The sequence below is a fragment of the Phaethon aethereus genome, assembly GCF_964289735.1.
Source record: "Phaethon aethereus genome assembly, chromosome: 10".
Classification (NCBI taxonomy): domain Eukaryota; kingdom Metazoa; phylum Chordata; class Aves; order Phaethontiformes; family Phaethontidae; genus Phaethon; species Phaethon aethereus.
This window is the reverse complement of record NC_138586.1, coordinates 2,525,981-2,666,660: the sequence shown is the minus strand read 5'-3', so window position 1 is coordinate 2,666,660 and position 140,680 is coordinate 2,525,981. Positions and strand designations below refer to the sequence as shown.

General features: G+C 52.4%; 4 protein-coding genes across 5 annotated transcripts; 3 read left to right on the top strand and 1 right to left on the bottom strand.

Moving 5' to 3' along the window:
• The first annotated feature begins 10,021 nt into the window (after positions 1–10,021).
• NEXMIF (neurite extension and migration factor) lies at positions 10,022–19,356 on the top strand. The gene is made up of 2 exons (XM_082004118.1): positions 10,022–10,471; positions 14,236–19,356. Exons 1-2 carry the CDS (start codon positions 10,327–10,329, stop codon positions 18,534–18,536), a joined length of 4,446 nt encoding a protein of 1,481 aa, XP_081860244.1. The 5' UTR covers positions 10,022–10,326; the 3' UTR covers positions 18,537–19,356.
• Positions 19,357–41,065: 21,709 nt separating this feature from the next.
• On the top strand, positions 41,066–63,245 carry RLIM (ring finger protein, LIM domain interacting; the record flags this gene model as incomplete). Of its 2 annotated transcripts, none has more annotated exons than XM_082004085.1 (3): positions 41,066–41,192; positions 59,768–59,956; positions 61,711–63,245. In XM_082004085.1, exons 1-3 carry the CDS (start codon positions 41,177–41,179, stop codon positions 63,243–63,245), a joined length of 1,740 nt encoding a protein of 579 aa, XP_081860211.1. In that variant the 5' UTR covers positions 41,066–41,176. The 2 variants fall into 2 exon arrangements, with proteins under 2 accessions (XP_081860211.1, XP_081860212.1); XM_082004086.1 differs by lacking the exon at positions 41,066–41,192 and adding an exon at positions 60,819–60,902 and having other exon boundaries at positions 59,734–59,956.
• A 15,841-nt stretch (positions 63,246–79,086) lies between these two features.
• On the bottom strand, positions 79,087–112,924 carry SLC16A2 (solute carrier family 16 member 2). Its single transcript, XM_082004212.1, has 6 exons — positions 112,583–112,924; positions 86,696–86,840; positions 82,304–82,766; positions 81,695–81,838; positions 81,003–81,231; positions 79,087–79,474 (listed from the first exon to the last, which is right to left on the bottom strand). Exons 1-6 carry the CDS (start codon positions 112,902–112,904, stop codon positions 79,254–79,256), a joined length of 1,524 nt encoding a protein of 507 aa, XP_081860338.1. The 5' UTR covers positions 112,905–112,924; the 3' UTR covers positions 79,087–79,253.
• An 18,223-nt stretch (positions 112,925–131,147) lies between these two features.
• LOC309408290 (actin-binding protein WASF3-like) lies at positions 131,148–136,272 on the top strand (the record flags this gene model as incomplete). Its single annotated transcript, XM_082004084.1, has 8 exons — positions 131,148–131,280; positions 132,834–132,968; positions 133,108–133,261; positions 133,592–133,709; positions 133,853–134,028; positions 134,445–134,711; positions 135,118–135,500; positions 136,115–136,272. 8 exons carry the CDS (start codon positions 131,148–131,150, stop codon positions 136,270–136,272), a joined length of 1,524 nt encoding a protein of 507 aa, XP_081860210.1.
• Positions 136,273–140,680: the final 4,408 nt, after the last annotated feature.

Genomic DNA, 140,680 nt, shown 5'->3' with positions numbered 1-140,680 from the left:
GGGTTCATAGGAAGAGTTCGCTAAGCTTATAAGATACTGCCTTGTAGACCTAGCCTTAAATACTGCAGCAGAAAGAGAATTTTGGTAATAAGTTCATTTAAATGAAGCAATTCTGTCCATCAAGAAATCTCTGTCCCAAACTATTCTTTAATGGCTTTTGTTATTTTAGACTAGACTGATATATAATTAGCTTTGGAGAGGTCCTTGTGTTTTTCTAAGGTTAATGCCGCAGTATTGCACTGAATTTTCAACCTTTGCAGATTTATGAGTTGGGGCTTTTAATCATTTCAGCCTAATTTTCTCAGAAATGCAGGCCTGTAACATTTCTGATTTATCTTAACTTTACATCTGGAGATTGGGTGGAAACGACATGTTTGGAATACAGTTGCTTTGAAGGAGGAAAGGTAAAAAGCAACGTTATGGGCTGTCTTTGAGTATCTTTTCTTCTTCTGCCCATAGTGGTTGGCGGGTCGGCAGGCACAGCATGGGGCAGTGGCAGCAGTGGGGACCCTGCTAGCTAATACTAACCCCATTGAGGCAACTCCACCTGCTAGCCCAGCAATGCCAACTCTTCTTGACAAAGCAAAAAAGCAAATTCTTAACTCATCTCCTCAGAAAAGTGCTTCTGTTGCTCTTCTCCCATTCGGTTTGGCCCGAGACTTTGCTATGGTATCTTGAACATTGTTTTTGTAACTATCATGTTGTGCATTAAGTGCCCTCTTAATTCGATCAGCGGTTTGTCTGCCTACGGTGAATCCTGAGTGATCTGGAGTTGCACACCCAACTCGGACGTCGCGTGGCCGTCTGCCAGCATGACGGCCAACGCTCAGCATTGACATCTATTGGTGAAATGAGTCTATAGAACAGAAAATTGGTACAATCTGTCATCTGTATGCTTACTGCAGATCTCTTTGGTCCCTTCCAGTGGGAGGGAGCATCTCCTCCATGCATAATGTAATTAATCAGAGCCATTAAAACACTTCAGAGCCCTTAAAATTCAGCTGTAAACCAACGTGGATCTGCTTGCTTATCCGTTAAGTGGCAGGATCTGCTTCCCTCTCCCTTGGGGGGGTCATTTAAGGACTTTCTCTCCTGGTTCTGTCTGAGGCAGGGTTTTACCTCTCACACAAGCTAAAATAGACAGCTGAGAGAGGAGATCCCTTTCAGAGTTGTCCAAAAGCATCTTGGTTTTTTTCCCAAGTGAAATGCCCATTTTCCTTAGTATCTCTTACAAAGAGGGTCGACAACCTTTTTTAGCTTCTCTTTGGCTTGCCTCGTATTTCTTTCAAAGAATAAGTTTATTTACTTTACTAATTTGCGCCACAGTCAGTTTACCCCTAATTTCCAGTATTGGGTGATGTTTTGGGACTGCACTGCCAGGTTTTGAACCCCAGGGTTGGAAGGGCCTCAATCCTGAGCTACTCTGGTTTGGCTCTTGTTTTGCTTTTTGGTATATTGCTGATGGTAGTGGTTTGTGTTCTTGGGATTTGTTAATAAGGCTTGTTAATGAGCTACTCACTCTCTTCATGGCCTTGCCAGCCTCCCGTTACAATTTATTGGTTTCCTATTAGATACTCCTGAAATTCTCTGTATATACCTTGTGCCGAGAGGCTGCATAGGGTAGATTCCCAAGTATTGGTTATATTTTGAGTTCCTGTCTACTGAAGTCACGTTCGCTGGAAAATAATGAGACCCGCTGATTCATGACCCTCATGGAGCTGTGTAGAGCGTATTAAGTCCTAAAACGCGTGCCTGTGCTGTGGAGAAGTGAGACCAGGGTTATTCCTCTTTCAGGTATATTCAGGTCTTGCTCTTCCAACAAATACCCTCTTTCCCTCCGTTCTTTACAGTCTTGATGTATCAAGAGCTGAGTTTAGGAAATCCCTAAAATCCTCTCTTACCTCCCTTCATCCCATCTCAGACAAAGATAACTTGTGCTTTTCTCAATATATTAGTAATCCTAATAAGCTGTAAAAGGAAGGCGCTAACCCTGGCTGGATAGCTGCTGCTGTTAATTTTCGTCTGAGGTGACCTTTGGTCAGGGTGGACCAGAAGTCCTCAGCCAGCAGCCTGCCTGCTAAGACAGAAAGGATGTGTTTAGCTCATAAAATTACAAGCCTGTCCTGGGCAACCAGGCAGCAGCTGTACCTGTGACAGTTTTCCTCACCGATTTTTTTAATAGGCTCTCACCAATGGCTTAATGCTAGGTCTGTCTGTCGTCAGTTGTAAAATCTTTCTTTGGGTAAGGCTATTCATCTTTTTTTCATAATTATAGAAATGTTTTTACTTTAGGCCGTCACAGCTAAAACAAAGTTTGTATTCTTTTTAATTTTCAGGAGATTAAAATCTACTCCTTGGCTTGCCAGTGCTTTTCAAAACTACGCAGCTGGTGACATTAATTATTGCTTTCTTTCCTTCTCCTTTTATAAAATGAGAGAGGATGACCAAAAATAATCCCAGCGACTCTTCTTAATAGCCCTCCCTTGCTCTTGGTAGCCAGGAATCCTCTTAATGCTTCTTGACCCTAAAATCGGGTGTGCTCGCTGAAACCCTCATGAGTCTACCTGGGCTCCTGCATTTCCTCACCCTCATTATTCCCAGGGGAATAGCTCCCCAGCCCCACTGTGTAAATTCATCCCATGTCTGGTGAAAAGGGATATTTGTTTCTTCCTTACCCGAGTCATCCGCTTTCCAACGGGTTCTCGACTGCCGTCTCTGGGGACGCGGCGTTGAGCTGTCCTCCTCCAAGGCCAATGTCCTTCGCTTTTGGACTGGGACTGTCCTTTTTCCTCCCATTTTGCTGGTCTCTGTTCTCATTACTACTTGGACTTTTTTTTCCCCACGAGGTTCCCCCTCTCCCCAGTTACCGCCCCGTCTCACACCCGTCCCTTGCACACCCATGGTGCGTTGATTCTTCGCTCTCTTCCTTTGCATTTTGGTACTCTTGTCCTTTGGGTTTAGCAGCTGTCCTTTCCCTAATACGGTGCAGTGTTACGCTGAAATACACCATATTTCAGACATTCCCTCATGCGTTTCAGCTTCTCACGGATTTTAATTGCCACCTTTTTCCCTTTATGATATACTGCTGTTCTTGATGTGTGAGAATACATTTACGGAGAAAGCTCCTTCTGTATTTTACGTGTGCTTTGTCAAGAAGGCTATAATTTTGTTCACGTCCTTCCTTTTTCCTTAAAGTTGTTTGTGACAGGTCTTGAAACACTTGCACCTTATGTCCTCCCAGAGTAAGGTCAGAAACTGTCATTTATTTCAGAGTCGGCTCTCAAATAGGCTGCTCTTAATATCATATCTCGGGGTCTGCCAGAGTTGGGGCTCAGGCTCTGCGATAATTGTTGCATCTGCTTTCAGCTGAGGAAAAAGTGGAGGCTTGCTATGAATATTAACAAGCCATCCATCCTTTACACCTTCTGGGAACACACTAGTTCTTAAATTGTTTCTTCTTTTCATGGTTTTTTGTTCTCCGTTTTCTCTGCAAGCTCTTTTTTTAATCAACTTCATTGTTTTCCCCCCAGATTTATTCCTAATTGGAGGCTTTTATCTGTATTTATACCTAGGTTGCAAACCTCTTCTCAGCTAACGTTGACTCTATCAAACCTTACCTCCTTGAAGGGTTTTAGATGTCTCACTGCTGGGATTGACCCACAACAGCCACCTTTGTTCTCGGTTTCTCCTTCACTCAGCCTTTCCTCCCACGTGCTCACCTTCGTTGATAGGAAGAGCCCAGGGAACTGCTGGGAGACATGATTTTCTCATGACATTTTCCTGGGAAAATGACTTTGAAGCCAGAAGTCCCAGCATCCCTTTCATGGACCGGAGAAGCACTTCATGATGGGCAGAGTGGGAGGACGGTTTTGCACGGTACCTTTCCTTACGAACTTCACCTTTCCAACCCGGTCGGTTCTGGAAACTTCATGTACTCTTTGTATTTTTTTTCTTGTCATGGTGCTGGGCAAAACTCAGAGACCCTTGGCTGAAATAAGAATGTAAATTCTTGGAAAAACAGGTTTACTCAGAGACGTACTTTCAGAGGTTTGGTAGTAAAATACATCCTCATCTGCTGGCAAGTGAAAATTTTTATCGCTTCACCCACCAGTTACAAATTATAGTGAAAAAACAAGGATCAAATAGAATCCCTGGAATACAAGGGGTTTGGGAATTTCAGGATCCGGGGGGGAAGCAGCACCCTTCGTGTCAGTGAAGGGTGCGCCTGGCATCACTGCAGCGGCTCCGGGCGCGGGGGCGAGAGAAGCGGCTCTGGCTCTTCGGGGGAGCCTTGTTTCTCTTTACGGCCGATTCCTGGCAGACGCCCCTGAACTCTATTTCGTGCTTCTGCAGGAGAGTTAATGAAGTCCTGCAAGGGCAGGAGATGTCGTTGTTAGGAAGAGCACGGCATGTTCAGCATCCATTCGCACCGTGGGCAGAGCTGAATTCTTTCCTACTATTACTCCACTGAATGTAAATATCTCGGAGACATTTACATGGTATTTCTTTTTAAGTATATAATGTTTTCATTCAAAAGTATCGTAATTCTGAAAAGACCTGTCAGAGGCTCTGACATGTAATTAATTTCTCTAAAGCTCTTTTTTTGAAAGATACAACTGCGTATACGGAACACCGGCGCTTATTCACAACTCTGCGGGGGAAAAAAAGCCGCATCTTCTTCTTCTTCGCTTTCTTCCCCCACTTCTTCATAAAAAGGTTTTCCTTCACTTTGGGTACTCCATCTACCCTCATGATCTACAATAAATAAAAGGTAGGCTTTCAGTCGGTCTAGTAGGCTGTTTATTTTTACCTGGAAGATTTTTTTTTTCTCTCCTTTGCTTGGGAGAGGAGTGTATTAAGCTTCAAGAGTATAATGCTGATGGCCAGGAAATAGGAATGAGGAGGTGTTCGACTAGCTGTGGAGATATATATAAGCGGCCAAGCACTGGATTACGTGGCAGTCATGGCTAGCTGGCTTCTTTTATCCCCTGTAAGTGCAAGGTGATGGACCCTTACCTATACACTTCATAAACATCCGCTCCGGACGGCTGCGTGCAATACTGGGGGGAAACAGCCATCTTCTGGCTGAGGAAGACGCAAAGCAACCTGTTGCGTTCATTGAAGAGGACAGGCGTCGAGCAGATGCATTTTTCCCTCATGGTTGTATAAATTGGTGGTGTTTCCCCTTTTCGTCTTTGTAAAATTAATGTTAATAGGAACATGCTTAAATCCAAGCTGTACAAAAAAGTGCCGGTTTTAAGTGAGCGTAAGGCCCATCATTTATGTGCCTGAAGGTGAATGTGGGAGCGGTTATGTTTTAGCTGTGTAATTCGGGCGTTTCCTCCTCTGTTCTAGGTACATGACTGGCACCCCTTGATGTAATTTCCTGTGGGGAGCATTGCTCGTGGTGGTGTTGCTTTGCACACCCTGTTGAATTGACAGGAAAAGAAATAATCTGCGTTTTCGCTCCGAAGAACTGACGAAGGGCTGTTTTACAAGGGTATTGCCTCTAAATGTGCTCACAAGGCAGCGGCGGGTTTACAGCGGAGGGGCCGTTTTGGGTGCCACGTTTGTGTTCTTCCAGACGTGGGCAATCTAGTCACTAACAGCTTTTGTACAACCCCATTAGCACAAGCAGTGGGAAAATTGGCAGGAACCGTGAGGAACGGAGAATTTTCTCAGCTGCTACGCTGCGGCTTCTTTGAGGTACTTGCAGCCTTTCACCTGACGCGAGTCGTAGGGCTGAAAGGGATTTCTGCAGGTCACCGAGGCCTCTGCACTGCTATCACGGGCAACTGCATTCTGTCCTTCTGTCCATTAATTTGTCCATCTTGTGCTTAAAACTAGTTGGATTATTTTTTAGCTCCACTGCCTGCTTTCTGCAACTGCTTCCCTTTGATCTCCTTTCTTAGACTATCTTTCTCTGTCATGCCAACTGTGATTTTATCACAGACCAGTGCCCTAAAGTACGTGGTGCAATCAAGAAAAGTCCTTCTGAATTATTCTCTGTGACAGGAACCACCTGTGACTGTCCTTGAAGCACAGCCTGCCGGGCTGTGCCCCTGCCCTCCTCTGGAGACCTGGCGTGCGTCTTTGACCATTGTCTTCCACCCGCCGTCCTCTTCCTCCATCCACTCGAGCTCCAGCCAAGTTCATAAACTTCAAGCTGCTGACTGATTTTCCTCCTGTTGGTTCTTCATAATAGTGTGACCCCAGTCGTGTATCTCTTCAATGGCCTGACGCCGTCTGAAATCCATATTCTCTCCCTTTTATTCTTCTGCCCACAGACGGCTCTGCGTTCTGTGCTCTCCTGCTACCCGGTGTATTCTCTGCCCACCGCCTTTATACACCAGACCTCTCTCGGTTTAGTTTTTCTTCCCAGGGACCCAGCTGTTCTCCTTCTCTTTGTTATTCCCAGTCTTTGGTTTTTTCCTGTTCTGCATCGCGTCAAGCCCCTTTGTCAGCTTTTCTTTCGCAGTCGCCGGTGTTTCTCCCCGTCGCTCTTGGGATCTGACCTTTCACGGTCACACTGCTCCCAAAAGGTCCTCTGGTTCAGCAGGTCTGGGCAAACTCCAGACCGTCCGCCTTGTTCACACTTCTTCTCTCTCCGACCCTATGTGAAGATCTCCCGGCTGAACTCTTCTCAGTTCTTTCCAGCTCGTGTCTAGAGCTCAGCTCTGCTCTCAGAGTTACCGTGCTCGAGGCAAATAGTCGTCTGCAGGTACATCCCCTGTGTTCTTGTATTTCGTCGTATCGTCTTCTCCAGCCTTCGGAGGAAGGAAAACATCCCTCCTGCGCTTCCCTCCCCCTCATGCACACACATCCCGAAACATAACAGTAGGAGACTGGAAGTCCCACAGGCTTCCCCACCTACTAACTCTTCTTTCTCTGCCTCCCTTTGCTTGGCTGCCTGCTTGCCCGTTGCTTGCCTTCTCAGTCTTGCCTCAGTGAACCCTGCTCTCTCCTTGAAGGTTGGCCGTTGAGTGTCTGTCAGGAGTAAGGAAAGGCAGAAGCCTCCCTCACGTACCTGCTTGCAAACCGCAGTCAAACCACCGACTCATAAACTCAAAGAGCAAGAAGGCAGCAGGCAGAGAGGCGTGCAGCCCACGCGAGAGACCCCGCTCCCTTCCTCCTCCGGTGGAAATGCCAGCGATAATGGGATGATGCCGTCTTTAAAATGCTTGGGATATTTCTTGGTGAGCTCACTCGTGTTTTGTGTCCGCATTCCTATTTTCTCTCTGGAGATGTTTTGTGCACTGGAAGTGACAAGTTTACGTTATTGGAGAATTATGGTTTCGGCTTTTGTCCTGTTTTATTCATTGCAAGCCATTACTTTAATATGGCTGTGATTTTGTTACTGGTGGAAAACAGGCCACCTGTGGCATTTTGCACCAAACTGCTATAAACCAGTACACGCAGGCAAAAACCGGGTCAGCAAAGCCACGCGGAGATGATGCTTGTGCTTCTGAGCTTACAACTGTGGGTCTCAGCCTATTGTACTGATAAAGCAAAGACTTGGCTTGCAAGTTGAAGCTTTCTACAGCAACACTGGATCAGCTCTTACCCCTCAGCCTGGCTCCTGTGGGTTAAACAGTGAACCGTGAGGAAAAGTTCAGCAGTATCCCGATTTGACTTAAGTGCTTGGATAACTTGAAATGTTGCCGTGATTCTCCTGTGAATATAAATATTGTTAAATATTTAAATGGTGGTCATACTGCCAAGTGCTTTCTAGGACTGCGGCTGTATTTCTGTGGGAAGACGTGGCCCGTCCTACGGAGGACAGCAGGTTCAAACCAAACAAGAGTAGGTCCACTTCGCGCAGCACAGAAGCTGACGCATTACCGCAAGGTTCTGTGGAGGCCAGCAGCATCAACAAGGTTGAAAATAATTAAGGAAATTAATAGAATGAAGTATGGATGTGGTCTCTGAATGCAGAAGCCCCCCAGTCGTAAGCGAGGCGCAGTGGCAGGGCCTCTCCGCTTTTACTTCACGTCTGCTGGTGACCGTCAGCAAGAGCCAAACCTATGAAGTGAACTGGTGTTGATGTGCCCCAACGCAGCCATGGCCGTGCTGTCTCTGAGCTGGCCTGGGGGAGCTGGGGAGGGACTCGGCTGTGGTGCAGAGCTGATTTCTGCTGGGCTTTACGTCCTGTGCCTCCAAGGAAAGGAGGTGCCCCTGCTAGATCCTGCATGGAAAAGCCTCAATCAGAGCATCACCTTTGCACTTCAGAAAGACGACGGAGATCGGAGTATACAGGAACGTTGATTATAACCTTCTGCACGTTGAAGATGATGGTCCCATCACCCACAATGAGCGTGGTGAAGTGAGCAGCAGGTTCAGATCTGTGAACGTGCACCGCCAAATGCGCCGTCCTCCAACCCTGCCTGCCCATGGTTAATTAAAACGGAAGATCGTTGCAAGTTTCTCTCCCACCTGAGAAACCGTGAGGGTGTGCAAAACACATCTACTAGGTCACAATCTATTGAGACTCCTTACTCAACTCAGCTTTTCCTTCTCCCAGAGCTTCCTCAGGCAGCCAACGGCCCCCTCCCCAGAAGTCACGCTGGCCCGGGTGTGGGGCCAGTGGTGGTTCTCTGGTCTCCTGAGAAGCCTCTGGTTTTCCTGAGGCTTCAGGTACTTTATTAATATTTTCATTAATAGGTATTTTTAAAACTTAATTTACTTATATTAATTAAGATGCATTTAATAGGCAGGAAACATTATCAAGGAGGCATGAAGTTGTAGACAGTTACTGGAAAACGTGGAGCAGCTTTCACACTTAGAAGTTAATCTTCTTCGAGTTGCATGGAAATATCTCCCAGTGACGCCTGATCTGTGCTTTGGCATTTCGAGTCGCTTCTGTTACAGCACGTCAGCGATGCTTCGGCTGGAGCTTTTCTCAACCGCCGTGGGAGCCCGGGGTGGTGGGGAGGGTGCGGGTGCTGGTGGGAGAGAGGGGTCTTACTGCAGCAAACCGACTCGCATTTTGAGAGCTTTGAAATATGGATTTGCATCAAAGTAAAACTCTCAGGGTTAGTTAAATATTCCTCTAAATATGCAAAGGAATTGAGTTACTGATGCTTGTTATTCTTATCTTACTCTCGGTGTCACAACATCTTTAAGTTCAGTGAAGGTTTCACTTACTAAGACGGTTGTAAAGATTTCACATTAATTAAGAGGACTCCACTGCAAATCTGAATATGAATGAAATTCATCTGCTGAACCCAGGGCAGTGAACACTGTGGGAAGATCAGACATTGACAAATGTTGATTTAAAGAGAAAAAAAGAAACCAAACAAAAAACCCCACCTAAAACAATGCTTCAATCTAGTCCCTGTTCTGTGAGAGGGAAAAAGTTGAGTTCCAATTGCCAGAAGGAAAAAAATAGATTCTGACTTGATTTTTGCAGTCAAAGAGGTGAAATTCTGTTCATCGGGAGCACCGACGAGGGTTATCCTGAGCCACCCATGCCTGGGAACTCAGCCGCATGGCTCCGTTGCACGGTCTCCCTCCCTTCAGGCAGGCGATCGTTTTAACGTGGGGGGATCTTCAGTGGAGGAAGGGAGAAAATCTGGGCCTCACTCTGATCTCGTTTTCATTGCTTTGGAGAAGTACCATCAAGTCCAGTCAGCCTTGGCTGGTGGTCATACAACCGAGATGAACGGGGACTGTGAGGGTGATGGTAGGTGTCTGGGGAACGAGGCTTCCAAGGAAGGAGCTCTTATGATGAAGGAGTGTTTTGAGTGAAGAATGAGATGGAGCTCTCATGATGAAGAAGTGTTTTGAGTGAAGAATGAGACTAGAGGTATTTTTCTTCCAAAAAAATGCTTTTGGGGGGAGGTTTTCATACCTGCCAGCTCTTGGAAGATGGAAAGCAGTAGCTGGTACCTAGGGCAAGCAGTTATCACTCAGGATATCTGCGTTTCTCTTCCAACTCCAACCCAGAGTTGCTGTTGTCTGAACTGGGGCAAGTCCTCTCCTCTTTATGCCTCTGCTCACCCATCTGGAGATAATACCGCTTACCTGCTTTTGCAGCGCAGTTTCAGGCGACGTGAAGGGTGCTGCGGAGGTGTAGAGCACCGCTCCACCTTCTAAAGGAGGACTTTGGGGAAGGAAATGGTGATATATAGCATTTTAACCTTGCTGAAATACATTCAACTTGGCTTTGGGAGTGGAAAAGTAAAAATACGATAGCTTAAATGAATAGTATTTGTCCTTTTAAGCAGGGTAAGGGCAGCATGTGAGGTTGTGCAGGGCTTTTTTATTGTTGTTATTTTTTATTCATGGTTCCTTGAGCTGATTCTGGGAATTGTACTGACTGTGGTTATGTTTCTGGAAATGTGCAGGTTGGCCAGATGCAGTGGGGCATGGAGTGAACAGAAAGAGGTTAAATTGATGGATGACCAACAAGAGCAGGATTGTGCCTCAGAAGACCAAGAAACTATCCTGATTAATGGGGTGAAAGAAAATGGTAAGGAACTTAATTACAGTACATGAGGGAGCAGCAACAACTTGCAAGCCAACTTATTTTCCTAATTCCTATCGTGTATTTAATTTTAGCGATTTGCAGGTATCTCTGCAACATGGAACAGGAGGGTAAATGTGTATTTTCTGCACAGATGTCACTCCGGCTATGAATCTTAGACCTTTTTAGGTCTTAACGAGTACTGCTTTTGGCCATGCATATATACATGGCTGGAAATGTTTATGTGCACATGCAGTTTGAATGACAGATTTTAGTTTGTTTTCTTAGGGAAAAAAGTCATAGAAGACTATGTAGCCCCTCTGTCTGTTGGAATTCTTTCCCTCTCTTTGCGATTACTTATGAACCCGCTAGCCAGTCTCAGCAAAATTTGACTGGAGGATACTTAGTCCCTGCAAACTGGGGAAAAATTAGAGATTGGGTAGGAGAAACAAACCCAGATTCGGGCCCGTGGAAGGGGAAGGTCGGACTTGTGAGCTCTTCATTGCCTTTTCCACGTGGCCCGTCAGCCAGCACGTGGGATCCTCTGGCCCGTAACACCGCGTCTGTGCACACACCGCTGCTGCTGGCCGCAGTCACGCTCCTGGGAGCCACTGACTCGCTCCGGCTTCTGTCAACATCGGTTGGGGAAGGATCAGCCCCTTCCAGCAGCCTGCCCAAAATACTTTACTTTGTCTGTATCTATTTACTCAATTCCGTACTTGCTTTCAAACGCAATAACTGACGAGGAGTAACAGTGCTCTGCTGCCTGAAAACCTGACTGAAATAAATATTCCTCTGAGCATTTTCTCAAGTCATTTGGACTTTAGTCGCTAGCCACGGTAAATGCAGTGGCAGTCCAGCACTGAGGCAGAGCTTGACATTTTCATTCTTCACCATGTTTGTATGTTTAGTTTCATGGTTTTTTACATTTTGTGTTGGCCTATGAATCTTGAGAGAGAGAGATTTATTTATGTATAAATTTGACACTATTAGATAGCAGGGACTTGGTCCTCTGACATCTTGTACGTTCAGATCCTTCTGTCGTCTCAAAGCAAGATGCGTAGAGGCAAACGTTGTTCGTTACTGAAAACCTGGAGTGACTCCAGGCGCGCGGGTGCCGGTGGGGACCCCGCAACACGTGCTGGTGGCAGGTGAAGCATACGCTTGCGCTTCGCCCCTACGATGCAATTTTGGGGGTATCTGTCTCTGTCCGCCCATCTCCTTCATGTCTACACATGGCAAAGCCTCAGCTGGTGGAGCTGCAAGGAGATTTTCTAGCCATGGTCCCCTTGTCTAATCTAACAGGCAGCGAAATCAGTGCTTACCTGCTCAGGAGAGGTGGGCATTTCTAGAACCTGATACCACTTCCATGAAACTCAATTAAACAGGGCTTAAAAAGCACTTTAATTAAACACTGTTGTGTAGGAGTTGCCGCTGAATCCGAAGCAATGAGCCAGCAAGCAGGTCTGATGCCACCACCTCCCCATGGACGACACTGGGGAGGGGGCTGCTGCTTTTTGCCCCCTCTCACCCTAATTATAAATGGGTGCTGGCTGCAGTGAATCCGGAGCGACCCTTGGGCTGCTGCAGTGCCATTAGGGACTGGCCTCTCGTGGGAGCTGATGGACAGCAGGATGCTTCAGAATTTTTCCGCTCAGGCTACCCGTGTGTTTCTGGACGGCTGTTGAATTAAACAGGGAAAGGTGTTTTTGCTTCTCCAGCATTTTCTTTTTTAACTGTAGCTTTTTGGAGTATTGTTCACTTCCCAGCATCGATTGAAAGTGTGCCTGATTTTAGGATGATGCGCAGGCCCTGGAAAATCAAGTTTTGGCATTTGTATTTCATAGGAGTTAAGTTCACTTATACAGCTATAAACCTAAAGAAATACCCAGAGAGAGTTTATTTTATATAATAGCATCTCTGTGTATTGAATGCAGCATTTGAGATTGAATTTCAGCTTTCTACCTCCCCCTTTCCTGAGTTGTACGGTATTCACAGACATTCTTCTTTTATCCTCAAATTTTCCATGCTTCCTGGCAGCTCCAAGCTGATTTTTCTTTTCTTTTACTTCTGAAGTGGAACTGCACTGGTTAATTTGGTTTGGTGCTTAAGGAAAAAGATACCACCTCTGCATTTCTGATCTAAAAAACTGGTGGGAGGGACTCAAAAATCAGCTTTTTTATTGATTTTTTTTTTTTTTTTTTTTTAACCCTTTTTGGAGGAAAGGAAGGAGAACAGATTTCAAGCAAGGCAGTCTGGTCTTTTCCAAGCCGTGCGTGTTGAGGATGTTTACAGGCTTTGCCTTGCACTTCTGGTTTGATTCGTGTGGTGTTTGGAAAGTTGTTTAAAGTCCTTAGTCTTAAGCATGGCTTAAGACTTCACTGATAGCTCCAACCCTAAGGCCCTCAGTAAGTAGCACAAAAATGCTGGGAGCTTTTGGGATGAGATTTTCGGGGGGTTTTGACCTCCTCTCAGTTTTACGCTTGGCGCGGGCAGGCAGCCCTCCATCCCGTCCCGCTCCTTTTCGTCTCTCCCACCTGCAGGTGGGAGCCCTGCTCCTTGCTCCGCTCCGGCAGCACCGGCGCGGCGCGTATTTCATCGTGCCTGCACGAGCCTTCCCTTACCAGCTGGTGCCGGTTGGCGGAGGTGCGGGCGGCTTCTCTATCAGTTTCGAATAAAAGCACTTGTCGCGGAGGGTGGCAGCAACCCCGTAGGGGCCAGATCCCTCCGGCTGCCCCGTTTTCTTGCGACAACCTGGTGCTCCGGTTGCTTGTCCCTCCTCGGAAAGCACGCGCCGCTCCCGCTTCCACTCCCCCAGCCCTCGGTGGAACCACCACAAAGGTAAGATGTGAACGGCTGCAGCCGCACCGGGCGCAGCTCGGAGTCGGCAGAGGTCTCCGACTGGTGTGAACACACGCGTTGGTATTATTTTTTTTTAATACAGAGATACCAGAGCGTGTTCATGGATGAAAAGCCATCTATTTAAATTTCAAGGGTCGTATCGTCCGTTGAGCCAGAAGTCAGATAAAAGTATATTCGTAACTTCATTCTGCCATAAAAGAGTGCGACGAGGAAAAAATAAAAAATCCTTAGGTTAAAAAAAAAAAAAATTCTTACATTATTGAAAAGGCATTTTTAGAGGTTAGGGAAGAATGGCAAAACCCACAATAATTCTAACAACAATTGCTTTAAACTGTGTTACCTTCCGCTTTCCCTTGGCGTGGACAGTGACAAAAAGACTATTGGGCTTTTTAAAATAACTGTAACTTTCTGACTCTGGAGCAGTAATGCAGCTTAGGTGTGCTGAAGCTGCAGACGCCACAGGGGGGATGCTTTGTTTCTTTAAGATTCTTATTTTTCCATTAATTTTTTCAATGTTAATGGGAACATTTTTATTAGGCTTGTTTTGTTTTTTAATAACCTTGTCAGATTTGAAAGGCAGTATCCAGGTAACGGTATGTATATGAGCAGGGAAGAATGGATGGGTTTGGTTTTTTAAACGTACTCTTGTACCTCTTCCAGCTGGCTGCAGCGGGGAGACTGTTTGCCTCTCCCTCCCCTGCACGTCACCACGTTAAGTAGATCCAGAAGGGAAGCATCACGCTCTCCTGGGAAGGGCGTCCGCCGCTTCCCGAAGGAACGGTTGGGAAACGTCGCCACCAAACCCTAGGGAGAAGGGGAGCGGGGTGGCGAGCCCCAGCCCGACTGCAAGGGTTGTAAACCCTCTCTCTTTTTCTTTCTTTTCTCCCTTTTCCTTACCCACCCCCCAGAATCGCACGCCCTGGACGGCGATGAGAGGCCTTGCACCGCCGCCGAGGCCGCGGTCACGTTCTCAGCCTTGACGACGGCTCAGAAGGAGAACCACGCGTGCCACCGGGCACTGCCTGCCCTCACTGCCAAGAAGCCCTGCTTGCTGAGCCCCCCGTCGCCTCTGAGGCTCACGGATGTACCCGAGCACGCCTCGGATGACTCCTCCGCCCACGCCATCTCCCTCACCTCCTGTGTGACGAAGGGCATGAGCTCCTGGTCGCTGCCGGGTGACTGCGAGAAGGCTCCTTTCACCATGATGGAGCCTGGGGGCATGTCGGCGCTGACGGGCGACTGCTTGATGCAGCCGAGCCGGACCTGTCTGGGCTGCTTTATTGAATCAAAGGACGGCATTGATGCAGAGCCGGGAATAAGCTTGAAAGTGGGGGATATAAATAGGGATTATGACACCTGTTCGGTCTCTGATATAGGGATTCACTGCATGAGCACAGGAGAAACCATGAGATACGGGGATCAACTGCTTTCAGACCAGCTTTTAAGCTTCCCTATGCATAAATCGAGGGCAGCAGACAAAAGAGATGCAGAAAAATCTGACAGTGATTCAGAGGACCCCACTCAGAAAAATTATTACGAGGGTTTACTATTAGACAAATGCAATGGTGAGGAACCTTTACTAACAAATCCCAACCAGGAATGGGGCTATTTTGAATCTTTCATTAGTGAAAGTAAAATTGAGCTGCTTGACCTCTGCTCCAAAAATGAGCTTTCTGTAAATCTGTTTTCTGAGGAAGACGTGGATAATTACATGTTTGACGATGACGATTCCACCTTGGGAAGCGATGTCTGCTCCCTAAAGATTAGATACGAATCTTTCCAGGACAACGTGCGGGAGAAGACCACCACCCTACAAGAGGACGCCCAGTTCAACTTCTTCCCCAGCGTGTTCAGCAACTGCACCAAAAGGGACAGCAGGAGCACCTTGAAAAGGGGGCCGGGCGGTGCCACCGACCCTTCTCAATTCAAATCTGAGGAAGGCATCATCTGGGGGGAGGAGGAGGAGGACGGCGAGGAAGACGGTGAGGAGGAGGAGAAAGCTGCCTTAAATAAATCTTGCAACAGCACGGAGATGGTGCAGTACGTGGGCTCCAAGAGGAGCCACTTCTTGGACTCGGTGAATTCCACGGAGGACTCCGGGGAGTTCAGCGACGACAGCACTTGCACAGAGTCCTCCTATGACGTGCTGCGGGATATCAAGGACTGCAGCCGGTACCTGTCCCGGGACCACTCCGGCTCCTTCATTCAGCAGAACTACGGGTTGCGAGCGAAGAGGAAAGTGCGATACAGCGACGACTACCTGTATGATGTGGACTCCATCGAGAATGAGAAGATCCTGGACAAGAAGGAGTGGCTTCCGGACGGGCCCAAGGAAGAGGACGATGACGAGTGGTGCCCCAAGAAACGGCGAAAAGTCTCTCGCAAGGAGCCCCCCGTTATCATCAAGTACATCATCATTAACAGGTTTAAAGGGGAGAAGCATATGCTGGTGAAGCTCAGCAAAGTGGATGCCAACGAGACAACTGTTACCCTAAACGAGGAGCTGCTCAGCAAATACGAGAAGCTGGCCCCACTGAAGGGCTTCTGGCAAGAGAGGCAGCAGAGCCGGCTGGATTTGCTCAGATCGTCTCTCTACCACAAGCAGAATTTCTATCTTAACGGCTCAGATGCTTCGTTCCTCCCTCACCCACGGAAGCGAAAATGCAAGCTAGCAAACAGGCACCGGATTCAAAGAATTAAAGCCATCGAGCAATCAGTGAACAAGCTGGGCTCTTGCTCCTCTGATCACAAGCAGCCTTGCAGCAGTAAAGAGGACGCGGGCCTGAAAGGGCTGCCGGCGTTAGCCATCGCCACCCCTAGCTGTGCCAACGGATTACACGTAAATGACATCACCGGCATCACCGCCGTGAAATGCAAATCGCAGGAACGGGAGCACAAGGGGACGGAGAGGAAGGTGCTCCGCAGAATCAAATTCAAAAGTGAAGCCAGGTTGAAGTGCAAGAAGATCAAAGCCGCTACCGGTACGGCGGAGGGCTCCGCGGCGCTGGAAAACCAGGACTCGGTAGCGCGTCTGAAGGACGAAAACGTTTCTTGTGCTTCAGACAGCTCCCATCTCCCAGAGTGCCACGAGGATAAGGTTGCTAAAAATTCTCCTTTCCTACCATCCACCTCCTCTTCAGACAAGCCTCTGCCATCTGCTAATATCACCACCAATGTACCCCTGATCCCGGGAGGGTATCTGCAGACGTTGTTAGATGCTTCTGATTTGTCGAGCAACACCGGTATCTCATACTTCGCCCAGCACCCCTCCGAGCAGCAGCAGCAGCACACGCTCCCCAGCATCATCCCGGCAGAAAAGCCCTTCCCGGCTCTGCAGCCGGCGCAGAGCTGCGTGCTCTCCCCGCCTTCCGAGTCGGAGCTGCAGCAGTCACCCGGCCACCTGGAGATGGAGCAGAGCAGCTTCGGTAGCGTGTGGCCGGCCAGCAAGGCTGCCGGCAGCAACCGCCAGGACTTCCCCGGCGACATGCGGGAGGCGGCCGGGCTGCCGAGCGAGTTCGGCGGTGGGGCCGCGGGTGCAGACGGCCTCCCCGCCTCTGGATACACTCAAGTCAGTCTGAATAGCAGCAAATTGCTATACCAAAAAAATTACATGCCGGATAGCCAACAAGTGCAGTCTGATGACTCTTATCAGTCATGTCATTTTAATAATGGAGAGGGGCGCTTTCATTTCCAACGAGGTACACTAAGTACAGATGATGGCAGGCTCATTAGTTTTGATTCAGTGGGTTCATTGTCAGTTAGTTCTAGCAATTACAGTTCTTTAAGTTTAAAGTCTTGTGAAAAGGACGGCGAGGATGATATTAATGACGATTTCTTGGCCCACTGTAGTCCCAAGCTAGTGATCCAGCAGAGCATAGATGAAATCACCCCTTTGAAGGAGTCCACAGACCTTTTAGACATTTCCAACTTCACGCCTGATAAGTTCCGCCAGTCGTCGCTTTCGGAGATGTCCCCTCCGGACACTCCCAACCTGTCCCCGCAGATAGCTGGCTCCGACGCCAAGCCTCTGGGCACCCTGAAGGGCTTTCAGGAGAGCCCCCAGGCTGCCCTCAACAGCTCTGAGAAGGTCAAGTGGAACTGCGGGGTCCTGCAGACCGAGGATCAGGCAGATAATGGGTTTGCTTTAAATAATCATCAGTTCCAGTTCCATATGTTCAACGATGAAGATTCTGTCAGCCTTCTCGAAAAGAGTCCATGCTTGTCAACATTTAATGAGCCATCTGGTCAAATTAGCACCAATAGCAAAGTGTCAAAATCGAAGAGGAAAAGTTCATCCAGCAAGAATGTGGGTACAAACCAAAGCTCCTCCCAGAAAGCCACCCGGAAAAAATCGCCGAAAACCAACAAAGGAACCGATAAGCCGCAAGGGAAAAACTCCAGGCAGGCACCCAAATCCACCAGGAAAGGGAAAACCGCAGCAGGAGTCAACGGTGAGAAGGCACCGGCCGTTGGCAGCAGGGCGGTCAACCAGCTGAGCAACGTGGCTGCCGGCACCAAGGGCCTCGCCGAGAGCGCTCAGCACTGCAGCCCGGCCGGGGTGAAACTGGGCAAGCACAATGGGCTCTCCGGAGAGTGGGCGCTGGGAAAAGAGGGGGGCGCGGGCTGGTCGGAAGCCAGCCTGGGCAATGCCACCAGCCTCCTGGACGATGATCAGAGGGAGTTTGAGGAGCCTTCCAACATCCTGTCCAACATCGCGTCGGGAATGGCGGACGTCCAGAGGTTTATGATGGCCTCCATCGAGCCCTTGTGGGGGCCCGTTGGCCACAACAGCGTTCCAGACATATTCCGGTCGCCGGAGTCCAACAGCCTGAAACTGAAAACTCTTAAAATTTTGGCAGGGACATCCCAAGAGTCGAAGAAGAAGGCGAACGGTGGCTCGCCGGGGGTGGCGAAGAACCACAAGTCGAACAACAAGGGCTCAAGCAAAAATGGCAAAGCCGCAACCTGCGACCCCGGTCGCCCCAACTGCTCGACCGGGTACACCACGGACATTCACGCTCCCTTTTTTGATAAAAACTATAGTAACCTGAGCACTTTAGGCAATAACGGACCTACCCATAAAAAACTCTACCGTCATAAATCCAGTTCAAAATCGCTGAGGGATGAGAACTGTAAAATAAAGCGAACGGACCGCGAACAGCCCCACAAGGACCCCCCCGTGACAGCTGCTTTTGAGAAACTGAGGTAATGCTGCACCAAACTGGCTGGAATGCCCCTTAACCTCCCTCCCACCTGCTAAGCCCGCTGTTCCTCAGTTTTTCCTTCTTGAAAGCAAAAGTTGCATGAAAAAAAAAAAAAAAAAAGACGTTCCCCTTTTACGGTTTTGGTTGGTTTTGGTTTTGGGGTTGGTTTTTTTGTTTGTTTGGTTGGTTGGTTTTTTAAATGCATGAAAATACTTAATACTTGCAAGCTACCTAAAAGAATGACCAATTTTCTGGCTTGGCTGGGGTTAAAAAAACTAACAAGGCTACTCTTTTCTGCTGTTTGGCTTCTTCAGTTTTTAATTATTTATTGGGATGGGGGGAGAACATGATTACACGCTCTTTTTAATGATTTTGACGAGGAAAGACTTTTTTTTTTGGAACATTTTGTAAAAAACAAACCACACAAAAAAAAAAAAAAAAAAGAGGTTATGCATCCAAAAGCCAAGATCTCGAAACTTAATGGCTCTTTACTTTTGCAAATGAGAACTCGTTCCTAATTGAGCTTCACGTGGCAATTTTGAGTGCTTTCTGGCCCCCTCTGCTGTTTATCTCCTAACCTGCATCATCTAAAGCTGCATCTTCTGTACCCGCCCGCCTTTAGCGCGTACGCTCCGTCGTGGTGACTCCAGACGAGCTAACTAAGATGGCATCAAATGTTTGATTTTTTCCTGCAGGGAATCAGACTCCATTCTTCTTAAAGCAGAAACAACATTTTTGGGTTTTCCTGTATTTGAAGAAGAGACTCCCTTTTCTAGAAAGACGGTTGATGTTTGGGGTTGGGTTTTTTTTCTTTTTTTTTTTTTTTTTCTTTTTTCGGTTGGGGTTTTTTTCCCATCGGTTCCTTTTCGAAATCTGCCTTGTGGTATGTTGAAATGTAAGTGCTGAAATGAAGAGTTTGAAATTGTGGGAATTTTATTATTTGAAAGCAAACCTAATCTGGTATTCTCTGTGAAAGACTGTTTTAAAAGTCATACTGTTGTACAGTAGTTTATGCACTATTACCCACAACAACAAAAAAATTGTGCCAAACTATGAACAAGTGACTGTATTGTATATATTTTTACTTCTCTATCAACATTGGGTTGTGAGTGTTTTCTGCAGCTATGCCTTTTGGTTTTACTAGAAACATTCCAGTTGTTAAGTACTAACCACCCCCCTTTGAAAGCACCTGTAACTCACGACGAAAATGATATTGTTCACTTATACAACTTACCAAAAGTTTTATGGACATGACTAAAAGTGTGCCAAATTTACTTACCTCATTTCATGGATTCACCCTGTGGTTTAAAGCTCATAAAGGGAAAAAAGAAAAAAAAAAAAAAAAAGGAAAAAAAGGAAAAAAAAAAGGGGGGGGGGAAGAAAAGAAAAAAGGAACTTTGAAACCGATGCTGGGAAATGGTAATGTCCTCTCTTTGAAACCGTGAGCAGAATTAATGGTGAAATGTTGAGTTTCATTATAGGAGAGAGTTGAAATGGTGGAGGAGTTCAGAAAACCACTGACGGTAAGTCTGCCAGGAACTCAAGTGTCTGCATCTAGAGACTACAGAACAGCTGCTTTTCAAGTGTCTGTTTTCTTAAAGCAAAACCTGTAGCTGAAGATCATTTGAAATGCAAAGTTACATTGCTAATTCTTTGTATCTCAGTTTTATATATTTTATAAGAACCTGGGATAAATTCTAAAATAGTTATAAAAAACGAACTAATACGTTTCATACATTTATTGCTGTTTACTTTTCCTTTGAGTAGTTTCTTAAACATTTTCGAAGCAGAGCCTGTCAGAAGCGCTCTCCTGTCATAGCTTTGGTGTTTCCTAAATGTCTAACCTTGCGATGCCAATATAGTTTGAACTTTCAAAAGCGAAGTCATTAGTTTTAAATACAACTCCGAACCTTTTCTCTGATTCAGTTCGTAAGATAAGAAAAAAAACAACCAACCACGGAGCTATTTGTGATCTCACCGATCAGGGCCGGATCATACGTGACTGGACTTTATTAAGACAGCGTTAAGTATTGAATGCTAAACGTATTCTCAAAAGGCCTTATTGTAACCCTACTCACCACACCCTCGCCCTCCAAGAGAACAACAAACCCAACAAATATCTATTTTCCTTGTGCAACTGAGAGCCTGTGCATTTTGCTGCTGATTTCCTATGAAACCTTGATATGCAAGAGCCTGCTAACTGGGAGCTACTGGGAGCAGAGGGATGCGAGGCTGGGGCACGTTTATGCAATAGGAAACGATGAGAAAGAGGAGCCTTAATAGCAGTCGGGCGGATCACGTTCTCGGCGCGGTCCTGAGCATAGCGGTGGTGTTTCGCAGAGGACAGGACTAGGCTCGGGTTTCCTTACAAGTAGGGCTTTTTCCAGCCCACGTGCAAGGCAAAACAGCAGAATTGTGTTAAGTTAATTTAGCAAAAAAGCAGGCTGAACACTTAAAATTGAAGTGGAGTCGCAGAGTGTCGATTTAGAATCAAAATGTTTTCAGCATTTGCAGATCTTGAGGTGTAGCTTAGGCTCAGCTCTGCGATCCCGGCGAGAACAGCACGGTAATTGCATGGCGTTTTATTTAACAGATGAAAGAAGGAACTCTGAAAAAACAGCAATTCTGAAAACCATCCTATTCATTTATTCATGAAAGAATGAAATGCTGGCGTTGCCCGGAGTGAGTCGCTCCAGATGAGTGCAGTCCCTGGGTACCCCGCGGGGTGCAGCATCCTGGCTCCAGGAGGGAGATCCAGAAGATGCTCAGAATTTATTTTGGAGACGAGAGCTGTGCTAGGGCTCCATCCCTGGGCGTGCGGCTTGCCTGCAGCCACCATGCTCTCCCCTGCTTCCCCAGCAGCTGCCTTTTCTATTCATGGAATCCTAGAAAGAATAGTTAGGGTTGGAAGGGACCTTTAAAGGTCATCAGATACTACAAGCTCCGGGCACTGCCATGGTGTTGGCATATCCCGTTTTTTCAGCGTTCCTTCCACGTGCTGCAGGATGAGGGGCTGCCAGCCCCTTCTTTTGGACTTGCAGGCTGCTGCTCCCGCGGAGACTGGTCAGGTCCAGGGCTGGGAGGCGGCACGGCCCTTCTTTTTGACCCAGAACCATTGTTTGAAAGCACATTTTGACTGGCCTGCACTGTGCTTGTTATGCTTAATGTTATGAATATGGGACTCGTAATAAAATACCTTGTACTGAACCAGATAGCAATATTTGTTGCATTCGAGAAATGTGCAATAGGGCGTGAAGATAAGGCATAAAATGTATCGACTATTTTATTATGTGTTGGAAATCCATGAATACTCAGCTAGGTGTTTCAGGACAGTGTTAATCACAAATACCAGCTGCCTTCTTGCTCTCTCCTTCAGTCCTCCTATCACTCCGATTTCGCTCCCATCTTCGGCAGTCATCCCATGTCCTCCCCAAAAATTTCTGACCAGGGAGATATTAAAGAGCCCAGGTCCCTCACGGTGTGGAAGTGGCCCTTCTCTCTCTGAAAAAGTGATCTCTCTGTTGATTGACCCCAAAATTTAAAAATTGCCTTGAGCCAACCATTTGCCACCCTCCCTTTTGATCTTCATAGAGTCATAGAATCATAGAACAGTTTGGGTTGGGAAGGGACCTTTAAAGGCCATCTGGTCCAATCCCCTTGCAGTGAGCAGGGACATCTTCAACTAGAGTCCTGTCTAACTTGGCCTTGAATGTTTCCAGGGATGGGGCATCGACCACCTCTCTGGGAAACCTGGGCCAAGGTTTCACCACCCTCACTGTAAAAAATTCCTTAAGTCCTTCTGGGCAGGGCTGCTCTCCATCCCTTCATCCCCCAGCCTGTGCTGGTACCGGGGGTTGCCTCGACCCACGTGCAGGACACTGCACTTGGCCTTGTTGCACCTCATGAGGTTCATACGGGCCCATTCCTCGAGCTTGTCCAGGTCCCTCTGGATGACATCCCGTCCCTCAGGCGTGTCAACCGCACCACTCAGCTTGGTGTCATCTGCAAACTCGCTGAGGGTGCACTCGATCCCACTGTCGATGTCATTGATGAAGATACTAAACAGTGCTGGTCCCAGTACGGACCCCTGAGGGACACCACTCATCGCTGATCTCCATCTGGACATTGAGCTGTTGACCACTACCCTCTGGATGCGACCGTCCCACCAATTCCTCATCCACCCAGCAGTCCACCCATCAAATCCACCTCTCTCCAATGTAGAGAGAAGGGTGTTGTGGGGGACCGTGTCAAAGGCCTTACGGCAGTCCGGATAGGTGACATCAGTGGCTCTTCCCTTGTCCACTGATGTGGTCACTCCATCATAGAAGGCCACTAGGTTAGTCAGGCAGGACTTGCCCTTGGTGAAGCCATGCTGGCTGCCTCGAATCCCCTCCCTGTCCTCCCTGTGCCTTAGCAGAGCTTCTAGGAGGATCTGCTCCATGATCTTCCCAGGCACAGAGGTGAGGCTGAGGAGTCGGTAGTTCCCAGGGTCCTCCTTGGTCCCTTTTTAAAAGTGGGTGCAATGTTTCCCTTTTTCCAGTCAGTCTCCAGGGACTTGACCTGACTGCCAGGACTTTTCAAATATCCTGGAGAGGGGCTTGGCAACTGCATCAGCCAGTTCCCTCAGGACACTGGGATGCATCTCGTCAGGTTCCGTAGACTTGTGCATGTTCAGGTGGCTCAGGTGGTCATGAACCTGATCTTCTCTTCCCGTGGGAGGGACTTTGCTCCTCCAGTCCCCCTCCTGCAGTCCATCCACTCGAGAGGAGTGAGAAGAGAGCCTGCCAGTGAAGACTGAGGCCAAGAAGTCGTTGAGTACCTCAGCCTTCTCCTCGTCCGTTGTTACCAGTCTGCCAGTCTTGCTCATCGGGGGGATACGCTTTCTTTGACCGTCCTTTTCTGGCCGACATACCTGTCGAAGCCCTTCTTGTTATTCTTTGCGTCCCTTGCCAAGTTCAGCTCCAGCTGTGCCTTGGCCTTCCTGCTCCCACCCCTACACAACCGGGCGGCGTCCCCGTGCTCTTCCCAGGATCCCTGTCCCTGCTTCCAGTGCCCGTGCATTTCCTTCCTGCCCTTCAGTTTGCCCAGCAGGTCTCCGCTCAGCCATGCCGGCCTCCAGCCTTCCTTTCCTGATTTCTTACACCTGGGGATCGAGAGCTCCTGCGCTCTGTGGAAAGCGTCCTTAGAGATCTGCCAGCTCTGCTCTGCTCCTTGTCCCTGAGGGCAGTTTCCCAGGGGCTCCTATTGACCAACTCCCTGAAGAGCTGGGAGTTAATTTCCCAAAAATTCAGCTCCACCTGCCTATCACTACCTCAAGGTTTTCATCGCTTCCCACCTTTGCCTCATTCCTTGCCACAAGCTCGCCTTTTCCACTTGCCCTTCTTGCCAATATTGATGAATTTTTGTTTTTCACAGCGCTGCTCCCAGCTGTGGGAGGACCGGGACGTCGGGCCTGTCCACCCCTGCCCACCATCCACACCTCCCCACACTGGCTCCCATCTCGGCCCATCCTCTTGCCCAGTCCCCATGCGCTTCCAGCCTCCGCTCGCATCTTCTAGTTGGGCTCCCGGCTGTTCGGGGCGACTAATCCAAGCCAAGAAAAAGACTTTTATTCTGCAGCATCCCTTAAAATGCCTTTTCTACTTTATCTCGCTTCGCTCCCACTCTAGAGGTGTCCACCCGGCACCGTACGAGACGACCTCGTACACCCCTGATGCTGCTCTGCTAAGCCACGCTGTGCTGGCACACTGCGGTTTGGGCGACTTGCAATCAGCAGCGAAATTAGGAAGCAGAAACCGGCCGCTTGCAAGGGAAGGTCATAAAATCCATCCGAGAGGAGACCAAGGCAGGGCAGTTCAGCGTGAGCCCCCGGCTCTCGCTCCACCTCCGAGCTGGAGGTGCCTGTGTGCAGGGGAAGGCGCGGGCGCCCCGCGGTACGGGGAGAGCACCCGTTTCCTTGCGGCGGTTGCGCCGTGCGGAGGATGTCCTGCAGAAAGAAACCCAACAGCGACCAGCCAGCCCGCCCCCGGTGGCCACAGTTGTGCTGGAGGTACTTGCATATAGAGGTTTTGTAAATAGAAAAATATCAGTGATGGGGATTCAAATAATCTTTTTTTAAAAAAAGAAAATCTTAACCAGGTTTACATCTTGCTTTTCTTTTTTTTATGCATAAGAGGTTGGTTTGGTTTTTTTTTAAAAACGGCTTGAGAGTTTTGGGACCAGATTTGGCCGGGCGTTTCGGGAGGAGGAGGGCAGCAGCAGCACGCGGGGCTGTCCCTTGCTGGCACTGCGCTGTCCTGCCGAGGCCGGCTCTGGCTTCAGCCCGGCGGCGGTTGCTTTGCGAAACCGTTGCTGCGCAGCTTGGCTTTTTTTTAAACGGTCAGGACTGCTGTTATTTTTTCGGCATTATGGCTCAAATGAGCCACCAACCAAAACAAAGATGTTTTAAGCATTTTCATCCTTCACCAGCTGGACCGCATTCTTTCCCTAAGGTCCCGATCCAGCAAAGCGCTTCGGTGGGAGCTTGCTCCCCGGGGCTCCTGCTCCCTCCGTGCTTTCCTGGGCGGCAGCCGGCCGTTGCTGTTAAGTCACGAGAAAAACTCCCTTGAAGTCAGTGTAAGTGAGAAGAGGATCAGGTGCGTGGACTTCGGTTGGTGCAGGATCAGGCCCTCGGTCTTACTTTCTCAACTCGGTGTGTTGGACTTTGCCTATGCAGCTCCCAGGAGTCCAGTGGAAGTTGCATGGTTCAAGCCGCTGACATCTATTTGAGAATGTGCCTCTTTTATCTCTCCAGCGTGTGAAATAATGCAAAAAAAAAAAAAAAAGAAAAAGAAAAAAATATAAAGTAAACGAAGTACAATGTCTGTGGTAGAAGCAAGGCTTTTCAAATCCGTTTCTCAGGTAAACAAGTGACACTAATGACAGTGGAGTAACAGCCATCTAAGGGAATTGGGATCTAAGGCAGGAGGATGCCCTCCATCTCGCAGGATGCTTGGGTTGCCAGACACGTTTACTGAGCCTTTGAACACTTGGTGCAAAAGGAAACCAGAAATAAAATCGGTATTCACCACTACCCTTCGCTAGATAGACCAACGTCCATTCAAAAGCACAAAGGGAAGACTTAAAGACAAACTAAACCACACACACACGAAAGAAAGGTACCAGTTAAACTCCTTTTGTCTCTTACTCCCAGTGGGAAGCAGGGTAGAAATCCACGGAGCTGCTCCGTTCCGCCGGCCGCGGCGCCGGCCGGGGCGTTCCGACTGCTGCCTCCGGAGATGTGAATGTACTGCTCCTTGCGTCCCCTTCCATAGAACTAGAGGCACCTCGTTAGGAAGTTGCTCCTGTTTTATGGTGCTAAAGAAATCTTTTATCCCCCCCTTGAGCATTTAAGAACTATTAAATGGCCCTTTTTATGAATGTAACATATCCATTTCTGTTCCGCATTTTACACTGCAATTTTAACATGTTTGGAAATGATTTGCCTTTTTTCTTTTAGAATAAGCTTTATAAATATTCTGTAGAGTCAATTGAAGTATAATTCTTAAGGATCACTCTAAGACGCCTACAAAATCTTGTATATTTTTAAGTGTGCCAATTTGTAAAATATTTTGTAAGTGTATATTTTTCTTAGAAAAGTGCTGTGAAGTGTTTGTATGTGTGAGGTTTCCCTTTTTTTGCACCTTCGGGTGTTAATAAAAGGATGTATACTTAAAAGTTTCTGGTTTTAAAAACCAAAATACAAAGAAAAAAATTAAACTTTTGTTGGGAATTTTGTAATAAAAAGAAATGTTGTGAAAGAGTGTAGTGATATTGTGTAAAGGAAACTGGAAAATTTGTGAGCGCTTTGCTGTTTTATAGATCCTCTTGTAAATTATTCTTGTAATATTTTGGGTTTTGTTGTTCTTGTTGCAAAGGTTTTAAATATTTGTGACTGACTCTGTATGGTGAAAACGTCATATTGTTAACTTGCTGAGTTTTGTTATATTGTTTATGGAATAAATAAAAAAATTAAAAATCTCATTTTAAGATCATATATGAAGAAGAAATTAAAACTGCCATTTATTGAATATTAGGAATCGTTTCTTTAAACAAATCGCTACGATAGATGAGGATCAGTCTGGCTGCCCCCTGATCCCGGCCCGCCGGTTTAATTGGGCTGGTGCTCGTTACGGGGAAGCGCGTTAGAGACGGGGGCACGGCTGCGGGTGGGAAGAAGTGGGAAAAAGTGCTCGGCTCGCTTCTGCCGTAAAGGAGCGTGGCTGGTTTTAGCTGAGAAATGGAAGTTTCATCCAGCTGACGGAGAGTTAGGGGTTTGGCTGCCGAGGGCGCGGGGATGGCGCGGGGCGGCGCGGCCAGGCTTGCCGGGAGGGGAGGCTCTCGCCGGCGCGCCGTGCCCGGGGGAGCGGGGTCCCCGGCGGTGTCCCGGCGGTGCCTGGAAGCACAGCCCCGGAGCAGCCCTCCCCGGCAAGGAGCAGGTGGGTGCAGTGAAACGCCTCGCGGTTCTCGGCGCTGCCGTCTTCCTCTTCATTTTCGTGTGGAAAATGCCTTAAAAAATATTTTTTTTAAAAAATTACCGTTTCTTTCATTGGTGCTTAACGTTGATAAGGACAGCAGGAGGGGAGGTAGCTCGGTGCCGTGTTCAGTGGCCACAGTTGCTTCCAGACCCCTTGGCGAGGGGGTGGGAAACCATCCCCCAAAAGCAGACCTGGTACCTCGACAAGCTGCCTACGCTGGCGGGCGGGTTTCAGACGAGCGCTGCCTCCCCAAAACTGTGCCTCGCCATGTGTCTGCTTCGCTTTGGCAAGGGGAGCCGGTGATCCCAGGCGTGGCTGGAGGGAAGGGGCTGTCACAGGGATGCTCCGGCAAGCGCTCCCATCTGGGGGCTTCCCGGGTCGGTGGGTTACTGCAGAGCTGAGCAAAGCTGGAGATGTCCGTACGCACCCGTCAGGTATTCTGAGCTGCCCTGAGCTGCTCCTCAGCAGCCGGACGAGAAAGTCTCCACCTGGGTTTTCTGGACAAGCCCCAGCTCGGGGAGCTCGTGCACTGCTGTTCTCTGGGAGAGCATTGCGTGAATCCTCCTCACTTCCAGTCGAGCCCCATCTTCCGACGTTGTTTGTGTGAAAACTGCGGCTCTAGAAAAGCTATTGAAAAGAGGGACTCGAGTAATTTCGGTTCCAGCTGTACTTTGGTGGGAAAACCCATCAATACAGATGTTTTAATATTTGCTTCTCAAATCCCGGGGGAGCTATTTTTGATGTGCAGATTTCTCTGAAGTTTGAGCAGGATAAATGTAGCAGCCCCTGCTACGGCATCCGGGTAGGACCAAAGCTGGGGACTACAACCGAAATGTCATCGCCTTGGCAAAGAGAAGACAAACAGTCCAGCTGGGAAGGGTAAATTAGGGTTAAAATTGCCCTCTGCTTGAATTGTGCGGTCTTCTTCGTAGCGTTTTAAAGGCAGAGGTTTCATCACGGTAGCGTTCCTTTAAAGGGATAAATTCCCACATTTAAAAAGTGTAAAATACAGTGAAAACTACCCTATAAAGTAAGGCAGCTGTTAACTGTATGAAGTCTCCATCTTTTACCCAAATAAAACACATTTAATTAAGTGGCGGAGCCTTCCCATACCTGAGTAATGCTCCAGAAAGGGCCCTGTTAAAGTGGGTTTGTGTTTATCTAACGCCTTTATATTATATGCACATATAATTAAAATGCTCATAACTTCTGGATGAACCATCTACGCGCACGGCCCCGTGACTTTTCCTTGTGAATGAAAGCAGAGTCAGATTTTAATTAGGATGTAATTTAATATCACCGGCTTTGTCTTGCCAGCGGGAGCTGCTGTCTGGCTGGCGAAGGCAGGCTGGGGACAAACCTGCCCTGGGTAATACCAGCCTCTGGGTTTGGTTTAACCGCTTTCGCCGAGTCCTGAAGCAGCAATAGAATTTGGCAGCCCATTCCGTAGGAGGGCTCAGCACACCCTCACCTGCGCTCGGGAGGATTTTGCACAGCGGCTTTTCGACCTATTTAACTGCTTCGCCCGGTTAACAGAAGGAGCAGCAGCGGGGGGGCCAGGAGGCAAGCACCGCCGCACCGCCAAGCAGCCCCCCGGCTCCCGGGAAGTAGATTTTGGCTCTAGTTCCTACAGCATTTTCCATTATGAGCTTACCTCTGCTTAAAGGCTACGCTGCCGTACCTCGACTCAAAGCCACCTTAATACCCACCCTATTCATCCCAGCAGCCGCGGCGCGAGAAACCCTGCCCCTCCGCAGGCTGCTTTCTACTATTTAAATCGCTTTTCCTTGCTTTCTCTGCCTCTCCTGCGGCAGCGAAGCTGCTGGTGGGCAGGGAAGGGAGAGGAGCGGCGATGCCGGCGGGGTACAGTCCTGCCCATGTCCCCATCCGGTCCCAGCAAACCCGCGTGTTTAAGCAGAGCACGCTCGCAAAGCTCATCCAAATCCAGCTGGGAATTCACACGAGGCATCTCGGATTCCTGGAGCGGTCTGAACAACGGCGTCGAGCTGCTTCAATTGATTGATAGCCCGGAGGTCTGTCTGTCTTTCTCACTCCCTTTAATTATGCCGTAGGTAAACGCCGCGGGCTTGGGCGTGAGTTTCCCAGAGCAGCAGCGGGGAAGCGTTCCTGCGGTGACAGGTTCCCTCGGCATCCCCTCGCCGCAGCCTGCGGCTGCGAGGGTGGGCGGCTCGCTGCCCAGCTCCCCTTCAGCTGCTAACCCGGTGTCTGGGGTCTCTTCCAGTGAGAGGAGATGTCCAGTTTTAGTTCAACCAGGTTGGACGGTGGTGGTTTTTACCTGAGCACAGAAACAGGAGAAGCTGATCAGTCACCTGATGAACTTGGTGAGGTTTTTTTCTTTTCGCATTGCCAAAGCTGAGAAGCTCTTCTATTTTGAAGGGTAGGGTCAGTATGGTTTAATGTATCATTATCCAGGGCATATGCTGAGAGGGGTCAGAGATTCTCTGGGTGCCGCCTGCGTGGGTTTGGGACCAGAAGGCTGCATTAGATGTAGTTACAGGCACTTTGGGAAGTGCAGCTGTGCCATTTTCCAGCGGCCGCAGTACTTGCCTTGGCTAAGGGTGGACGAGCCCTCATGCCCATGAGGGACCCGTTCGGGTCTCCCTGCTCCCAGGTGGCCAGGCGGAAAGCGGGGGATGCCACCGGCGGGGACTCGTCGGTCGTTCTCGGGCTCGAGGCGGACCCTGATGCTGTGACCTGCGGTTCGGCACAGGCTGAGCCCGCAGATGGATTCATTTGCGACATGCCTACTCTGGGAGCCTCAGCGGTCATGAAGTCTCAGATACCTCCGGGCCGCGCAGCTCCAAATTGCCTCAGGCATGTCTAGAAATATGGTGCCTGCAGGATTAGGCATGAATTTTCTGACCATGACGCATTGGGATGGAGGAAAGTAAATTCTGCCGTGGCCCTGCCAAAGTCCTTGGACACTTCAGGACATATTTGACTTACCTTGAACTGGATGGTAAACATGTGATGGAAGGGAGATCTGCTCCTCCACCTCCTGTGCCCCTGACTGGTAACTAAACTACTGGGTTCTCTCTCTGCAAATGCGCTGAAGCCTGTCGATACCATTCGAGCCGTCTCTCACGAAGAGCAATGAGCAACTGCGAAGACGAGACCGCTCTCACCCCGTGCCGTGAAGCCACACTACAGGCGCCGCACCGGATTGTTGCGCGTGGATTTTCACGTCCTGGGGAATGGTGGGGATTGAATTAAATGTGGAAGCTGAGCTTTCACTCTACATTTTCTTGCTTGGTCTTTGCTTTAAAATAATCCATCTTTTGCTGCAGAGGACGCCGAGAGATTTGCAATATGCTGAAACCTAAGAAGTTGGAGCGTGAGAGAAGCTGCAATGGGAAAAATAATCCAACAGCGTCTAAACTTTGTTTAACTGCCCAGTGAGTTTCGCAAAAACCACTCAAAAAGGGTCCGAAGTACCAGCTAGCTGGGCCCAGAGCTGCATCCCAGGGGTCACTTCACGTGGCGTTTAGGGATGGTGTAGATCCAGCCCGAAGGGTCCTGCGCAGAGGGACAGGCACGCAAACATCCGAGGGATGCCGCAGCCCGAGCTCCGCCGAGCTTTTCAGCGCGTATGCCGTGCCGGCACCTTGGTTGGATTTCTTACCTGCCATTTCCAAAAGAAAAAAGGCTGGGTGACAACATTTGTTCTCTCTGCTGAGCCCTTCCCCGAGTTGGTAACGTCTCGAGGACTTGAAAGTCTTTTTTTCCTGAGCCTATGGGCGGTGTCTGTCTCTACTAATGAAGCCTTCCCCGCTGTGCCGGCAGCCCGGGCACAGCCCGGCCACCCGCCCGGGGCACGCGTGCCGCTGGCCCTCCTGGGTTCATTAGCTGAAACGAGTTAGCACAAGGTGGGAGCATTCATAAAACTAGCTTGTGCTGAAGCGATTGCAGGCTGCAGGCCTCTAGAGGGTGTCAGGTAATGAGTTTAAATAGCGGACGTATTTTTCTCTCTTTGTGCAAAAAAATTCGCCGATGCCTGAACGGATGCGGCGTGAGGCTCCCGTTTCATCTCCGCCAAGCCACAGCCAAGCTGCAGACAACGCCTTATGCCGTACGCAGGCGGCATTGCACCATCCAAAGTGGGAATTGGGTTTCGGATTAATAAACTCAAATGTAACAGATTTATTCTGGGTTAAATGTGTTACGCTTCCAAGTTCTGCCCAGCAGAGCGATCGCTTCTCGTGAAGATTGGGGGTGCTAACACCCGTATGCTACCTAGTCAGGCTTTTCTGATTTCCTGATGGTTTACTGTTTTATAGTATCGTATCTTTGCTGTGACTGAAATGAAAAAGAAGTCTTGGCCGTTGCAAATCGTGGATCCAAAATGAGAGGTTGTTTCAAATGAGCACAGGTAAGCTCCAAATCGGAAACCTGGAGCTAGTCCTTTCCCCACCCTTCCGCAACGGTAAATTCATTAATACGTGTGTCGCTCCTGGGTACTGGAGTGATGGACTGCGGTAGGGAAGTATGAGGAAATGAATAACCTCATCTTCGGAGCTGGGTTTGGACAGCAGGCAGTAAATAAAGCCCAAAGTCACACACCGGCCATCAGGTTAAACCAAAATACCAAATAGTTGCTCATCAACTGGGCAGCATCTGTTCTGGGCACTAAACGACGCCGGGACCCGAAGAAGGAATAGAGCATGCCGTGGTAACTGCAACTCATATTATTCTTTTAATACCATTTCTGGCAGGAACGAGGGATGTTTGCAGGGTCTTGCCGGCGTGTTTCACCGCGGGCCAGGTCTAGCGAAGCCCCGTCTGCGGGAAAGGACTCGACTGTGGCCCGATGATGCATCCGTCTCCTTTTTGGTCCAGGATTGAGCTTGCCCGGGCGGCTCCTGTCCGACTGGACGCTGCCAACCTGAAGCTGGGTAAGTGCCAGACCCACCTGTGGACTGAAGACAGTCGAGGGGAGGAGATCTGGGGGATCCTGCCCCTTTTTCCTTATTCTCTGAAAAACAAAACTGCTTTTCCTCTTTTTGCTTTCCCTTTCCGCTTTCGGCTGCTGCCTGGCCTCTGGGGTGCCAGAAGAGCCGGACGTCCCCGGCTGATGTCCTGCCGTAGCTCTGGCAGCCCCCCGGCCAACAGTCGGATCTCCTTGGGCTCCTCTTGGAGCAGATCCAAGCTACTGGCACTGGGTTATTGGCAGATTTTCTGGTGGGAAGGAGGAGGTTCAGGTGCACCCAGGGCATCAGGTCATCCTGGCCCCAGTTACCAACCAAAGATACTCAACCCTGAGCTTACTAAAGCTCAGCTTTAAACCCAACCTAACTTTAATAGCAGCCAGCTGGCAGATCCCTGCCCTGAAACAAGAGCCATTTCATACCAAAACCAACCATCACCTTCACCCTGTGAGCCTTTGCAGATAAAGCAGTTAAACTCTTTAGCTTGTCCCAGTCAGAAACCCTGGCAGAAAGCCCAAGCCTCCCTCTCAGACCCAGGATCCATCCTAGCGCTGAAGGCATCACCAAAGCCTGTCTCTTCTTCTGCCCCATAAACACGCCTTTCCGCCGCAGCGTCCCAGCTCCGGTGCTTGGTAGAGTGGGGGAGGTCTTCTTTCTCTCTCCCACCCTCGTGCACCCCCAAAGTCAACCTGGAGCCCAAACCTGCCCCAAATCTCGGATGTAAGTCCAGCAAGCCATGCAGGAATCCAGGTTGGGACTGTCCTTTCTCCAAGCTGCAGCCGAGCCCTGAACGCTGCTGCTCGCGCTGCCACGGTCCCGGCACGGCTAATCGCGTTCCGCTGGCCTGGCAACATCACATCCAAAGATTTTTTTACACGACATAAAATTCCAGGTACAAACTGTCAGAACGGGCGACGTGTGGTTTATCTTGATAAACGCACACAAGGCTTCCCCCGTCAAATTGCTGGTTTTTTGTGGGCTTTTACACCTGTAGCAGCTTTTGCTTCGCAAATACGCTTTGTGTTGAAGCGAAAGCACGGGTTCAATACAGCACTTAAACACACACTTTATCTTAAGCATGTTGGAGATTATATCCCTCTTTAGCAGAGCATTTAAGTAAGTGCTTAATTTAAGGATTTAATTAAGGATTTTAATTGTGGACTTCAGTATGTGCTTACCTGCTTGGCTGAATATGGGTGGGATGACTACATGCTGAAGATTTCTACATAAAGTAAATGACTAATTCTGTCTGAAACGAACATGCTACAGTTAATCTTGCACAATGCAGTTAAGATATAAACAGGAAAAAGCCAAGAGGCAGCTAACTCGATTCCTCTAGCGGAAAGTAGCATCCATGGCCAAACCTGAATTGATTAAAATCTAATATTATTAATTCTAACCTCTAAAGTGGCATTCCAGATCAATAGAAAGGGGCACCTTAAAAATCAGCCTCCAGCTCATCAGCTTTAATCATGAGAAAGGAAGGATTCAGACATCCTCTCTCACTGGAGAGACAGGGACCTTGAAATGTAAATGGCCACCAAACAATATGCTGGGAGGCCATTTCTCCAGTCATTAGGGTTTTTAAGCTGATTTCCTAAGGAAAGAGAGGTCTGCAACTGCATGGCCAGCCTGTCTTTTGGGCCATTTCCATAACTTTTGAAGTCTGTGATAAATTTCGTCTAACTGGGGGGAAAAAAAAAAAGGGGGATTCCAAAGATACCAAGCTCCAGCAAGTTCAATGCAAACAAGTGACTGGTTTTCTGTTTCTCCAGTAGCGTTCGCTGTCCCTGGAAAGCTTTCTCCATCCCGGTACTGGGACAGAGGTAGGACTGCCGCTGATGTTTGAAGATGGATGGTGCCCACCTTGCTGTGGGACTGGAATTTTCTCCTGCATTTCCTACGCTGCTGATGTCTTATGATGCTCTGAAGCTCCACCTGCCTATCACTACCTCAAGGTTTTCATCGCTTCCCACCTTTGCCTCATTCTTTGCCACACAAGCTCACCTTTTCCACTTGTTAGTATTGGTGAATTTTGGTTTTTTCACAGCATCCACACCTCCCCACACTGGCTCCCATCTCGGCCCATCCTCTTGCCCAGTCCCCATGCGCTTCCAGCCTCCGCTCGCATCTTCTAGTTGGGCTCCCGGCTGTTCGGGGCGACTAATCCAAGCCAAGAAAAAGATTTTTATTGTGCAGCATCCCTTAAAATGCCTTTTCTACTTTATCTCGCTTCACTCCCACTCTAGAGGCGTCCCACTGGGCGCTGTATGACAGGACTGGTGTCCGTGATGCTGTAACGCTGCTCTCCTAAGCCTCTCTAATCTGCTCTGCGTCCCCCTCTGTGTTTAAGGACATGGAGGGTTTTTCATGCCATATGGAATCCTCATATAGCAACAGCAATGTCTTTTTGCTGGCAGCAGTCAACAAACAAGCAAAGAAGATGCATGTTACCCATAGCTGCTGCTTATGGACAGAGGAAAAGATGGCTCTGGCTCTGCGAAGGTACCTGAGATGAAGAGCACAGCCTGCCATGGCTTTGCGTGCTGCCTCACAGAAATGATCTGGCCAACTGGTCCTGTGGGGACGGGATGGCAGGGCTTGATGGTCAGCCCATAATTAGCTGTAGTGACCGTAATTAGCTGCAGCAACCGTAATTAGCTGCAGCAACATTCAGCGCGGTGGCTGAACTTGGAAATGGCTCAAGAATGGGAGATTGGACACTGGGTAAGAACTAAGCTCACTAAAATGAAGAAGGGGAGGCAACTGTCATCCAGAGAGAGACCAGTCGGCAGATATACCCAGAGGGTACCCACTCAAGAGCCTTTCCTGCAGGTGAGCCACCCGGGGAGATAACCCAGGCAGCCAAAATGGCACCACAGGCTCTTATGGAGCCCTGTCTCTGGGGGGACTTAAACAAACACAAGAGAGTTTCCATGGAAGTTTGTGTCTTGCATCTCTTTGTTTCCCGCACGAAGCGTGAGAGACACTTCTAACCTCTTCTTGTCTATATCGGCACCTTTTTTTTCTTCACCATCAGAATTCATTTAGAGAGCTTCTAGACTGGATGATAATGCAAGATTAGGCTTCCAGCATTTTATTCTTTCGTCTAATGTATTTGGAGAAACTTGCTAGCAAGATGCAGCCCTATTTATCCTTCTAAGGACAACAATAGCAGGAATAAATGTTAAACTAAAGGAAGGAATAAAAAAAAAAAATAGCAGCTCTATTTGTGCTATGCCGGGATGCATTTCTTGGCAGCCTCAGAGGTTCAACAGTCTGGTATTTATCACGATGAAATGCAGAAATGTCTGATGATTACATGAAGGAAAATAAAGAGACTGAGCATAAACTGCAGACTGAGAGATAAAGGCACATTTTTATGGCAGGCAGCTGCTAAAGCGGTGGTATGTCAAGTCAGCCCTGGGCTGCAGCAGAGGAGGGTGCACGGGTCGGGGCAGTGAGGGGGGCAGAGCTGAAACCAATGATAAACAGGACAGTTTAATACCAAGGAGGAGAATTAGGCAGCCTGCTTAATCACATTATTTAAAACCATGAGGATTATTTTTAAGGAATTTATCCCTACTTCATCTCCCATCAGATAATGCTGCACAATGCTGGAATTGGCTATGGAGACTATTTAAAACTTTTCTTTTTGAAACGAGCCCCCGGCGTGGTGTTTAGCAAGAGGAGCCTGTCCGGCAGCACCCGGAGCTGCGTCAGAGATTTAGCATCGACCCGACTCCCTTGAGGACAGGGTCTGCCACCGGCTACAAGGTGGGTCCTGCCCTTGGGGCGCACGCTGGATTTGGCCCCGTCTCTGAAGGTGGGTGCCTGGCATGACACCTCCACAATGCGCCCTGATGCAATGGGGACGGGCTGCACTATTACTGACCCTCTCTGTGAATGGGCTTATCCTCCTCAGGGGTCTTTGGGAGTAGAGTGGAGGAGAGTTTCTCTCTTGGAAGCTTCCAGTCTCTGTTGGGGTTATGATACTAGGATTACTGAAACCAAGAGTTGAAGTGTAAATTTTATTACTGAGTCTGAAAGGCCGGAGGAGCTCAGGGAGCTCCTGGTGCAAGTGAGACAGTCACTGTACAGCTTTGGACAAGGTCGCTTGAAGTTAGGGTTAGGCTTTGAGAACACAAAGGTACAAATCCCTCAATTATTGCCAAGTCTGTAAAGTCTGCTAAGCTATGGGAAGCGTGCTGAGATGGAGGCTCATGTTGGTGATGGAGAACAGCTGCGGTGGTGTTGAGCAAGGAGTGATCACCAGTTCAACTTCAGGGCTATGGTTGCAAACCGGGTGAAGATTCCAGTTCAAAAAAGGAAATGTGCTGTTGCCGGGACTGTTCTGGACACCACACAGGCCACATTCCTGGCTGAAGGATGAAGGATGATGATGAAATTCATTATTCTGTACAGAGGGAGAGAAGCTCCTGGTTTTTAGCAGTTGCATCCCTGTGGTGGAAGTCCTCCATTTCCCTGACACAAGCACAGAGCTGAAGTAACACACATTCCTTCTGTTTTGGCTTCGTTTCATCCTTTTACAGTACAGCGTATTTGCAAGGGAATGATGAATTGCACTTTAGAGCTGGCACTTCCTAAGGACAATTCAATAAAAACATACGGACGTGCTGCATATGATCTAGATCTTACATTCTCTGTAGGGTTAACACAGGTAGTAGCATGAGTCTCTGCCTGGCAAATTCTTCTGACAGATGCTTGCCTCATCCTCTCTGCCCCAGATGAAACCACCAGCTTTTTAGAGTCAATAATCTCCTCTCGTGCAGCCGAGGAGATTGCTGAGTTAGCCCGGTAGCCTCTTAGGCTGGAGTGCAGATCCTGTCACTCCACAGTGCCAAGGGCATCAGAAGCAATTAAAGAAAAATGAGAATTGATTTGAAGAATGTAATAATCATTCATCTAGCTGGGGAAAAAAAGGATTTTATCATGGATATATTAGAAAGAGTTACATTTACTCTATGATAAGCATTACGGCACCCACAGAGGTAAGTCTGAAACCTCAAGGACTTGCACTGTAAATTATTTAATTCTCAGGAACAAGAAAACAATAATGTTGCAAATCAATCCAAGAGGCAGAAATGGGCAGGGGAAGGGTTTCTGACTCCAGTCTTTCCCCAAAGTAAGAAGCCACGGACCCCATGCCTGCTTTTCCATAGCAATTTTGTATGCTAATCACTGTTGCAGCTACTCTTGGAAATACACGGAGGTTCACCCTTCGCGGTTCCCACGTGTCCTGTCCTATTGAGGCAGATGTGCTCACTGCAGGGTAAACTTAAATGGGGATGGTGATCTCCGGGTACACAGGATACAAACCCAAAGATGAGTAAAAAGCAAGGTGGTTTTGAGGGAGAAACTGAAAACTGCCATAGCCTGTAAGTCTCCCTGCTTGTGCTCTGGTGGCTGCCCTTGGACAGGCAGTTTTGTCACTCTGCTCAGTTTCTCATTGCTCTAACAAGGGACAAGGAGCTTCATTGATCTTCATAAAGCATTCAGTAAGCGCCACATTTTTCTTTCATGTTCTGGATGTCCCTGCTACAGAACACATACATCAAACCCTGCCCGTAATGCAGTAATTAAATGGCACTGCTAAAAGGATGTCATAGGATGGGACTGATTACAGCTCACCCAGAAATGTCTTCCCAAGTCCCAGGCCCTTTGACGTGATTCTCCCCCCTTTCTCTGAATTTCTTCCTGCATTAATTTCAGCCAGTCCTGGGATTATTTGAAAAAGGGCCTTGGGGGACTTGTTCAAAGGCACTTGCCACCACGAACGACTTTGCTTTCTGAACTGAAGCATTTTGCTCCTATCTGTCTGGACATATGAGCTGCTCAGCACTGCTTCATTAGGCGAGTTATTTTTAAATTCCCAGAAAGAGCAAAACATTGAGAGAGGAATTAGCATTTGCTGTTGAAACAGCTGCAAAAAAAAATAGGCAGAAACCCACTCCGGGTCCCCGCTGCTAGCCCTGCGATTAACCAGGCGGCAGTGCCCAAAGTCACTGACACACACTCAAGCTGCACATGAGATGTTAGAAATCGTGCCCGAGGATAAGGATTGGTGAGTGACCATGAAAACTGTATTTTGGATGTAAAGAAGAGGGTAATCAACACTGAATAAGAAAATGTATTTGAAAGATCTCTCTTCCCTCCAACCCCATCACGCGTTTCCCACTTTCTCTTTCCCCCATTTTTCTCTTAGGGACTTGGAGACTTTAAAAAACCCTCCATTCTGGTTTCTCAACCCAAATGAATGAAAAGATAAAGCCTGCCTAGAGTCCTTGCTTCCTCTAAACAACGACCAAAACCCAGTGGGCACCCCGTACTTTCAAAATGCCGAGAGACAGCAATAAAGCTGACGTTACTTGGTGGTATTCTCGCTTTGTAACATGTTTAAGTTTCCTAGTGGCTAATACTGCTCTTACAGCACGGAGTTAAAGCAAAAGGCATGGCAATAAAACCCTTACAGGCATGTTTTGGTAGCTGTCTTTTTGCAAATGCTGATTGCCCTGCGGCGTGTGCTGCTCAGGGCAGCTGTGGCTCACACTGATAATGTTACGTGGGAAAAAAAAGGTGTTGGAAAGCTGTAGCCCGTTACGGATACGGCGTAAACCCGAAAAGGGAGAAGAGATGACTCAAAATGGCCTTTTCACCTAACTGGGAGCACACGCGTATGGCAGATAAGGCAGCGTGCAACTACTCGGCTGCCTGCACCTGCCTGCTTCACCTCTCCCCTTCGCCCCTGCCTGCAGTCATAGTGCTGCGGTTTTTATTCAGAAGAAACCTAGCAGGAGCTGTTCTAATAACCCGCTCCCAATTCCAGCCTAATGAAGGCTGCCGGATTCCTCTGAATTAATTCTTGCCCAAACTAGAGTGTTTCCGTTGATAAAAAAAAATCTCATTAAGTATTTCCAGCGATTCTTCAGTGACGGGCACTCTGCCATAGTTGGCAAATGGTGGGTGGACTGTTTCGGTGGACAACTTTCCCCACTGCTAAAAATATACAGCAACCTAGTTTTGATGTCCAGCTACTGAACACCACTTTGCCAGAAAAAGAGCCCTTTACTGTTAAATCTACCCTGTGCCTTCCTAGAGACTGCATTTAACGTGTCCCTTAACCTTTTATTTCTTAATAAACTGTGTTCCTTGGGTGTTTCTCATCAAGGTGTCTATTCCAGCCATTGGGGAAGTCTTCCTGGAGCCCAAAACAGAGGTAATAAAACCTCCCTTGTCTTCCTTGGTGTCTCCCTTTTTGGCTCCACGGAAGCATTAGCTCCTCTTGGCAGAGCATCTCATTAGGAGCTGTTTTCCATGACTTTGTCACCCGCCCTGTAGTCCAGCTGCCGCTCTATTCTTAGGCTGACAACTTTACATCTGGTGGCATTGAAAAACATGTTGTTTACTTAAGCTCAGCTCATTAAGTGATCCAGATTAGGTTTGGTATCAGCAACCTAACTTCTGTGCACCTGCATATCTTCTATTTTCTTGTAGGTCACTGATCATACATTAAGCGGTGTGGGGTCAAGAACTGATAGGAAGGGAGCTGTGCCTTGTTCAATGACGCTTCTGCTTACAATTACACTTGGAGACCTATCAGTTAGTTTTCAGTCCAATTAATATTTGTCATATTGGCTTACATCGTTCCTCTTTCTCAGTCAAAATATTGTAAAACACAAGATCAGATGTCTTACTAACTGAAGGCTTATTCTCTCAGCTCTACTACTTTAAACCACGACATTAAGGAAAGTATCTGGTTAACTTGACAAAGCCTACTTTTCATAATGTTACAGTATCTTCTTGAAATGATTTATTAGTGAGGTCTCTTACCTACGTTACATTATTTTGCTTGGCATTGCTGTCAGCATGACAGAGACCACATTCGCTTCACTGCAGGCCATACTTTCCCCTCAGCCCCAGACGGGCTCAGCCTTAAACCGAATCTTTCGTAGGGCCCTGATTTATTTGGAAAATGCGATATCCCCACAATCTCTTTTGCAGGCAGGCTGGTGCTTGTTCATGACCACTCCGATAGGACACAAGTATGAAGGCGTCAGATTTGAAAAGGGAAACTGCGGAGTCAGCATAATGAGAAGTGGTAGGCAGTTTCTGGTTGTTGAATGAGCACAAATTAAATGTTTTGGAAACCTGTAAGCAACTTCCTTTCAAAAATGTGCAACAACTCTTCTCTACAGCAAAGTTTTACCCAAACCTGCCAGTTGTCGTTCTTTCTTAGGTGTCCTGGATCACAGACTGTCAAGTAATCTCTTTCATTAACTTTTTAGGAGGTAAATAGCTGCAGCAGATTTCACCTGGCCTCTTCTCTAGCGACTGTTAGCTGTGAGAGGCCAGGCCAGCTGTCCTCCCTTGCTTGCCGCTCACCACTTCTGCTCTGAGACAGGTCTCCAGATAAACCACGCTCAGTGGTGGTAGAGTCTCCACCGCCCAATGCTGCGGAAACTCTGGTACCTGCGACGTAAAATGCAGCGGCTCCGCAGCTTCCTGCGCTACGTGTTGCACCGTGGTGTCTCTGGGCAGAGCTCAAAGACGTTCTCCAAACCCCCTGCGTTCATTTTGATGTTTCCAGCTCTCGCCTTTGAGAGCTTAGCACTGGCATGAAGGAACACTAATACCCAGGAGCTAACGAACACCAAGGAGACTCCTTTTTCTCTCTAAACAGAGGAAGAAAAGGAAAATAGAACCATGACAACACTTGAAGCTAAGTGTTTGACTCTGTGTAAGCACTGCTCAACAATAAAGAAAACATCCCTGTATTATCAACACTTTTCAGCACAGATCCAAAACATAGCCTCATACTAGCTTCTATAAAGAAAATTAACTCGATCCCAGACAAAACCAGAACAAGAGTTTTTAACACTTAGAACCGAGAAAAAAAAAAATCTCCCTTTTAGAACTCTTCAGCCATACAGTATGGGGGCTGTCTATTTAATTGTAGCATCTTGCAATTGTGTCATTTCTTGGCGCGTAACCATTTGTTGCTGCTGCTGGGTTTTTTTGCTGCTCGTTTTGAGGAGAAGCAATGGAGACTGCTGTAGATCAATCCGCATCGGAAAAATCCTGATACAGAGCGACGAGGAGACTCAAAGAGCGAAGGTGTATTATGCCAAGTTTCCACCAGACATTTACAGAAAAGTTCTTCTTATGTACCCAATACTAAGTGAGTGTCTTTCATCTTTATGTACAGTTACAGAATCACAGAATCACTAGGTTGGAAAGGACCTTCAAGATCATCAAGTCCAACCATTAATCCAGCGCCACCGTGTCCCCTAAACCATGTCCTGAAGCGCCACATCCACACGTTTTTTGAACACTTCCAAAGATGGCGACTCCACCACCTCCCTGGGCAGCCTGTTCCAATGCCTGACCACCCTCTCGGTGAAGAAATTTTTCCTAATATCCAATCTAAACCTCCCCTGGCGCAACTTGAGGCCATTTCCTCTTGTCCTATCACTAGTTACTTGGGAGAAGAGACCAACACCCTCGTCGCCACAACCCCCTTTCAGGTAGTTGTAGAGAGCGATAAGGTCTCCTCTCAGCCTCCTCTTCTCCAGACTAAACAACCCCAGTTCCCTCAGCCGCTCCTCATAAGACTTGTGCTCCAGACCCCTCACCCGCTTCGTTGCCCTTTGGACACGCTCCAGCACCTCAACATCCTTCTTGTAGTGAGGGGCCCAAAACTGAACACAGGATTCAAGGTGTGGCCTCACCAGTGCCGAGTACAGGGGCACGATCACTTCCCTACTCCTGCTGGCCACACTATTTCTGATACAGGCCAGGACGCTGGTGGCCTTCTTGGCCACCTGGGCACACTGCCGCCTCATGTTCAGCCGGCTGTCAACCAGCACCCCCAGGTCCCTTTCCGCCAGGCAGCTCTCCAGCCACTCCTCCCCAAGCCTGTAGCGTTGCATGGGGTTGTTGTGGCCAAAGTGCAGGACCCTGCACTTGGCCTTATTAAACCTCATGCAGTTGACCTCTGCCCATCGATCCAGCCTGCCCAGATCCCTCTGCAGAGCCCTCCTACCCTCCAGCAGATCAACACTCCCACCCAGCTTGGTGTCATCTGTAAACTTACTGAGGGAGCACTCGATCCCCTCATCCAGATCATCTATAAAGATATTGAACAAGACCGGCCCCAGAACCGAGCCCTGGGGAACACTGCTTGTGACCGGCCGCCAGCCGGATTTAACGCCTTTCACCACAACTCTCTGGGCTCGGCCATCCAGCCAGTTCCTCACCCAGCGAAGAGTAAACCTGTCTAAGCCACGAGCCGCCCGTTTCTCCAGGAGAATGCTGTGGGAGACGCTGTCAAAGGCTTTACTAAAGTCCAGGTAGACAACGTCCACAGTCTTTCCCTCATCCACTAGGCGGGTCACCTGGTCATAGAAGGAGATCAGGTTGGTCAAGCAGGACCTGCCTTTCATGCACCCATGCTGGCTGGGCCTGAACAGTTAGATGCGCCTGAACAGCGAGTGCACTGAATTTAAAGGAAAATGTCAAAATTTCAGGGGCTTTGATTAAGTTTTTTGCTTGGTTTAGGTGACATAGTAGGGAATTTATCAGGCTGCGCCAGAGTACATATTAGTCAGCCTGCACCTGCATGAATGCAGAGCAAATCATTCGGGCATGCCTGTGTTTGTGAGAAAGGTTGAAGCATTAAGGCTTAATATAAATTTAATTTTTTTAATTTTGCCATGAGAAAAGACTCAAACGGTATTTTTCTCCTGCTATTAAAAGACATTCTTGGAATAATACTATAATCCTAGCAGTAAATTACTTTAAAATTAAATGCAGTTAATACTACCAAAAAGGAAATAATCTGGGAAGCGTGGTAAGGAGTTTGTCAGGATGAAGTAACTTTTCCAGTCTTAGATTTAATTCTGGTTCTACACACGGAGCTCTTAATTGCCATTTTACTATTTTAGATGAGCTTTCTTGCCTCAGGGCTTTAATAAAATCCACCGACTTCAGTGCTTAAAACCTGGCAGAGTTGGCTGTTTCAGAGTAGGGATGAAGTTCCTTCGTCAGGAGACCAAAATTTTCTACAATTAATACAGGCAGAGGTGATAGTTTTCCAGCGGGAAAGGACAGTGGCATCGTTCAGTCGCACACCAATGTTAACACAGATGTCCTCGGGTGGCTGAGGACAAGTTCTTCAACTGGAGAGGGGAATAACAATCTTTTTCCCCTTTTAGGTACTGGTAATACTGTTATTGAGGCTGTCAAAGTTCTTGTAGAACATGGTGTACAACCAAGCGTCATTATCCTGCTAAGCCTCTTCTCCACTCCTCATGGTAAGTTGAGGCCTTTGCCCTCTCTCAAAAGGTGCCAAATCTATCATCCAGGAATTCCCAGAGATCACCATTTTAACCACAGAAGTTCATCCTGTTGCACCAACGCACTTCGGACAGAAGTGGTTTGGAACAGACTGACACACTCGGAACAAACGGATATCAGTATATGATATTACAAGAGGTTTTTTTCTACATTTTACTATTGTTGAGTTGGTTGAGGGTATGTTTAAAAATGTCTTTGGCCAAAGGGGGAAATACTTGACTCAGGTTAGTTCTGGGCAGTTCCTGCCTGAACACTGAATCAGGTGCAGTAACACAGCACTCTGTCACTACAACGTCAAGCATCTCCATGTTGGGGTTGTATAAATTGCTACACTCCCTGCTTTAACTTACTTATTCTTCTGTAGCCTGAATTTTTTAAGTGCAACTGGATTTACAGCACCTAACTAGGTAGAAAATGACAGTAAATATCATGACAGAAATCTTCTGGGCCTTTGCCACAGGCTGTCCTACAGGCTGCAGCAGTGAAAGCAGAAATGGATTTTACCCCTGAAAGAGCTATTTGCGTGTTAAAAAAACCTACCAGGCACTCGACCGAGTACTTTATCTCTTCTGCTACCTGCAGCAGAGACTACAGCCAGCCTGAGGTATTTCTATTTTCCAGCACATTTACCTAGCATATTTAACAGAACTTTATGCATCCTGCATTTATCTCATTCTTTGTATGCAACTTTCTTTCAGAAGCTAAGGGAAAAAAAAGTCAATTTGGAAAGTAAATAGCAGCCCAGCTTTAAAACCACAGGTAGCAGGGGGTGCAGTCAAAATTACTGCTTTTACACTGCCCAGATCTCTAGTTAACAGCCTTTTTAAAGGCCAAAAATACTAAGTGGAAAAACTGTATTCTCCTTAGCAGGCCGTCTGCAATTACATTTGCGGCATCAGCTGCAATAATGCACTGAGCAAAAAGATCTCAGCAGCGGTATTTTGAAAGACGCTAAGTTTCCCCACAGGGATCTGACTGTTCATTTACATGCTGCCTTGGAGAACACAGATGCGTAACGACTTCAGCAAACGCCGCACCGCCGCTGTATTCCTGGATACGCACCTTTCGCTGCGGCTTTCTGCGCTCGGCTTTAATCACGGGACGCAGAGGAGCCTGCCCAACTATTCTGTGGCCCTTGAACGCAGCATAAACAGTACGAATGCCAGCTGTAGCGTAAGGATCTCTCCTGTAAGTAAGCAGAAGAGAACAAAATGGAGCTTGTTCAGTCACTCAGACGCACGTCTTTTCCACAGTTTGTTCCGCCGCATTTTTACACAACTTTTGGTTTTGTATTTGAAAGCTTCATTCTGAAGCTTTCAAAAATCTTACGTGTGAATATTGATTTGAAGTGGTTCTGAAGCTATCAAACTAACTTATTGTTTCTACCTGGACAAGAGTTCGCTATAACCAAGTGAGACTGAGCAGCTTTTAAGGAAAGGGAAAGAATTGCCATAACTAATTATAAGAAAAGTTACCGAGTACAAGCGAGTTACTTGGAAACCTTTAAAGCTGTTTCTAAATCTGAGCTGGATAGCTGTGTTGTCACAAAGACACCTGTTTTAATAACAATTAGAAGTCAAAGCCTGATTTTATAGGCCACCTAACGAACAATGCTGCAGCTAGACAGCAGGCAGGGATACCGCCTGCAGACCTTGTAGGTAGCTCTGCTGCTGCTGCTGCGCGGCAGAGAAGGACACTGGAAGAATGACATGGCCGTAAAGCAGAACCAAATCCAGAAAGGATACAAGAGCCTGCTCAGAAAACTCCTGTAAATCCACATGGCTTCAGACACAGCTCTGATATTCCTATCTTAAACACACACTTCAGCTGCCAGAATGAAACAGCCACCAAATCGTCTTCCTGTTTTTATATACAAGGAATCTGGAGTTTAAAAGGCACAAACAGCACCTCCGTTGGTGCTGAATTCCTACACATTTCCTATTGTGTTTAGCTGCCGTTTTCCTCTCAAGATCCCCCTCCAGAACACGTTTTGCCAGAAATGACGTGATTAATTCTCCTGCCATCTTTCCTCAAACACAGCTTAAGGTCCACCACGAGATTTACGTTAGAAATGCAGGTTTAGACTGATAGGATTGAGGTGCTGGAGCGTGTCCAGAGAAGGGCAATAAAGCTGGTGAAGGGTCTGGAGCACAAGTCTGATGAGGAGCGGCTGAGGGAACTGGGGTGTTTAACCTGGAGAAGAGGAGGCTGAGGGGAGACTTTATCAATCTCTACAACTACCTGAAAGGAGGCTGCAGGGAGGTGGGTGTTGGTCTCTTCTCCCAGGTAAAAAGCAATAGGACAAGAGGAAATGGCCTCAAGTTGCACCAGGGGAGGTTTAGATTGGGTATGAGGAAACATTTCTTCACCAAAAGCGTTGTCAAGCGTTGTAACAGGCTGCCCAGGGAAGTGGTTGAGTCACCATCACTGGAGGTATTTAAAAGAAGTGTAGATGCAGTACTTAGGGACATTGTTTAGTGGTGGATGTGGCAGTGTTCGGTTAATGGTTGGACTTGATGATCTTAAAGGTCTTTCCCAGCCTAAATGATTCTCTGATTCTGCTTTCTCCCCAAACAGGCTGGGAATTTAAAAGCTTGGGCATGGAGGGTTGGTACATGAAAGTTCTCCCGCGCGCACAGCACTGCCAGACAAACAAGACTTAGATTAGAATTTAGCAAATTACTGAACGCTATTAAAAATGCCTCTTGGGGTGCAAAATTCTCCTCCAGCTCTTTAAAACTCCAGCACGCCAGACCTGCTGATTTAAAAACAACCAGCTGGAATAACTTCCTGAGATATTGTCTGAATGGAGAATACTTTGCTGTACACAACATAACTATGGGCTTCTCTCCCCACCAGAAAAGAAGGGACCCTCCATCAGCCTGCCCACCAAAGGAGAGGGCCTGTCGCCAGCATGGTACAGCAACGCAGGCAGAGTACTGCGATGGAGAAAGGAGCAAAGTTACACTATTAGGAACTGTTATATCCTTAGGTTTTCCTCTCAAGTTTGTGCCAGGCTGGTAAATTACTGTAAATTGGCTTCATTCGCCTGCTCAGTACCTGGCTCTGCTAATATTTTAGGTATATAAGGATTTGAGTTTGTCGGGTTTCTTTTTTTTTTTTTTTTTGCTTCAGGTTTAGAAACTCCCAAGAGTTTACCTCACCTCACTGCATTTGGATTGTTACTTATCTATATTGTGAATAAATTACTTTAGTATCTTTTTAGAAAAAAAACACCAACATTTTTCTCCTCTATCACTGCATACCAAATAACCGGTTTTTAAGACCCTGGGGGATTTAAAGCAAATTTATTTACCTTCATTGAAGGAAACAACATTAAACTTACCACCAAAAAGTGTTGTAATTCTCCTTTGCTTTACATACATTAGCAAATTGAAAACACTTAAATATGAATTACACCATGCTTTTGCTATAGATTTTGGGTTTTCTCCCTACACTACAAAGTTCTCTATGCAAATATATTCTCCCCTACAAGCTTTTAGAAATATACTGCTACACCGATCCTAATTTTTTCAAAGCTGTTAAGGAGATATGTGTGCACAGGCCATTACTTGTTATTAATGTCAACTGGATACTGAAATCCACTAAGTGGTTTTGAAAAATCAGAGCTTATTCTGCACCTGATCGACCCTGTGACGGCATTTGCAAGTAAACACCAAATCAAACCGAGGGACGTACTTTTCCTTAGCTATCTGCCCTGGACCTCGGCTACAAGTTTCTACCACTGAAGTAAGGCATGAATCAGCAGAACCCAGCTGCCATCTCCGCACATAGCTGGGTCTTCATCTCCCAGCAAACTGGCAAATATCCCCCTGAAGAGTCTCAGAGATAAAGAATAACATGTTTTATTCCTCTGGTGCTTGCCATTTGTTGATCTTCACAACTTTTGGTAAGATTAATCAAATAAAAGTATTTATTGAGGGGAAAAGAAAGAGACAAACAAACAAAATTACTTGTCAGATGTCCTAAAATACGAAGAGGCTGTTCCAGGAGCACAAACCATCATCGTCCCTCCATTCAAGTACTAGAATATGCTCCACCTCCCATCTGCTCAATAGTCCCTAACATTTTTCTGCTTAGGTTACTGGTGTATAACAAAGCCACTTTTATCCTGCTCTGACCTTGCCTGGTATTTAGAAAAATGTAGGGAGAAAAGACAGGATTCACTTTCATGCATAAGTCACTGTCACAGTCACATCACCTCCTATTTCTTCAGTTCTTTGAGGTCTGCCATTGGAGCACTCTGATGGACATCGTGCTGATTTACTAATTGCCGATACTCACGCTCGGTGGCTGTCTTATCAATTGTTGGCACAAGGCTTTCCATGATAAAGTGCATCGATTTTGCGTTGATCACCTGCCCTCTGAATTATCGATGTTTGACAGCAAAATTAATTTTTTGCCTGCTTCAAAGATGTCTGTGAAAAATGAAAGTGTGCATACATACTCAGCCACAGGGTCTCTGTCTTCAGGGGATACAGTTTCTCCAGACCCCGGAATCTGTCAGAGGTAGGAGCACTGCCTACATAAAAAGATCCGTTTGTTGTGGGTCAGGAACAAGGCAACTTTTCCAATGACAAATATTTTGGTTCATTAAAACTGCAGAAGTGCTTTGTGACATTAAATTTAATCTTCCCAGTATTTTTTTTTTTTTTAATTTTACTCACATTGAGCAGTCAAACCAGAGCTGTTAGGTCATGGTTTGACCCTACAGTAAATCCAACGGTAATGCAGGATCTATATTGCAGCAATGATGCAAAGGACTGATCTGATTTAAACTCACTCTCCCAACTCCAATTTGCTTTTAAAAACGTAACAGGTTAATCTCCTGCAAGCAAGTTTTATGCTGGGTATCACTTCTTCATCACTCCAACTATATGGTGAATCAAGTATCATCTGTCCTTCTGCAGCTGGAATAAGCTTTTGTGTTTTATGTTCTGGTTAATTCAACAAAAATATAGTTGGGAACCTACATCTGCTCCAGATGAAACTGGGACTGCTTCAGCTCTCCATTACTAATGATTTTGATATCACGGCCTTCAGTTCAGTGAGTTTCTAATCCACTTCTATTCCTGGTCCCATGCCGTAGCAAGTAAAACCGATGAGAAATATGCCCTGTATCCAAACCCTCCATTCTCTCTAGCACGAACACTGTTAGCTGCCTTTAAGTTCTCAAGTCTGAAGGGCAAAATGTATTTAAAAACACTTCATTTACATTAAAAGTTGGGCTTGTATCTTTCTACCCATTTATGGTTCAACAAACTTTAAGTGCAACCCACCCCTAAACTTGACAGTAATCTCACCACTATTATAAACTGCCAAAAGGAGAAACAAAGGTGCCTTGAGAGCTTCCTGAAATCGCATAGATCCTTCAGAAATATGTTTTCTCTCTACATATGGGATGTTGCTTGAAAATGAATATAACTTCCTTGGCAGTCCTTAAAGTCCTTTTTCAAGAGAGACTGTTCAGGCAGCATAGTGGGATCTTTCCAAACTCTGAGGGAATCCCGTCCATTCTCTACAGGAGACAAGTCTACAGAACCTTAACCTTTCCCTCTCCTTAAACTAGCACCGATACTCAGTATAGCACAAGCCCCCTTGGGATCAAAACAGAGACTTTTTTTTTTTTCTCTTCTCACTATTTATTTTCAGCCAGTTTTCTTCCCACTATGTCTTATTGATTCCCAATTTCAGTCCACTGCCATGAGGGAGATGGGCTGACCCTGGAGGAAACACAGCTCCATTTGTAGTTTCAATGAGAGGGGAAGAACTGCAGAAAAATTTAACCGAAGAACAGGACTTAGAGAACATGGAAAGCCTGGTGTTCAATTAATTAAGGCTTATATTAGAAAACAGGAGTATCATAGCTTTGCTATAGTGTGACAGTTGTCTTTAATACGCAACGCTGTGTCAGGCAGCAGAGAAAACCCAGCATGAGGAGAGGGGAGATGCTGCCACAGTTAAGAGGGCGAGGAGAGTGCACCAACAAACACCACTTGCCCCTGATGATTTTTAGCTCGGCCTTTGGAAACGCTGGCCAATGCCGGCCTCAGGCGCTGGCACTTCTGCCCAGCGCACACCGTGAGGTGACATGAAATGGCTCCCGCAGTGACAGGCCTTGGCTGCTGGGGGGACACGGGCCCTACTGCTGCTGTGCCCTAATGGCACTACAGGCTGGCACTGTTGAGTCTCGGGGCACCCCCGCGGGGCAGCAGGAGGCTGCGGGCTGAGGGGTGGCCGTGGAGACCCCCGACACCCACCCCGCCCCCGTACCACTCGACCGCAGCCCTCGGCCTTTGCCCCTCTTCAAAATGGCGGCGCCCCCTCGCCCCCTTGGCGCTGGGGCCGCTCTACCCGCGCGGTCCTCCACGATCCTCTCGTTGGGCCGCGTTCCCCACCCCACTCCACCCCGGAGGGGGTGGCGGTGCCTGCGCAGAGGCGCCTGCACTTCACTTCCGTTTGTCGGCGGCCGCTTCCGGGCCCCCGTTCCTTGGTAACAATGGAGCAGAAAATGGCCGCCTGAGAGGGGAGGGAGGGCGACGCTGCGGCTGTTTGGGGACGGACGGAGCGGGGCGAGCCAGGACCGAGCCCGCTGAGGAGCGGGGAGAACAGCGGACCGAGAGCTGGGGAGGCGGCGGCGGGCGGCGGCGGCGAGCGGTGAGTATCGAGGCTGGAGGCGGACTCTCAAAATGGCCCGGAGATGGGAGAGGCCCAGGCCCAGGGGAGGCGGCTGCGGTCCCCGCCGGGGACCGCGGGGTCCCTCTGCCCCTGCTCTGGGCCCCCGCCGTGCGGGCTGCGGGATCCCGGGTAGGGCAGGGCGGCTCCTGTTTCCGCGGGGCTCGGGAGGCCGAAACCGCCCCGCGGCAGAGGCGGAACGGGGTGCCGTGATGGAGCTGGGGGCGGTGATGGCGGTCTGCGCGCGGGTGTGCCCGGGGCACTGCGAGGGTCCTCGGCCCCCGTCTTCCCCGGATGGGCCGGGCTCTGTCACTCTGGGGACTTTTCCCCTTTCTGCTGAGGTGTGTGGCAGGGCCTCCCGCCGAAGCGGGGCCAACCTGTTCCTCCATTTGGAGCTGGAGGAAGGTTTGCACTTCCCCCTCGGAGAGGGCTTCTGGGCCCCTCGCCCTCTAGGTATGAGGTTGGGCTGGAGGAGGAAGTGGAACTAGCCCCTTTTTGGAGTGTGCGTGGGAGTTATAGCCGCTATCTTGGGCCTCGCCATGCTGTTTAGTGCCTACTTAAGAAATCGCAGCTCTTCAGGACTGGGTTTTCAGTCTGTTCGTCCCGTGAGTTGAGACAAGAAGCCCTGTTGTGGGAGGCAGGCAAGAAGAACTCTTTATACCCTCACTGTGTGTGTAAGGGTCTTCATCAGCTTGTAACCTGTTAAAACCTGTGATGTTTGCTATTCCTATTCTGTTAGTTTCTCTCCAGTTAACCACGTCATCTTTGCTCTATCACCTTAGTTTCCTTGTGCAAGTTCTTCCTTCCCTTTTTAACACATTAGTTTGTTGACATTTAAGGTTTCCGTTCACTGTGTTTCAAAACTATTGTCAAGTCCAGCTAGACATATGTATTACTTGATCCTCAGTGATCTGCTTTGTTGGAGGAGCAATATCAGGTTGTATATAATAGTATGTGTGTGTATATATATATAATGTAGTTATTAAGTTTTTTATGTGTCTTGATTTTAGTGTGTAGGAGGAGGAGCCTGACAAAAGGTTTCACAGCAAAAATACATATTTTAATTTTTCTGTAGTGGTTTTGTTCGTTTCACCATTTTTCAGGAAAATAGAGACTTTATAAAGAGGAGCTTGTAAACAAGAATTCCAACTCAATTGTACCCGGTAGTACCATCACAGATATGATTTATTTCCCCTGTCCATGTTGGCAGTACTGGTTAATTTAAAGCTGTAAATTGTTATCAAAATGCTAAAGAAGCTCTGATACCAATTTGTCCCTGAATTTTAATTGCAGTGACTTGTCAAGTCTTTTAAAAAAAAAAAAAAGGGAGAGTTGTCTGCTTCTTGTGCAGTTAACTATCTTAACTAGCACTTAAATTGACTGTATTCCCTCTACATGTTTACCATTTTGGAATTAAAAGAATTACAGTTTGGAATTATGTCTTGCCTGCTTCTGACAAGGGGAAAACACACCACGCGTTTTAAAATTAAGGCTTCTTGTTATGTTAGACCACAAAAGCGTAACAACTACAGTGTTTTCTTCATCAGCAATTCTGACTACATAAATGTTTGTCACTGAAAGAACCACACCAGCATTTTTCAAGCATGTAGTGGTTGTCATCTGTATCATATTTATTTTCCATATTACTGAATTGATAGACATGCCAAGGTGTACTTGAAAACAGTGTTACAAGTGTCTGGTTTCCACTACTTGTCTTTTTTTTTCTTTCTTTTGTACTGGTATTTTTAGGGGAATGGATAGTGTGATCCCTAAATGGAAATGTTTTTAAAACACCTATATATTAATATACCTGCTTAGCTTGTTCCTTTATTCCTCTTCCCTATGGGAGTGTGTCAAAACAAATTTCTTGATCTTGCTAGAATGCTTCTAGTTGCAGTGGAGGTGGTGTACTCTTTTTTTTTTTTTACAGACATAACATAATGCTTTGACCGTGTATATTTGAGTCTAAAGATTATGTTCAAGTCCAGTTTAATATAACTTAACACGTTACTAGACTGTTCTGATTTTTTTTTTTTTTGGAGACTCAGTTTCCATGTATTAAAACATTTGACTCCAAACAAGGTTATTGGGTATTTTTCCAAGTTTTTGTGACTTAATCTCAGTCTTGATGAAAGCTTATCAACTCTTAAGCTCACAAAAATTGATCTTGAAGGGATAAAACCAAACATGAACAATTCCATCCTGAAGATATTTTTATGATGGTCTTGTGCATCTCAAAAACAATGCTTCTAAACAGTATAGCAGTGTAATAACTTGGAGTCAGGACGTTTGTATGGTGAGCAGGGATAGCCACAAGCATCACAGAGACTGCGTTTTGCTTTTGCACAGGTTCCTGGCTGCAGTTAAGATCATAAGAAACACACAAGCCTGTGTCTCCTTCAGACTGTTCAGGTTTATATTAATGATGTACTTGTTAGTAACTGTTTGCTGATGTGCAGTGTTGAAGCTCAGCTTTTTACTCAAGGAGGTCTGCGGAGTTCTGCGGTCTTACCTAACGATAATTGAATAGGTAGGAAAAGTCAGCAACAACAACCCATATATCGGAATTCCTGTGTGGGTTGTGGTTGTAGTGACTGTCATTGTTTTACTTGCCTTGTAGCTGTATTAGCAGCAGTTTTGTGGAGACAGTGAGATTTGGTAGTAAATTCAAAGATGGGTTTTTCTTTTTTTAATTGAATTTCGGTGATTTGTGATTGGCTTAGTGCTTTCACTAACCAGAAGTTCCGTTTCTTCAGAAACCAAAACACTACATGATGATCATCATGTAGTTTTGTGGGTACAACTTCCTTGGATGTCAACCCTGTTTATACTGCTGTCTTTCAGTGTCAACACTGCTTACTTGTGTGCGGCATTATTTCTTCCTTTGAGCTTCAGCGTGGGCCTTCCGCTTGTTAACCTTGCAGGAAGCTCACTTCTGGGGGAAAAGAGCATCATTTCACAAGACTCCAGTACTGGAAATTTGTTACAGCTTGTATAAGCTAAGCTTTCTCTTCTGTGATATCATCTGAATTTGGGAGCAAAAGACAGTACTATCTTAATTTTATTTTCAACTTGTATGTGAAAAGTTTCGTTTTAGTAAGTGCAGATGATAAAATGTGAAGTCCTGCATTTTGGCAGTTCTTACTGCATTTTATTTTCAGAGCTCCATCTTTGTTCCACGTGCTCTCAGTATTCGGGAATTGCTACGGTCTACCCTTTCATAAGGAGGATAACATGGGAAAACTGTAATGAGTTTTTTGTTTCTTTTGTTAACTATATCTCTCTGAGTTGGGAATTTATACAGTAAGATGGCTACTATGCCTTAGAAACTGTAGGACTGTTGGAGACTGCTGGGATTCTGTACCCTGATTTCTTCACTTCTTTCTGACTTCTCAGGAGTTGATAGTACATCGTTCATCTCAGCAGTTGGTTCTGTTGAAATGTTTTCCTCGCCTTTTTTCATTCTGTGGAATTTTCTGCAACTGTTCTGCAGAAGTATTCATCTGCTTTCTATTGTTTAAAATGTATGTTCAGAATGACGTCTTGCTTTAAGGCCTTTGCTTTGAAACATAGTGGGGTAGTGAAATAACTGAATCTATGTTTAACACTCCTTGTTAAGCTGGCATTTAATTTTTTTGGTAGTTTACGTGGAACACTTCATAGAAAGCTGGAAGAAGTTTTTCTCTTCTAAATGGTACATGTTCCGTGGTATTTTTTGAGGCAAAGAGGACCTAGGGAGTTCTTGAGTGTTTAAAATTTGTGGTAAGTTTAGTAGGAATCTAGTAAGAGTGTAGATCTGTTGTTCATCTGAGTGTCAAGACAAAGCAAGAATAGCAGGGGAAAAAAAGATGTATCCAAAATTCATGATGCAACTTTGAAAATTGCAGAAGTTTGTTACTTGTTACCATTTCTAAGATGTAGGTGAGTGAATTGTACCTATACTATCAAAGCCTTCAGTGTGATCACAAAAGGAAACTTGTGCACCTGCACAAAAAGAAAAAACAAACAAAAAAACTTGACATAATGAAGCACCATGTATAATGCAAATAGATAGCTGTTTCATTTCACTGTTTTATGGTATCTTTTTCCTTTATAATGATAGGATTCACTGACAGTTTTTGCTTCTGCTTTTGAGCTTGCAGACTTTAATGATGAAATATTTAAGGTGAAAATGTAGTTTCTGTTATGTGTTATTTTCTGCTAGCTTTGAGCATTGAGAAACTGGATACTGACTGGCATGAAAACTGTTTTTCAACTTTTAGTTCTTCTAGGAAAATCTAGTAGCTGGGAAGTGAGGTGGGTCAGATGAGTACTGCAGATGAAGTTGGTTCTGTTTGTGCTTAAAGAACCCGGGGTAACAGAACTGCCTGTTCTGGCTGCTGTTCCTGTGTCATTTGAGAAATGGAATTGGAGAGACTGCTGGCTGGGGCTGGTCCTGCCAAACGGGATGGTATGTTAGAGCTGCTGAAGTCAGAGTTCATGGAAAGCGCTTTGAACAGACAGCTGTGTTCTACTTGTGCTGCAGACCTAAAATGTCTATGAGGTATGATTAGTGAAGGCAGGGGAGGAAAAAATAGTTTAATCTGTAACAACCCTAAACAGAAAATGAGTATTTCTGGCTTCCACTACTGAGACGCTTCTTTCAGTCAGTGGGTTTGGTACTTCCAGTCTCCAGAAATTAAGCAAGGTGCTCTACCGGTTGAAGTACCTAATTAAGATGAGGCTATGAATCATAAATGAGAAATTAGCCTTCTGCTGAGCACGTCTATGAAACACTTATTCATATTGCCATCACGTATTTTGTTTATACAAAGGTATTAATTATGTTGCGGGACGTGAGGTAATTCAGGAAATGTTCCTAACACACAGGGCACTACAGATTCTCATATAATGTTGAAATACCAGTAGCAGCGAGGTGGGGGGAATTGTAGAGGAAATCTTTGTTGCACAGATAGCTCATGAGCATCCGAGTTGTTTCTGCAGTTTTAAAAAATTCAGTGCCTTTCTCCCATTAAAATTTGAGGCTTGCCTCATAAATCTAATGGAGATTATAACTTTAAGGTATTGCTTTTTCTTTTTAACTCTGCAAATGAGTGATCGCTGAGTTTGTCAGATCTTCTAAGTTTTACCTAGTTAGTTTTATGAGAGTTCTCATGGTTTTGTGTATTTTTTTAATTAAGGAATGCAGGCTAAGGTAGTGTCTTGGTATTCAGTATAGATAATTAACGTCGGGAGATATTGCACATTTTTGATGGAGGAAGAACTAGTGATTTATCACTGTGCTTTATGGTCCCTTAGTACTTTTTCTGGGAAGAATTCTGTAGTCCATAAGTGCTAAACAGCGTGGAGATACACAGTGTTGCTGTTGAAGGTAAATGGACAACGCAAGTACTTTTTCACTGCTTTCTGTCCCACCAGATTGTTTTTAAGCATTAGTAAGGTCCTGACTGATTAGATTTAGTTTACACATGACTTGGCATAAGGGAAAATGTAAAATATTTCTTGTACTGTAAGAATGATAACTTTGCATTATTGAAGGAATATCTAGTACTCTTATTGTTCTTATCCAAAAGAGCATAACATTACTTCCTCTGGAGTAAAAGAATGTAACAAACAATACCTTTTGTGGTCTTACTCTTTTTTGCTCCTGCAGCCTCTAACAGCAGTGGAGAGACAGCTAGTCATTTGTGCTCTGAAATCTCTGAGGTTGTTGAAGCATCACTGCAGGGAAGATACTTTGATTTGTGGAAGAACGGGTACACCAATTAAGAATTCACTGTACTTAATGTGTCTGCATATTCAACTGCTGAAGAATATTTCCCTTCCTTTTGCTTTTTTCTTTTTTTTAATTAAAGCAGAAAATAGTTTACTGTAGCTTTGATTCTGTTTTGTGCAACTTGTAGGTGATCATATCCCTCCCACCCACCCCCCCCCGCCCCGCCCCACCCCACTGTTTTCCCATAAAGAGGTTTTTTCACTGCTGGGTATCTGAGCTGAAGTTGGCCATAATCAACAGATGTGAACTTCCTGCTCATAGATGTGACCTTCCCCACCCTTTGTCAACTCAGTGCTGACAAGGGAGCACACTGAAGAAGGAAATTCTGAATCTTTTAACTTGGATAAGAACAAAGTCTTACTTTGAGTTGAACTAAACCACTGGAAGAAAGAGAAACAGTTGAAGCATACCTGCATATTAGATAATCAAATGTTCGTTATTTTGTTGTAACTTAATAGTACACCTGTTGGTTTTCCCTCATCAGGTTTCCTGGTGTTACTGTTGTCAGCTTTCTTAAGCCAGTCTGAATTTTCTGCAGTGTATGAGCTGAGGGTAGAATCCTGAATGAAGGACAGATTTTCAAGTTATTTCTGCAACGCTCTACCATGCTGAAATAGGAGGGAGGTGATATAGTAACTGGCACCGTGGAAATCCTGTTGTACAGACAGAGGGGACCTATGGAGTCATGCTGAGACAGTAGTAGTCTAAATGTTCTAGTAAGTTCAGTCTGGTAATGTAGCACTCTGCAGTGGTGGGGGTGAAGCTTAAAATGGACAATGTGGACAATGAGCTGAGTGGACAGTGAAGAGAGAGAAAGGAATAGAAGCCTTGAGGTAGAAATCCCATTTTCCATTTACTGGTGGTAATATCGGAGCTCTAGTCTGAAAAGTATTGTCCCATTTGCTGTCAACAGTAAGGTAGGGAGAATGTGTTGATAGGCATTTATGCATTTCTTTGCCATCTATATTTCCATCAGTGTAAATCATCCCATATAGATATATAGCATTTCTAGGACACTGAAGCTAAACAGCATGAATTTGTCACTAGTAGAAATAGTCCTAATGTAAATGAAATTATTAATTCGAGATCCCATTTCTGAGGCTTTTTTTTTTTTTAGCAATAACAACTTTTCAGTCTTGACCAGTAGCTGATTTTATTTGGGAGGGAAGATATGAGATGATGGAGGAGAAAAGAGGAGCAAACCTGGAAATAAGTAAGACTGACTTACTCTGAGCATTTCCTAAAGGATCGCCTACCGAAGTGTACATCAGTCTGTTGGTAAAGAAGAGATTCCACCCCCTTTCCTCTGCCATCACTTGTTTTGACTCTCCCTTTTTTCCTGACCAAGAACGGTGCCCCTTCATCTTCTGAAATGGAATGGGCAAATGTCATTGAATCAAATAGGCATTATATAGCTAAGGTGCCTGCAAGCACTGGAATTTAAAATTAAAGGAAAATTTTCAAAAGCATAAGTAGTAAACAAATGTCATGCTTTGTATGCATAGTGCAGTTTTCTTTTTTAAAAGCTGTTGTAGAATTAGTCTAATGCTTACAAATATGTTAATATTGCCATCTTTATGAAGAGATTCTATGTGTTTTAACGTCAATAAATACCAAGGTGGTGGTCATTTCGGGGAAAATATTTTACAAAACTTTATGCGGTTCCTGTCCCATAGCATCTTATTACATTCTCTTATTTTCAACTTCATTGTCAACTTTTTTTCATTGTTGTCCTAAAAAAAGGAATGCCAGTTAGAGTTTTGATGTGTATCCCCAAAGAACTAATGCACCTTTCAGGGTTTTATTTGTATGCAAGACTCTCATTCTGCTTGAGGCTTTATTCAGATGCTTCTTTTAAAAGCAGCTGTCTGTATTTCTGGTATCTTCTCCAGAATGTATATGTCTTTAAGTGAAGTTACTTGGAGTTGTAATTCTGCTACAGAAGGCTTGTAAAAAGTTGTTTGAGTTTCAAGCAAGCTATGTTCTCAGAAGTCTGTGTCTGAGATTTGAAGGGCATACAGATTTCATAACTGAGCCCAGTCAGAGTTGAACATACCTGCTGAAACCATTGCACAACTCTCACTGTGAATGGGTTCATTTATCAGTGTATTTGACAGCACATCACATGCAAGTCTAAAGATGGGCCTTGCAGTCTTTAGATTGCACCAGAGATTTAGCAATGGGGAGAAAGCTGATAGGCTTTCATTTGAAACAGTAGGAACCCTAGTGATTGGTGCTGCTTACTGATAAAAAGGTGAAAAATAAGCCTAACTTCTTTGGTAAAATGGCAGAAATTCACAGAACCAAATAATACCAGTAGCCATGCATACTTTATTACTGAATGGCAACAAGTCATTTGTGCCTTAATATGACTAACTTAAAAACAAGCTCTACTGTGTCAGAAATCAAGACAAAGAGGGTTGGAGTAGCTATTGTATAATCTGCAAGTCTGCAATAATGGGATGTCCTATCCTGTGGAATTTTCTACTGTTACACACTGAGGTTGTCAGTGCACTTTAATTTTCACAACAGCAGCTGAAATGAACTACCCCCGGAGATCATGCAGTGCTGCTCTTCTGTGGAGAAGCACTAATGTAAACTGTGGGCAGCCTTGACTTGACAGCTGTGCTGACAAACCGAAAAAAAGATGCTTTTTGCACTAGACAGATGTCTAAGTGTTGGAAACTTTCCAGCGAGAAGCAGAAAAGCTTTGTTCTTCCAGTATTTTCATGTCACATGAAGTATGGTTTAAATGAAAGGAATGTTTTCTGATGGGGAATGTTATTGCAGAGCTTTTTAGCATGCAGAGGATTAGCTGGCTAATCACCTCTCTGAGTAACTATATTCTACCAGTTGTACAGGAAAATTCTTGATGTTCTGAATAGCGAGGCGTAGTGATTAAGGAAACTAGTTATTATTTTAACTTCATTTGATATATTTGCATAGCACAACTACTGCCAGAATGTCTCCTGCATTTGCATGTATTTTGTTATAATATTTATCAAGTATAGACATGGCATTCATCAATAATTTTTTTTGAGAGACATTGTCCAAAACAAAAAACAATGAGGGGAAGATTATATGAAGAATATGCAATATAGAAGACAACTCTTTATAGCAGAAATTATACCTAGTACACCCTGTGGAATTTTGTCCTGGAAATTCTAGTCATTGACATCAGTAATTCAGTAAATGCTGAAGCTTGCAAGCAAATTCTTCTCTTGACATAAAACTACAAAGTTGATTTTACAAACCCTTTTCCTTTTCTGAGGGAACTAACAGTTCGGGTTGGTTTGTTTTTTTGCACACATGCATGTTCTGTGGCATTTTCTGTCTTTGATATGTGAATCCTTCGTTCTGTTAAAATTCACTTGGATGTTGAAGAGGGTGTTTCTCATAGCAGGCAGTAAGTTTAGATTGATTCTTGCTTTCCTCACCATAGTGCAGGGCAGGAAGAAGTGGTGGACACTTAATCCCGTGTTCGTTTAGAGTGAGAGCAGATGACCAAGAATGGCTTGCTTATGTCTTGTACTACAGTGTTGTATGGCACTGTAAGGCATGAATTGATTACTGCAGCTGCCTCACATTAGGAATATTTTACATGAAGAAAGCGGATCGTCTTGGACGTGTAGTCAACTATGTAAAGATGGAGTAAAGGTTATGGCTGATGTTCCACGTGTTCATGCTTGCTTGTTGAGTATTTGGTAATGATGGGTATAGATTTTGTTTGTACTTCCTGAAGAGGTTCATGCTTTGAGAATTACTTTGTTTGTGATCCCTGTGGTTATGCAGCTTATCTTAACTGAAGCTTCGTTAGCAAACCCCCCACCTCGCCAAATTTAAGGATAACAATGAAGAACGTAGTACAAGTTAAACATGCCTCAATTTCACTAAGCTGGATGAAGGATTTATTTTCTCCTTTTTAGGTACTCTTCCACTCATCAAGATGGAAAGCTCAGATTCTAGTGATAAAGGAAATATTGATCAATCAGAAGCACAACGTCAGAGTCAGCTAGATCGGTTAGATCGAGAAGAAGCTTTCTATCAGTTTGTAAACAACCTGAGTGAAGAGGACTACAGGCTTATGAGAGATAACAATTTGCTAGGAACACCAGGTAGGTAATGCTTGTGTATGTACATCTTATTAGAATTGTTTGTAGGCGATTTGTGTCATTTTCTGTTCTCCTGAAACTTTCACCCATTTAGTTTGTGTGCTGCAGTTGTGTTCCATGATAGGAAGTAGCTGCTTGCTAATTTGTGCATACTCAAATTTCAGAGGTCCCCTACTTAGTGGAGAGGTAGTTAGGATGATGTGGATTCACTGGATACAAAAGTCTAGTGTTTACACAACTTGGTGGGAATGCCCAGAGTTGACCCCGTTCCAGTTATGGACCCTTAGACATTTCTGATCAAAAAGTAATCTCCCTTAAGCATCTGTGTGAAAATTTTGTGCTGGTGAGGTTAAGAACTTGTAACTAGGATAAGTACTCTGGTGTGAGAGTCTGCACAGGCATTTTTATGTCAGTTTTCAATTGACTTACTACTTTAAATTGACTCTTCATAGGATAATACCTAATTCAAACCAGTTCTAATATAAGACATGACTTCAACTTATTTAAACCTTTTTTTTCATGCCTGTGAAAGTGTTTTCTTAAGTATTTTGCTCTGGACAGCCATTTAATTGGTATAGGATGACAAAAATGGTTGAGAAGTTGTAGAGATTACAGAACCGGAAAGCACATCTGTCTTGAATAGGTTGAAACTTGGATCTTTCAGCTTCAGCAAAACTTAACTTGGGACAATGGTGCTGAAGCGCCTGAACTTCCCCTTAGCAACCTGTTTGGCAGTCTCATTATGGCAGGATTTAATCAGAAAAAAAGACAAGCAGTGGCTTGTACCTTCTTTAGAAGCTTTTGATAATGCTTGCCATACATATGATTTGGAAATATTTTTGGAAAATTGTGCTTATTTTCTAAGGTGAAATTACTGAAGAAGAGTTGCTGAGAAGGCTACACCAAGTTAAAGAAGGTCCACCACAGCAAAACAGTGATGAGAATAGAGGTATATACAGTATTTGTGAAAACTCTTAACTTTAGCACCCCATACGGACCTTAACTTGAGTGCAGGAGTGGAACAAGTTAAGCCTAGGCAGGTGCAAGGTGAGCTTTGTTTCAAAACTAAGTGAACGTTACCTGTGATACCTGCTGCAGAGGTCAGTCTGGGACAGATTTTACTCATAACACATCTCTTACTTGCATCAAGATAAAGTTTCATTTAGGTTTCTTTTTTTTTTTTTTAAATTGCCTTCCTGTCTGCTCCCTTCTGGGATGCTTTTTGGAAATCCCTCTTTTTTTTTATTCACTATTCTTCCCTTCCAAAAATGCTGTGTTGCTTTTGTTATCACCCTTGTATAGAGATTGGTGGAGGTCGCTTGGAGCTTACCACCAGGGCTCATTCTTCAGTGAGACAGATTTGCTATAAAACCATTCTTGAAGTGAAGGGTCAGGACAAACTTAGTTCTCTATTTAGTGGTCAATAGATCACTTAATTGTTTGGAAAGGAAAACACAGAATGTTGATGTGTTATGACACCTGAAATGTGACTTTCCGTTTACTTAAGATAAACAATATGTTGCTATGTGATGGCTGTACCCTATCTGTACATATTAGAAAAATGTCCACTCCTGCTCCCTTAAAAGAGCTCTGGTAGATAAGAATTGTGACGCTACCTGTGAAACCACAATAGCACTTGGTAGGATTAAGCACTTCCAAATTGTCACTTGTTAAACTAAGCAATTATGTTCTTGGAAAAGATCACTCCAAAATTAGCTCAGTACTCTAATTTTGGTAGTTCCCTGTCTTTTTTGCAGGTGCAGAGTCCGCAGAAGATGTTTCAAATGGAGATTCTATAATAGACTGGCTTAATTCAGTCCGACAGACTGGAAATACAACACGAAGTGGGCAACGAGGAAACCAGTCTTGGAGAGCAGTGAGCCGGACTAACCCAAATAGTGGTGACTTCAGATTCAGTTTGGAAATAAATGTCAACCGTAATAATGGGAACACAAATCCAGAAACTGAGAATGAGCCATCTGTAGAGCCTTCCAGTGGGGAGGATTTGGAAAACAGCCAAAGTGACTCTGAAATTCCAAGGTCTGAATCACCATCTGTAAGGCAGCCTGGATCAGAAAGGAGCACTTCGGAAGAGCTGACAACTGAGGAAGCTTCCCCTCCTAGGGGGCAGAGGAGAGCGAGAAGTAGGAGTCCAGAACAGCGGAGAACGCGGGCTAGGACTGATAGAAGTAGGTCACCTATTAATCCAGTGAGTGAGACTCCTCGCAGGTCTCATCACAATACATCATCTCAAACGCTTGACCACTCCTCAGTGAATGAAGCTGAGGGAAGCTCTAGAACTAGGCAGCATGTGACATTAAGGCAGCATACAGTGGGGACTGAGATGCCAAGTGAAAATGCAGTTCTGTTTTCAACCCCTGAAACAAGACCTGTTCCTCAAGCAGCAGGTTCTTCAGAAACTAACGGCACCAGTGAGTCTGCAACCCCTGGGCAGAGGCCTCCTACCATAGTACTTGATCTTCAGGTGAGAAGAGTTCGTCCGGGAGAGTATCGGCAAAGAGACAGCATAGCCAACAGAACTCGGTCCAGGTCCCAGACACCTAACAACACAGTCACTTATGAAAGTGAACGGGGAGGGTTTAGGCGCACATTTTCACGTTCAGAACGGGCTGGAGTGAGAACTTACGTCAGTACCATTAGGATTCCTATCCGTAGGATCTTAAACACAGGCTTGAGTGAGACGACATCAGTTGCTATTCAGACTATGCTAAGGCAGATAATGACAGGCTTTGGAGAGCTGAGTTACTTCATGTATAGTGATAGTGATGCAGATCCTAGTGGCCCAACCCCAAATCAGAATGTGGACGCTTCTGAGCCGCAAAACGGAGGTGGTGGTACTTCAAGCAACGAAAGTACAGATGTTAGCTCAGGGGAGGTGTATGAAGGTGGCAACGAAGGTGGTTCAACATCTGGTGCCAGACGGGAAGGTCGGAACACGAGGGGATCGGTCACATTTGAAGAAAGTGGTTCTCTACCATTCCTTAGCCTAGCACAATTTTTCCTACTAAATGAAGATGACGATGACCAACCAAGAGGACTCACCAAAGAACAAATTGACAACCTAGCAATGAGGAATTTTGGTGAGAGCGATGCTCTGAAAACCTGTAGTGTGTGTATTACAGAGTACACGGAAGGCAACAAGCTCCGTAAATTGCCTTGTTCGCACGAGTATCATGTCCACTGCATTGATCGCTGGTTATCAGAAAATTCCACTTGTCCCATTTGTCGCAGAGCAGTCTTAGCTTCTGGTAACAGAGAGAGTGTTGTCTAAATGAGATCTGAATTTATGGCCAAGCAGCTAGTGTGATAGTGATGGGCAAAGAAGTCACTTCCTTTATGGCCACTTTTTGAGTGGTACCTCAGTGTATAGTAATGACTTGGAGTGAATCTTCCCTCATGAAAGCATTTTCTCTGCATTCAAGCTTTTAAAATTGGAATATTTCTTTAATTAGGGTTTTCAAGATCTAGCTGGTTTGGGTGTTAAATTTCACTTGTCCAAAGACATCTACCCACTTTAAAAATATTTTTTTCTTTGTGAAGAGTATTAAGTTCTTTCCCCCACCCAGCCCTTGCCACCCTAGTCCAATAAACATTTTGTCCTCAAGATTGTGCTTATGAGGAGTTCTTTGAGAAGTCATCCCATCTAAATGTACATGAGTCGTAGAGGAATTTTTGCAAGGAATCCAACTATTTGAAAAAATAATATGAACGTAATTGCACACTTGAACATACTTTTAATTTTCATACTGGGTTAATATTGGACATGTCTGTGTAAATAACACTAATGTTAGGCCTTTCCCCATCACTATGGCACGCTGTAGGATGAGCTGTTAGCTTAATTGGGATATTTATCTTGTTGTGGAAATATAAGAATTGCCTATGCTTGTTTAAATAAAAAAAAATCTGTTTTAAAATTGTAAAGCTTTTTTGTAGAAGCTCAGTACTTTTCCAATGCACTGTTGTACTAACGCATTAAGAATTAAAATTGTACCATGCTTAGAAATCAAGAATGCTTTTCATACAAAACCCACCACACAGAGAGCAAACTAAATACGAGAGCTGCTTTTGTAACTGTGTACCTGTCAAGAGCAGTGCATATCTGTACTATTTATGTGAACAGCTACTGTAATATAAAACCAGTTGAATTAGACCTCTTAATTGCATTAAAAAACAGAAATTAAATGTTATAAGTGCAGTGTTTTGGCTCAGTAATGCCACCCAAAAAGATGATAAAAATTAGAAACTGTTCTAACGGTTGGTTATTTCTTGGTATGGTTGCTAATACGTAGTAATACGAACCGGTATGTACCGGTTCATTCAGTGAGGTTTATGCCCAATTTTTCGATCATCTTTTACTTTCAGTTTTTGGGGCAACTCTGTGTAACTATTCAGCAGACAAGTATTGACTTTTTTTTTTCTTCTCCTTCACCACCAGCTTCAACTATATTAGTAACCTCTGGATCTGTTGAGTGAACATGCTGATATATCCAGTGTTGGTAGCCTGTGACTCAAGTGCCACAGAAAAATAAGTATTAACTGGAAAACAGATTATTAGAGTGTTAGGTTGAATTTGAAAATTGTAATTGATTATGGGAGTACACTTAAATGTGTAGCCAATTCTAAGGATAACATTTAGAAAGCCCAACAAACTCTTTATGCTCCTATTGGACAGATTAAAATGAGTCGAATTTACTTTTAAAATTATGTATTGGCATTTGAAATTGAGAATTGGAGAATGTACCTCAACTCTGATAAGTGTCAGGGGAAGACATCCTTCACCTTCAATGACGTGTGCTTTGTTTTATGCTCTAATGATTGTTATTTTTCTAGCTTACGTGTGCAACAGGGAAAGCAGTATTTGTTTTGACTCCAGGGCAGTAGTTCTGAAGGGGTATGAACTGCTCTTGCTGGCTATATGGGAAATGTTGCTTCTTCCTCAGATGACAAAACCAAAGCTGGTCTATCTCTTTTTCCTACTTAAAACACATTTTTGGTGTTTTATAGTGGTGGTTGCATAAACTATAGTGCTCTAAGCCATTTTAACACCTTATCAGCTAGTCAAGGATTTCACAGTGTCCCAAAATTTCCAGATTTTTTTCTCCGTGTGCGTTTTGTGGTGTTTGGTTCAGTGGGAAACCCTGACTGGCTATGGAGCTTGCTTTTCTCCTGGTGGGACACACCATCATGGCAGAGGGGATATGTGTATTCTTTTTGAACAGAAGAATAAATAAGCTCATGTTTTTGAATTTTTCCCTCTGACATGCATCACTGTAAAATTGGAAGTTAGCTATTAATTTCAGGTGCTGGACTCTCTATGCCAGAATTTCCTCAACAAAATAACACTTCTGATTTTTTTTTTTTTTTCAGTAGCATTCACGTAGCAAATATGTGCTATCACTTGCAGTTTCGAGTAGATTTACTGACTTACTGGAGCACAGAATTAGAAGGAAAAAAAAAACCCACACACCCCACTTTTCTATATGAATGCCATGTTGGATTTTGAAAGTCTGACACACGTCTCTGAGGACTAAGGCTGGTGACCAGAAAGAAAGGAGCCCGCTAGTGCTAATTAATGTGAAGCACGGCTGTGATACGTGTCACTCAACATAGCTTTCTTTTTAATGTTCTGAATTTCCAGTAACTGTTCACGTTGGTAGAATCAACTTTACGGTTTTGTTATAGCTTAATAGTGGCATGCCTTAACATTTTATCTTTCTGTAACAATAGCAACTAATAAAATGTTGGAGGTTTCCCAACTAGTACCAAGAACAAATAATTTAACCTCAGCTGAGGAGACCTTGAACGTTCTCCATGTTTTATATGCCTTTTCCAATGCTGAGTGTGCTAAAAGTGCTGGGGGTTTGCTGCCTGATGTCTAGGGGAGTTGGCAGAAATTAGGTCGCTGATACAGGAAAGACCTCTTTATGTAGCAGAGTCATCTGTTTGACCTCTGTGGCAATTCCATTTCTATTCTCTTAAAGTTAGATTGGAGTTAGGAAAAGCCAATCTTAACACTTAGTTGCTAACAGGATATGAAAGGCACTCTTAACAACGTTCACCAGCAGCCTAACGCACAGTTTCTGAACCATTTTGGTATTGAGCATTTGTACTTACTGCTTCCCTCAGTTTCTGCTGTCTTGGTATTACAGGAGGGATACAGCCACTTGAGTCATGCTTGTAGGCACATGAAGGGTTAAAAGGGCTAGTTTTGTCATTGTCAAAGGCCTGATGGGACAAAAACGAGGAGTCTGAAGAGGCAGAGAGAGCCTTGTGTCAGCTGCCTGGTTCACAGTGCCACCGTGTGGGAGCCTCTCCTAGCCTTCCTTCAAAGCCAGGGTAACTCCTGGCCCGGAGCAGCACGGTTTCTTTTGCACTGAAGGCTAGTTGCTTTATTTTATTTTTGAAGGTTGTTCTCTCTTACTGCCTGCCTCTGTAGTTATCGTGGTGTTTTTTTCAAACTGCAAACCACCCAACCTCCTGCTGTGAGTATATGTCTGGTGCGCGAGCTTAATTCCTTTCTGACAGGACAGACCTGTATGCACAGAACCTCCATGCGCAGCAGTTAAAGCAGTCACGAGGCCAAAACCTAGAAGACCGCACACTATTTTTTATTTAAGAGTGCGTTTGATGGTTTAACTCAGATGGTGAACTGGTACCGAATTGTGAGTGCTTATTTTCTTATTTTTTTAATTGGGGCTTTATCCATTAAAAGACTGTCAAGAGTTATTTCTGGGTTTTGTTAGATTTCCCTTTCACGTGCACTTTTTTAATTCTTCAAACAAGTTGGGTTTTTTGCAAAGAACTTGTAGTCAGTTAATTGACTTGTTTTAAAAATGATTTGATTAGTGTAGGTACTGCGTGCATAGAAATTACTCGTTAAAAGTTCAAAGACTTTATAGGAAGTGTTGATGTGCAGACACAGCAGTTGCACTGACGTGATACCGTGCCAGTTTTGAAGGAGCCCTAAATTGTCCATTGTGTCAACTTGCAAACGAATGGATTTCCCACCAAAGTTGGCACAAGGGACCGTAATGACTATCATCCCGGCTTCCTGTCACTTGTCGCAAATGCGGAGAGTCCAAAGAACCGTTTCCCTGGTATATCTGCAGTCGATGTTTATCTTGAAATGGTTGCCTACACAACGAGGAGGTTCCCCTGATCTCATAATAACGAATGTCTAATGTGAAGATGAGAAACGAAGCGCAGTTAAGGCTGACAGTCGGTCTCTGACTTCTAGCAATGCAGTGAGGGGTTTTCTGAATCTCCCGGCGTGATCTTCACCGGCACGCTGCAGTACAAAGCTTCATCCTGTCGGCTTAGCCGCAGCCTTCTCCCTAGTTTGAGATCCTTTTCATTAATGTGTAACTCTGATGTCTCTGTTTTCTCACCGGTCATCCTTGCTCCTGCCGCGGGGGCTCGCGTTGCTTGATTAAGGGTATGGAAGCATGTGCGCAGCTGATGAGGTGCACGGTGGCGGTGGAAATGTCTGCCTGCTCCTCTGCCTTCTGCCAGGAGGAGGTGCTTTGGATTAGGGTTGGCTTGGCGCCATGTTAAAGGAATTTGTAACAAATTCAGAAATATTTCCAACCCTTGAGTACACCAGGCTTTTTGTTTGTTTATCCTTGACTAGGGAGGGAAGAAGGGGGGTGAAGAGACAGAATCAATGGTAACTTACCCAAACTGCATATAAGTTGTGTTGTGTTAAAAAAGAAAAGAAGTTTGCATCTGTTATACCAGGGCTTCCCAACCTCTTTTTGATATGAGGTATCTTTTTTTTTTTTTTCTTATAGGGAAACATACCATTGAATATGTTTTGATTGTTTTATCTGGTTTTGTTCCCTTAAGCTAAAATACCCGAGCCCGCCTCCTTCCTGAATTTCACTATCTGCTAGTAAGGCTGTTTGTTGGTTGGGAAGCCCTGAATTCAGCTGAGAATGTAACAGTTTTGAGGGTTTTTTGGGGGTTTGGGTTTGTTTTGTTTTTTTTTTTTTTTGTACAGTGCTTTACATCTGTTTATACTGGACTTGTTTAATACAAAATGGTACTCCGAGGTCATTGGACAACAGTTCGACCAGATTTGATAGCTAACATTTAGGAGGAGTTTGTTCCCTATGTAAGATGTCATAATGCAAATTTAAATAGACTCAATAAAATGCATGAAGTGTTCATTTTGTGCTTGATCATCACTCCTTGGGTTTATTCTTCTTACGGTGGGAATGCGCTGGAGTAAATGATGGTGGATGTGGTAGGAATTTATTTCCTCCGTACGTCTTTTCCCTCGAGGCTGGAGAGAAAGGAAGGAGCCGGAATGGTATCAAGTGAACTTGTCGGAAGAATTTATCGCTCCTTAGTACTTAAAACTGAAGCAATAAATCTCACTGTGTCCTAGGCTTCTGTAAATCTGTCAGTGGATAATGTGGGATACCAAAGCCGTGTCTGCAGGTTGTCCTGCAATTAGTAGCTGCGGCTTTTACGGGTGCCCGTCGGTACCAGGGCCCAGTGGTCGGGGCTGAGCCTCCCTAGAAATACACTTTGCAGTGCTCGGCGGCTTTCGTGAGCAGCTCTCACATATGGCTAAAAGCTTCATCCTAAAATTAGTAGCTGATGTACGTGCAAATGCTTACTTGAGTGGGAAGGAAATTTTTTAGGGCGTGGGAAGCTATCTTTATTATCAGCGCTTCCCTCACCTCAACTCTGTTCCTTGAGTAGGAAGTGGGAGCTGCTCCCCGAGAGGGGCATGATGACATCGAAACAAGAGAAGGGGTAGGAAGGTGATGTATAGCTTGAAAACATGCAGCACCCGGTGTGTTAGGTGCCCCGGCGGCGGGTAGCAGTGTCACAGCTGGGCTGATGCTTGGCAGCACTGAGAGTGATGCTCTTGTTCGGGAAGGAGGAAAGTCGTGAGCTTCTCCGCTGAGTTGGGATTCTGCTCCAGCTTTGCTCTCCGTGGGGAGAGCTCCTGGCTGGGGGTGGTTTTTCTCCCCGTTCTCACATGCTTCGTCTTGAGCTCGGTGGTCTGTCTTGCTCCGCAAGTGCACGGTTCAGTCTGACATTGAGTCTTTAACCCAGGCGTTAACCTTTATTTCGGGGAGTTCATTCACAAAGCGGTTCCCACGCTTCCTGTACCAGGAGCTCTTTGCCAGGCTGCCGACTCCAGCCCCGCACCTCCCTGCAGGATGGCCTTCGGCGCGGGTAGCTCTGCATTTGTTCCTTAAAAGCTGTCGATCAACCCCCAAATTGCTTTAAGAGTCCACACCAACCTTGGAGCATGTGTCTGGCTGAATTCATCCCCATGTTTGTTTTCTTTAATATATTCGAGGTCTTTGTTCTGACCTGTAAAACTTTACATAACCTTGTTCCTCTCGGTGCTTAAACCCTGTAAGCTGTTACATTGTCCTACTCCTCCCTTCAGGGTATATTTCCGTGGCAGATCCAGACCTTCCCGGTGGAATGTGTTCGGCCGCTTTGCTGGTCCTGCTGCTGCTTGGGAGGAGAAAGGCTGCGTTTGGCGAACCTCTCCATCCCAGGGCGGTGGGCGTGCAGGAATAACCACGCACTCGGGAGCTTCTCGCCTCCAAATGGGCTCTTCTGACTGCTCCTCAGTGGGATCGGGTGTTTGGAAATAGAGTGGTGGGGAGAAAAGCAAAGGCTGCCTGCTGCTTGCTCGCCCTTCCCAGCTGTTTCAAGGGTGATTGAACCTGTTTTGGGGCTTTTAGTGTAACGAATCTAAACTCAGCTCTGTTGTGGCTACCTAAACCCTTACAATCAAGTTATGGATAGGGAAAACTAAACCCACTTTTTAGTCTTAAACTGGAGGGGCATTGTCTCCGACGCTAATGAGATGCTGATGCTGCATGCTCCAACTGTTCCCCTGAATAAATCCCCTGTTAAGCCCAGCATGTGAAAATCCAGGCGTCAAGTCCCCGCAACAATGATTACTTCATAAAACAGGAGTCATCCCGTATCTGCCGAGGGTTTCTTGAGTTCGGGCACCCTATGCCATCAGGGTCCTGGGTTTTCAAGGAAAAAGCCTACAGGGCGGCATCCCTGCGATAGCGTTGTGGGATTCGGGCCGCGGGAGCTGGACGGGGACTGCGGTGGGTTCCCCGCGGCTCCGGCAGCGCGGTGCCTTGTGCGGCACCAGGAACGGAGCCGGCCGGGCTCCTGGGCGCCAGCAGAGATGGTTTGATTTCTCGGGATGGATTTGCAGAATGCGATTTCTCCAGGCTGAAAGTTTGAGGCCGGTGGGTTTTTTGCTCTGGAGCAGCGGCTTTGCTCGTTGTGACGGGTCCTGTACAAAATGCCAGGGAGGAAAAAGTGCCTGGCTTGGTTCCTTGGCTTTGGTACCTGCTCTCACCGTTCTTTGCACAGCAGTGAAGTGGCCCTGACGACACCGCCCCAGACCGAAACCCCACGTGTTGCCCTGCGTCTGCAAAGGCTGGTGGTTGGGTCGATGCTGGAGGGTGTTACGGGTGTGAAAGCTCCCGAAACGAAGCGCTTTCAGGAGCCCGCAGGGTTCCTCCCCTGACCCCAGAGCAGGGAGCCGTGCCGGCATGCGAGCGGCGGCGGGACCGTGGCACCGTGCCTGCCGCGAGCATCGCTCGCCGCCGGCCGAGGGGGAGGCAGCGCCAGGCAGGTGGAAGGCAGGAAAACACGCGGTGGGAGAAACGGCTTCATCTCCGAAATAAACTAAATAAGTCCTAAACAGACTTGGAAATGACCGGGCCTCTGCCGCTGGCGCCTTTGCGATCATCTTGCTCTAATTTGTAAAGAAGGATCTAAATAAACTGAAACACTTGTGGGAGGGGGGAGGCTGGGGAATGCCCTGAAGGCCGAGTGCTGGGGCTGGCGGCCGGGAGGGAACGGGGGGCTGGAGTGATGGAGGGGGATGAAGGGATGAAGGACAGAGGAAAGGAAGGGAAAGAGAAGGTGAATTAAGCTGAGGGAAAACTAAGGCCGGGTGAAAAAAGAAAAGGCTTTGGAACTGTGCTCCTCTGAGTGGGACTGGTAAGACGTCAACGCAGGTGGAAGGAGAACTCGGGTGGGAGCAAAACCACGGGGCTCCTGGGGCTCTGGCCGTGAGGATGCAGGGCCGGCCCAGAAGAGGAGACCTGGGCACGGCTGTCCGGGCGGCTCGGGGCCGCGCCGGAGGGTGGCCGGCGCTGCCGGGGGCGATGCGGCGTTGGCCACGTACGCCGGGGCCGGCCCGGCCTGAGCAATGTTCCAGATGAGACGACAACAGATTTATAACCGTGAAATCCCGATCCTGGGCGGAAGAGGTGCACGCCAGAACAATAGCTGGAGCCTGGGAGGGCGGCGGGGGCCGCGCGCGGGGCCCCGCTCGCACCCCACCCCGCAGCCCCGGGAGGGGCTGTTTACACAACCCCAACGAAAAAGCCCCCGAACGCTGCTTGTGTTTCCAACGTGGGATCGAGCGGGGCTGCGGGTGATCGGGGGAGACTTGTTTAGTGCGGCTGTTGTGCCAAAAAACAAACAAAACAACAAAAAAAAAAAAAAAAAAGGAAAAAAAAAAGGAAAAAAAAAAGAAAAGGAAAAAAAAAAAGATTAAAAACGCATACCCCGAAGCCTCGGCCGCCATCAAGCGTGCGCAAGCCAACGGCTCCAGCAGCGATCGGCGCTTCTTGCAGCCCCGCGTCTTTCTCTCCCTGGCGGGGCGGGCTCGGCGTGCGGCGTCTCCGGCAGCAGCTTGGGTGTCGGTGGATCCCCGCCACCGGGACCACGGGCAGCCCGGGCTCTCCCCTCCCTCCCGGCCACACACGCCTTCCTGCTCTCTTTTTCCCTTCTCCTCCTCCTTCTCCCCCCTCCCCTGCGCTGTGTTTGCCTTAGATCTAAGCATATATTTTTTTTTCCCCCTCCCTCGCTTTGCCCTGCTGCCAGTATTAAGCGGTTTCCCATACTGCATTTAAAAAAGCCCCTAAAGCCCAACCCGAAAAGGCGGCGAGCGCAGCCCGAGCTCACCCCCCAGCCGCGCCCTGCGTGTTCTCCTGGCGCATCCCGGTACCCGGCCGCGGGTGCCGCGACGCCCCGGCGCGATGCTCTCCCGCGGCTGCCTGAGCCGCGGCCCCGGCAGAGCGTGGGTGCGGCTGAACAGCCCTGGGAAGGGAGCTTTTCCAAATTATTGCTTCAAATAATGACAGCGAAGCAACGGCTCTAGGAAAGATTTGCATTTAGAGGCAGAGATGGTCAAAAAAACCCTCCTGCCGCTCATCAGGGCGTCCTTCAAAGGCACTTGCAGATGGGGTATTTTTTTTCCTTTGGTGCTTTTTTTTTTTTTTTTAAAAGGATTATAATATTTAAGTCCTGCAAAAAGAAAACAGATGGAGAAGAAGACAATGAAAGAAAACAAGCCCAGCCCGGAGCCCGCGGGGAGAGGAGCAGAGGAGCGGCTGGGCACAGCATGCGCCTGCGGCGTCCAAAATCCCGTCGTGCAGGCGGTCAGCCTCCCCCGACGGCAGCGCGTACCACACCACGGATATATATACATGTGCGTGTACATATGTATAAATTAAAAAAAAAGCGTAACTAAATGTAACTATAAGCCTCACATACGCCGTTCGCACGTATCTAAAACGCGTATGTGACGTATAGCTATTAAACTAATATAAAACATCGGCATGTGGTTCGTATTTAATATATAAGGTACGTGTAGATTTTGCGTTTCGTAAGTTCAAATACAAACTGTGCTATATAATCAGCTCGTTTTAACCCACGAAGTTGCCATTTTCATGTACGAATAGATATACGAATACTTAACCGTTGTGTTAATCAAAACGTCCCTTTTTTGTTGCTCTTGTTGGTTGGTTTGGCCTCTTCCAGTTTGGTGCCTTTATATTGAAAAACTCAGGGTTTTGCTCTGATCTGGTAAAAATACCTTTTTTTACCCCCCACTTTTTCCTCCTTTCCGTCTCTTCGGGCCAGACCCAGAAGCCTGCATGGGTTGGGGGGAGGCTCCACGCCGCGGGAACGGGACGCGGCAGCACCTCTCCTCGCTCTGGCCCTGCACGCGCGGCACGACGTCCTCCGGAGGAGCTCATTCCCTTTGAATCGCTATTTACCGTCTCTTACCTCCCGGTGTGGGGTTTTGGGGTTTTTTTTTTTTTAATATTATTTGCAGTAAATAGCTCCAACTTGAAAAAGGATTGAGATGCACGTTAAAAAAAAAAAAAAGAAAAAAGCCTGAGCTATATAAAACTAATGCACGTGTCAGCTTTCATCTAGTCAGATAAAGCACCTACAGTAAACAAATCGTTACTATAAAGCCTTGTCGTCAGTGTCTCACGGCCTTGGTAACCTCACCTATGAATAACCATCCCCGGTCTTTCCGCCCTCACCCCTCCCATAACTGCTCTTATTGACCAAAAAGATTAGCTCTCCCGTGACCAGCGCTGCCACCCGGGAGGCCTCACCGTGCCTCCCGACTGCTGCCAAAAGGAAGAAATGCTGCTGCTGCTACTACTAAAAAAAAAATAAATAAAAATCCCTGGTGCCGTCCCTGTGCGAGAGCCCCGGCGGAGCGGAGGTGCCGCAGCCCCCCCAGGGATGCTCCCCCCAGAGCTGTGCCCGGGGCAGCGGAGAGGAAACCCGCCCGGGGGGTCGCGGACACCCCTCTGGGCTCTCAGGGATTCCTTTCTTTCTTATTTTTAGTTTTCGATGCTTCGGGTGGCACAAAGACCGTCCTCCGCCCGCCGCCACCACCTCCAGCTCTCACCCTCAGGAGCCTCTGCTCCCCCGTTAGGGACCGGGGCCTCGGCACAGCTTTTCCTTTTGATAAAAATAATAATTCCCACGTCGAGCTGCCACCTCTCCAGCCCCTTTTCTTTTGACACCCTGGGCAGGAGCAGGGCGGAGGAGCGGCAGCAGCTGGGAAAGCTGCCCGGCCACGGGGAGAGGAAACCTGGTGGGACACAGGCACGAAGCCCCTTTTCTTTTTCAACTGGTTTTATTCTACACAATTCTTTTAAACAACATTCATAAAACATCATTAATTACAAAAATGTGCTAGTATGGGGTAGGGGTTTGGTTTTTTTTGTATACCAACAATCAGAAATTCACATTTTTGAAAGGACAGTCATACTTTTAAGACACACATTCAAATACTTTACTTCCAGATACAAAATTTTATGGGAATATAAATCGCTTACAAGGAGCAGATGTCCAAAAAAAAAAAAAAAAGAATAATTTTAGACTCCAGGTTTTGACTTTTGATCGAATCGAGCGGCTGCTTCTGGGGCGCTGGCTCTGCTGATCTGTCGCCTCACAGGACCTTTTTTTGGGAAAAAAAAGGGGGTTGCAAAGCTCCTAAGGGTGCTCGCAGCCTTTTACCGAGTCGTTCTCGGGGGTACAGACACCGCGAGGGCGAGCGTTACCAGCACATGGGCAGGGCAAAGCCCTGCGTCCCCCCCCCCGAAAACCCGTGGGCAGGATTTTTGTCACCGGCGACGGCGCGAACGCCGAGCGTGATGGCCCCGGAGAGCAGCGGGGCTGGAGGGGGGCACGGCCTCGGCACCCACCAGCGGGGGCTGATGGCAGCAGGCTTGGCGGTCCTGCTTTAAAAACAAGCCGTCTCACGAGCTACCCGAAACGGCCAAAATTCAAGCCTCCGCCCCGGTGTTTTTATGTGGAGTCGGCTCCAAAATCCACCCATCCGAGAGCAAATATTTGCCTTTGTCCCGCTGGATTTCAGGGCAGGGGAGGGAGAGCGGGGTAATTTCCTAATTGCCCTCAGCCTCCCCAAAAAAGTCCCGTCTCCTTGCTTTAATGGGTTCAAGTGGCTGAAACAGGATATGCTGGGAAAGTTCAGGCCTCGAGAAGTCGTGTCCTTTTCCGAAAGGATTGGATCGATGCGCCCGGCAGCCAAAAACCCAACTGCATTCAGGCATCTGGCCGTCACCGGCCAGAAGCGGAACGTCAACGCTACGCAAAAACCTGCTCCGGTAAACAACTCGTCTCACACGCCACGATTAAAAATGTACACCAAAAAAAAAAAAAAAAAAAAAGGAAAAAAAAAAAAAAGAAAAAAAAAGATCTTCGTTCCTTAGTAAAATAGACGCTAAGTCTAACGCTACGGTTAAGAGCTACGCTTGCCTCGCCGGGCGGAGGCGGGTGTAGGGTGAGCATTGGGAAGTATGTTACAAAAAGAGGAGAAATTGGGAGGTACGGAACCTCCTTCCGAAGCCACGTTTTGCAGAAAACGGGGAGGACTGCGTGTCTTTCCTCGCCTCTGCTCTGGCAGCCCCAAACCACCGCGACGGTGGGAGGCAGAGCTGAAACGACTTGAAACTGGGGGTCCCCAAGCCCCGTGGTACCGCAGCAGACCTGCAAAAGCCCTCGAGGGTTGATGGCAATGAGGACGTGGCCCTTCCCCAGCAGGGAAACGCTAGGAAACCTCAACCCCAGCCAGAATTTGTTAAATTTAAGCTCTGTGACTTAGAAAGGTGTATTTCCCCGGCCACGGGATCGCAGGGCAGGGCACGCTGCAACGAAGCAGCTCCCGCAGACGGTTCCAGTTTAGTTTCACAACTCGAAAAAGCTCTAAGCTGTGAATCACGGCACTTCCAGGCAGCTCCGGCAGCCGCTGCCCCGCCAGCCTCCCCACCGCCGGGGCGGCCCTGGAAGGCTGAAAACACAACCCCCTCCCCAGCCCGTCCAGCTCGGCTGCCCCGCTCCATCCCTCGGCCAGAGCAAGAAGAGTTAATCCCGGCGCCTCACTCTGCAGCAGGGGAAAGAAAAAAAAAAAATAGAAGAAAAAAAAAAAAAATAGAAGGAAAAAAAAAAAGAAAAGACAACAACTTGTTTTTGAACACCCTCGAGCTAAAGATTTAGCAAGGCAGCCCCAGCCAAGCCCCGAGCGGGCGCTGCTGGGACACGTCCCGCGCTCGCTGTACACTTACATAAGGCTACACGCGCCTGCAGCTCTGCAAACACCCCGGGCACGGAGCGAAGCCGGTCCCTCCCCGCTCCCTGCCACCCCCTTCCCACCCGAGGGACTCGACCCGCTCCCATGCCCTCGCTGGCTCCCAAAAACGGCCGAGCCCGGAGTGTCGGGCCCCGCTTTCCTCTCCCGGAGCAAGGGAGCGGGGCGGGAATCGCAGCCCGGCACTCGCAGGAGGGGGAAGAGTTTGGGGTTTTCTCATTAGAAAACTGAGTAAAAAGCAGTTTTCCCCGTGAGCATCGCCCCCCGTGCAGCCTTCGCCTGCCCCGAGGACGACGAGGGTGTGCTGGGCTGGGCTGGGATGAGCGGATCCCGAGGGGAAAAAACAGGAGGGGTTTTAGGACGAAGCTTTTTGCAACAGGTGGGGATCTATTGGGCGTCACAGCACCAGGCTACAACAGGCTAAATGGCTGTTTCGGAGACCGGTGCCGTTTCTCCCTCTTTATAGACGCTCAGACCACCAACAATCCCACCCCTCCCGCGCCACGAGTCTGCAAAAATTCTTGCAAGCTGCCCCGTACTCAAGGAACGCGGCAGACGCGCAGCCGCAGCTGACAAACCAACCCCAAAATACTCCCCTTCTTGTTGACAGACCGCAACCTTTGCCCTTCCCGTTCCCATCCGTGTTTGCAGACGAGGCGAACCTTGCATCGCTCTTGCTCAAACACGCCTTCCCCGCTGCAGAATTTGCCCTCGTCTAGACCGAGGGCGGGATCTCGACCGGACGAAGATGCCGCGAGCGGTTTTGGGAGGCTGGTACCGGGCGTTGGTCCGGGGTAGGACGAGGGGTGGCCCACGGACGCACCTCGTCACCCGAAATCTCCTGGAGGGTCGACAGCAAGAGCCACGGGCAAAGACAGACCAGCATTTAGGGGGGACGACGGCGGGTATCGCCATCCCTCCTGGGCAGAGCCGCCGGCTGCCGCAGAGCCGCGCTGATGCCGCTGCGGCGTGAAGCACCCGCTGCAGCGAACGCAAAGGCCTTTGCGTTTAAGGCGAGTGGAAATCTGTAGAAATTTGGGATCTGAATCGTAAATCGCCTTACGAGCCAGACAGGCTTTACCGCAACAGGGTGGCGTGCACGGCTGTCGTCGGTGGGCTCTGCCGCGCAGCCGCTCGCTCAGGCCGGACGTGGGTTCGGGGCAGCTCTGCTCGTCCCCTTGTTGGTCTGAAGAAGCTACTTCTTGAATTCAAATCCCTCACGAGCTCTCCTTTGGGGGCCGTTGAGGTAAAACACACGACTTAAAGAGCTTCATCGAACTCCGACGTGAATAAAAGCCCCAAAACTCACAAAAGGAGTTAAGGATGCAGCGTATTGCTTCCCCTCAGCCGTCAGACAGCCTTGAAGATGCCCCGCTGCCAACGCTCCCGCCTGAGAAGCGTCGCTTTAATGTCCTGCCCTCGGCTAAGCCTGGCAGATCCCGCCGGAGCAAGGGCCCCGCGGTTCGGCTCGCCGCGACGCACGGGTGAACGCGCGCCCTTGCCGCCCGATGCGGCTTCCTAAACCAAGCGAGGGGCCAGCAGAGCCACAGCGGGCGAGGCAACAGGGGCAACGAAGGGTAATAACGAAGAGCCACAGAGAAGCGTATGGAAAGAAGAGATGAACGGACATCTCGTTTTATAGTCATAAACAGACGCATCACGACACACCAGTGAATTTTCTAGCTCGTACGGGGACAGGAGGGCCACAAGACCACAAGATCTTACAAAGGGTTAGCCAAGGCGGGCTAAAAACAGGGCCAGAGGGGCATGCAGGATCCTGAGCCTATATACAAAGCTCCCGCCGCTGCCCGCGGGAGGGGGGCCTCCGCTGAGACCCAATTTCCGCAGCAAAGATTCGTCTTGGTGTTACAGACCCCCCCACTTCGCCCGGGGACCGAGGGATGATTCCCACGGCACACGTCCCCCTTCAGGCTTCTCGTTTTTGACTGGCAGGTGAAGGAAATGGAAATCCAGCGAAGGATGGTTTTGCAGTCAGGATAAATGCGAGCTTCGCTTCTTGCGCTCTCCTGGGTTGTTATTCCCAGGAAAAGGTACCCTGGTCCCAGCCGGCACCTCGCTCACGCGGGAGCCCGTCGGGGCAGGAGGACTTCCCGTGCTCTGTGCCACGCTCCTTAGTGATGCCTGGAGACGATGAATTTCCAGGCAAGGCTGAGCTCTGCCTTCGCTCCGTGTGGTGGGTACCCATGGGCTGTGCTATTTTCTTGAGCTCTCTGACCTTGAGCTTCACTGACCCGGCGCCGGCTCCGCACGGCAACGCGCCGGCTCCGAGTGAAACGCTGCCAGGGTTTCCAAACCCTTTGGAAACACCACGCCTCCCCTGCCAATACTGATGGGGAGTTATTGCTGCATAATACACAACCGGCCCCAAAAAAGAGCAGCGGCACCCTTGTGCCCCGAGCCAGCTGCATCCCCGCATCCCCGGGCGCCGGGAAGCTCCGTCCCGACCCCGCGTGCCTCGACGCCTCCGAAGCGCCCGTCTCGGCAGCTTGCCCGTGGCTTTCACCTTGCGGAGGTGGCCGCCGCGGGCTGCGCTGGGAGCTGCCCCTCTCTTTTGCGCCTCGAAAACCCAATGATTAGTTGCCGGGTGAGAAAATGGAGGCGGAAAGTGGCCAAGGGACCTGCCGGTCTCGTCCCCGCATTTTTAAGGCATTATTTTGCAGGAGAGGGGTGCTCCTGCAGGACCGGAGCCGGCCGAGCTCCCCGTCGTCCCAGCCGCGGCTCCCTGGGCGCGTGGGGGAGCAGCGGAAAAGGAGGCGAGAAGAAGATTAAAGCGGGACTCGCCGACCAGTTGTTTGGTTTGTGCATCGGATGAAAGCAGCGTTTCCTCCCTTGGATCCGCTGGCTCCGAAACAGCCGCTGGCGCTGGACGGGGAGGGGGCTGTCTCGCTTGGACGTGACGCCCGAGTGACACCCGAGGAGAAGGAGGGGCAGCTGCCAGGTTCAACAAGCTCCATCTGCGGCCGGCTTTAAAAAGGTATTTATTAGCTGTAAACCTCTGTCATGACATATAGAAAACTGGGGAGAGGAGCGGGAGATCGATCAAGTTTGAATCCTGGTGAGAGTTCTCCTTAGAAAAATGGTTAGAGGAAAAAAAACTCAAAAAGGCGGCTTTGAAATCAAAACTGTCCCGAAAATGAGCGTTTCTGCTAGTTAAAAGCCTTTAACTAGAACTTTTTGTGGTGTTGGTCTTTGTTTTTTGTTTTTTCCGTTACAAACATAGTGCATCCGCGATCGTGGAGAATTACGGTCCGTCTAGAAAAGGGCCTGTGCTTGGGCTACGGAGAGGCTGCTGGTGGCGGCCGCGGGTGCCGGCGAGCGGGCGCGCTACATGTGTGCTTCGGAGGCCGGGCAGCCCGGCAGCAGCTCCCCGTTCACCACCGCCTCCGAGACCAGCATCTTGTCTTTGCCGGAATCCAGGCGCTGCTTCTTCAGCATCCTCTGATGGACCAGCGGGACGACGGAGAGCACCAAGCCGCCGATGATGGGAGGGACTCCGGCAAAATAAAAGGCCGCGTCGTAATTCCCAAAATAATCATTGAGGTATCCTGAAAGAGAAGAACAGCGGCGGTTATAGCCACGTCAGTCTACCAACCGACTTGTCTCCTCCCTTGAGTGAGAGCTGCAGCTCACTTCAACCACAGGATTTGGGGAGATTTGGTTTTTTAAAATAATCTTTTCTTCCATTGCATTCCTCAGAGTTTTTACGCCCGGGATTAAAGGATGCGCGCAGCCAACGCTGTGTGGCGAGGAACCCCAGAAGGAAAGCCTCAGCCATCCCTCCTGTCTAACCAGAACAGGACGCAATCAGACACATCCCAAACGATCCCAAACCACAGAATCACAGAATCATTACGGTTGGAAAAGACCTTTGAGATCATCAATCCAACCGTCTACCCAACACCACCGTGCCCAGGAAACCATGTCCTGAAGTGCCAGGTCCACACGTTTTTGAACACCTCCAGTGACGGTGACCCCACCACCTCCCTGGGCAGCCTGTGCCAGAGTTTGACCACTCTCTCCGTACAGAAATTTTCCCGTAAAGAAACGCAAGCTGAGACAGTGTTAAACAACCAAACATTTCAGGTGGCTTTGCTAGCGCCTTGCCGGCCAGGAGGTGATAGGAAAAGCAGGCAGGGGCTGTTCCTCTGCAGACTGCCTCCATCTGGCAGCCCTGCTTTGCCCGTGGATATTTTATCTACACGGGGATGTCAGAGGAAAAACACGTTACCAACAATAACCGATCCCTTACAAACCAATGAGGTCCTGCACTGGTGGGTTCGGCAAGTTCTGACACAGCCAGGCACCTTCGGAGAGTAACGCGTTACCATTTATTGGCACTGGAAAACCCCTCTGAGTTTCCTCCCGTGTAGACACTTGCCTGGGGTTTACACCCATGAAACGAGCCCCTTCACCCTGCCCTGTGCCTAGCAGGGGGTCCTGCAGCAGCACCCTAATGGCGAGATGTCTGCCACCCCCACGTTCCTTCACGAGGCTGCTGTTAAACTGAATTTTGCTGCCCGGAGCAGAAAGATCAGAGGTGCTTAATACAGCTTTAGCTTAGCGATTGCTGTTGCTGACATTCTTCTGCTCAAGGGCCAGCTTTGGCAAAGTGCTTGCTGTTAAGGACGTTGCGGTTATTACTATTCTTAAACACACCCCCAAGCCTTGGGAAGACGGAGGCTCGGGTGTCTGCATCTCTAACTTTGATTCAGTAATCCAGGAGCTGAACTTACCGGTTAGCAATCAGCCCCCAGATATCTAAGATGACTTCTAGCAAACTCTTAATATTTGCCAATTTTTAGCTCAGCTTCAAACAAAAAACAGTTAATGGTGTGATCTTGGGTCGCTCTCACTGTTCCCCCGCTGGTCACCTTCCACCAGCCTGGAGAAAGGCCCTTAGATGCTACAGGACGCGGCACGGAGTGATGCTACACCCGTGCTTCAACCCCCATGTGACACGGTAAGCCAGAAAATTCAAAACCGTGTGTCTGCTCTCATGCCAAAATATCACCACGAAAGCACCTGCTCCCTCCCAAGAGCTGGGTCCAGGTCCAGCACCGCAGCACTACCAACCTGCGATCGGCGTACCCGCGGTCATGGGCACGGCCATCAGCCCCATGAGGTACCCTATGGCCTGGGACGCCTGCATGGGCCCCACCAGCTCGAAGGCGATGGGGGCCATGATGGTGGTGAAGAAGCCATCGCAAAGGCCGAGGAAGAGGCAGATGACAATGACGCCCTCGAACCCTCGGCACTGGGGGATCATCATGCACAGGATGCCCAACAGCACGAAGGACGCAACCTGGGGAGACAAAAGCAGGCATGTCATTGGGGTGCAGGATGCGTGGGTGTGGGCAGCAGGAAGTGTCATGAAGATGACACTGAACAGGTCAACAACATCACCCCCTCCTCTGGACCCAGCAATGCCATCCACCCTCTGCTCTCGTCTCGGAGAGGCCCTTAAGAATAACCTTTTAAGAAGCTTTAGGAAGGATTATCTGCTGGATTAGCCGCTAGATTTCAGCAGTTTGTTTTTGAAAAACCACAAGAAGGTGAGGGGGTGTCCAGCAGCTTGGGAAGAGTCGGGACCACAGACTTTGGTGGACAGGCACTGAGACTTCAGGTGAAGTGTGTAACTTCTCTATGCACCTTTCTGCAACAAATTTTCTTCCCTAACAACGGACAAGTGTGTCAGGTAATGGTCGGTAAAGGATTTGCGATCTGAGGTTGACAGCAGCTCTGCGAAGAGCCAAGACACAACGTACCTGCAGGTAAATCTTCTTCAGCCCGGGAATGCAGTCGCCAATGCGGCCTGAAACCAAGCGCCCCAGCCCTGACATGGCCCCGAGACAAACCAGGAGGATCCAGTCCTTTTTCGTTTCTTGAAATCGCTTCTCCACGTATTTTACCTAGGATGGAGGGAAGGACGCAAGGACACGAACCCTCAGTAAATTAATCCCTCTCATATCCCAAAAAGGGACAAGACTTCCCACAGAGGGCTCATGGCTTTGGGGGATGGTTGTGTGACCCTCACGTCTGAACCACGCTGACCTGCACGTGCCACCTCCGCCCACCCCAAACCCAGCAGCCCCCTCCTCTCCTGCTACCGATGCTTGTCCTCAGGAGCCGCGGGAAGCGACCGCTCTGCCCGCCCAGGCGCAGAGGAGACATGGAAGCATTAAAAAGCTGTCTCCCACCACCATTCCTCTTTACAGGATGTGCCTGCGGCAGTTTCTTAGCTTCGAGGCTTTTGGCGGCTCTGTCCCTACTGCCCATCTCCACCTCCCCACCTCCTCCTCACTTGCACGGAGGAGCCCTTTCAACTCCGGGCAAAGGGACCTCCCTCCCCGTCCAGTCCCAGCCAAGGCTCTCACCAGGTTCATGTAAGGTACAAGGTATCCCAGGACAGCCGTAGCGATCCCAAAGGCCCAAATCCGATAGGTCTTTCTCCGGAAAACCCTCAAGTTGAAATACTTGCGCGTCTGGGACCAGCACTGCTGCCGCATGCTCCGGCTGCCCAGCTTGTCCTGCCCATCGTGCTGAGAGTCACAAGAAGGTGGCAAGATGGGCCGATAGGTCAGGGACAAGAATATCTGGATGAGCATTAAGGCACTGAGTACTTGGAAAGTATGCGCCAGCCCGATGGCCTTCCCGACCATCTTCAGGAAGAAGGGGAGCGGCACGGAGATGAGGCAGCTGCCGCCGGCCACGATGCCGTTGGCCAAGCCAAGGCGGCGCTTGAAGTAGTGACCAAGGATGACCAGCGAGGGCTGGAAGGCGAAGGAGCTGCCGCAGCCAAAGAGGATCCCGTACGTGAAATAACGGACTTCCAGAGACCTAGTGGGAAAAACCATGTCGAGGTCGTTACGCTGCACAGAGGTAAGGAAGCCTTTTCCCCCGCGGCCCTGCAAAACCCGGAGCCAGGTCGCACATACTACAGGTGCTACGCAGACGGGCTGGCCTCGAGGAGCTTATTCCCTAGCCAAAGCAAGGATTATCCTCATTTCACAGCTGGCACGTTAAATCTTCAGGAAAATGAAGCCTAGCTGGGGAGTGCCTTCTGCAGGGAGGAGGAGGCAGCAGCCAACCGCCCTCCTTGGGAAGCTGACCCAACTCGAATGGTTTTTAAATTACAGCAAGCAAGATTTTCTAAGGTAGGCAGGGTGGGTTATTTTTAGCTCGAAATCCGTTTTTTTTTCCACTGAAAGGACTAATTGAGAACAGTCTGCAGCCAGTGTTTGAAAGCAGAAGGCACCAACCCCACTGGTTATTAGGCACTTAGGAAGGGAACATTGCGTTTCTGCCCAGGCTCCAGGCTGGTTAATTAAGTTCTTCTTCTTTAAGCTACTCTGGGAGCTTCAATTAGACAGTTAACAGATCTCATTTGTACCTTACATTGGTGGCTGCACTCGAGGAGGGAGTGAAGTTGCTGCGCTACAGAACAAGCGGAAAGTCCCGAGAGCCTTTGGAAGGAGCTATTCCCCAATTGCCAGCCCCGTTTTCCCAACAGAAGCGGCTGAGAAAGGAGCCTAAATTTAGGCGGTGCAAATAACCCGTTGCGTTCCTCTCCAGACAAAGGATTTTTTTTCTTCATTCCTGTGCAACACATTCAGCTGCCAGAGTCTGCCACAAAATACTGCAGGGGAGGAGAGTGCGATGGAAACGTCCGGGCAGCTCACCGGGCAAGCGATGCTGCACGAACGGGGTCTTTACCCCAACACTCAGCACGACTCGTGTGAAATATTGAGCGTCGCTCCTGCAGCGAGGGGGAAGACAGCAGCCCAGCTCTAAGGGAGCAGTTTGCAGTTGAGAAAACATTTACAAGCACATAATTTCTTCCATTACACGCTCGTCTCTTTAGCTAGCCAAGCAGCAAGCGGAACATGCGTGCTGTACCCAACGGCTCCAAGACGAACGACTGTCGTGAAAGGCAATTTCCAGCTACTCCAGAACGGAGCCCCATCAGAAACCCCCTCGGCAGGAGCCGGGCGAGCAGCTGGGCCGCGCAGGCTGTCTCTGACCTCCCACGCGCCCGCTCTGGCCCCCTCAGCTGGGTCACACCAGCTTTGGTACCGCGGCTACGCTGACGTGTCGGATACGCGGAGACAAACGCCCCGGTTCCCGTCTGCTCCCCGCTGAGGCTGATACCCCTGCATGAGCCGTGCTTCTCAGCCAGGGTGTCCCACCCCGCTTGCTGGGAAAGGGCGGCATCGTCTCCCTCGGATAAGGAGGTCTCCCACGGCTAACGGCATCTCCTGGGGCAAGGAGGTCTCCGCTTACAGCTCGCAACGGGAACGGCCCTGGTTCAAGCCCGCGGGTAGAGTTCCGGGGAATTCTCGCTGCAGGATGAACCAGGCAGAAGTTGCAGAGGGGAAGCGGAGGCAGATGAGAAGGGACTCAAACCCCCTGCAGAACACTTAATGGTGCAGAAGGGGAGGGCCGGGAGGGCGCGGGGGGGCTGAACTGGCCATCATCTCCCATTCCTCAGGCTAAAACATCTCCCTTAAAACTGGAGGGAAGGTGGAGTCTTAACTGGGATTTCTCTCTTCTGGAGGGCACGTAAGATCTGCGGCGGCTTGAGCTGATCACCGGCGCAGGAGACACCCCGCTGCAAGGCAGCACAGAGAGGAAAAGCCTCGCCCCGACGCCATCCAGAAAACTTCGGCCTCCCCCAGAGCGCTGCTTTCCAGCATATTTGGTATATTCAGCGGGTTTTGCACAGGGTTCCCAATATTTTGCGAGTAGGAGGCACCGAGCGTGAGCTGGGGTCCTGCCGTGCAGGCCGGGTGGGTTTTTGGATCAGCTCGGCGCAGTGCTGGGAGCCACGGCTCCTCTGCTTGGACAAAGCAAACCCATTTTTTAGAGAAACCAGGAGGTAAAAGGCCTGGTTGGCCTTGATCCAGCCCTGCCTGAGCCCACAAACCCAGGCCGCAGCTCCCTTTGCACCCAGCCAGCGCTGGGCGGGTCGTCTCCAGCTGCGGCTGCGGGGAGCTGGCAAGGGGGGACCGAAAAAAACCCCAAACACCCCACCCTTCTCCATTGTTCTGGGTGAGCAGGAGCCGCCAGCTCCGCATTTCAGGACCGGCCTTCGCCATCCAGGTGGAGCGCTGCCAAATCCCGCAGCCTCGCTGCCCTTCCTCCGGCTCGGCTGTGCCGAGGGCGGCTTCCCCCGCCGCGGTCCAGCTGCGAAGGGGCTCCTTTCTCCCTCAGCAGGCAGCCAGAGGAATGTGAACCCGGAGCGAGAAGGCAGGAAATGAGGATTTCAGCTCTGGAGCTCTCCTGGAAAGAATATTCTTCTCTGCCTGTACGGTTTGATTTTTTTTTTTTTTTTTGTTTTTTTAAAAGCCCAACACAACAAGCCACCGGCAGCGATGTGGCCCCAAGAGCGATTTTTCTTCGCACGAAGGTTTTAGAATGCGGGGCGGAGGGGGGCAAGCCCAAGCTTCGTTGGTTAGAAGGAAAGTAAGTGGGATTTCGTGGGAAGCGCCAGTGACCTGTCCTGCCGGGAGCCCGGGCATACCTTTCCTCAGGACCGATTACTATTATCTTTTGAAATACAAAGGGGTGGCACCTGCGGGGGAAGTCGCAGAGAGCGGTTTCTTCCACGCCGCTGCCCGTGCCGCCGCCCGAGATGGCTTTAGCATCCCAAGTCCCCCCGGCTGCGATCGGCCCCGGTCGCTGGGGCTTTGCGAGGAGGCTCAGAAGCTGCTCCCCCCCACACCCCGCACTGCGACGGGGGGGTCCCACAGCTGGGGACTCGGGGACCCATCACCCACTTATCCACAGGGAACCGGGGTTGGGGCGAGCACGAGGGTCTCGTTGAGCAGGGTGAAGGGGGGCTGGTGGCCCTCTGCCCCGTGCGGGCAAGGGAGGAAAACAGCGCAGGCAAGTCTGGGAAACTAGCGTGTACTTGCTTTAAAAAACACCACTTATTGAAGCATTTTAATTAAAACAATATGGATTTTAACTGAAACCCAACCCAAAGCGATGTTTTTACTCAGAAAAATGATGCTTCGGAGGGTGTCTCCACAGTGCCTTTGAGACTCCCTTTAACAACCACCACGTAAAAGGACCCCAGAGGTGACCTCAAAAACGTCTTGGGTTGGACACTCCCCACATCGAACCGGGTAGACCTGCCAGCCACACGCCCGTCGGCGAGCGCCTGCCAGCAGGAATTCATGGCCTGGGATCAGCCGTGGAAAACGAGGAGCAGCAACGGCCCCGCGCTGCCGCAAACGCCCGAGCCAGCGCGGGAACAGCACAAACTGCTCCAAGCCCCGTCCTGCCTCCACCTCCCCATCTGCCCCGCATGGAAACTCCCTCTTGCCAGGTGTAACCCATCAAATAATATTTTAAGCATTAATTTACTCCCGGTACCAAATGTGAAATTTTTACGAAGGTTTTGTCCACGAGCGTCTCTTTGGAGCTGCCTGCCAAGAGGCACACCAACTTCTCGCTTGCCTGCTTGAAAGATGAAATGAAGGACCCGAGGGCTGAAATCCCATGAAACAGAAAGTCCCTCGTTCAGGTAAAATCTGCTCCCTTGTTCTATCAGGACAAAAGAGCAACTTGGTTCAATTTGGAAAGAAACAGGCTGAGCGCACGTGGGCTGCATGTGGGCAGGGATGCCAGGACACCTCTTATCTGGGTGGAAACCACCTGCTTTGCCCCAAAAGGGAGCAGCGACGTGTAGGCGGGGGGGTTGCAGGGAACAGTGAGGAAGAGGAGCTCGCCAAGGAGCTGGCATGGCCCCTCTGCAGCCTTACTTGGTGAAGGAGCTGGAGAGGAGTCCAATGAAGGCGATGGCAGCTCCTGAGGCTGCCGTGGTCCTGCAGCCGATCCGGTCGGTGAAGATGCTGACGATGGGAGAGCAGAAAAAAATCATGCCCATGGCCAAGGAGCCGACCCATGCTAGGGAGAGAGAGAAGAAAGGCGATGGTCAGGGCGGGACAGCAAGTGGGTGCCCGGAGGAGAAGAACCAGGGACCGGCCCCAGCTTTGAAGGCGGTCTCAGCAGAGAGGCAGCCCCACCACACACGTTAATGAACGCTGCAGCGCGTAACGAGCACGGTTACCGCTCGCGCTGCCCGCCAGCTTCAGGGTGCCCCGTCAGCCACTGCCGCTGCCCAGGTGCGATCGGCAGCGTCTCGCTGTTCGCCCGTGCGGCGGAGGCATGGCCGGGTTTTCCTTTTATTCCCCTCCGCCGGGTTCAGACGTGTCCTAGGGAGTTTTCAACGCTTTTTTCTCACGGCCCTCGCTGGGCGTGTAATGACGCCTCCGCTGATGGCACTTCCACAGGGGATGTCGCCACGGCCAAAAGCCCCCCGAGCTCCTCGGAGCCCTCCGCTCCCCGGCTTTGGCTATGGAGAGTTTCATACCGCGCGTTCTAGCTCTGCGTTTCCACACTCATCCGTCACTGCTCCCCACTCCCCAGAGCCAGGACCGCCTCGCCTCCCCCTCGCCCCACCTTCAGCGGGGATTTCTCGTTGCAGCTGGGCTGATGGGAGACAGACGGGTTGTGCCGGGTTAGGTTAGATTACAGAATCACAGAATCACACAGAATCACAGAATCACTAAGGTTGGAAAGGACCTTCAAGATCATCAAGTCCAACCGTTAATCCGGCGCCACCATGTTCCCTAAACCATGTCCTGAAGTACCACATCCACATGCTTTTTTTACATCCCGGGCGATGCCCAAGCGGGGCCGTCATCTCATGCCTCCGTCCGACCCACCTCTGGAGAAAGCCACTGTCTGGCCGGCTGTCCTTTTCCAGGAACTTTTATTATTCGCAGATTATTTCAGCCTGTCACCTTCTCCCTGCCCTCCACCTTCTCTCTTTAACGGCTTCCGTGACTATTTTGAGGAGGAGAGGCAGGCTTTCAAAAACGCAATGCGGTAAGGAAAAAAATCTCAAGTCTACCAGCTCCGACGAGAAGCAAGAGGGCCCCTCGGCAGGGAGCGGGGGGAGGCAGGACGGATGGACGGACAAGGGGACCCCAGCTCTATCCGGCACCCGAGCGAGGGGACCTCCCGGAGCATCCCCCAGCTTCAAGCACTGGATCTGGGCTGCCGAGCGCGACCTGCCTGGCGCAGACCCCAGGAGGCACGCTCCTTGCTGGTTTTTATTCCTTTTTTGGGTTCATTTTTTTTACTTTGCACCTGAAATGGGCGCTCTGCAAACCCTTTTAGCACAGCCCCGCACAACAACAACCCGTCCTTCAAGAGCCGTGAGATTTTCAGAAAATAGCCAGGTCCCTATTAAAAGCAAATCCCGGCTATGTAACGGCCTCTCCAACCTCTGCCTTTCAAAAAGGACCACACAAAGAAGCCCTCGCTAGCCTGGGAAAAAATGACCCTTCCAAATTAATTATAAGTTCGCAAGGACCCAATTTACTCCAAAGTCTTCCTTAATAAATGCAAAGCGAAGCAATAAAAAGGAAAGCGGAGGCTGCGCGGGAACCTCATGGGAGTCGCCGGGCTCTCGCCTCGACGCCAGGCGAAATGAAAAAGGGCGAGGGCGAGGGAGAGGACCCCCCTCTCCGGCTGATTTTCTTGGTTATAAACACAAGGCGCAGTGTAATGAAAGTCCTTCTAATAGGATTAGGTGGCACGGCTCCAAAGAGCCGTCCAAAACAACTCCAAGAGGGGGTGAGGGGTGGGAGCAAAGCCAAGATGGGAAAGGCTCGTTAAATTGGATAATATACTTCCAGAAATGTTCCTTCTACTCCAGCCAAGGCAGTAAAATGTTAGATGGCCCCATCATGTTTGAAGTTTGTTATTTTTGGAAATTACTTTAAGAAACGCGGAAATAAAAGCATAAAGCGAAGTATTAAATTTAAAGGGCCAGATTCTGATCTTAATAACCCGGAGATTTACATGCAAATAAGCAGTATCAATCTCTGGCCCCAAAAATGCACACTCACCTGCGGAGATCAAAGCAAATCAAGGGCGAGAGGCTCAGCAACGGGCGCTTAAAAGCTCCTCCAGCTTTGGGTTTGTAAAAAGGAGATATCGCTCAATTAAAATTGGTAAACACACACACACACACAAAAAAAAGAGTCCCGTGGCAAATTGCTCTACCTTAGAGAAAGGGCTTACCACAAGCAATGAATAAAAATAGGCTTGGGGAAGAACATCAAGTTAAAATTAGTAAGAACAATAGCCTCACTTCCAGAGCGGGGTTTTGTCTTCCCAGCGCTTCCCAGCGAAGCCCCGGGAAGCCGGGAGGGCTGGGCGAGCTCCAGCGCTGGAAGGAAACCTCGGCAAAATCTGGGGGCTGGAGAAAGCCGCCTCGGCCCCGGCCCCAGTCCCGGCGTGATTCACACCGAAACAGCCCCCCGAGGGCGGGCTGCACAATTTACCCCCGTTTTAGCCCCAGCGCGACAGCGGCGATCTCCCTTCGCCTGGCTCGCGGCGAGGCTGGAGGAAAGCCGGGGCAGAAAACCACGGGCTGGGAAAAAAAACGGGGTTCAGGTGAAGTGTAGCCCCAAACTTGCCCCCCTGCCCCGACACAGAGTCCGTGGGTCCCCTCCAGGGGATGAAGGGTTTATTTTTGGTATTGAAGTTTCTCCTGGACTTCACTGGACGTGAAGGGAGAGGCAGCCGTTCCTCCGGTGGAAACCAGACGGGGCTTAACCAGCCCGAGTCAGGGCTTCCCTTCGGCAGCTCCTCCGATGCTGGAGAAGTTACAGCTTGATTTAAAGCCCACAGGGGAAAGGAAAAAAAAAAAAAAGGGGTGTGTGTGAATCTTTGCTTCTGATTTCCACGGGGTTTGGATGAGATGGTTAATTCCTAGCCCAGCCACACCTCTGAGGCTGATAACCTGGGCGCGATACTGAAACGCACGAAGACAAGCCCCCACAAGAGGCACGAAGCCTTATCAGCCGCGCGGTGCGATCAAGCAGATCCTAAAAGGAACGATGGACTGAATCCAGCTGAGGACAGGGCTGGAAGGAGCTCAGGAGCTGTGCAGGATTTGGACAGGAGTCAGGTTAAGACTTGATGAAGTCTCGAGGTGCCGTAAGTCCAGCCACCTCCTGGAAATACCAGCTGTAGGGGCTGGTTTGGGAGCTGCCGTGGTGGGACCCGGCTGGCGATGGCCAAGAAACCCCCTCTCCAAGGCATGCCTTTACAGAAACACCAAAGGCTTCAGAAACCACTTTTTTTAGTTACAAAAAGGCATTTAAAGCACTCTCCTTTTGCGAGGGGGCGTGAAGATGACCCCTGATTTGGGGGCTGGCAATAGTAGAGGTGGCTCAATGCGTGCTGTCCTTCCCCGAGAGCCACCTCTCCGCTGACCCTGCTTGGCCCTGCAAGGCCAACATCGAGACCAGCCCCGTCCACGCCACCCTGCTCCCACCCGCAGCCCCTCCTGAAGGCGATAAAGCAGCAGCCGGGGAGCTGTGACCCCCCCGGGCGCACGCACCCACTCCTCGCTGCTTGCTCCGGCAGCGGGCTGAGCACAGGCCACCTGCAGCTCAGGATTCCTCCAGAGCTTGATGGGACCTTCCCGGTTGTCCCAAGGATGCTCTGGGGTATGGGAAGAGCCCAGCATGGGGCTGGTGCCGCTTTGCTGGAGCAGAAAGGTTGACCAAGAAGGGCATCCCACCAGCAGCTCTCCCACCGCGTGACTGCACGGGGGGGTAAAGCTCCAGCTAGAGCTCCCCAAATTGCTCCTTACCACCTTGACTGAACAAAGATAGCCAAACTGTTGGCCCGTGGCAGGTCCAAAGCAACGTGGCCTTCAACACGGACGGGGAACGACAGCGGCTGAAGATCGTCAAGGGGAGCGGTGATGCAGTGATGCAGGAGATGTGGCTGACACGGTGAAGCCGAGCCGTCCTCCCCGGCACCGCTCACTCTGGGCTCAGGGTGGAGTAAAAACCGCGGCGGTGACCCGTTTGCCCACCAGCCCCGCACCATCGAGCTGTGCCCATGATGCAGGAGCTCTGGGACCAGCTGTGCCTTGGCCACCATGTCTTGCCGGCGGTGGGTGACACCGCTGCCGGGGACCCTGTGCCAGAGGAGGACTGGCATGCGGGGGTCAGGACCTGCAATGGGGCTGGCAACGCCGGGGGGCCAGGGAGGGCCGTGAGCACCGCGTCTGCGTGTTCACGGCAGCAAGAGGTGGGCAAGGCCCCCGGGGTCGGTCCGGGTGGGTCCCAGGTGCCAGATCAGCTTTTTTCCCAGCAAGGCCACCCCAAAAGGATGAAAAACTCCCTTTTTTGGCAGTATTTTCCTGAGCAGAAAAAGGTTTCTGGGCACTGCGGAGCAGAGCAAGGTGGGTACAGGAAGGTGAGACACAGCAGGGGAAAATGTCACCACTCCGAGACGCAGATCCAGAGCCCCCCGCTATTTAGTTCATTGTTCCAAAAAACATCATTAAAAAACCATCCTGCGTAGCACTTGCGGCCAAGCCTATTTGTTCCTTTAAAAATGAATCTCCAGGGAGAGATAAGGAAGGGACGTCGCTCTCAGCTGTGCTTCCCCGCTGACCCAAATACCCCGGGCTGGAGGGATCAAGGACCAGGAGGTGACCTCAGATCCGTCGCCGAAGGAAGTGTCTTCCCTCGCTTCCCGCGGCTTCTCCCGCTCGCGCCACGGCCGGGACAGGGCGGCCGCCGGAAGGGATGGGGACGGGGACGGGGACACGCTGCAGAGGGTCACCTTCCCCAGGCCCTTGGCATTTCTTGGAGGAGGAACGGGGCAGCCCAAGGTAACGCGCCTCCATCTCCCCGTCTGTACCGCCTCTCCGGGAAAGAAGTCATTTCTTGACTGGTGCTTTCTGGAGACGGGGAAGCTCTGCTGGCATGACAAACCTCATCACGTGTCTCCAAAGCCCTTCCCAGCCCTACCTGGCGCCCTTTTCGGGTGCCCCGGGAACCCCAGCAACCCGGTGGCCCTGCCCACGCAGACGCTGCGGGGAAGCGGACGGCTGTGAGCCCTCCTCGGCGGAGCGGATGCGTCCCGCCCGCAGCACATCTGCAGCGAGAACGGAGCAGCTGTTTCATCTTGCGCCCTTAAAAAGCGATTTGCGTCATCCTCTTGCTCAGAGAAAAGCCTGAAACGCTCCCAATGGCTCAGCCCCATGTGCTCGGCACCCCCCACGGACTGAGCACATCCTGGGGAGGGTTGGTCAAGGCTTAAATAAAGGCAGAGGCGAAGTCACATCTGAGGAGGCCACCATGATGCGTGGGAGGAAGGGAAACGAAGATAAAGAGCAGCAAACCGAAGCTGAGGAGCGGCAAACCGAAGCTGAGGAGCGGCAAACCGAAGCTGAGGAGCAGCTGGGCTCCTCTGGATGAGAGGTGGTGGCGGTGGGCCGGTGCGGCGGCAGCCACCGTGCATCACGTGCAGCTAAAAGCCAGATTAACTCATTAATTGTATAGCAAGCCCTGCTTGGTACCATAGCCTAAAGCTTCAGAACAATGTCCTCCTTCATCAGGTTTGGCTGACTTCTCCCCCCTCCCTTCTTTCGGAAACAATTCCAGAACAGCCTGAAAATTGGAATAAATGGAATTATTCAGAGGAATTATTCAAGGCCAGGTCTAACTAAAGACCCTTTCAGTGTCCCGTTCGTGGCAGTGTTAGGACAGAGTAAGGAAAGATGTGAATGTCGTAGAAGTGGCAGCTCCCGTCATTGCGGCATCGTCCCACGGCCATCGGTAACGCAACAGCTTCTCGGACACCAGACCCAGCAAGCATCCGTCCAGTCTTTGCCATAGGAGACTTTTAAAAAATCCGTTTTTAACTGGTTCAGGAGCACAGGTTACTGGAGCAGAGCAGGCTGGGAATGTACTTTGCTTTAAAAAACCCACCACATCTCTCCTGATCGGGCCTCTCTGCCCCTCGCTCTCAAGGACACAGGGGACATTTAAGACACGATGCCCAGGCCACCTTCTGTAACCGCTAAGTGACAGATATCAGCTTATGTGAGAGAAAAGTCCCAATATTAGCGGCCCTGTGGCCACGTTAAGTAGAGATGGAGACAAATCTGTGGTTTTACTTGGCAAGCGGCAGGCGCGGAGTGTTTGCCTGAGGTTCGTGCGCTGAATGTCTTGAAGAAACTCAGCCCCAGCCACATTTTGCATCGTTTCAGTCCAAAACCATAAAATTCAACCCCAATTAGAGCAAAATGGCGTTCGAGCTCGTGTCTGAGCTGCATCACGTCCTCCCCGTCCGCAGCCCAGCTCCCGCTCGGCCTTAGAGGCTCCAGAGCTGGTCCAGAAATACAAATTCTTACGAAATCCATCCAAAAGCAACAAGGCAGCATGTGCTCTGCAGCTGAAACCCCCCATGTGCCCAGGCCGGATTTTTCTCTCCAGCGCTCCCCTCAGCAGGCTAGAAAGGTTTTTCTTCTCTGCGTCACCTTCTGGCTTACAATTTTTGAGAGATGATTCACCTACCACACGCTAACGTTGTTACCCAACAAATAGGAGCTACGGTCGCAACAACTTCATCTCAATACGGGCTCCCATCCACCACGTCCCATCCAGACGTCTTTCCATGACCTATACCCTCAAGGAGGCTGAAGATCTTGCTACCCCAGTCTCTCCTGATGTTGGGCGACTCCAAGTTGGACCAAGTTTGCCCATGTCCCATCTCCCCGGGTTCGAGGAGGCTGAAGATCTTGCTACCCCAATCTCTCCTGATGTTGGGTGACTCCAAGTTGGACCAAGTTTGCCCATGTCCCATCTCCCCGGCTGAGAACCCGGGGCTGCACGCCCGGAGGGCAACTCTTGGGGTTCAACCACTCTTCGGCAAAACCGGTGCCCTCACGCAGCCCCTGCCCGAGTGAACTGGCGTAACCTCTTTAGTACGGGGGGAAAAAGCACGTCCCGGGGGGGAGCATCCCCTCCTTCAACGGTACCGTCAAACACCTCACCAGCCCCTGGCTGCATTTTAATCCAGCAATTTCATGAAAAACAGAAAAGTTCCATTTTAACTGGTGAAAATTCCCTCCTCCCGCCCGCGGAGCGCCAATCTGTAATTAGCCTTTCATGTAAAACGATGTTTATTCCTGACGGAGTTTATCTTGGCACAAACACGCGCTCTGAAATGTGCACACATTTGAAGACTCAAACCCTGCATTTAATTCTCTATCTGCTTGTTAATCCTCATTGTTCCCAAGCCCCTTTTCAAAACACACCCACGGGGAGAAGAAAGTATTTTTTTATATATATATAAAAAAGCCCTTCCAGCATCAGGAACACCAGCGGTGAGTGCAGCACCGCAGGCACCGGCCCGGGGTCCGGTTGCCCCCCCAGCTCCCGGCGCTCAACCAAACACACCGTGCCGAACCCAGGAAGCCTTCCTCCTGATTTTTTCCATCTTTCCTTTTTTTTTTTTTTTTTATATAATTTTTCTCCCCAGCCCTGATGCCCCTCAGATGTCCCCCCTGCAACGCAGCGCACTCGTCCGAAGGACAGGAGCCCCTGTATTTATTTGGCAGCTCTGCAGCGGGAGGGTGGGGAAAGCGTGGTGAGGAAAACACCCCCAGCCCCATTTTGGAGAACCTACCCCCAAGTAAGGCAAGCAGGTGGGGGCCAGACCCCACGTTTCGTGATTCCTGGGCTTAATTTGGAGCAATTTGGGATTTAGAGGCTCCCAGCGCGCAGTGGCCGCATCTCCTAGCGTAGCTGGACCAGCAGCCCCCGGGGGCCTCCCAGCTGGGACTGGGTGACCGAAGCGGACCAGGACCTTCCCACCCCATCCAGCACAGCAGCACGGGGCCCGTCGGGGCGAGCGGGGAGACCAGGGGGCTCCCGCACGGCTGCCCCAGGTTGCCCCACTCCGGGCGACCACAGTGCTTCCAACAGGGCAATAAACATATATATAAGGTATCTACCTTATAAAATGAAAGGGAGCGTAAAGGGTCAGGGCCTGGGCTAGGGTCAGGGTCAGGATTAGGATTTGAGGTAGGGTCGGTGTCAGGGCCCGGGTTAGGATTTGGGTTTGGGTCAATGTCAAGATTAGGGTCAGGGTCAGGGTTTGGGTTAGGGCCAGGGTCATGGTCAAGGTTAGGGTTAGGATTTGGGTTAGGGGTCCCGGCTCTCCCCAGCCCAAGGCACCCTGGCAGGTTGGGGTTTCCTGCAGGCCCCGTGTGCTGGCTCCTCACCCTGTGTTTTGGGGGAAACGGTTCCCGTTGCTGCAGCCAGACAGGTCCCGGAGCCGACGGCAATGATTAACTCCGGCGGGACGGTGTGGGTCAGCCGTGGCCCCGGACACCAGCTGCTGCACATCCGAAATTTTAAGCCTTTGGAAAAGCCATGACCTGACCAAACTTCACTGGGCTTTGACTATGATTAACCTCCTCCAGTTGCTTGTACGAGCGAAGCGCTCGCTTGGGAACCGCTCAGCGCTCACGCCCTGCCACGGCCACCCTCCCGTCCCCGACAGGGCGGTGGTGACACCTTTGCTCTTCCCCCAGCCCAAAACCACGTCATCTCCTCCAAACCCCCATCGTGGCCGCTGCTTGTAACGGGCAGACTCGTACTGGTAACCAGTTCCTGCAGCACACAGACAACTGGGAGGACACTGCAGCTGGGGGACGGGGCTGGAGGAGCTTCAGGAATTCACCCCACCGCTCCATGTCCCTTTGCAGACCACCAGCACCAAGAGGCCGCCCTGCAAGACGTGGTCATCCTCCCAGGCAAAGACCACCTTTGCAAAAAGGGCAGGGAGGACGCGAGGAGGTGGCTGCCCACGAGGACACGAGCGGCGTGAGGGGCAGCCCCCCCAGCCGACCCCATCCTGGCACCGGCACCAAGACCGGGCCAGCAGTGCCGGCACGTATGCCCGGCCAGCACCAGCCACCGCTTCCCAGCTCAAGACCCAGATGAGAGCTGCCACTTTTGAGGGGGACATCTGAAGCCCCCGGAGGGCACGGGAGTGGCTCCAGCGGGCCCTCATCCCTGGCCCAGGCTCACCTGCCATCCCGTGCACACGACCGTTATGGCGTTTGCCCGGCTCGGCGCGGCTCGGCGCGGCTCGGCTGGCTTCGTGACACGCCGCCGGGACGCAGAGGTCGCGGCTGCCGGCCAGCGCACGTCGGAGAGCACAGAAAAGCAGCGGCATGGGCCGGAGGGGCGATGCCGACGGGACCCTCCGTGTCGAGGTCAGCCATCCGTCTCCTGCCAGGCACGGCATCCACGTGCATCCCTACGGGTGCGTGTGCCCGGCGCAAACCCCCCAGCGCGGCTGGCACCGCATCTCCGTCGGCGATGTTATACCCAAGGCAGGGCTGCAGGACCCCAAAAATCCCTAATGTTACTCCGGGGTGAAAGCACCTGGGGCATGCCAACCCCTCGATGCTTCGGGGAGGGGACAGGAGGGCTCCCGGGCCCCGAGGGGAGGCAGGTTGGGTACCCCTCCCGAAACGCGGCTGGTGGCCCACGGCTGCTCCATCCCTTGCGAAATCACCGGGCCCTTTCCATCTCCTCTTCCCGCCGGCAAATCCCGCCCGGGCTGTGTTTGGGAGCCCTCCGCCTTCTGCGGGGAGGCTGGGGTGAGAAAGGATGCTTTTTTCCAAGCTGGAAGAGACAGAAAAGTTTCTCTCTCTGCCAAATTTCTCGCGAGCCATCTTCTGTTTCCCATTAACGGGGAGAAGAAACCCTCCGGCCCGGGTCCGCGCTCCTCCCGCTGCAAATCCCACGGGTGCTTGTCGACATCCCAGTAAAAAAGGAGCATTAAAACCACCCAACCTGGCCGGCCATGACGGAGGGACCCACAGGGCGAGGACCGGGTGGAAAACAACCCCCCTGCTCTGCTCTTACATCTCCCCCACGGAAACTTTTCAACTCCAGTTGCTGGCAGGAGCCAGGCTGATCCCAGCTGAATTCCTTCCACTTACCAGCAAATAAATAGCAGTTAAACGGAGGGAGAGAGAAAAACACCCTTTTTTCAAAGGGAAAACAAAGAGGCCGGGGAAAACAAATGGAGGCGAAATGCTGGGCTGGTCACAGGCTCACAGAAGCACAGAAGGGTTCAGGTTGGAAGGGACCTTTAAAATCCAACCCCCCTGCCGTGAGCAGGGCCATCTTCAGCTGGATCAGGTTGCTCAGAGCCCCGTCCAGCCCGGCCTTGGACCTCATGAAGATCTTTTTCCCCTCTTGGTTGGGTACTTGACAGCCTTCCCTCTCCATTAATTAAGGGATACTCAGAAAGAAAAATACTTCCAGCCCTTTGCCAGCCCTCACCATGAAGGGGAGAAGCACAACGCGCTGGAGACCAAACCCAGCAGCCCTGGCCACAGCTCCTCCGCCCAGCCCCGGGCAGACACGGGTGGCCCCGGCACTTAAACCACCATTTTTCAGACAAATAGGTACCGCCGCAGGACATCCGCGGTCTCCTCCCAGCGCCGGCAGACTTCTCCTGCCCAGCCGTTTCTCCGAACCAGCTGGTGATGGGCATCTCCGACCTTTCCCTAAGCGAGGGCTGGCTCCTCGTGCACTCCCAGTATTTCCCCCACCCAACACCTTCCTTGCTGCAGAATGTCAGAGCAAGCTGTCCCCCGCCAGACAGAGAGAACAGCTTAGCACCTTTCGGGCAACTTTTTGGGGAGCTGGAGGCAGTGATGCACTCTCCGTCCCCCAGTGGGAAGAACCCCAGCCCGGGCTGCCGCACTGCACGCCCTCCCCCTCCGCCCCCCCGCATCTCCCGACCCTTTCCCGGTGGGTGGTGCTCAGCCCCGACACCCTTCCACATCCCTCCCGAGGACTAATTGATAATTAGCTCTCCCTCCCCTCCGGCGCAATGCGGTGCCTGGCTCTCGTCACCTTGCACCCCAACGGTCTGTAAAGGCACCTCCCCAAAAACACCCACCCCGCGCAGAGGGGTGGCTGTTTTGCCAACCCCGATGGCCGCGTCACCCCCAGCCCTGCGTCGGGGTACCCCGGCCACGGCCCGCGGCCACTTGCTGCCTTTTGAACCCCCGAGGCTGTTTGAGCCCGGGGAGCATGGCGGGGAGCCTTCCTGCGGCGGGGCGGGGAGGGGGACGGCGTGCGAAGAGCCGAGTCTCCCCAACGCCCGTTGGCCAAGGCTGGGGCACCCCAAGGGCGAGCGGGTTGGAAGAAGGCAGCCCCCGCGCTTCTCTCCCGGCGGCAGCCACCTGCGCTGCCGGCTCTGCCCCGCCGCGGCGCCGCGCGGCAGCGTCCTCCCCCAAGCCGCCCCCCGGCCCCCCCGAGCTCCGGGGGGAAAAAAATGCTGCGGCAACCTCAGCCTGAGCCCCCCGGGGGCCAGCACCCCGAAAGGCAGAGCGCTGGGGCGGCGGCGAGGCCTCCCCCACGGCACCCGAGCAGAGCCGCCCGCCCGACTATCATCAAAATATTTCAGTTATGTTACTTATTTGCTTACACCCAACAAGGCCCCGGTTTCCCCGAAGACAAAGTCCGCCCAACACCAGACTATAGACGGGGCTGGAAATATGAAAGGGAAAATCTGGGCGGCAGCGGCGGCTGCTGCGGGCGCTCTCCGACGGGGGCCCCTCTCCCGGCTGCGCCAGTCGGCTTTTAAGTTGTTTTGCCCCCGAGCTTCGTTCGCGCAGGAGGTAGATAACGCCTCCCTGCAATGGCCGCTTCCACCTGGGCTCGCCGGCGGCTCCCCGGGCCGGTCCCGGTGCTCGGCCCCAGCCCGAACCCTCCCGTGGCGCAAGGGACGGTACGAGGTGATGACTGACCGCAGCGGGGGATCCGTCGGGGAGTCTCCGCCGTTGAGGGAGTATCTTTAGAAATCAAAATGAACGAAGAAAAGCTGTTCGTAATCGAGCTGAGCAGAGCCCTCGAGCGGGCGGACAGTCAGGGCGGCATCCCGGGCCACGATGCCGCTCCATGGTGGAAGATCCGGGCTCTTCTCCTGGTGGCCATCGGGAAATCATCTCCTCCCCCGGTGCCGGACATCTTCCCCTTCTCCGGCACGGAGACACTAACGCCTTTAGAGAGTGCTCCTGAAACCTACTGATGGGGAAAAAAAATCCCCGAACGATGCAAGACTTGCGTATCATCATTAAACCAAACACCCGGAGGCCGAAAGAGGGGAAAAATATCCATGTGATTTTAATCTCTTGGAGTTTCCTCACATTAAAGCACACATTTGAGAACACCTGCGTATCGCAGAAAAATAGACCACGCTGTAATTAAGCAAATCCGATAGCTGAAGGAAACTGAAGAGGAGCAATATTTTACTTTATTTAATTTTTTTTCCCCCACCAAGAAACAGGTTATACCCCTTCGCCGATAGGCTGTTACTTTTGGCTGACCTGCTCTCATTTGAAAGTTTTTCAGACACCGAGTGGCTTCGGCAGCCGCCCCGCGGTGCGGGGAAGGGCCAGCCCTGCCCTTTGATGCGCCGGGCGGGCGGAGAAAAGCCGCGGCCGAGGCGTCGGGGTTTCCGGCGCGGGACGGTCCCCAGCCCCGCGTTTCCCATTAGCGCCTCGGGAACGCAGCCCCGAGCCCTCCGGCTCCCGCCCATGCGCCTTGAATGGGGATCCATAATTCATACACACACACATACGTGCACGTATATGCCGGTGCGCATCTATGTATAGGCACACATATACATATATATTAAAAAGGCAATCCCCCGAGGGCTTTAGCCCACACGAGGGCTGCGGGCAGAGCCGTGCCGCGGCTTCCCCGGAGCCGCGCAATGTTTAACAGGAGCGAGGGGAGCCGGGGACAGCCCGTGCCACCCGAAGCGCCTCGGCAGCAGCCAAGTGCTTCGTAGCCCGATGAAACATTAATGCGCCTCCGCAGAGAAATGCCGTCGCTTTTTGCTGCACCAAGGGCTTTGAAATCGCAATAAGTAACAGGGCAGGTTAACGAAGGTTTCTGCCAGTCACCGGGTAAGTGCTGGTCCTCCTGCCAGGCGGATTTAAAAGCCATACACCCCACCGCCACGGCCAGGGAGCCTCCTCTTCCTCCCGGTGGAAGTACTGCATTTTGGGGTCGGGGCCGGGGCCAGGCGTGGCATTGCTGTGGTAACCGGGCTTGTTTTCAGCTGCCTGAGCTCCAGTTTCCCCCGTGAAGCCCACCCGGGGGGGGCAAAGGGAAGAGCAGGGGCCCAGCGGCCTTGCGGGCGGGCAGAGCGGGGCAGGGCTGCCGGATGCCGGCGCGGGGCCGAGCCCCTGCGCCCTGTGCCAGCACGGGAGGGAAGAGCGGTGAGACCAGCGTAGATCTGCACCACGGGGTCTGCGGCCACGGGGCCGAGCTGAGGGAGCTCGCGGCTCGCTGCCGCCGGCGTACACCATCCCCGGATCCCCGCCCCGGGCGGGAATCGCTCCTGAAACCCAACTGCCACAGCCGAAGTCACGGCAAAATGTCAAGCCCTTTCTGCTGGCCAAGGAGCAGCTCTGGGCTGGGGCCACCTCGGGACTGGAGCAGTAAACGCAGCCGAGCCGTGCTCCCCGGCCACAGCTGGGCAGCAACCGCAGGCGACCTGAAGCCGAAATTCTGTCGTCCCCCCCCCCAAAACATCTGTGCTGCGGCGCTGACCAAGGACAGACGTGCTAGGGCAGCCGGAGGCACGGGATGCAGACCCCCGTTTGCACCCGCCGCTTGGTTTAACCACGAAGCTTCAGCGTGGCGAGGAGCCGGGCGGCACCCGGAGGCGCGAGGGAATGGGGCGACGGAGAAGCCGGACCCAGGCCCGCTGGGCACCGGGCGGGCGGCTGCGGGCCGGCCGGGGATCACGCGGCCATCGCAGAGCCGGGGAGAGGCTCGCTTCTGTCTCGATCGCTGATGAGACTAATACCAGCTGCTTCTCGCTTAACCAGTCTGACCATCGGGCTGAGCCAAAACTGATTCATTCACAGGAAAATGGAAAAGGAGATTGACTCGTCACCGGCCCTGACTAATGGGGAAACCAGCCAACAACCTGCCACTCGCACACCGGCCCCGGCATCCTGCCTTTGCAGCTCTTCGTCTTCCCAAATTCCACTGCTCAGACAAAGCCTGAGCTTCGCCCTGGCACAGCCAGGTGATAAAAGACAGGGCTATCGGCTGCAAAAAGTGCCAGCCTGTGGCCGGGGGCCAACATCACCCGGCAATGCCTGACATTTTGCAAGAGCTAATTCTGCTCTGGAAGCAGAGGAAACATTAAAACCCCCCAAGACGTTGCTTTCCGTGCTGCTCTGCCTGGCGTCATCTTCCCAACAGCTTCTTCTCTGGGGTTTTTTCCCCCCCTTCCCTCTTCATCCCACAATAAAAATCCAAGCAACCGCCTTCATTGAGCAGAAAAACTCTCCGCCACCCTGCTGTAAAAACTGCTTTCTGCTTTTTTCTGCGGCGCGTTTTGTTTTACGAGGCCAGTGGGGCACAAGCCACGGCGGGGGGAGGCTGCAGATGAGGTGGCTGGGAAACCTCGGGTGGGGTGGATGTTGTCCCAAGGTTGGGAAACAAGCTCCGAAATCCAGATTGGGGCTAATCTTATCTCCGCGTGTAGTTTAGGATGGGCCAGCGAGGGTTAACAGCCAGCCACAGAGGTCAAATCAGGACCTGAAGTACCTCCACTCCTGGGCTGTTTGGTTCAGGCTTTGGTTGATGAACTGAAGCAGGGCAGAGTTTAACAGCTTAAAAAAAACATAACAAAAAAAAAACAAACCCACCTGCGATGATTTCTTAGCTTTGGGCAACACATTTGATTTTATATGAATCTCCCTTAAAAATAGGCCCTCTCCCAAAACGCAGATCCCAAGGGCCAGGCTCTCCCAGCTAAAAGCCTGCGACACGATCCCTCATCCCCCGGCGTCCCGAGTTTTTACCTGGCCACCTCGATGGCCTCGGGGTGCTACGGGGACAGCGGACAACCGGGACCCTGCGGGTCGGAGACAAGCAGAGCTCCGGGTATCGGGACTGTTGTCCCGCTCGCCTCTCCCACACCAGCCCCAGCAGGCTGGGAAAGACTTGCCAAATGGGAAATTTTCCTTCGCCCGTCTCGGCGCAGGGGCACCGGGCGAGCATTGCGCACGCGACACCGAGAGCGGAAAAGCCTCGTGCAAGGGCTTTAGGGTGCACACCCGGCTCTCCCTCCCGAGGGCATCCGGCTACCCAGCGTTAGACCGATGCCCACACCGAGAGCGTGCATCCCGCAGGCAGGACAGGAAAAACCTGCGAGGGATGGAAACCACGTTCCCAAGGTGCGAGGGAAAAGCCATCCAGAAAGCGGCCGACAACACCCGTCTCGGTCCTCACCCTTTCCCCTCGCAGGCTGGTGTCTCACCGACTGCAGGAGAGCTTCCCCGGCGTCGGGGCAGTCGGCACGGGTTTTATTTGATGCCGAATTTCCCTGCGGGCAGGGGACGTGGTGGGGCGCGGGCGGGAAGGAGCCCCGTGAAGACCTCACACCTCCTCGCCGAGGCCCCGCGGAGTTTATTTTGAAAGACGAAAAAGAAAAAAACAAAAAACCAAAAACCCAACGCCACCGATATTCACCCCTTGGCAACGTCCTATCTCAGTAACGCTTTGCTATTATTATACGCTGCAATTAAGCGATAAAGCTATAATTGCCTTATCTGATGGAGCCGGGCACGGCAGCGAGGCAGGAGCTGGCCTCTGCCCCTCCGTCCCGCTGGCAGGCAGGCGCGGGCTGGGTTTACAGGGTGGACGGCATCATGCCAGGCATTTTAAAGCCACTCTGTCCTAAAGCATCCTTCCGCTTGGCAGATGGACGGACAGACAGGACCCCGCGGCAGCACTGGGCTTCCTCATCCCGAACCTGGGTCAGCTTCCGACCCGGAGATGGTCCGCTCCGGCCGGGATGGAAGCGCATGGCAAAAAACAGGGGCTGCTTTTAAGCCACTCTGCCCACGGGAAGGTAGAAGCAGATGGTCGAGGGACCGAAAACCACGTCACCAACCCCACTTCAGCATCCCGGGGAGCAACCCGCAGGCACGCAGCCGGGAGAGCCCGCCAGCGGCCGGGGCAGGGGAGAGCAGCCCTCCCGCACAGGATTCGGCACGCTCAGCCCTTCGGGGTACCGGTTTTAGAGGAGGTGACCCCAGTTTCCCAGCCCAGCGTGCCGAGCCACTCTCAGGCCACTAATACCAGCTTAGTATTTTCATCCACGCGTTCGTCACCTCGGAAAGAGCTCTGATGGACTATGGCACCCTTTCCAACAAGATCAGCCCCGATTTAATTTTTTTTTTTTTTCTTTTTTAAGTTTGGTGTCTCTTGAATCCTGATTCTCGCCATTTTTTCAAGTCTTTTAATATTTAACCTCAGCGCCGCTCCTGACCCCACCAGCTTTTGGCAGAGCGGTATTTGCCAGCCTTGGGAAAGAAAAATAAAGCCCTCCAAAATCCAAAAAGCGTGACCGTTTCCCAAACACGCCCCAATCCGCCTGGCCAGTGCTGCCGCCCGCTCCCCGCACCCCAGCCCAGAGGCCACGGTGAGGGGTGCCAGGGCCGTGCCGTGCCCGTGCCCCTCTCCCAGGGCGAGCGGGCTCCCGCCGGGGCACAGCCACAAGAAAGACCGATGCAAATCGCATCGTTAGCATTCTTTCCGTTTTAATAACCCAAGGTGTTACCAGCAACAGTGTTACTGATTTTTATCTCCGCAGCGCCTTTTAAGAGCTCCAATTTGTTTTTCTTGGAGATCTCATTTTGTTTTATTAAAGCTGACACCGAAGAGGGAAAGGAGACATTCTGGGCCCAGAACAAAAATATCCCGTTTAAATACCCCGTATTATTTTCTTGGAAACGCTTCTCCTTTGACTTTAATTAAGCTCTCCCCGGGCTCGCGAGCTTGGCGTGCTTGGCTTTCAGGCAAGTTTAATCCCAGACGAGCTCCCCCCTTGCCCCCAGTGCTCCCCGCTTCCATTGCTGACACAAACCTTAAGAAATAAACTGGGTTTTGCTAAAATACACGGATTAATAGCTGGCCCACCATCAAGAACGTCTTGACGTTGCCTCTTCGCCACCAGCCGGCCACGGAGTAAGCGCGCCCCGCTCGCTTCGCCCACAGACCCAAAAAGCAGCTTTTCTCTCTCTTTTTTTTTTTTTTTTTTATTCCTTTCTGCTGTTGCAATGCTGGGTATGGAACGGGGAGGTCCACCCCCAGTGCCTGGCCGTGCGCAGAGCTGCCCCGGCTATCGGAGGCTTGCCCACAAGCCCGGCTCCAGCGGCCGCGGTGCCGCTGCTGAGCCTTGTGCAGTCGCGCCGGGTGCTGCTGTAATATCAATAATTACCCCCCCCCCCCCGCCATGGTAGAAGCGTTTTAGGATGATTGCAAAGTCAAAGACTCCAAAAGTTGGGAAATCCCAGGAGGGAGCTTGTCTGGGCATCATCTGGTGCGTACCCATTATGTAATTACCGTCAATCTTTAATCACAGATGATTTTTTTTTTCCATCGGACCCCATTCAGACGGTGCACGGGAGGCACAACCCTCACTTAAGGAGCTGCCATTAGATTTGATTTCCACCTCGGCGGGCTCCAGCTTTATTAAGCGAGCTCCCGCTGCTTCGCGCAGGGGGGGTTGTACAAACCCTCTGGCCAAAACGCCCGACTCCTTGGCAAGAGCCAACACCCCCGCTCGTGCAACGGCCCCCCGAGAGGGAAGGATTTCATCTCCCTTTTACGCACGGGATCTGCGGGCGGACAGATTAAGGCCAAGAGCTCGAAACGAAAGCTTTGTTTTGGTGCCCGACGCGAGACGACCAAGGAAGGGGCTTTCGGGGATGCTGCTGGAGGGGGGCGGCCCCTGTGCCCCGGGGGTCCCCGTCCCAGCTGGTCCCCGGGGATGGGGTGATGGGTGGGTGCTCGAAGCAGGTTCCTTCGCTGCGGGAGGGTCGTTTCTCCTCACCTCCCTGCTTGCCCGGGGTGAACCCCAACAAGTCAGCCCACGCAGCGAGCGCCCGTGCCGCCCCGGCAGCGCGCGGGGCTGCCGTGCCCCGGGAAGGCCGGCTGCAGCCCTGGGGAAAGCAAGCTAAAAACCATCACTGAGCTGCTAAATCCAAACCCAGAGCCAAAAAAAAGCCCCCAAAGATGAGGAGAAACAGGGTCTGGTGAGCCCGCCGCCTCCACCGTAGGGTTTTGCATGCCAGATGCTCCCAAAGCTGCGTCGCCGGCGGCGTTGACCCCAAAACACCGTCTCCATCCCGCACTGAGGTGCCTGCACCGGGACGCAGCGCCGGGAGCTTACATTACAGCGGCGTCCGCCTGTGCCCTGCGGGATGCGGGGCTGGGGGTACGGGAGACCTCCAGGCCGGAGCTCCCCTGGGGTCTGCAAAGCGCGGGCGCGAAGAGCCGCTGCCAGCCGAGCTGCCGGCACGCCACCGCCGTCCTCTCGCCGGTCCCGCGCAAGCCCAGGAGGCCGCTCGGAGCACCCCGAGCTGCGCCTTGCGCAGAGCGCGGCGCGGCTGCTGAGGCGTGCCCGAGACGAGTCCCAGCGAAGCAAAACCGCCACGGGCACAGGGCTGCGAGCTGGCAGCCGCTCCCGAGGGCTTTCCCCCACGCTTCGCCCCACTCCGGCTCTCGAGGGATGTGCAGGGGTGGGTGGGGGGAGCTCCTGCGCCGAGTGGGGTTTTTTTAAGGGGCTGAAAAAGAAAAGGGCAGGGAGGACAGCCTGAAAACGTGCTCATCGAACCCGCGGCTGTGCCACCCTCCACGGCTGCACCCCCGCCCCACGGGGCGTGCTCGACGGAGGACGGAGCGGCGGCAGGGGCCTTGCTGCCCGCGGGCCGTGCCGCGGGCCGGCGGCGGGGCAGGCAGGACGCCGCGGGCGGCCCCGCGTCCCGCCTGCCCCGGCAGCTGGCAGGACCTGTTGTACGAGGTGCCTGGGAGAGATTGGAACGGCTCGCGCCTGCGAGCGTGTTGCGGCAATTCCCGGCGCGCGTCATGTGGGTTTTGCAACCGCCCCAACCGTCTCGGGGTGGGTGAACGGAAAGAGCCCGGAGTGAACCGAGCTCCCCAGCGCCCACGGCGGGCACGGGCACCGCCCCGGTGCGCGAGCCGGGGAGGGCCACCGCGATGCCCAGCCCGGCCCACACCCCTCCAGAGGCCTTTTTTCCCCAGGGAGGAATGCCAAAAGGCAGCATCTCCTTCCCTTGCAAGAGGGAATAACCGAGCCTTCGAGGAAGAGGAAGGGAAAACCCCACAAATCCTTGCTTGTAATGGGCGCAGCAGCGTCTTTGCACGCCTGTTATAGCGGTGTATGGGGGGGGGGGGGCCAGCGCTCTTGCCCCCCCATTGCCGGAGCAGGTCTGGCGATGCCACGGACACGCAGGCTCGTGTTTGCGGAAAGCCGGGGAACGGCGATCCCCCAGGGAAACCGCTGGCGGCAAGGGGTGGGTGCGTGGCCAGTGTCCCAGTCGGGAAATGCTGGTAGGCAACCCCCGAGGGGCCATCATCCAAAAAAAAAAACAAAACCCAACCAAAAACCCCAACAAAAACCTGAGCGGGAGAGACCGAGGTATTTGGTGATGTGCCAGAAAACTCCCTACGGCAGCTGGACGCCAGCCAAAAGTGGGCAAACCCCCAATTACTGCGCGGGGGTGAAGCCCCGGCGGTTTCCAGCAAGGGAGGGCTGCTTCGGGACGGGGCGGGCAGCGGGCGGGAGCAAGCGCACGCGGCACCGACCCGAACGCCGCCGAGGTCCCCCTGAGCCGGCGATCCGCCTCGCCCAGCCGCACTGTCCCTCCACCGCTGGCACGCACGCCAGGTCCCAAGGAGTCGCCGGGATCAAAAAGCAAACGGTTACCCAGGCCCCGTACCGAGACGGTGCCGACGGATCCAAATCCCCCCAGGCGCAGCGGCTGCCGGAGCCACCGTCCCGGCGGGGTTAGCTCCCCGGAAAGCGTGGCGGGCGCAGCGCCCGTGTCCTGCCGTCCCTGCCCCAGCGGGAATTGCCCCCCGCGCGCCGCGGGGTACGAAACCGGGCTGCAGACATCCCTCCGGGGGCTTCCCGAAGCAAGCAGGGCACTGCCGACCCCGCAGCGGCCGGTGGGCTCGCGAGCCTTGGGATGGTGGAAACCCAGGTTATTCCTTCCTGCCCAGAGAGCCCCACAAACCCCACGGGGGATCCGGCAGCCCCAGCTCCACGCCCACCCGGCCTGGCGGTCTCCATCACATTTTTGGGAAGACGGCTTCTCTCACCGCTCGCCAAGCGCACGGTGGGACGGGGTACCCATGGGTGCCGCCCCACAAGCGGCGTGAGCCCCGCGGCCGGATGCATCCATAAACACGTGGGATAAGGAGGGGAGGGAGCCAGAGGAGCTGCCCCGGGGACACGAGGCGGGATGCTGGTGACAACGCCCGCGCGAGCTATGCGCAGCCGGCCCAACGGGCACTGCCAGCGAGGTCAGCAGCGCCTTCCGGCTACGGGGCTTCACCCAACCTGATGGGTTAGGTCTATTTTAAGGTGTTGGATGTCAACCGCCCCGGCTGATGGTCGGTTTCCAGCTGCTGAGGGTTTTTGAGGGGGTTAAAAGATGACTTCTCAAAACTCCTGGATTTCTCCCCAAAAGGGGGAATAAAACTGCTCCTTTGCTGCTGACCCCCCCCAGCCCCACGGCGTTGCACTGCATCGCGCCTCATCCCACCCCACACCTCTGCATCCATCCCAGCCCCACGCCCTGCAGCACCCACCCCCTTCGCCCTCCCAATCCCTCCTCCTCCTCCCCGCCCAGTCTCAGCGACGGAGCTGAAACCCGGCGCCTTCGAAGTTTAAACTACAATCAAATCCCGAGAAGGTGGGGTGGTTTGCTTTGGCTTGTTGTAACTGAAAAGACCAAAAAAGAACAACAAACCAACCCCAAAGCAATTGCACAACCCCATACGCCGCTGCTCCATGCACCGCAGCAAGGCCACGGGAGCCGCCACGACTCAAGGACGATGGCCACTGGAAAACACAACCAAGACCAGAGCATCTCCTTGGCTGGCTTGTGGAGGACGCTTAAAAATAAATTAAAACCCGCTAAAATGGCAAGCGTGCTGGCTGAGAGGGCCCCTGCAAAGAAGCTCCCTTAGAAAGTGTGCTCTGGGCTCCTAATAACCCTAAACGCTACTGACGGCCTCAAGAACCAGGTTTAACGGCATGACTGTGTTTTGTTTGCTTTTCAGGCTGCTTTATCTCACCTTGCACTCGGCTGAAGCAACGAATACCCAGTTCCTCTGAAATTCGCCCCCGTTCCCCTGCAACCACAAGCTCCAGCTCCCAAAACGGTGGGAGCTGAGCCAGGGAACAGCCTGGCGCTGGCACACCGGCATCCCGCCATGGGAAACCCCCACCAAAGCTCGGGAAGCTCCACGGTGCCCTTCGCACTACCCAGCTAGCAGGGCTGGGTGACGACAGGCGCTTTTTGGGCTCTTTTTGCCAGATTTACATCCCCATCCGGGCTACGTAAATATTGTTCGTGACAGCACGCCTCTCCGCGGGGTTAGGAAATGCGGCGGAGGGCTGGAAACCCGGATGAGCGCGGGGAAGCCCCCAGGAACGCCAAGGTCCGCAGCGGCCTCGGCCAACGCAGCTGTGAAACGGGGCCAGGGCAGCGCCCTGGCGATTCAAAAAAGGGCCAAATCCTGTGGATTTGGGTAAGAAGGTGACAACCAGAGTATGAGGAGCCGGGAGCCTCCCGAGCGCCAGCACTGCGCAATGACACCCGTCGCAGGTCTCCTTGGTAATTTGTACTTAGGGGTGTCGGTAAGGGTGCCCTCACCCTTCCCAAAGCCCAAACCCAATACCTGGGGCAGACGTCTGTGTTGCAGCAGGCAAATAAAGCGCAGTTTCGTGTCCCCAGTCGGTCTCACCCAGGCCACGGAGCTGAACTTTAGTCGGGACCATTTCCAAGAGTTACCTCCCGCGAGTTACGCTCTCCTTGGGGTTTCCCTTCCCAGCTCCTAGTGCTCCAGCCACGCTCGCCCACCATGGGACCCTTCTTCAGCCCAAAGGAGAACCCACAGCTTCTCCTGATCTCTCGCTATGACCATTAGCGCTGAAACGCTTTATTTTTTCCAAGACGCAAACTTCCTTACCAAGCCTCCGTTACGATGCTGGAGTAAAAATAGGCTTTTCCAGCTAAGCTCACCTGTCCTGAGGATGTGAAATCAGCGCTCACGAAGAAACTCCCCACCGAAACAGAGGGGGATTCAGGTATAAAGATGACATCAGCTACGCCTTGGCTGACATCAGCTACGCCTTGGCCTTGTGGGCACAATGAGATACAATAAGCCCAGCTTCCCGCACTCCGGCAGCCTCAGCTTCCCGGCTGGGGCTGGACTAACGGGGGAAGCGGCTCCCCAGGTTCCTGCACACCGACCGGAGGATGCTGCCGGACACACGGGCGCACTCGGAGGAGCTCCTCAGGCCATCTCTCCAAGTGCTTGCAGCTCCCATTTCCAGCAACCAAAACATTAAATATTAAGCAAAGAGAGTTAATCTATACCCAGGATACTGACACAAAGCAGAGGAGCGGAGAAGAAAAAGATAAATAAACTTTTCTTTTTTTTTTTTAAAATCAATGTCCCTCTCCAGGTTGTCCCACCGGCGCTCGCCAGACCTCTGAGCACAGCACCAAGGATGCTTTTGGAGGAACAAGATGCACCGAGAAGTGCCGCCCTCCCGGCTCTCCCCGCGTAGCCAGAGCAGCCCGCCGGGACGCCCGGGTGGCTTGGGCACCAGCGGGACCTCCGTGGCCGAGGGCCGAGCCCTGGCCAGGGACAGGCTCACCGTGCGCTCAGCCCTCCCAAGGCTGGGAGGGCATCCAAGCAGCAGCAGAGCAGACGTCGATTTAAGAGGGTCAGCGCTCAGTTAATACTTACCAGAAGTGCTCTGCCACTCCCACTGGCTTGTGGAGCTGAGGAAGAGGAGTGCATCCATCCCTCGGCTCAGCGTCAGCCCATGCCCGGCAGGGCCAGCACCGGGGCGGCCGTGCCCTGCGGATCCCTCGGCACCGGAACGAGCCTTGTACAACCGGAGGGAAACGCCACCATTCATCTCCCGGCAGACGCTTTCAAGCATCACTCAGCGCCTCGCCAGCAGAGGCGACCGGTATTTTTTTTTTCCTGACCGAGTGCTCACATGTATATTATTTTTTTTATTCCAGTCTCAGCGTTCCCCCCCAGCCCTCCGCTCCCCCCCGAAAGAAAACAAACCCGAAAGCACAGAGTGTGCCTTGCAAAAGTCCCGGCTCTGGCGTCCCGCGGCAAAGGGGCACACGGTGGTCCCGGCGGCCAGCCCGCCTCAGCCTGGCGCTGCTTGTTGACATACGCGGCGCAGTATATTTCTTTAAACAAAGGAGCCTATGCATTCAATGCATTGTTGCGAAAGGGTTTGTTTTCAAAGCCTGACCCCAAATCTGAACTCCGCGGATCCTGCGTTTCTCAAGATCAAACGCGAGAAAACGTGACCAATGCAAACAAGAAATAAACCTTGATAATTATAGCCGTGTGCTGGGGCGGCTATTGTTTAGTGCAGGCTAGTACCCGCTTTAGCATAAACATAACCCTATTTTTAAAGGGATGCCTGACCGGCTTACAGCATTACTCCCCATTTTGCCTCCAAACCCCGTCTTTGGTACAAACCCACCTTCCCGAGAACGGAGGGGAGACTGAAGAGGAGAGCCAAAGGGCTAAGCGATGTGCCCACGGCCGTGCCGAACACCGGTGTCGGAGCAGGGAGGGGGCGGCGGGTCCTCGTCTCCCCCACCTGCTCCTGGTTGGCGGGGGATGAGGGGGACCCCGGGGTCTGGCTGTTGCAGCTGGCAGGAACAGACCAACGTCGGAGGACAAACAGACAGCACCGGTCTTTTCAGGAAGGCCGTATCACCTAGCGCTTGGAAAGGAGCTACAATATTTTCCTGATTATGTTTGCACGCAAACGAGCGCCGCGGGGAAATTATGCAACCCTGAGCGGGGAGGGGTGAGAGCGAGGGAGGAAGGGCTGGAGGGGGGCCCCATGCTGCACCCCGCTGCCCTCGGCCCCAGACGGCGCAGCTGCAGCCCCCGAGGTACCGCGCTCCCCGCCGCAGACGGGCTCCGTCACCGCCACCTCTCCCCTCCGTCGCCGGCGTCCGCCGGAGCCCCCGCACCGCAACCTCCGAGCACAAAGGCAGCGCTCAGCCCATGCATCGCGGCACAGGGTTTATTAACGGCCTATTCATTAAGCGCCCAGACCAAAATGCATATATTCGTCACCCAGGCAATTTAATTACCGAGCCCAGGTTCACCTCACACACCCACACGCCTTTCTTTTTCAAGGCCTCTGTGCGGTCACAGCCATAAATAAATAGATCGCAGGAGCGAGAGGCAGATGCTGACTCCTACAACCTCCGTTTTGGGCATGGAGCCTTTAAACCACCAGAACTTGCAGTATTTAATTTCTTTTGTTACCGCTTCTACCTTTAGAGCTCTGCCTTAGGCTTTCTAGATACGATCACAGGGAGCAGGAAACAGAGCGCTACGCGATGAGCTTCCTGGGGATCACACGCACACTCGTACAGCCCATCAATCACCCTAATTACAACCGGCCACACGTCCGCAGCTCTCTGCAGCACTCCGTTACTGCCCGCAATTACACGATCGCCTCGTTTCTCCAGTAACAGTATCGCGGAGTTAATTCGTGATCTTTAAAGGCAGCGTATCTCGTAATGGATTTCATCCCGGCGCACTCATCGCCGGGATCACCAGTCACGCGTCAGCTGAGCGGAGGGAATATGGGCAACGGCTGGTCCCCCCAAAAAAAGGTTTTCAGATCCTCACGCGCCCCACAGCACGGCCTCTCTCCGCAGCACACTCCCACTTTGGTTTCCGACTGCTGCCATGTCCCATCCAGAGTCAGGACAACACCACAGGCAGTTCCCCTCCACGCCAAGTGCTTGTCTCTACCCGCCAGACAAAAGCAAGGTGGGCCACGGGCGTCCATCGTGGGGATGGATATCATCTTCTCGGGGGGAGGGTACCAGGACCTGGGACGAGGCTGGGACCCAAGCTGGTGTCCCTCTGCCAAGCCTAAACAGTGGGGTCTCTGCCACAAGCAATGTCCCTTCTCCACGGCAACACAACTGGACCCTGCCTGAGCCTGTAGGCCCTACCAAAACACAGAACGGGGTGCAGTTTGTGGGTCCTGCTCCTAAAGGACGTTAACCACTCCAGACCCCGCACCGCCCTCGGCGTGACCGCGCAGGCGGCGCTGCCAGACCTGCCCTCCGTAGGCTTTCCCGCTGCGTGGACACAAGCTGGAGGCAGCGTGTCGGCGAGGCAGATGCGTGATCCGGCAGATGAGGCAGACAGACACGCAGCTTGAAAAACCCCCAACAAAACCCCAACAATAATAATAAAAACTGAAGGAGGGGGCTCACACGCCACCAGCTGATTCACCAGCGTTGCTCTCCTTACCCCAAAACACATCAGGCAGGACAAGCTAAGGGCATGCTTTTCCGATGAATTACTTTTAATTGAGTACACAGGAGCTTAGAAACACATGATGCTCTTGGAGATAAATATAGCCACGGCTACAGGGATGGAGGGGGCAGGGAGCAATCGCGGTTCGAGGCATCCGAGAAGGAGCTTCCAGCCCCGCCGCCGCCTCGGTGCGCCCCGGGAGGCAGCGCCGGCCGCGCCCCCGCTCCCCCCGGCCCCGGCCGGGGCTGACCAAGCCCCGAGTGGCGACCCGGGGCACCCCCAGCTCGCCCTGCCCGGGCCGGGAAGGGGCCGGGGAGCCCGTACCTGTTTTGAACTCCAGCGCGGGGTCCTTCTCCCCCTCGCCCAGGTCGCTCTGCAGCATCATGTAGAGGATCCCGAAGGAGTTGTGGATGCCGAAGATGGAGCCGTTGCACCAAGCCGCGGCGAAGACCACCACCCAGCCGAAGCCGCCCTCGGGGGGCTGGAAGGGCGCGGCGGCCCCGCTCGGCCCCCGCTCGGCCCCGGCCCCGGCCCGCGACTCGCCCTCGCCCGCCGCCGCCGCCGGCCCCTTCTCTCCGCGCTGCGCCATCGCGGCCGCGCTCCGGCCGCCGCCCGCCGCCCGACTGCCCCGCAGCCGGTCCCACATGCCCGCCGCCCCCCCCGGCCGGCCCCCCCGCCCGCCCCCTCCTGCCGCAGCCTCACTCCCCGCCTCCCCTCCGCCGCCTCCATCCTCCTCCTCCTCCTCCATCGCGCCGCTCGGCCCCCGGGTCCCTACCTGCGCCCCCTCCCTCTCCCCCGCCGCCGCCCCGGGCCCGGCCAGCCGCGGGCGGTGCTGCCCGCTTCGCCGCCCGCCCGCCGGGCTCACAGGCCGCCCCGGGCCCGGCCGCGGCCCCGCGCCGCCCGCCGCGCCGCCCCCGCCGCCGCATCCTGCGGCGGGCGCAGCCCCGGGGCGGGCCGCCGCCAGCACCGCCCCCGCGGGGCCCGGCCCGGCCCGGGGGAGCCGCGACCCCGCGCTCCGAACCCCCCCCCCGGCTGCGGGGGCATCCCGCGCGGCGGGGGCGACCTGCCCCGGGGGGACGAGGGCGGCCCCGGGGTGGCCGCGGGCGGCTGCTGCCGCTGCTCCCCTCGGCCCCGGCCGAGGTGAAGGGAGCACCGGGAGCAGGCCGAGCCGGCGGGCGAGGCACGGCCCCGGCGAGGGCTTTTCTGTCATTTCGTGCCGGGTTTGCCAGCGGGCGTTTTGGCAGGCCGGTGGAGCTCCGAGCGCGTTTCGGCACCAGCGACCCGGGGCCGGGCTGGCCTGGCGGTGGCGAGGCGAGGAGCCCGACGCGTGATCCCAGCTGCGGGACGGTCCCCGGGGCCGTGGGTCACCCCACGGCACCCCGGCACTGGGGTTCGCCCAGCGGGACGGCTGGGCTAGCGGTGGCGATGCAAACCCGGCGGGGAGCTGCTCTCTCTCACCTCTGTCTTGTTTTGCAATAAGCTCTGTCTTTTTCTCTTCTTTCAATAAATAATTACAAACCCACCAATATATTAAAGCCTGTCTTTTCACACGCTGAAGGTATTTACACTTTAATATATGCCAAGTCTGAGTTATTATTCTTTCTTTACCCTAATGGCTGTGTCAGTGTCAGATTCCTATCAGAGTAAAATAATACATCCCAACCTCACGCTCCTCTTTCTTTACCTCCAGGGCTATTAATTACAAACGCCTGGCGAGGCGGCAGGGCAGGCTGCGGAGCCGGCAGGGAGGCGGCAGGCAGGGCCGCACCGCCAGCACCGTCTCGCCGCTTCTCCCCAGCGCCGGAAAGCAGCACCCGGCCACGGGCAAGCGGGCTGCGGGCTGGGAACGCGTTTGCCTACGTGCTGCGGCTCGCCGGGCTTGGCGAAGACGCTTTGGGACATTGCTACAGCCAGGAGAAGCTCTCCTCGGCCTGCCCGCCGGCTCCCGGCTGGGAATCGCTGCTGGCTCCGCGACTACTCCATCGCCATCCGCTTCCTCCCAGCCAGGGGCTGTGCAGCGGTTCTCCCTGGCTCCCGGCAGCCTGCCTGCGCGTTGGCGAGACCCCAGCCGGAGAGGCGTGACGGCGGGAGACGCGGCCTCCTCCCGTCGCCTTCCCGCTCCGCCACCGCACGGATCGACGAGCCCCAATCCCCCCTCCCCGGCGGGGGTAACGCCACGCTCGGGTTAGCCCCGCTGCTGGAGGAATTGCATTTTTTTATTTCCCTTCCTCTCTGGTGGAGTCTCCTCCCCGGATCCCCATCTCCGCAGCAGGGCCAGGGGAAGCTTGGGAGGTTTGGGAGCATCTTCCACTGCCCTCTGCCGACACCAGGAGCCGCAGCGCTGAATTTTAATAACCATTTTGCCATAGGGCGGGCTGAGGTTGCTGGCCTGCTGATTTTATTCTGTTAAACCCCGGCAATCTGAGAGGGAAGAGGTTTGGGGTACCCCGGGTTATGTGCAACGGAGCTGCCCCCCAAAATGGTAATTCCTTGCAGCAGCAGGGCTGGGGCTGGAGAGGTGGGAGAGCCTTTTGCCGTGGTCCATCCCACGGAGACTTCTCCCCTCCGGAGCTGCAGAAGGCTCCCGCAGAGCGGGAAGCGGGAGGGTTAATATTGCTGTGGACCTCGAGCCGCACACAAAGCCCACCGAGCAGCATCTCTCCTGGACGTTGGCGGCACGCCGCCCCGACGGAGCATTTCCTGGCGCCGGCTGTGCCCGGCAGCGCTGCAGCTTTCTGGGCCGGGCTGGAAAACGCTGCGGGGCCGGGGGTAAAATCACCGTGGGCGGCCAGACGACGGGGCGAGTTAAAGGGTTGGGCTGGTTGCGCTGGTGGAGGTTTCAGCCAGGAGGGAGCTGCGGCCTGGAACGCTCTGGCAGCGTCGGGCAGGGACGGCTCTGCTCACGGGTGCAAGACCGGCTTTTATTCAGCTTGGAGCATCGCACCCAGTGTTTGCCGCCCCGCGACCACAAGCCGAATGAAACACCGAGAGAAAAACCAGAGATAAAGCTGCTCTTCCCTGGTTGCACTCGATGATAAAACACCCTTCTGTGTCCACAGCATGGCTTTCCTCAAAGCCCCCAGCCTGCTGGCTCGGTGAGGGACGCGCCGGATGGCTGCGGCTACGCCGGGCTCTGCGGGACCCGCATCAGACGCCCCTGGAGAGCTGGCAGGCAGCGCCTCGTGTCACGGCCGACGGGCCTCCGGTGGCCCGGGCAAAGCGTCGCTGTCAGCAGCTTGTTGCTTGTCCCTGAAACGTGGTGCCAGAGCCTCTGCCAAAGCAATTGGCAGCTACAAAACGCGTGCATTTGGCTTTACAGAGGGGGAAGAGGGACCGAATGGAAGTATCATCTCATGCAAACACCTCGGGAAGCGTTGTGGCGGGATGTGGCCTCAGCGAAGAACACAAATTCCCGGTGGCTTTGCAAGCCAGCTTTGTTTCAGCAGGCGTTGCACGGTGGCCCGGCCCGGCGCGGGGGCACGTGGGGCCGTCCTGCACAGCCTCGAGGACAAAACGTCGCCGACGGCGTCTGGTGCTTGGCCGAAAGCACCGGGAAAACAGCTCCTGGCAGAGACATCCATATGCTGGGCATGACCCCTTCCCCGCATGCCCGACATTAGCAACGCTTTTCTCTTTAGATTTCAGCCTTCGTTAAGACAGCCGTTACATCTGGCCTGACAAAGACAGCAAACACATTATCCCAGAGGAATAAACAACTCCGGGGCAGCCTGAAGGGTCATGGCAGCAGTCACCCACTGGCAGGGACGCTGGGACACAGGGTCCGGCGCCCAAGGCTTGTCACGGTGAGAAGGCAGCGAGAGTACCAGGGCTCGCAGTGCTGCCTTCAAAGGAAAGCAACCCCGACGGCGGGCAGCACTGCGGGGCTGCCGCCTGTTATACCCGGCCAAGGCAAAACGCACGCCATGGCATCCTTTCTCTGCCTGACCTTCCCAATGTTCGGGATCAAAACATTAGAGGCGGCATTTTCCACCTTGTTAGTGAAATTAAAGTCAGTTCTACTTAGTTTGGCTGAAAAACGAGGCAACTTGTAAGCTGGTGTGAGCGGTGGGTTTTCAAGGCATGATGTGCCATCGAGCCCCACGTTCGGCTTTGTTTTGGTGGTGGAAATCACAGGACGGTGTTCACTCCAGCGGCTGCAGGCTGGGTGGGGAACATGGTCTGGCTCAGCCACAGCTGCTGCCCCACCTGATTTACCATGCGGTTGAGCAAAACCGCTATTTCTGGCCCAAACGGAGCAACGGGATGGCTCTATGTTGTATTAAGGGGCTTCTGGAGTGGTTTAGCTGCCTACTCGCCTTCACCGTCCAGGTGAAGGGGTGTGAAGGGCGCTTTCTGAGGGTGCTTCACCAGTTTTGCGTCTTTCCTTTGAAATAGGATCTACAAGGGCATGTTTCTGCGGCGAAGTGGAGCTCCTGGCTGGAGCCACCAACCCCAACCACCGTCCAGTCGCCAGCGACCGCCCCGGCTCTGCCGCGTAACCCCACAGGACCTCGGCAAGAGGTGCCAGAGATGCTCTGCTGACGGGAAGAGCTCAAGCCGGCGCACAAAGGAGGCAAAGATCCAGCTGTAAATTAATATTTTATAGAACACCAAGAAAAATCAGAGAGGCTAATTACAGCGATAATCATCGTGGCCTAGAGGCATTTCCATGGAAGTCAGGAATTACCCAGGATTACCTCATCCCTTGCAGCAGCCTGCGCGGGAGGCGAGCGCGTGCGGCAGCGGCTCGGCACCCGGCACCTCCTCCCGTGCCGGCTGGGGGTCTGCGACCCAAACAGAAGAGCAGCCGGGTTTTGGCAGCTCTCTGGCACCCAACTCCAGATGCACGGCGCTTGGTTTGCTGAGCTGAGTACGATGGAGGGTTGGAGTCACGGGGTTTTTGGCTGGGCGCTTACCCCGGCCCCACTGTGCCAGCGCGTTTGTCCCCAGTGCCACCGATGCGGGAGCCATCGTTGACTCCAAGCAGGTTAAAACCCCGAGGTGTTCAGGGCATTGCTAGCAGCGAAGTTTGTGGATGCGCCCCCAGGATAAGTTCTTCCCGTGGTTTGTTAATTAGTGGTAGTAACTGATAATTGCGTAGTTTATCCGGGGACAGAGTGAATTCCCCATCAGCTCCTCGGTTTGAAGGCTGGGGGGCACGTCCCAGCTCCAACACAGCACGAGGTTGGCCCCACGCTGTGTACGGCAAGCCCGGAGCACCTCTGCGAGCTGCGTCGCCAGGCGGGCTGCCTGCTCCCGCCCCGTGGCCCCGAGCAAAGCCGGGGCAAACACCTCCAGGGTGAGCTGCTCCGGGAGTGGGGAAGCATCAGCGCAGCTGGCTCGTGCAGCTGAGCTCAAGGAGGAGGGCACCGCCGGCCTAAGACCCAACCTGCAAGCGGGAGAGGAAAAAAGCTTGGGTAAAAAGCCCATGCTTGCTGCGCACAGAGCCGGGAAGAGCCTGGGCAGACACCGGCCCTTGGGCTGAGGGTGCTGCTCAGCTCCGCGGGTGCTGCTGTCTGCCTGCACCCTGCCCGAACCGCGCACCAGCACCGCCGGGTGCAGAGACGCCGGGCACAAACCATCCCCTCCCACAGCTCTGGGGCGGGCACAGAAAGAGAAGTTCCTAATCTGTAGAGGTGGCAAAGAGGCAGGGAAGAGCTGCAAGGACCTCTGGTCGACAGACCGTCTGCCAAAATGTCCCCTAGCACGTGGCCTGGCCACCACCTGAGGCTCCGGTGAGACAGCAAAGGTCCCCCCCGCGCACAGGAGCGCAGCTGATGCTCCCTGGCTCTCCGTCTATCTGCCGACGGGAGCAGCGCGCTGCCTGTCTCTGCCCGTCCCCGCAGCGTGTTGACCAGGTGGCCAAGCTGCATGAAACACCCCGGGCACGCTGCCCGCTCCCTGCCTGCGCACTCCGAGCTCAGGCCCGCGCGGGGGGTGCCAGCATGCTCTCCCAGGCGGTACGAGAGGTGGTCCAGGGGCTCCTGGGCCTGAGGCCTGAGGCAGTTGTGACACCCATCGGATTTGCTCCTGGCAGTTTGCAGGTTTGGGATGTGCTGACCAGTTCCTGCCAGCCCGGGCAGCACAAAGAGCCCCAGAGCTGCTCCAAGCAAGGGCTGGATGTGACCGGCGGCGGCAGGCAGGGTTGGGCAGCTCTCAGCTCGGACACAGCGGGCCATGGCAGAGGGGCTGCTCACACCTCCCAGCCGAAGGCAAGTCCTCCAAATCCCTGTCCCTGCGACGAGGTGGTGCTGACGCAGGCTGTGCCGGTTCTGGGAGGAGCATCAGCCTGTCTCGCCCTGACCAGCTGCGCTCCTGGCCGTCAGGGGAAACTTCTACTTCATTTTTTGAGATGAAAACACCCCTGGTAGCACTAGCTCATGCGGCAGCACAGGGACAGCACAGCTCGCCAAGGAAGTGCCAGGCTGAGGCTGAAGCAGCCAGCCTGAGCGGCCAAGCCACCCCGGCCGCGCGAGGAAGGTCCCTGGGGACACACGCAGGTGGGGTTGCTGCGAGGGTGCAGCAGCCGGGGCTGGCGCAGGCTGCAGACCTGCCCGAGCACCTCCGGGCACGTCAAAGCTGCCCTTACGCTGCAAAAGAGACGGGCTCTGGGACGGGACATGGCCTCCCGCCAGACGGCTATGTCCAGCCTAGCGAGTTAGCAGGAGAGCGCAGCTGTCCCTTTTGGGATGCACCCGTTGTTGTTTTCTCTTCCTGACCAGGACCGGGAGTGGTCACAGCAGCGCTCGGGGCTGGGGCTGCAGCATCCTGCCGTGCTGGGGAGTGGGGAGCTTGGCCCCGCTGCGGTGCCTTCCTTACAAACACAGCTTAATCCAGCCCTGGAGCACTCCGTAAAAAAAAAAAAAAAAATCAAAGCATGAGTCATCCCCCTCCAAACCCCAAACCATGTCACAGATAATCCCTCGCTCTGCTGAAGTTCTCCCTCTTCCCCCACTTAGTGGAAGGGGAAAGGGGAAGCAAACACAGATTCCCACATCCCAGTTCCTTGCACAGCTAAAAAACCTGTCTCGCCTGGCTCACTCTGCCCTCTAGTAGCGGCTGGATTTACAGCAATGTGCTATTTCGGTGCCATGCCTTGTCTGCTGCACCGCCGGCCTCCAGCCCGCGGCTGCCCCTTGGCTGTCCCGGCTGGGCAGGGGCACGGCCGGGGGTTTGGGGAGGGGGTAAGGAGGCACCAGAGCCTGCCCTAGCCCCACTGGCATCTTTGGCGTGGATGCACAGCCGGCACGGGCAGAGCCGTGAGGTTTTCCCGCAGACCCAGCCACGGAGAGCGTCATTCGTGTCCCTCCTTGGCCAGCCTGGAAAATCCCTGCTGGTCAGTGGGGCTGGAGCGTGCACAGAGCCTGGGCAAGGGGTTTGCGTGGGCTGTGTGGCCTGAGAAGGGCAGAGCCCTGAGGTGGGGCCGTTTCTGGACACCCAGGCGTGGGTTCTGTTAGCTCCAGCTGAAAGCTTTGACCTGCTCTGAGACCGGGTGGCACCCATGGGCTATGGAAGAAGGGGGGCTCTTTCGGAAGCAGCAGCATCCAGACCTCCAGCCCTGCTGCCAGAGACCCCCAAAGGATGAGATGGAGCCCCCGCCAGCGTTTGCACCAAATGGCATCTCAGCATGGTCCAGTGCTGGCTCTGGGGCACGACCCAGGAGAGGAGCGAACACGCTCGGGCAGCAGCAGCTGGGAAGGGCATGGAGCTGTGGAGGCCGGCGGGGTGCTCGCCCCAGTCCTTGGGCTCAGCTCCCACCCACCCAGCCCATCACCCCGGCGTGGTCCTGCCTGCGAGCCGGGCAGCCCGCGGGGAGACCTGAGGATATCACAGGGCGCAGAGGAAGCGCGAAGAGGATGGTGGTGAGGCCAAAACCGGAGAGGACGATGCTCGATTCGTACCAGAGCATCCTTTCAGTTCTTAATCTTTGCCGGCGGAAGGACGGTCTAAACCCTCAGCTTATGTCCCGGTTGCAAAACTATGGAAAATTAGGTATGTATTAAAGAAAAAAAAAAGGGCAAAAACAAAGTTATAAAGGGGAGCGCTGGGCTCCGCACGCCCGTGCGGACCGGAGCGGGGCGGAGCGGGGCGGAGGCGGTGGCGGGGGGCACATGCGCCGTGCGCGCACTGCGGAGCGGCGCGGAGAGGCGCGCAGCGGGGAGCGGGGCGGCCGCCGCAGCCCTGCACAGCCCCGCGGGGCCGCCGCGGAGAGAGACCCCCCCACCGCCCCCCATAGCCTCCCAGAAAGCCGGCGGAGGTGAGCGGGGGAGGGCTGCGGGAATGACGCGGCACGGGGAACGGGGGGGGTCCCCCTCCATGTGTGAGCTTGCACGGGGGGGGGGGGAACACGACACCCCATCGCGGGGCATCGGGGAGGCTCCCCGGCGCTTTGCAGCCTTTTTATTGGGGTCCCCCGTGGCTTTGCAGCCTTGGCGGGGGGGCATCATTGCGTGGAGAGGACCCCGCACCGCTCTGCATCCCTGCGTCGCGGGGGGGGGGGGGTCTCCAGCACTTTGCATCCCTGTGCTGCAGGGGTGTCCCCCATCGCTGTGCAACCGTGCATGGGGGGGTCGCTTTGCAGCCTTGCACTGGGGGGCGGGGGGTGTTCCGAGATGCAAAAGAGGGGTGGGGTGGGAGGTGTCCCTTGTCACTTTGCACCTATTCATCGCGGGAGGGGGGATCCCCAAACCACGGAGCACATTCACATCACGGTGCTCTGGGCCTCTTTGCCTCCTTGCGCGGGCGGGGGGGGGGGGAGGGAGGCGGGGGGGCGTTGCTTTGCACCTCCTCTGGGGGAATCCTGGCAGCTTTACATCCCTGCAAGGGAGGGGGTCAGGCCTCTGCACCCTGGCATGGCGGGGGGGCTGTCACTTTGCGTTCCTGCATGAAGAGGGGGGTCCCTGGCTGCTGTGCACCCTTGCGTTGGGCGGGGGGGGGGATGGCAGGCGTCACTGTGGGGTGGGAGGCTGCACCACCACTGCTTTTCATTTTTACATCATTCTGGAGGATAAGCTGGGCCCACGGGCGCCTGTGCAGGGCAAGGCACCTATAGCCAGTGTAGGGCAGGGGTCATCACCCCCTGGCTGGGGAATGGGGGGGGGGGGCATGGGGTGCTGCACCCTGGGGTGAGGCTGGGGAAAGCCCAGGGGACAGGGCTGAGCAGAGTGGAAGCCTGGTGGCATCTGCCATGCGTGGGCCCCACACACACAGCCACTGGACCCTTCCTGGGGGTTGAAGACCCTCCGGGACTCCTCTGAGCACCCTCAGAGGCAGGCCCCCCACCCCAAGGGTGCAGAGCCTGGGCCTCCATGCTCAGTGATTCAGCTACTTGCAGGGAGCTTTAATCTTACAGCTTAAAACTCGAGTTCTTGCTGCCTCGTGGTGGTGTCAGCGCGATAACATACCTATGGATTAAGATGCTTTTTAGTGTAGTTTGTGGCTGCTTTGTCTGCGGCTGCCTGGCATACAGCAGGCAGCTGCCGGATACGCTGCCGGACACGGAGAGTAGAGGACCTGGATGTATGGGCAGATCAGCAATGGCAGAATTAATAATTCATCTTCAAAACTTCAGCGTGCCAAGGCACACCCCTCATTTGCTGCATCTCCTTGCCTGGATGTTAGAGAGGTTGCTAGTTTCATTTAAAAAAAAAAAAAGGTATTTTAAAGGTATTTTGATGGCATTTCTGTATCTCAGTAGCATCCCCTCTGGCAGGTCGAACAGCTCGGCAATTTGGGGGAGGTCAAAGACAGGATCAGTCCGGCAAAACTTCATCTGGCAGCTAGAAGGTTAACGCGCACCATACTCTTCCATCGCCAACGCAGAGCACGCTAAGGGCTCTTACACGTAATGCCTGTGATGCAACTTAGACCCCAAACGTCCGCTCCTTTCCCGAGGAGCTGAAGCCCACAGAGAAAACTTGAGATGAAGCATATTTTGCTTTGAGCTGTCATCTCCCTTGGCCCAGTTCTGAACCCAAGATGCTCATCCTCCATTTTATGGTGGATGACAAATCGGCTGTGGATGCCAAGATCTTGACAAGTTACGAACAACAGCCCTCAAGCCAAAAAGTGTTAAAATAAAATTAAAATAAAAAGACAAGAATGTTTTTCCAGAGCTGCTCATCCAAAAAGCCACCCTCTGCGCTGCACCCCACGGGCAAGAGCCGCAGCGTTTTGCACGTCTCCGAGCGCAGGGGATGCTCAGAGGTGGGAGCTGCCCCCCACTCCCACCGGGATTTTTGCAGGGCTGCGGGTACCGCACCGGCGGGCGAAGCAGCACCACCGGCCCGGGAAGAGACCACCCGGGCACACGGCACGGCCCCGGCGGGGAACCGCATTTGGGCTGGCTGGGAGCACTCTGTGGCTGTTCCCAAAGGCAGCGAGCGAGCGCCGGGCTTCCAGAAAGACCTTTGCTGCTCGCTGAGGGTTTCCTGGGATTATCAAAGCGCCTTCTATATCGGGGAGAATAAGGCTGGTTTGTTCGGCAGCGTCCTGCTCACACAAACCGCCGGCGAGCGGGAAAGATCCTTCTGTTAATGAGCTGAGCATAAAAGGGGAAAAAAATGTCATTGAAAGATTTTCCTTTGGTGATAGAGAGTCATTAAAAACAAACACATGACTCCTGGGCCAGCGGGGATCTTTTCCAGCCAAAACAGAGCCGGCATCCGTGCTGCTGGTCCCACCACCCCATCCCCTGACTCCTCTGAAGATCAAAGCCGGCATCTCGCACCGAGCGGCCGAAGGAGGAGGATCACGCATAGTCTCACCCACACCTTTTTCACCCCTTTCTCCCTTCAGCGTTCGCGTATCAGGGTGTTGCGTTTGCACGGATTTAGCCTGTATCCGAGACAGAGCCCAGAGGAGGAGGTGGTGGTGGTGGTGCCGGGTCTGTCCGGGGGCTGACAGCAGCTTCTGTGGGCTGGGAGGGACCCGACAAAGTGGCCCTCAGCTCCCCGACCAACGCTGGGGAGCACTGAGGGCTCCCCATTTCTGAGAAATCAAACCCCACATCAACTAAAACTCAAGGAAAATCAACCGCCTGAAAACCCACTTGCCAGTTCAGCGTTTGCTAGTTGCACTCCTGTAAAGAAACATCATTTAAGCCAGAGACGCAGCAGGACGAGCTTTTTATGCCAAGCCCAAGGTATCGAGGCAGCTGCGTTTATGGCATCCTCCTAAGCGGGCGTTTTGGTGGGGTTGGCGTTGCGGAGCCCAGCCTTCAGAGGCGTTTGTGATTTAGAGGCAATTTAGTCAAGTGCTGTTCCTAGAGCTGAAACATTTTGCAGTGGAAGAGGGGAGGAAAAAAAAAAACCCACACAAATATACCGTGGCATTTACTAATAAAACTCTTCAGGAGTATTTTTAGCGGTGATTTAACGTTGTGTTGCACTTTGCTGCGAGGCGTTCGGTCGCTGAAGGCTCCTGGCAGCAGCTCGCCGTGGCGGAGCTGCCTTCGGCTGAGCTAGCGGAGGGGGAGAGCTGCAGATGGACTGGAGGAGAGGTGCGGGCAGCGCTCCCAGCCGGGGCGGGCGACGTGCCTTCCTGGTGGGACACAGGTCACCGATTCGGCCCCAACCCAGAGCGCAGTGCAGCCCTGCCCCAGGGCCAGCCAGGCATCCAGCTGCCTCCTCCCTTTGGCCCGAGGGTCTGACCCTTTCCCTGCGCTTGCAGCTCAGCCCCAATCCATCCTTGGCCGACAGCAAATATTCCTCCACACCACCCAGGATCAGGGCTGAGACCTTTCAACTCATTTCATCGCATGTGCTGCAGGAGTAGCGGGTCCGCAGCTCTGGCTTCCAGCCTCCCCCCAGTCTTCCAGTCTGCCGATGGGAGACCAGAAACAGCATCCCACATCCTGGGGCTTTTCGCCACCCAACGCTTGGCCGTGAGATGTGCTAACCCTCTCCGTGCGGGATGGCGCTGGGATGCTTTCTGCAGCCCCAGACCATCAGCAGACACTTGTAAAGCCTCCTGGATGCAGAGGTCTCAAGGAAGGGGCAGGCAGTGGCGTTGCTTCTCCCATGCCCGTCAGCCTCAGTGCAATCACGGGAATTTAGTCTCACTGAAGATCTGCCCTCTGGTTTATTTTAAGCAAGAGGAATGCTGGAGATCCAGCCGGTTTTAATATATTTAATTAACCTTTGGACAACAGCTCTGGAGTGATCATCAGCTTCACACAAAGCAATGACATTTGTCATGCTGGTCGTGTTCGCGGTCGTTTGGGCTAGCGACACATTCGGAAGCGGTCGCAGATGCATTTCGTAAATTAGAGCAATGAGGCCTTGCAGTGCAGATCACACTCCATTTTCTGTGAAGTAAATCAGCAGATCTGGTCCAGCTCTAGCAAGCAAGTTCCTCTGCGTTGCAAAGAGCCGCCTGCACAGTTTTTGCTGGTTGATTTTTTTTTTCCTGAGACACCAAAGCTTCAGCCCTGGCAGGCTGTAGGCTCTGCTCTCCCTCCCCAGGCTGTTCATGGCCCACATCAGCCAAACAGCTGAGGTTGAGAAGCCGTTTAGGGCCACCTGAGCCAGAGGTTGCTCCTCAGCCATTAGGTAGCTGCTGGCAGCCCTGTCTGTCCTCTGCAGATTTGTCCTGTTGCTCCTTGAACCCTTCTGCGCCCATTTCCAGCACACCGTGTGGCAGAGCTCCACAAATCAACAGCTCAAAAGCCTGCTGCTGTTGCAGCTACCACTTATTTCTGTCTGCTCGGAAACTTCGCACACCCCCGGGATCCTTCCCAGCCCTCTCCTGCACACGACCTGTCCTCCCAAACACCGTAGGGCCAAGCTCCTTCAGGCACCTACGAGTCCAGCTGAGTGTCACCTCCACCTCTTGTCCCTGCCCCGACTCCAGAACTGGCTTTTTTTGTTCCTTTCAGTATTTCAGGACTTCTGTGTGTCTCCTCCTCCCTCCTGCCCCACAGCCCTTCCCCACCTCGCCATTCCCAGGGTCCCTGCACCAGAACACGAGTTGCTGTCCTGAACAGGCATCGCGAGGTTCTTACTCTTCTGATATTCATTTGTAAACTTTTTTCGTCTTTTGTTCAAGGATAACAGATTTTTCCATATACCGCTTTGGGGTTTTTTTTGCGCTTCTCTGGCTCCTGGCATCCAACCAAAGCTTTTGCTCCCTTGCAAAAGCCTTCGGTTCCTGGCAGCGTCTGGTCCTCGGGGCTCAGCAGCACCCTGGGGAGCCCAGCTCAGGCAAGAGCTTTGATTGCAAGGGCCGAGCAAATGGACCTTCCCCAAAGCTTGACCCAGAACCGAGCTTAGCTGTGGGGCTGAGCCAAAATCCCAGTCTTTAGGAGCTGGGCATGGCTATGCTTGCTGCACCCTTACCCCTGTTCTCCCCAAATCCAAGGTCAGGGTTTGTCTTGGCCGTCTGGCGCACGGTGAATTAGGTTTCCCTTGGCCACCTCGTACAGGCTCAGCTGCTGCTCCACATGCCACCCAGCCGGTCGAGTGCCATGCTTCAGTACCCTCATGCAAGGCATCGGAGGTCCCTCGACAGCCGGTTTCATTTTGCGAGCCAGCGGTGTGCAACATGGACATCCCGCCCAGCTCTGCTCACCTCTGCCACGGCTCCGTTCCCAATCCAGGCGTCTCCCGCAGGGAGCACCCAATCATGGAAGGCAAACCCCAAAATTGCCTCCTGTCCCACCCTGGCCCAGTGGAGGAAGGTGACAGCAGAGGGGACTTCTCTCTCCTCGCTCACGCAACACGGAGCGGGGCACTGGGCCTGAGACCGCGAGTATCGGGCGCTTACCAAAACCAAGCGTCTGTCCTGGGGATTACTTGGCGCCTGAGAAGCGTGTTGTCACCCAACCTGTCCCTCCTTGCGTGAGCATGCACGATCCTTCAGGCCACTTCGGACCCCACCATGGGAATCCAGCTCGGCTTTGCAAGTCACGGCAAAATCCCCTGCTCGGTGGGAGAGGGCGAGTGGGTTTGGGGGTGCAGTGGCAGTGAGGAGACAGGTCCATGAAAAGAATAAAAGGAGCAATGGCTGGACACAAAACTCCACTTTCCAGACCCTCTTACAAAACGAGAGCTGCTTTTCTGACCCCGATGGACCCCAAGGACTTAAGCTGCCAGATGTGATGGCTGCTGAGACGAAGGATGACATCTGGAAGGAGCCAGCTGTAGGGGTCACCTGGGAGCCAGCATCCGCCAGGACCAGGGGCTGGCAGTCATGGTCTGGGCAGCGCTTATTCTCCAGCCCCTCCTGGGCTCTTCTCCTGCATGGTCTGGGAAAGCAGGGGCTGCTCCAGCAGCACCAGCAGCTCTGGGGTTTGGGATGCTGTGCTCAGTTCGCTGCCTGTTCCTTGGGAGAAATCAGCTGCCTAGGGCAGAAGATAAAGCTCATTTCTGGTCTCGTCACCTCCCTCGGCATCTCAACCATCTCAGCCCATCTTTGCTCAGGCAGCAGTGAGCGGCCCCCCTTCCACCTCCAGCAAATCCCTGCTGAGTTTGTGGCTCCCATTTTCCTCCTCCTGCAGCCTGACACCAGCGTTATCCCGCTGAGGGCTCCTCGCCTCCACTCAGGACACCACAAAACCTCATGGATTTTGGTCCACGAAAGCAATACCGGAATCTGGCTGATGTTCCCGGCCCCCGCAAGAAATGCTCGCCCTACGAGCACGCCCTGTAGATGTGCAGAGGCACGGGAAGGCTCAGGGCATCGCAGGGAGATTTGGCTGGGTGAGGTTGTGCCTTTGAGTCCCGCACCCACAGGGCGGCCAGTGCCTAAAGAAACCTAAAGAAAACCCATATAACCACCTGAACCTGAGCAAGGCTTTGAAGATGAAGCAGCGTGGGGGCTTGCACCGTTACCCCAAAGCGGCTGAAGGGTGGGATCGGCCACGGCTGGGGTCTCTCCACAGCCTCGGAGCCATCGGCTGCATCTCCTGACACACTCTCAGCTAGAGAGGAAAGAACAACCTGAACCCTCAAGGGCTGGCATGTTTCCTGAGCCGCAGGCGAAGGGGAGGGCAGGAGCAGGATGGGGAGGGGAAGGGCTCATCCCCACCTACGAGCACCCATCCCCAGCGAGGACAGACACGCGTATCCCAAGGGAGGACTTTAGGAACTCCTTGTCGCACCCTCCGTGCCAGAGCAGGCATTTCACGGCAGAGCCCAGCCCAGGGCTGCCTGGGCAGGGTCCGACACCTTCTGCCAAACCTGGAGCAGCCTGGCAAGCTGGAAAACTCTTCCCGATGTCCAACCCGAGCACGGACACTGAGGCCACACATCCCACCTGCGCCGGATCAAGCCTCCCACCCCCAGCAGCGCTGACGTACCCCCCCGCTGCTCCCATCCTGGCTCGTGGGGCACAAGGACAAGGTCACCACAGCGCATGTCAAGCGAGCACTGCGAGTAAGGCGCTGCCCGGGCTCTTGCGGGGACACAGTGGGGCCAGCGGCCACGGGGGGAAGGCAAGTGGGAGCCCAGGGTGGCTCCTGTGCGGGAGCTCTCCATCACCCCCACCCAGGGCCAGCAAACAGCAGGCAGAGCAGGCAGCAGGGTCTGCTGGCAGCCCCAGAGTCAAGTGACCAGGAGCCAAAGGGGACAGGGACAAAGACAAGGCTGCAACACAGGTCCAACGCCCACCCTGAAGATCGTGCTGAACCCAAGACTTGCCCCGGGTGCCAGCACCCACCCGAGGGGCTTACCTGGGGTGGAGGCTGCTTGCAGGGTTGGGGTGCAGCAGGGCACGGCCAGGAGCAGGGCTGCAGACCAGCAGCATCCTTCAGGGCAGGACTAGCTCCCCCAGCTGAGCTTAAATAACCTCCTGGGCCCATGGGTGGGGTGTGGGTCCCAGGTGAGGCTGCTCAGGGCCATCAAGGGCTAGTAGTGCCCATGGGAAGATGGCAATTTGGCCCTGCAGCTGCCCAGATGTGTCTTTACCGGTTGCATGGCAATGCCCCGCTGGGCTGTACTGGGGGTGCCACGGCGGTCGCCGCCGAGCCTGGTGCGCGCGTGTGTTGGCGATGGCCCACGGTGCTGAGCACTGAGGTGGGGTCCGGTATGGCCATACGTACGGGAGAAACCTTGAATTGCCCTTGGCCTAACGCTGCCCCTGTCCTTGCACCAGGCAGTCGCCTCCGTGCCGGGCGAATCCCTGCTCCTGGGAGCCCTTTCCTGAAGGTCTGGGGACCTGCCACCAAAATCAGCCCCTCGAAGGCTTGGAAGTTACCCAAAACATCAGCACGGGGCATAACTGAGCATCCCTTCGCTGGGGCTCAGGCCAAGCTGGCGGTGCTCAGGATTTGTGCTCAGCCTTTTGGTAGGTGTGAGCAAGATGTGCCGGCGAGGACAGAAATGAAGTCGGTGTCTGCAGGGTCGCCTGTAGCCCATCCCCACCCAAAGTGTTTTGGTCCCCTGAGTCGGGACAGGTCTTGAGATCGTGGGTTTTAGGTCAGAGGTTGGGTTTTCAACCCAGAAGTCGGAGGTTTGGTGCCGCTGGTGCCCGAGGGATGCTGCTGCAGCAGGTTGAGACGGCACTTGTCGCGGGAGGGGATGGCAGGGGTTTCTAATCCCTGTGTTCCTGCTAGCAGCCATTAATTGGGGAGGTTAAAAAGCAGCTTCTCCCAGGGCTTGGCCAAAGCTGCCTGTCCCAAATGTGTGTGCCTAACTCCTCCAGTTGGTTTCTTCTGCTGCACGCCCCGAGTCTTGGTAGGGCTTTTGAGGGGGAGATTAAAGGCATCTTTCCTCTCCAGGGGTGCTCTCCCATGGCATGGTCTCAAATGCTGTTAACAGACCAGGTACCCACCTTCAGCCTGTCCTCAGGTCTGTCCCTGCTGGGAGGTGTTTCAGACCTTGAATCCTTTTTTACTTCATTCCTCTCCGGGGTCCCCACGGGGGGTGGAGGCGTGGGTGGTCCCGGTTCCTCCCGGGCCCTCCACATGGGGACAAAAAGCCCCCGGTGCCAGTGGCCATGTCCCAGGCGGATGCTGAGAATGGCTCTTTGTTCCCTGTTTTTTAATTGCTGGGCCCAAGCAGCTTGTTAATCGCCCTGCCCCACTCCCTCCCGTCCCCGCAGCCGCCGCTCGGGGGGACGTGCCGGGGCTCAGCCGCTGGGTGCGGATTTTGGGGTGACACATAAAACCGGGTGAATCTGCGGGTGTTGCTCTCTCTTTACGCAACCGCAGCGGGGTTCAGGGGGTGCCCAAAAAGGGAGGTCGTACGTGGCCAGAGCAGACGTCCATCAGCAGGTAGCCAGAGACTCCCTTGCAAACTCCGTCACGGTTTTCTCAGCTGAAAAACAACCAGCTGGCAGAAGCCTCTTGGTTGGTTTGGCAGCCAGGGATGGTACCAGCCCCGACATCCACGTGCTTGGGGAAGTGCTGGAGGACACGCGGTTTGCGCGGAGCCCGAAGCACCGCGCGACCCTAAGGAGGGTTCAGGGCTGGGTTCCTTCCCACGGGGCCGCGATTGCCCCGGGGCAGAGCGGAGCCCATCCATTCGCCCCCCGTACGTACAGAACCGGGAGCACAATCAGCCCTTTGGGAAGCTTGATATGAATGATTTCAAAACAATTTTTGGGCTCTTTCATGGCGGGAGCTTGCATTTGCATTTGAAAACTCCGGAGGAGCTGGCGGTGCTGGCGGGGGGACGGGAGCACTGGCTGGGTGCTATCAATGGGAAACTGTTCTGTCTAACGCTGCCGGGGCCAAAAAATGTGAACTCTGCAGATTTCTGGCTCCGTTCGTGGTCAGAATTGCTGGCTCCGCTGCTGGTGCCCGGCTGCTCTGCTCCCAGCTATTAACGGCTCTGCTCGGAAGCTGGTTTTCCTTCCCTGCCAAAGCAGAGCAGGGTTTTGTGAAAGATGGGGTGGATGAGGGGTGCCTGGGATGTGAAATGGGGGCGGATTTGGGATCTGGGAAGGATGTTCATGCTCGCCAGTCCTTGTGAGCCCGGGATCCGATCTGTGGTGTTTTCAATGCTAAAGCCATCAGTTTGCCTTTGCACTGGGAGCAGGCTGAGGCCTGATGCACTCGCGTCACCTAAGACCCTTTTGTGCAAGCCTGCGGGGTCCTCACCCGCTCTGTGCCTGTCCGTGTCCTGCTCCCAGGCTGCAGCACCCCAGGATACACCACCGTGGTTAATAAATGCTCCTTTTTTTTTTTTCCTCTTCTCCTTTCTCACCCTGTTTTACACCACTCGCTCTTTACACCAGCGGGGTAACCTGCCCCCAACGCCCCCCCACCATGCCCGTCCTTCGTCCTTCCTCGCCAGCTCCCAGGGGAGCTCTCGCTGGAGATGGGGCCGTTGGATGCGGGCATCTCCCTACATCTCTTTGCGCCCCGTCGAAAACGGACCGTCCCCGGTTCAGGCGGAGGCGGGGGCACGCGGGGACGCTGCGGGGAGCAGGGGCGAGCTGGCCGTGGCAGCGTGCCTCGGCGTAGTCTGTGCACAAATAAAACCCCGGAGAGCTTTGCACTGAGCTGGAAATAATGGCATTACAAGCGCTTGCTCGCTTCTGGCCGCTGTTTGGGCTGGACGAGGCTGTTTGGGGCCGGCTGAAGGGCTGCAGCACGTCGGGGTCGCTGCCGGGTTGAGCGCGGCGCCGGGGAGGTAAGCGGGGAAGGCTGCCCGGGCGCGGCGGCTTGGCTGTGGACGGGGCCCCAGCGTGGTCCTGGTCTCCATCCTGGCATCCGAGTGCTCGCCGGCATCCAGAGGGTCGCACCCACGGAGCATCCCCTGTGTGGAAGAGCCCCGCTGCCGCAACACGCGCTGCACCCGCCGCGCCCCGGCGTTGGCAGGATGAGTGCCCCAGGCAGAGCGCAGAGGGAATGGGGGGGAAAAAATGGGCAAATGGCAAACGCTGTGTATTTTCTGGTTTTTTCTTTCTCCTTTGCCCAGGAGAGGCGTGAGGGCTCGCCGGCAGCATGCCGCTGGTGAAGAGGAATATCGAGCCCCGGCACCTGTGCCGGGGGGCTCTTCCCGAGGGGGTGACGAGTGAGCTGGAGTGCGTCACCAACAGCACGCTGGCTGCCATCATCAAGCAGCTGGGCAGCCTCAGTAAGCCGTGGCGCAGCCACCCCGGCGGGGGACGGGGCGGTGGGATGCTGGTGGGATGCTGGCGGGACGCTGGTGGGATGCTGGTGGGATGCTGGTGGGACGCTGGTGGGACGCTGGTGGGATGCTGGTGGGACGCTGGTGGGATGCTGGTGGGATGCTGGTGGGACACTGGCGGGACGCTGGTGAGATGCTGGCGGGACACTGGCGGGACGCTGGTGGGACACCGCAGTCACTTGCTCCGGTTCCAGTCACAGAGAAACGGGGGCTACATGAGAGCTGTGCGGGCTGCAGCCATCCCTAATTCAGTGGGAATTATCCAGCGAATAAAGAAAGGAGGATGCTGAGGGCCAAGCCCGAAGTGGGGACTTGGGGACATTTTTAAGACCCGTTTTCCTCCCGTAGCCGTCTGTGTGGCGGGGGACAGAAAGCCTTCGCGAGCCCCTTGCTTCTCGACTGGGCCAGAAAAAGGAAGGTCAGGCGAAGGTTAAAAAAACCCCAACCTATTCTTTTTAATCTTAGAGCTTTATGTGAAGGAGAGGTCTATAGAAAAGGTCCAAATCCTCGGCTGCCTTCCTGAGCGATTTCAGCAGAAAGGGGGAGGACAAGAGAGCTGCACACGCCAGTGTGAAGTTTTAATAGGGGCAACCTATTTCAGTGCTGAATATCGACTTAAAATAGAGCGAGAAGCACGGGCTCTTCAGGGATCCCCCTCTTTTTCTGCCCTCCAGAACTAGGTTCTTTAAGATACTCCTAGAAAAATAAACCCGCTATTTAGGGAGCTGCCGGAAGTGGCGAGGCTGGCATGAGCAGCACCCATGGGTGCTCAGGCCACTGGCTACCTCGTCCAGGGGAAAAGGAACTCAAACACGAACGGCCAAGCCGGGTGACAGGCCGAGCAGATATCAAAAGCACCTTGATCACGGGAGCTGTTTGATACATGGTTTTGGAGGAAACCCGGAGGTGCTGGGCTGGGTGCTGGGACAGGATGGGTGCTGTAGCCTGCAGGTGTCAGCAATGCTCTGCCGGGTGCCCCGCTCAGACCCGTGATGACAACAGCCCCGATACAGAGCTGTCGTAGCGACGTGCTGCGTCCTGCAGCAAAATAACCGCTGAAGGGAGTCAGGTCGCGGGCGCTCCCTGCTCAGCACTCTCCTCGCCGCCCCGCTCTCCGTTTGCCGCCTTCAGGGCCGGGTTTCCGCAGGTCATGTTGTGGGATGGTAGGTTTTTTTTGGCTGCAGCCTGTGCCAGTAGATCCGAAGGCTTTTCAGGGCAGAGACCGGCATGGTTCGGTGCCTCCCGCGGGTACTGCTCTCACTCAGAAGGATGCTCGTGCGCAGAGGAGGGGGCAGGAGAAGACGGGTGGTTTGCGCTCCCCTCCCTCCGTGCAGCGCTTTGCCAGGTCTGGGAGAGGATGAGGCTCAGCTCCCAAAAAACCCGAAGGCTGGGGAGAGAGCCCCGCGGAGCGGGCGGGGGGGCGAGCGGTCCCGGGGACGGGCGGGGAGCGGGCTGCCTGCTGCCGTTGCCTGCGACGGGTGTGCGTTGCCGTCTGCCAGGCAGGCACGCCGAGGACATCTTCGGCGAGCTCTTCAACGAAGCCAACAGCTTCTACATGCGGATGAACTCGCTGCAGGAGAGGGTGGACCTGCTGGTCATCAAGGTGACGCAGCTGGACTCCACTGTGGAGGAAGGTGAGGGGCTGGGGCTATTTTGGGGTGAAAGCCGGGTGCAAGCGGGTGGGAGACAAGTGCTCGGGGCCGGGCCACCCGCTGTGCCCGGCTCGGGGGGCTGAGGTCACCCCTACACCCCGTCTTCTTCCCACGCCCCCAGTTTCGCTGCAGGACATCAACATGCGGAAAGCCTTCAAGAGCTCCACGGTGCAGAACCAGCAGGTCGTGTCTCGCAACTCCATCCCCAACCCGGTGATGGAGATGTACCAGCGCTGCGACAAGCCCCCGCCGCTCAACATCCTCACGCCCTACAGGTAGGGCGGCCGGCGCATCGCTCCCTGGGGAGGACCGAAGGGGGCCTGGGGGGGCCTGGGGGGCCCTTTCCAGTAGAGGCATCGGGGGCTGCGCCCCGTTTGCTGCTTGGCGAGGGCCGAGCGGCTCTTTTCTCCAGGTGCTGCGCCAGCGTCCCCGTTGCGAAGGGCGCTTGGGACGAGTGACCCCACGCAGTGGCACTGTGTGTTGGACGTGTTCGTGGTGGGGCAACGGCTTATGGCCGTGCTCATACCCACCCCCCCTGCGCAGGGGAAGGGGGGGTCCTCTCCTGTGGCTGATAACCCCCTCTCCTCCCTCCTCAACCCCCCCAGGGACGACAAAAAGGACGGCCTCAAGTTCTACACCGACCCCTCCTACTTCTTCAACTTGTGGAAGGAGAAAATGTTGCAGGCGACAGAAGACAAGAGGAAGGAGAAGCGCAGGCAGAAGGTAACGGGCAGGCGGGGGACACCGGATGCTCCCTGCCATCGCGGTGGGCGCAGCTCGCGGGGCTGGGCCATGCTCCCTGGGTGCCGTTGGCGGTCTGGAGGAGCTGGGTTGGAGACGGAGCCGCGGCTTGTGTGTGCCCCCAGGAGCAGCGGCTGGTGGAGGACTCCACTCGGGAGGTGAAGAAAGTGAGGAAAGCCCGCAACCGGCGCCTGGAGTGGAACATGATGGCGTATGATAAAGAGTTTCGACCCGATAACAGGTTCTCACCATCCCCCTATCACATGGCGTCATCGGAAGGATCACTGTCCCCAGATAATAGGCAGGTTTCACCTACTACGCGTTAGCTCACCGGCTCTCCTTTGCTTTCCTCTTCTTCTCCGGCTGCGGGGGGATGCGCTGCCCGCAGCGGGGTCGGGGTGACCGTAAACACACGGTCGCTTTGTGGGCGGCTGGTGTCCCCGGGGTCGCATCCTGGACCTCAGGAGCAGCCTTGGTGCCGGGATAAAGTCGGAGCGCTTTCCATGTAGCAGCTAAGGAGAGAGACCGGTTCAGCTGTGTTGGTGTCCTCCTCCCCCTCCGCGATCCCTCTGCTTTCTTGCACACCTATATTTTTGTGGCCCTTTTTTGTTTTGTTGTCTCAACCTCGAAATACTCCCCAGCCCACGTCCCCCGGCCCCCCGCGCCCGGCCGACCCCCCTCCCAGGAGTACGACCGTTGGGTTTTCCTCTGCCATAGGTCTTACGCCTCGGACGCGGCCGACCACTCGTACCCGGCGAGCCCCAACCACCCCGCGCAGCTGCTGGCCCCGGCGTCCCACCTGGCCCCGGCGGAGCACAAGGAGGGGGTGCTGGTGGCCACCCCTGCGCCGGAGCACGTCTACCGCCCGGCACCGGCGGCCGGCAGCCGGCAGAACAGCCTCAACCGCCTCCAGCAGCCCCACGCGCCGCAGCCCCCCGAGGCTATCCTCAACGGGCCGAGGCCTCACTTAGCCAAGGATTACGGGTAGGGCTTCAGCCGGGCTCTCGTCCCCCGGCTGAGGGATGTCCAGGGGAAGGGGGGCTTGGTGGGGGTCTGACCCCCCATTTCTAGGCTGACGTAGCAGGGCGAGCCCTCCTCTGTGGCTGCCGTGGCCCAAAATCGCTGGGGAGGCTCGAGGTCAAACCAGTCAGGAGCACTTTTGGGGTAACCTCAGCCCAGATAAGGGGACAAGGTGGACGGAGGGGACTGTTTTCTCCCGGGGTGTTGGCTGCACGCCCACCCTGCCGGCAGAACCCCCCACGGGGGTCCGGCGCAAACCGAGCCCCAGCAGAGCCAGTCGGGGGCCCGAGATGTGTGGTGGGTGCCCGGGATGGGCGATGGGTGTTGTCATTCCTCGTGCCGCTGACGCGGCTTTGCCCTCCCGTTGCAGCCCGCAGCCGGTGCCGATGGCGGAGTACTTCGTGCCACCCGCCCCGCCGCCCCCGCCGCCCGTCATCCCCTCCGCGCAGACCGCCTTCGACAGCCCCGTCTCGGCCCCCCCCGCGCTGGCCCCCGGCTCTGCCGCACCCACCTCCTACGCGCCCTCGCCGCCCCCCGCGCCCCCCGGCCCCTACTCCGCTTCCCCACCGCAGGCCGGCCCCATGGGACCCCCGGTGGCACCCCCGCCGCCGCCGCCGGGGCCCCCCGCCATCACCACCTCGCCGGCGCACTCGGCATCGCCGCCGGCCCCCGCCGCGGAGCCCCGGAAGCCGCAGATCCCGCTGATGCCCATGAGCGACGCCCGCAGCGACCTGCTGGCGGCCATCCGCAGGGGTGAGCGGCCGGGGTGGCGGCAGCGGGAGGGGGGGGATGCGGGTCCCCAACGCTGCCACCGTGGTGGCAACATGCCCCTTGGCCTAGAGTTGCCTTGATGTTGGCTTTGTTGAGTGCAAGACGAGCCCTTGGTGGCCAGGTGGTGCGTGAAGACGGTGGCACCCAGGTGGGACCTGGGGAGGAAAAGAAATGCGGCGCAGGGGGTTGGAGCGAGGTGGGGGAAACCCCTCGCCAGAGGTGGGACGGAGCCCCGCGGCCATGACCGGCAGCTCTCACACGTGTGGGCTCCTTCCAGGCTGCCACGGGTCATGTGCTCCCAGGCTTCTGCCATTTCCCCTTCCTGCAAATCCTCAGGTCAAATGGTAGATGTGACCTTCAAGAAGGTTCGACCTTTTCAGGTCGAGTGGAAGCAGAAGGGGAGTTTTATTCTATTACATAGCTTTATAATCACATGCGTCGCGTCGTTATCTCGTATAGCTTTCTAACAGCGTGCATCCTCCTGCAAGGGGACTGCAGCCGTCTCGTTTCAGCCAATACTTTTAACTGCACGTTGGGTGCACGCATGGGCGCTGGGCACGCTGCCCCTAAAGCCTTCCCCCCCTTCCTTACCACAGGAATCCAACTCCGGAAAGTCCAGGAGCAATGGGAACAAGAGGCCAAAAAAGAACCCGTGGGCAACGACGTGGCGACGATCCTGTCCCGCCGGATCGCGGTGGAGTACAGCGAGTCCGACGACGACTCCGAGCTGGACGATAACGAGTGGTCAGACTGAGGGGCCGCGGGGCCGGGCTGGCGCAGAGCTCCCCAGCTCCGTACCAGGTGTGTATAGGCGCCTTCCCCAACCCTTGATGCCAACAAGCGCGGGCGGCCCCGCTCATTCAGGAGCTTTGCTTTTACACCGTGTTGACAACCCTTCGGGCAGCAGCAGCGCTGGTAGGATACACCTCGGAGGCAGTGAGACCAGAAATTAGCAGCACCTCCACATTTCACGACTTCAAAAATGCTCTGAAGGCAGGTTAATAGGATTACTCCAAATTTACACCCGGCGCGAGTGTGCTTTGCTAGAGAAGGGGAACCCAGAGGCTGTAGTGCTTTTTCAGCGAGATGTTAAATGTGTTAACTAGAAGCTCCCGGAGAAGAAGCCCGATTGCACAGCCGGGGTCACCACGGGCGCGCAGGGATGGATGGCCGCGCGCTGGTTTTGGGGATGCTCTGCTGCCTGCGGATGTAGGATGGGGCAGCTCCAAAGGCTGCGTGCGGGCAGGAGCCTCCTTCCCCATGGAGCGATGCAGTTGCGTAGGGATGGTCACCATCGCGCTGTCACTGCTTGGAGAAGACCAAGGCGTTGGTGACCTGAGCCCCTTTGCATCCTTAGGACCAGTTTTCTGGGAGAAAAGGGTGAAGGCAAGGCTTGTGCAGCTGACAGGGACGCACAGCACTTGTCCGGGCTTTGGAGGGTGCAATGGGTGCTGTCCTCAGGGGGAAGGGGGCTCCCGGAGGTGTCTAGGGAGCTTCCCCAAGCCCAACTCTCCTTGGCCTCAGCCCTACACCATTTCAGTGTTATTTGAAAGAAATTAATTAGACTAAATGCTTCTTTTAGGTAAACTCTCAACTTGCACTTTGCAACCCCACAAACTGCGCCCATACAACTGAGATCAGGCCCCCCCCGGGCCTGATCCTGGCCCATCCCTGAGCCCACAGGCTGGCCCAGTCGGGGGAGCCCGGGGAGCTGGGCCCCCGCCACGGCGCTGAAAATACCGGTTTGCTCGACAAAATAGAGCATGGTTCATCGACGGCTTTTCATGCCGCTACAAAGGGAGGAGGCACGGGAAGGCAGAGAGAAGGGGTGGGGAATACTGAAAATACCACAGCGAGGAGCAAGAGCCTGCAGAGAGCTGGGAGAGGTTCCCCACCGGCACAAAACGGGCCAGGACCAGCTACGGACTTGCCCAACACGGCGTCCCAGGGTCCTCTCTTGTGTTCCCATATACCACAAGTCCCCGGACGGGGGAAAACTGAGTCCCCACGCTGCATCTTTTCTGGGGAAAAGTTGAGCTCTGAGCTCACCTCCCCAGCTTTCCCAGGAGCCACGTATGTGATGATGGCTACAAAAGTAGTATTTTGACTATCTAGAAGTGGCCAGACCAGTCAAGGAGATGAGAGGATGGAATGCAAAGGCTCAAAGGCTGATGCTTAAATTCACCCCGAGAAATGCTGATGCTGGGCGATGCCCCAGGTATCCGCTCGCTTTCCCCCCCGGTGAGAAACCCTTCACGGTGCGATGCGGCGTGACCCGTGCCCGACCACCGAGAAGGAGCCCCAGGAGCCCTCCCTTCACTTGACTGGCACAAAATGGTCTCTGTCCCTTGGATGTGACACCTCCCGCATCCCCCACCCGGGCTGCGAGCTGTGGTGCCGAAGGGGGGCTTGCACCGAGGAGCAGCGTGGATGTGGGAGAGGGCAAGGGCGGGTGGGGAAGGGTTTAGGGGCCGCGCCCCAGGGCTTGGTCCCCCCTTTCCTTCGGGAAAGCTCCCCTTGACGTCAGCAGGGCTGATTGTTGGAGCAAGAACTGCAAACAAAATCCTCGGATTTAAGCCCAGGATTCCCCGTCTTGGCAGCGCTGGTGCCGTGTAAGCTGCTCAGGCGCTCACCCCACCCCGCCTGCCGCGGGGCAGCCTCTCCCTGCGGGAGGAAGACCCAGCGGCGTGGGTTTAGCTGTATGGGTCAATCCCCGTTCCCCACGTCAGCCTCCCGGGAGGCTCTGCGCCTCCCGTTTCACCGAGCTCCCTCTGCAGGCAGGGCAGAGCAGGCAGAGCAGGCAAGAAGAAGCCGGGCAATAAGACAGGCGGAATAGCTCGTCTGCAAAACCCAAGGGAAGAGGATTGACCAAAGGAGGCAGGGAGACATGTTGTCCGGCAGGTGACTAGGAAATTCCTGGTGCTCGGTGCTCAGCGAGAGCTCTCGGTCAACCCTCTGAGATGCAGAGAGGTGTTGGCCAAAAGGTTTTGGCCAAAGCCTGGCGTCTCCACCCAGGCAGAGAGCCCCTGCCATGCCCGCCACAGGCTCTCCTCGGCAAGGCACCTGGGGCTTGACCTGGAGCAAGTTCAGAAGAAAGGCTTGTAGAAATTCGGAGCAACATTTAAGAGTCACCGCATCATATTTGTTGTGGAGTATTATTAATATAGGTGCAATTGTCATACTGTTTGTATGTGAAATTTGGTTTATTTGGATAATTTATGACGAGTAATAACCCTTTGTGAGAGAGAAACTAGCAGAGGGCTGTTGAGAGGGCTACAGTGGTTGAAGGGCTGCAGTCGGCTGCAGGGACCCAGGTGGGGCTCAGGCAGAGCTGGGGAGTCCCACCGGCACATGAAGGCAGGGAAGAGGCTCTGGGTCATGCGGGGCTGGCTCGTCCCTCAGGTCTGTGACTGTCCCAGTTCCGGGAAGCTGAGCCAATCCTGGTGGGAACTGGAGAGGAGCTGAGTGCCCCTAGAAGACTGGCTCCATTCTTTTCATGCACTATTTGCTGTGTGCGCGTCACATGAAACTCTGATAATTCTGGTAGGACTTCATTGGTGTGTCAGGACTGTCCCCGTAGCCTCCCGCTTCCCTGTCACCTCACAGCAACTTTGCTGTGCTTGGGATTGGCAGCAGTCAGTCAACCCGTGCTAGTACCAGAGTCAGTGCCGTTGCACGGCAAAGCGCTCGACAATCACGTATCTCAAGCCTCGCCTGCCCTGTGCACAGGCCACATCTGCAGAGCAGATGCACAGCCGGAAGCCTCAGGGGTGCTCACCCTTGTTTCCTCGTGCTTTTACATTCTTACACCATCCTCTCCTCCTTGGACATCCCAGCACATCCTCACCGTTTACGTTCTGCTCGAGGAAATTCGCAGCCCTCGATAACACGAGCGCATTTCACGTGCTCAACTCCAAAGCAAGTCAGCAGGACCGTAGCCTCCTGGCATTGCCCGTTGCTTGAAGACATCATGATCCAGCTCTTCCAGGGATCTGAAGCGCTTCGGCTTCACTGAGGCTGTCTTGATAGCAGGGATGGTGTTGATCCACAGGTAGCCTCTCTCCAGTAAGATGTCTGCATCAGAGCTCATTAGTCAGGTTTCTTGTGTAGCTGGTGGAGAAGCTCATTGCAGGGGGCATTAGACCAGATGACTTTTAAAGGTCCCTTCCAACCCAAACTCTTCTATGATTCAAAGTAACCTATATAGTCAGTGTGGGCTGTAGACACCCATTTCTGGTCTAATCATGGTGCACCTTGCTCTTCCCAGCTCTCTCCTGGCAGCACCACAAGGCAAGCAAGCACATGGTGGCACCCAGAGCCCCAGTCTCGTCACACAGCCATTTCTGCAAGGCCAGCTCTGCTGGCAGGCCAAGATCCTCAGTGCCTTTGCTTGAGGAGCTCAGCCACATTTGAGGATGACCATCTTTATTTTAGGTGCATTCATCTATTTTTTTGCCCAGGTGACCTATGAAATCCAACACAAGTTGGATCCAACACAAGTTGGATCCAACTCCTTGGTCGGGCTGGGTTAGCTCTGCTGGAATTGGTTGAGCCATACTAATTACGACTGTCTCATCCATATGCTGCATACTCAATATTTTGTACGTACGTGCCTATTTCCTCATACTCTTCCAAAAGTAGGCCGTGCTGCGTTATACAACCTGAAATGCTCAAATCCCCACGTGGGCTCATATAAAAGTGAATATTTAAATATTTTATCTAGCTTGGCAGCCATTAAAAATACAATTCAGGTCACAGGTGATTGAATTTCTCCTCTCTCAAGCGTACCAGAAGTGGGCTGAGGAGACTCTCCTGTACATTAAGGTCTCATGTTCCATGTCAGAATATGGCAGTGGCACTTCATTGCCAACGGATAATCGTGGAGTGCCAAACACCTGATAAGCCCAAACCCATCTCCCAAGAGTTCCTCTTTCCATTCATATCTGCTTTCTCCTACTTGCCAGTTCATGGGCATAGATTAAAAATAACAAAGACGACTGCCAACGGAGGGAAGTGTATTCGTACAGTGTGCGTACAAATGGATTGGACCAGAGTCAGGGGAAGAGGAAGTAAGCCAGTTTAGTCCTGCTTAGAGATATTAACAGAAGGCTATAGTCCTTGAGGTCTATCCAAAACCTCTTGGACATCTCCAGTTTATCTAA

Excerpts from the sequence above, each read along its gene's own strand:
- NEXMIF (XM_082004118.1), top strand. The coding sequence starts at position 10,327 with ATGTTTCTGGAAATGTGCAGGTTGGCCAGATGCAGTGGGGCATGGAGT. Across the intron at positions 10,472-14,235 it reads TAATGGGGTGAAAGAAAATG|AATCGCACGCCCTGGACGGC; the intron begins GTAAGGAACTTA and ends CCCACCCCCCAG.
- SLC16A2 (XM_082004212.1), bottom strand. The coding sequence starts at position 112,904 with ATGTGGGACCGGCTGCGGGGCAGTCGGGCGGCGGGCGGCGGCCGGAGC. Across the intron at positions 81,839-82,303 it reads TTGTACCTTACATGAACCTG|GTAAAATACGTGGAGAAGCG; the intron begins GTGAGAGCCTTG and ends CCTCCATCCTAG. Across the intron at positions 79,475-81,002 it reads CGCGGGTACGCCGATCGCAG|GATACCTCAATGATTATTTT; the intron begins GTTGGTAGTGCT and ends CTTCTCTTTCAG.